Source organism: Ochotona curzoniae, unplaced genomic scaffold, assembly GCF_017591425.1.
Source record: "Ochotona curzoniae isolate NIBS_2020 unplaced genomic scaffold, NIBS_Ocur_1.0 scaffold_4505, whole genome shotgun sequence".
Taxonomy (NCBI): Eukaryota; Metazoa; Chordata; class Mammalia; order Lagomorpha; family Ochotonidae; genus Ochotona; species Ochotona curzoniae.
In genome coordinates, this window is record NW_024467118.1 from 29,713,440 (window position 1) to 29,823,063 (window position 109,624).

At 42.8% G+C, this 109,624-nt stretch overlaps 1 protein-coding gene across 7 annotated transcripts; it reads left to right on the forward strand.

The window, feature by feature from the left end:
- Positions 1–15,146: 15,146 nt before the first annotated feature.
- Positions 15,147–87,852, forward strand: DCUN1D4 (defective in cullin neddylation 1 domain containing 4). 7 transcript variants are annotated; one of them, XM_040966473.1, is made up of 12 exons: positions 15,147–15,225; positions 15,400–15,460; positions 45,220–45,290; positions 45,466–45,505; positions 54,229–54,343; positions 57,546–57,637; positions 64,412–64,482; positions 68,444–68,535; positions 73,201–73,309; positions 82,312–82,416; positions 84,331–84,433; positions 84,544–87,852. In XM_040966473.1, the coding sequence occupies exons 1-12, from the start codon at positions 15,220–15,222 to the stop codon at positions 84,597–84,599; spliced, it is 921 nt and encodes a 306-aa protein (XP_040822407.1). In that variant the 5' UTR covers positions 15,147–15,219; the 3' UTR covers positions 84,600–87,852. The 7 variants fall into 7 exon arrangements, with proteins under 7 accessions (XP_040822407.1, XP_040822411.1, XP_040822408.1 ...); XM_040966476.1 differs by lacking the exons at positions 15,147–15,225; positions 15,400–15,460 and adding exons at positions 36,556–36,803; positions 39,685–39,820; XM_040966477.1 differs by lacking the exons at positions 15,147–15,225; positions 15,400–15,460 and adding an exon at positions 25,377–25,494.
- The last annotated feature ends 21,772 nt before the right edge of the window (positions 87,853–109,624 follow it).

Consider the following 109,624-nt stretch of genomic DNA (forward strand, 5'->3'; position numbering starts at 1 on the left):
TGGGTGTGGCCTAGTAGGGAAATAGTGGGCACCTCCCGCAGGGTTACCACCCTCACTGGACAGCACAAAACCCAGGCTAGGAGCAGGGGTGGCTTGACAGAAAGGCACCTGCCAGTGGGTGTATGGGCTGGATAATAGGTTGGTTGGGTTGAACCAGGCTTCAATGTCCATTGACGTGTGCGAGAGCTACTTGGGATGTGGGACAGACTGGACAAGCCTGCAGTGCATACTGGCAAGCATGGGAACCAGGGTAGGGGGCAGAACTGGTAGGGGTTTTGGGGAGTCGCCTCAACTAGGCTGCAGCTCCAACTGGTTTGCATGAAGACCGAGTATGAAGTGGGTAGAATCAAACTGGACTACAACACCCATTGGTTCACAAGGAAGACAGGGCTGGAAGCCGAACGGACCCAGTAATCGCAACGACCAGCATATGCATAAGCTGATTGGTGTGACGAACAGTGTTGGAGTCTGTACTAGCAAACTCACTCAAGAATCAGATCTGGGATCAACTCAGATGAAGTTTCTTTGGATATTTCTTGAACTGAACTGCTGATCTTGGAACCCCAACCATCAAGAGACTGTCAGCCAGTGGACTCTGAATAGGTTTCATTACGGTTGGGACGGAGAGATTGGCAGCAATCCAGAACTGATGAACTATCAAAACTGTATGAGCAGGACCCTTGGAGCGCGCCTCATGTTGGGGATGGGGGATGGGTGGGAGGTAGGGTGGGGCTTTCCCCTTTGTTACTCCCCTAACCCTAGATACAGGGCAAAATGATTAAAAAAAAAAAAAAAAGTTGCATCCTTAGGGTTGTACCCTGTGGCATAATTGGTAAAGCCATCACCTGCAGTGGTGGTATCCCACATAGGCACCAGTTGAAGTCCTGGCTGCTCCATTTCCAGTCCAGATCCTTGCTAATGTGCCTGGAAAAGCAGTGGAAGATGGCCTAAGTACTTGTTCCTGGCTCCTGGCTTTGGAGCATCTAGCTCCAGCTATTGTGGCCTTTTGGAGGAATGAATCAGTGATTATAAGATCTCTTTCCCTCTCTGCCTCTCCCTCTCTCTCTGTAACTCTGCATTTCAAATAAAATAAATAGATCTTCAAAAAAAGTAAATCTGTAATAGTGTAAGAATATAGGAAAGTATAACTATTATCAGATCATCAGTGATTTTGCATGTTTCTGAGAATATTATTGAGAAATTTATAAAAAGCAGCACAGAGATTAAGAATGGAGAAGTGGATTTAGCACTTGGCTAGCTTCATTCACACCTCTTCATCCATCTCTGATTTCAATGCCACTTGGCACACACTGTATAACTATATGGTTTTCTAACTTTAAATTTCTTAGATGCACTGGGAGCTTTCCCAGTTCTTCTGGAGTCCGTATGGAGCTGTAGAGTAATAACCCTAGTCTCAAACAGTGGGGACTTTTCCTAGCTGATACTGGCAGGGGTGAGTAGGGAAGTGTCACCGCTTCATGTCTTTAAGTGCCGTGGACTTGAGCTCCTATCACCTCAGAGTAACCCTGAAAATGCCATCATGACTGGTTTTCATCTTTGGATTTTTTCCCCTTCTCTCTCTGCTTCCCTGAATCACCTCCAGAATAAATTGTTTTCTCCTGTCAGCTGGCTTCAGGTTCTGTTTGTGTGAGAACTCAATGCAAGTCAATGGAGAATCAATGGCTGAGAAAACTGCAGCCTGAAATTGTTGCAGAGGTAAGTAGATTTTCAGGGGTATTGGAAGGCCAGCGTCAACAGATAGCAAAGGCCAAATGGAGGCCTTGTAAAGCTCAGAGGGTAATTAATTAACATTCGTCATTCAAAATTGAACTTAAATGGATTCTCCCTTGTGTCAGATTTCTTAGGAGCCCAGCTCTCAGGAACATATTCACTGAGTAGTTTGGGAGACATTGCTTAAGACCGTGGAGTTGAGAGCTAGTGAACACTAGTAAACGCTTCAGCACCCTAACTCGGGATGTAGCTGTTCTTATCCCCTGCTCTCAAGGTACAGAATGAATAGCTAAAGAATGGCCCTTGGTGGAGGAAAACACCCACAAACATGACAAGTTTAGGTTTTAGGGGTAACATCACATATAACAGAATGGAACATAACAGAAATTGACATAGGCAGTAACTTATAGGCGCAAATAACCACGTTATATATGTATCTGCTCTTGCATCAGGGAATCCCACTGATTATGAAGCTGAGTTTATGGACACCTTGCTAAGTATGAAATATCACCATGACCTTGGCAGGGCCTCAGTAGGTTATCCCAAGGGGAGAGTTCAGAAAAGGGCCTTATAAGGCCTGCAGGGCTGGACTTTGTCATAGGTTGGGTTTAGGAAAGATATTCATAGAAGTTATAAGCCTGGAACACTTCTGGAACTGTCCAGAGATTTTGGAGTAGACAATTCCATGTGGAATTATTGTTGCTATGTTATTATCTTGGAATATATGGTTCTGAATGAGCTAGTGTTAAAAATAATTTGGATTGAGATAGTTTATTTTGCATATTGTGGTTTGGTAGTTTTGTTTGCAAACCACTTTGCAGATAATGTGTTCCATTTCTTTTTTGGTAGTAGTATCATGCACAATGTCAGAGTAAGCACTTAATGAATGAGTAAATAAACTAATGAATTAATTTTAAAAAAAGACAATCAATAATGAAGTGGAGGTTGCCAAGGTTTATATATGAAAACAATCAGCAGCAGAACTTGATAAAATCACCTCCCTTATTGTTCGGTTTAGTAGAGCTTGTTTGGGACCAGGTATGCTTGAATGTTAACAAGCTGAAGAAATGGGACCTTACAAGTATCTCTGGGACTTGGTGAAACAGGACAGATAACTGAACCAAAGCAATCGAGAATGACCAACACTGGGGGCAGCACAGTGGTATAGCACTGTGGCACTACCTGTGGCACTAGCATCCCAAATAGGTGCCAGTTCTAGTCGCAGCTGCTTCACTTCTGATCCAGCTCTGTGCTTATGATCTGGGACATCAACAGAGGATGGCTCACGTTCTTGGCTCCTGTAACCGTGTGGGAGACCTGGAGGAAATTTATCTCCAGCTTCAGATCAGCTCAGCTCCAGCTGTGGCAGTCTTTTGGAGAGTGAGCCAGTGGATGAAAGATCTCTCTCTGTTTCTCATTCTCTCTATAAGTCTCCTTTTCAAATAAATGTTTGTTTAAGAATGTTATATCCTGGGCCTGGCACTGTGGCATAGTGGATAAACCTGCAGCCTGTGTCGCATCTCATCTCGGCATTGGTTTGAGTCCCAGCTGCTCTGCTTGAAGTACAACTACTAATGGGCAAGGGAAGGTACCAGATGATGACACAAGTGCTTGGGCTCCTGCACTAACATGAGAGACCTGGAGAAGCCCCTGGCTTTGGAATGGCCCTGCTCTGGCCATTGCAGTCATTTGGAAAGTGAACCAATGGGTGGAAGACCTTTGTCTATGTTCTTTCCCTCTCTGTACCTTTGCCTTTCAAGTAAATACATAAGAGTACACTTGAGATGACCTGGTCTTGCTATAGTGTGAAATATGCTGGTTGGTTATTTGTAGTAACAATGAAATGCCTGCTTGAATGCTTTAAAAAATGGAGGTGAAATTCCCAGCACATCATGTTAGTCATTTCAAAGTGGCTTCTGGAATTTAATATATTTACAATGTTGTGTGATAACCACTTCTGTCTAGTTCCTAAAATTCTTATCACCCTGTATCCATTAAATAGTCATTTTCTACTCTGCCTTTTTCCTAGCTCCTGGCAACCACCAATCTGTTCTCTGTCTCAATGGATTTACAGGAATGCTTCCTATGAATGGATTCATACAATATGTGACCTTTCATGCCTGATTCCTTTCACCAAAATATTTCCAAGATTCATCCACATTAAAGCTCATCCACATTGCATGTAACAGCACTCCATTCCTTTTTGTGACTTATGATATTCCATTATATATACACTACAATTTGTGTATTTATTCATATGTCTGTGAACATTTGGGTTGTTTTCCTCTTTTATTGGTCCTCCCGTCCCGCGGAAGAAATCACCCGACACTTGAGAGAGAGTCTTTATTCAAAGAGAGGCGCTTTATTCAAATCTTCCGTTAAAAACCATTATGACCGTTAATTCCATTACGCTCCAGCCCCTCCCCTGAAAAGCCCCCCGCTTATCTGTCAAACTTGTCCAATCAGCTTAAAGATCACCAAGGCACACCAATCAGGGCAAAGGGCCAGTCACAGGAGAGGAAATTGTCAGTGCCCCCAACACTCTTTTGTCTATTGTAAAAAGTGCTGCGACTCATATGCAAGTACTTGCTTAGGTACTGTCCTCAGTTCTTTTGGGCATATACCTAGGAGTAAAATTGTCAAGTCAGATATAATTCCGTTTGATTTTTTTTTGAGAAACTGCCCAGCTGTTTTCTACAGTGGCTGAGCGGTCTACATTCCCGCCAGAAATGCATTAGGAACCCTATCTCCCCACATCCTCTAACAGCTGTGATGTTCTGCTTTTGTTTTTGTTCTGAATTGTAACCCTCCTGGTAGGTGTAAGGTGGCATCTCATTGTGGTTTTGTTTTACCTTTACTTAATAACTAATGATGCTGATCATCTTTTTTATTTGTAGATTATTTGTGTATCTTCTTTGGAGGAATGTCTATTTAATTCTCTTCTCTATTTTATACTTTGGGTTTGTTTTTGATTTTGAATTATAAGAGTATTTTTAATAGATTCTGATTTGATTTTCAAATATGTCGCTCATTCTATTTGTTCTAGATAAATTGGGAACATACAAAATTATGTTTATATTAAAAGTGATTTTATGCCTTTGCATTCTAACTTTCTCGAGTGACAGACCTGGTTAGAGCCCTGTATACATGAATGCCTATGCCATTTATTGTCCCACTCCTAATCTTAATTAGTCTGTGTAAACAAGCAACTCCTAGCAATATTATTTTTTTTAAAGATTTATTTATTTTTATTGGAAAGGCAGATTTACAGAGACAGGGAGATACAGAGAGAAAGCTCTTATATCCACTGGTTCAACCCCAAGTGGCTGCACAGCCGGAGCTAAGTAGAGCCAAAACCAGGAGCCAAGGGCTTCTTTTGGGTCTCCCACACAGACACAGATCCCAAGGCTTTGGGCCGTCCTCTGCTGCTTTCCCAGGCCACAAGCAGGGATCTGGAAGGGAAGTGGAGCAACTGGAATACGAACCAATGCCCATACGGGATCCTGGCACTTGCAAGGTGAGGATTTAGCCACTGGGCTATCATGCCAGACCTAGAAGCATTACTTTATAGAGAACTGCTTTTCCAGGCAAGATGTCTAAATTCTGAAGTATAAGTGTGTACTCCTGATTGCTGGATACCAAGACCTCGTACACAGGTAGGAAATAATAACACGAGGAGAAACCAAACCACTCTCTCTATGAAATGTCCTGCTCTTCATTCCATTCTGTCATTCACCTTAGCAACATTGACATATAATTATTGATAACTTTTTCTTGTTTTCCATATCTCCCTTTGGAATATATGCTCCATGAAGATATTTTTTATTTTATTTATTTTATTTTATTATTGTTTTGATGATTTTTATATAGTTGATTAGGGTGATCGGGTCAAGGGCTACCGGAAGATGGGTGAGACCATTATTTTCACATTCTCTTTTTCCTTCTTGTATCTTGGGGAAGGGGGGGAGACAAAGGGAGAAGCCCCACCCAGTCCCCCAAATATCTCTATACTTTGGGATGGAGTATAGCCAGCTGTCAACACCCCAGGGTCCCCGATGTGGGGCATTCTCTGAGAGTCCTGCTCAAGAGGTTTTGATAGCTCAACAGTTTTGAATTACTCCTGATCTTGTCACTTCAAGCATGACGAAATCTCTCCAGAATCCACTGGCTGACATAGTCCACCTTAGGAGTCTCCATTTACTTAGTCACTGTCAACCAACACTTGGCTTTGGTAATTGATCCATTTGTTCTGTCCTCTGTACTAGCTGTCATCTGCAGACTCCAATGTACTGCCATATCCTCCATGTACATCTGGATATGCTGTCCATTGCTCCATCTAAGCCACTGAGAAGCTCAGCTCTGACACATGCGCTCCATGGTCAGACCATGGATCCTGCAATTCTCTCCATGATTGAAGTCCTGGGTCCAGCAATTCAGCTGGGTGGGATCCTCAAATAAACTTCATCTAAGGTGATCCCAGACCTCATTCTTGTGTGTGCATGCCAATATAGGGTCTGGCACAGTCTGGTAAGCCCAAATCAGCTTATGCACATGCTGGTGGTTGCAATTGCTGGGTAAGTTCTGTCTCCAGCCCTGTCTTCTACACAAACCCATGGGTATTGCAGCCCAGCCCAATCTTGCCCACCACACACTCAGTCCTAACACAAACCAGTAGGAGCTGTGGCTTAGTCGGAGCGAACCGCAATAACCCCCACCAGGCCCACCCCTGCCCTGATTCCCATGCTTGTCAGTATGTACAGCAGACTGGTTCTATCCCCCATCCCATTCAGCTGTCATACATGTCAGTGGGCCTTGAAGCCTAGTTCAACCCAACCAGCCCCGATCCAGCCCACACACGCGCTGAAGAGTGTCACTCTCTAGCCATGCCTGTCCCAGTCCTTGTTCTCAAGCTCTCCAATGAGAGTGGCAACCCAAGAGGGAGGTACCCACTGTTTCCCACTGGGCCCACTCCCAATGCTGGATCTTGCACTCTCCAGATGGTTCTGCAGTTTAGCTTGATAGAATTTTCCCCCTGTGTCAGCATCTGCCAGCTGATGCTGTGTCGAAGCCCAATCAACCCACACCCGCTCTGGCTGATACATACACCAGCAGAAACAGTCAAACCAGCCTGGCTTCCCCCTGATCCAGGTGTTGTACCCATGCCTGGCCTGGTCTGCCCCCATCCCAACTCATGCTCACTAGTGTTGGGGGGGGGGTGGCCCAGCAGTGGAGCCCCACACTGCCCCACCACCATATTCACCCCCTCTCCACTGGATCTCATGTGTGCTGGTTGGGTGCTGCAGTCCAGTCCAGCACAGCCTGCCTCACCTCGGCTTTTGCCAATGGGTACGGTAGCCTTGCAGGGCCCGGCCCACCCCTAGTTCCAGCTCATACTGGTTGGGGTTACAGCCTAGCCCAGCCCAGCCAGCCTCTAGTCCTGGCCATCATGTGAACTGGCTTGTGTTGTGGCCCAACCCGGCCTGACCCAGACTCCATTCTGGTCCTCGGATTTGTCAGAGGGTGATGTGAACTGCCTTGGTTGCTCTGACCCATCTTGGCATAGTCCCTCCCATGTCTTGACCTTTGCCTTTGGATGATATAGTCAGGGCTAACCTGGCCTTCCCCAGTCCCAACTCTCACTGGTGGGTACTGGAACCTGGCCCACTTGGTCGGCTCCTATCTTTGGCTCATGCAAACTATTAGGTATGACAGCCTAGTCTGGCATGACCTACGCGCTAGCCTGGTTTCTGCACTTGCCAGTGAGCTAAGGTTTGCTTGGTCCTGTCCTGTATTCTCCCTTCCAAAACCAATGCACAAATTTGCCAACAGTTGGAGCTACTTTATCCAGATTGCCTGACCCCCAGGCCTGGACCATGTGCTCACCAGCAGGAGCTATTTGCTGCTAGGGTAGTTTTCCAACTTCTCCCACTCAGCCTACTCCTAGACCCAGATCCCATGCATGCCAGCAGGTGCTAGGCCCTTGCCTGGCATAGCCTGCCCCTCCATCTTGGCCTTTTATGAGCTGGTGAATGTTGCTGCCTGGTCCGTCCCACACCCTATTTTAGGACGCTCATGTGGGTGCTGCAGACTGGACCTGCCCAGACTATTCTCAGTCCCCTATGGTAGGTTCCATTTTCATACCTAGTTCAGCCATCACCACCCTTACTTTTAATTAGGGTTTGGCCCACATATTCCCCACAGAATTTATCCCCTGACCTGGTTCTCTCGCATGCTAGTTAGTGTCATTGCCCTGCCTAATGTGACCCATCCCTTGTTCTGACATTTAGTGTAAAGACCTTTACACGTTCAGCTCTTACACTTAGGTCTATGATCTGTTTTGAGTTAACTTTGCATATAGCATGAGGCAGCAGTAATAGCTCAACTTTATCATTAGGCTGAGGATACCTAGGTGTCCTGGTACAATTTGTTAAAAAGACTATCCTTTCATTTCAAATTGTTTTGGCATTCTTATTGGAAATTAATTGCCCATAAACACTCACATTTTTATTTCAGTGCTCTCAATTTTATTCCATAAATCTATAAATCTAACATTATGTCAATACTATACTGAACTGATTGTTGTAGTTTTGTGGTAACTTAAAATCTGCAAGCAGGATGAACCTCCTTGAATTTCCATATTTGAATTTTTATCTGTTTTATTTGTTGCTAAGTCCTGAGAGTATAGCATAGTGCATTGTACATAATAAATGCTACAGAATTGTTACTTGATCAAATGAATATATTCTGATAATAGAACAATAAAATCAATTATGAAGATTTAAACAATTTTTGCTAAATATTTCTTTCCTTGGGCCCAGCCTGATGTCTCAATTGGCTAATCTTTTCCCCTCCAAGCATGTGGGCACCAGTTTCTGTCCCAGAAGCTCTACTTCTCATCCAGCTTCCTGCTTATGGCCTGGGAAAGTGGAGGAGGATGGCCTGAAGTCTTGGGACCCTGCACCTGTGTGGAAGAACTGGAAGAAACTCCTAGCTTCAGAATGGCTAAGGTCTGGCCATTGTATCCATATGGGGCATGAACCAGCAGATGAAAGATCTTTCAGTTTCTCCTTCTCTGTATAAACCTGCATTTCTAATAAAAAATAAGTGAATCTTTTTAAAAATGTCCTTTTCTCTGCTCTCCTGGAAACAACACACATTTTGTGGTGGGGGAGGGCAACTGCCACTTCCCTACTAGCTTCATAATGTTCTCTTGGAGCCTCCAATCGTAGTATCAAATGCCCTCACCCCAGAAGAAAGCATATGATTCAGACCTAGACAATTTTGTTTCATCTCCTACCATATTGCTGGGCTTAGCTACAAGCAAGCGATTTACGCCCTGTCAAGTAGAATTCTGTTCTGAGATGACACATTTTAAGGAATGAACCTAAACTACAAGATGAAAAATGTGCAACATAACAAACAAACAAAAACCATCAGTACAATAAAACAAGTGAAAACCTGGATGAAAGGAGACATAAAAGCATGTCTTGTTGAGTTCTGGGTCCTAGAGCTAGTTGACCCTGAAGCTGAACTATGTTGTGGAATGTGGCCATATTCTTTGATGTATACAATAGACTCTAGTTAACTTAAACGCATGAAAAACTCCATGGGAGAGAACTGAGAGTTCACAGGATGCTGGAAAGGTTGAAAAGCCTAGTTCAAGCATGAAACAGTCAAAAGTGTCATCAAGGTCCTACCGTGCAGAAGTGCTCTGCTTGGTGTGTTGCTGTTGGCACCATGCTCTCCACATACTTCCAGCCCATGCCAGATTCTGTCATCTTGCATTCTCTTTGCCATTGGATTCTCAGGTGTTTTTGTTTTTGTTTTGTTTTGTTTTGTTTTAGCAGTCATGTGTTTTTCTCTAATTTCCTCTTGTACCTTTGCACCATATTCTTACAATGTAAAGTCCTGGGCAGGAACATCAGCTTTTCTTCTGGGGCCTCAGGTCAGCTGCCCTGTTTCCTCTCAATACCACAGCCAGTGCTCAATAAACACCTTTTCTTCACTATTACACCTGCTTTAACTTGCTTTCGTTATGTGGCCCAAAACAATCATGCAAATATGACTTTCTACAAATCTAAACTGTACTGTTGAAGTTTTGTCATTTGTAGCAGAAGAGACAGTGAGAGGAAGTAAAAGCAATAGGATCAGCTCTCACAATTTATGGAATTTTTACTGAATCCTGGGATTAGTACTTTATATACCATATTAGCTTCTTACAATTGCTAAACTTTGTCTCAGGCAAAAGGCTGAGAAGCAATAGTTTTTTACAACTGCTGTAACAAATTCCCACATAGATAGTACACATTCTGAATCAGAAGTCCAAGATGGATCTCATGGGGTCTAAAGTCTAAAGACTCTGGGGGAATCCAATTCCTTGCCTGGTTCAGCTTCTAGAAGCATGGAGTGCATATGTGAATACCCTTGTCTATGTTTTAGTCCTCTCACTCAGCCTGAGTTAGGCAGCACTATTGTGGATGCTCTAGTTGGAATGGTGTGCTCCTCTCACAGTATCATACAGAGATAGGACCCTTAGGAGATGATTAAGTATCATTTTTTTTAGGTTTTTTTTTTTCCAATTGGAAAGGAAGATACACACAAAGAGAGAGAGATAAAGAGAGAGAGATCGATCTTCTGTCTGCTGGCTTACTCCCCAAATGGACACAACAGCTGGAGCTTAGTGAATCCAAAGCCAGGATCTGGAAGCCTCTTCCAGATTTCCCATGGTTGCAGGATCCCCAGGACTTAGGCCATCCTCTGCTGCTTTCCCAGGCTAAAGGCAGGGAACTGGATGGGAAGTGGAGCATCTGCGATGTTAACTGGTTACCATAGGGGGATGTGGACACTTGCAGTCACCCTCAATTAAAAGATTACCCAATTGAGCCATTGCACTGGGCCCTTAAGTATCATTATTGGAGGGTTTGGGAAGGTGGCTGCTGGATCCAGCTTCCTGTGAATGTGGATGCTGAGAGGCAGCAAGTGATGGCTCCATGTGTTGGGTGCCTGCTGCCCACGTGAGAAATGTGGATTGAGTTCCTGGCCTCTGGCTTTGGCCTTGGCCAAGCTCTGGTCCCTGCAGGTGTGTGGGCAGTGAACCAACAGATGATCTCTCTCTTTCTCTCTCTGTTTGCCTCTCAAATAAATGGATGGAAATTTAAAAGCATGTGACATAACTAGCTAGGTCCACTTTGTCCTGTCTTCCACCATTTGAGCACACAGTGCTTATCCGCTTTGCCTTTCTCACTTCTGCCACATGAAGACACAGTAAGAGACCCCTGGCCAGACACTGCATGCCTTTATCTTACACTTCCCAGCCCCTTCCCAGCTTCCAGAGACTAAGAAATAAATCTTTATTCTTTATAAGCACTTGGTCTGTGGGTATTTTGTTACAGCCGCTTGCACGGACTCAGTGCCTCTTTTAAAGATAAGCAATTCTTGTGCAGAGAGACCTGATAAGTGAGAGTCAACATTCAGGACTTGACTTCATTCCAAACACTTAGATGGGGGAACTTTTTGCAATCTCTCTACCTGACTTCAACAGATTTGCTTAATTCTGTAGTCTTGGTGATGAAAGTTAAGGTTGGGTTTAGAGAGATGTACCACCTTTTAATTTCTCCTCCCATCTAATGAACTGTGGCAAAGAATCCTAACTTTTGGAACTCTTGGATCCCCAGATGTTGTAGAGAAAAGCAAGCTAATTCTGTGATGCTTATTCCCAAATGTTGGTGTAGGCAGCTGCCCCCATGGGGACCGTCTAGAGTTTGAGTCAATAGTGTCTGGCTTAAGACATGAGGTCCACACAAGCCCTAAATACCAGCTTCTTTAAAAAAAAAAAAATATATATATATATATATATTTATTAATTGCATTGCATTATGTGACACAGTGTTATGGGCACTGGGATTCCCCCCACCCCTCCCCGAACCCTCTCCCCATGGTGGATTTCTCTACCTTGCTGCGTTACCACAGTTGAAATTCAGTTAAGATTCTTTCATTGGAAGTATTTACCAAGCATAATGCCCAGTGTCTTATTATCTTAGTGGGTTCAACGATTTCTTGGTGAGACCATCTCTGGTCTGAAGGTAAAGCCAGCAAATTATCATCCCAATCAATTAAAAGCCCGAACATAACATTAACAGCCATTTACAACCTTATGGCATTAATTGATGTGGTATTAATAGTATGTTGATAGAAAATGCGGTTTCTTTACTACATCCTGTGACTTCTACACAGACATTTCAATTTTTGGTTTATATTCAACTTGATTCCATATTTATCAGTTTAGGTACAGTACATTTTTTTTAGGATGGGTGTGCAGAGAAATCCCCAATACCCCAGTGAGGTGTAACTAATCTTTGTGTCCTACCTAGTGAGGCATGATTGGATCCACGCTGGCCATTTCCTGTCTGATTCTAAGCTTTCCTTGTTGTTGTCTGTCCAGTCTAGATTTTTGTTTGTTTGTATGTATGTTCATTTGTTTTGAGGGGTTACTGGAGCGATCCTAATGGTCACCGCGAGGGAGGGTGGGGCCCCAGAGCCGGAGCCAGGCAAGGACCAGAGAGAGCTCGCCTCCCTAGTCCCAAAGGAAGTTTATTATTCTTCTGTTTCTGCAGATCGCTCAGGACTCCTGGCCGTCATTCCGATGGTTCTGGATTCTGCACGGCAGAGTTTGGACTTCTTCCATCCCCTGTGGAGGCTCCAGATGGGGGTGGGTGACCTCAGAGTTCTTGGCCTCCAAAGGCACTCCTATTCCCCGTGGTCTCCTTAGCGGTTGGGATGTAGTCCCTGGTGTCCGTGTTGATGGTCCTTGGTGAGGAGCTAATACCAGCTTCTTTAACAACATCAAGAGCAGGAGCAGCGTGAGACACAGTCTGAAGTCCTGCAGTTGGAGATATCTGCCCAGAACAATGACTGCCCTTAATGTGGGAATGATACAAAGACCAAAGGGAAAGCAGACTGAGGTGGGCTCACAAAACCACAGAGGATTTTGCATTACATGATATTCCTTGAGAAGGCCCTAATGGAAATGAAGCACAAAGCAAAATCTAGCTTTAGCATTCTGCTATAGACTTTCAGATCAGACCTGGAAAGCACCTGATCTTAAAGGCTGCCCACTGAGCTCAAAGCACGTAGAGTAAAAAGCTGCCAACTCCTGCCGTTGTGAAATCAATCCCTTCAGCAAACAATAGCGAAGTTGTAGACCAACCAGAATCACCTGTTAACATCAGCACAACTCCAAGGCTGCAAACGCTCAGGGACAGTAGACACCCACAGGTGATCTTCGTGGGTGAGGAGAGTCATATGAAAAGGCACCCTATCCCTCCAGCCTTCAGCACTTCTCCCAGCCACAGTGAGTGAGCAGAGTCCATCAAATCTGGATGTATGGTCTATTTCCTAAGTGTCTGTTGTCTGCCGGACACAGCACTAAAGCCCTGAAGATGGAGTCTTTGCTCAAATGGAAAGGAAGTTCTGGCCTGGCACCGTGGCCTAGCGGCCAAAGTCCTCACCTTGAACGCACCGGGATCCCATATGGGCACTGCTTCTAATCCCGGCAGCCCTGCTTCCCATGCAGCTCCCTGCTTGTGCCCTGGGAATGCAATTGAGGATGGCCCAAAGCCTTGGGACCCTGCACCCATGTGGGAGACCTCTGGAAGAGGTTTCTGGATTCTGGCTTTGGATCAGCACAGCACTGAGCCTTGCGGTCACTTGGGGGAGTGAATCATCGGATGGAAGATCTTTCTCTCTCTCTCTCCTCCTCTCTGTGTATCTGACTTTGCAATAAAAATAAAATAAATCTTAAAAAAAAAAAAAAGGAAAGGAAGCTCCAGGGAGCAAGAGTGTTTGTCATGGAAGAATAAGGTCTGGCACACATAACTGATTCCTTCTCCTGCATTGGCCCAGGCTTGGTAGGAAGAACAGCTGGATGGAACCTAGTTTAGTGGCCAGGACTCTCCCAGCTGTTATGTGGCTAATCTCTAATGGGGACAATGGCAACAGGTTATAGTGCCAGCCGGGAGACCAGTTGCCTTGAAGCTATACCGGGCTGTGAGAGCCACTGGAACTGGGGATCAAAGTATCATCAGCACAAGGCCATTGAATGGATGGCTCCTGGTGCCTGGCAAGTTCCTCACTCACACCCAGCTCATCTCACTATTCACGGGACTCAGCTCAACTCCTCAGAGGAAGCCCTCTCCCACCACTCATTTCCTGTGTGGATCATATCCATAGTCTTGACTGGTCTATTTAGGCTTTTGGGACAAGTCAGTAGGAGCTGATCCCCTTGGGTGGACAGTGTCAGTGTGTATAGAATGCCATAGGCCTTGTGGTGGACAAACACTGCTTCCCACCATGGCTCAGGGGTGGTTACTGGGGTCTAAGTGGGTTTTCAGCTGCCCTTCCTCCATGATCTTTTATATAGTGCACAAACTGTACAACTGAACACAGCTGCTGGGCCAGGTCCCCTCGGTAGATGCTCTCAGAAAAACTATCCATTTTCCTCTGCCTTCTTGCTAAAATGGCAGTTTCGTTTTGCTAACATGATTATTTAAGAAATGTGTTGGGACTTCTGTTGTGGCACTTGCAATGCTGGAGTCCCAGCGGTGTTACTTTCGATTCAGTTCCCTGCTAATACACCTGGGAAATCAGTGGAGGATGTCCCAAGAGCTCGGGCCCCTGCACTCATGTGGGAGAGCCAGGAGAAGCTCTGGGCTCCTGGCCTTGGCCTGGCCCAGCCCTGGCCATTGTGGCCATTTGAGGAGTGAATCAGTGGGTGAAAGACCTCTCTCTCCTTGTTCCTTCTCCTCTGTTACTGCCTTTCAAATAAATCTAAAAAAAATCTATCTTCAAAAGGAAATGTGTCCTGTCAGCATGTAAGTCCCACCAGGACAGCATCATGATCTGTTTTACTCATTATGTTCTTCCTATAGTCTGGCAAAGCCCGTGGCATCTGGAAGGCCCCTGATAATGACTGAAACAAAAGGCTAAGTGAATGAGCATTTCCGTTTCTTCCTCTGGGCTTTTTCTGTGAGGGAGGAGCCATGATTTCTGGCAGATATGAATTTGTACAATGATTGGGTGCTTCTCCTTAATTCTCATTTGAATATTCCAGCGAAGGAGGCTACTTGGTCTGGCCAAAGCCACATGTTTACTGAAGAGGTAAGCAGCTTGACTGACAACCCCATCAAAGCTCTGTGTGCTAAATAATGGGATTAGCTGCTCCCCAAAAGAGGGGGAAGTCTTTTTGGGAGAAAGACAGGGGTTTGACAAAGCAGGAACAACCCTGGGTGCCCTGCGCTGGTCACTTGGGTGTCTGTGTCTCCTGGTCTAGGAAATAAAGGAATGTGATGAGCTTGCCTGCAGATTGTCCAGCCTCAGAATTCCACCCCTTGTCGTCTGGATTCTAGTTCTCCTCCCAGATTCCATTCTGGCGCTGCAGGTGGTTGGTGGACAAGGACATGACTCTGGGCAGCTTCAGTCAAGGAAGGCTTCATGGAGGTGAGATTTGGGGAGAGCTGAAGGTGGGGAGGCAGAAGTGACTCTAAAGAGTGAGAATGTCTCCTGGGGACTATGTTAGGTGTTATTGCTGAGATGTTTGCTGAGTCTTTTTCAATCTTTCTGTATTGAATACATCTTTATAAGGAGTAATATTTGCATTTTCTTCTCAATTAGCTTATCCAAGAACAGCAAGCTGGCCATCGACAAGGATCTGAGGGAATGAGACACTGGACAGGTACACTTTGATAAGGGCAAGCATATCCACAGGTCCTGTTATAAGAGCAGCTTTAAGGTCTATGAGGCAGGTTGATTGTGCTGGTGGCTGTTCTGTGTATTTGAATGAGGGTGACCCAGGGAGGCAGGGGGAGAAAAGAAACACATCCATTTCATGAGAGTAAACAGGCAAAGGCACTCTCACACATGGTTGGTGCTGGCAGTCAAGTTTCATCACTACACCTAAAAAACTCACACAGAATAGCTACGCAGGATTGCTGTCCAAGATTGGAGGGTTGAGGTGAACAGCAGAATGTGTGAAGCAGGATTACATCAGGAAGCAGGGAGTCGCCTGGGCGTGAGCAGCCATCCCTCTCCAGTTGATCGTCTTCCCAATCCTCTGATGACCTAGGGCCCGTCCACCAGGCCCACTGCCTAATCCCCACGACGGGATCAATTCTGTATGCTGTCCCCACAGCACCATCCTGGGACCCAGCTTTTAACCCTTTGGCCTTTATGGGACACTGAAACTGAAATCTAAATGGCAGCATCCGCCTAGAATCATTAGGATACAATAATCCTGGGGTCTGGCAGCTCCCTTTCCAACTCTTCAGCCTACCAGCTGATTTCAGTCAGTTTCAGCCCATGAAGAAGGTTGGAGAATGAACGAGTTGAAAGTGGAGAGCAGTTTTGCCCAGGGTGACCATCCACCAGGAGTTGTGGGCACCTGGAAGTGGGAGCTTTGAAAAGGGACAACAGGCTCACATGGTGCTGTGGGAGGCATGGGAGCAAGTAGCGTATAGAGCTCATCCTTGGACCCCAACATCCCTTACAGCGGCTGCACATGGACTGTCAGGAGATTTTGCTCCATTGGGGCCCCTCTCTTACATGTCCCAACCTGTGGGTTTGTTTCTGGATTCTGTAACCCATTTAACAAGGAACAGAATAAAGGTACATTCCTCAGAACAGGGGAGAATTAATGATACGTGGCCATTAATGATAAACAGAGGGAACACAGATGGGCTTTGGCTCCCAAGTTCTATGCTAAATGTGACTGCTTACTGGTGCTAGATAAACAAGCATAGCAGCCACATTAAAGTATATGCAGTGTACTGGGATGCAGCTACAGAGAGGGCAAGCCAGCCTCTGCAAAGTGCTACACCAAGAAACAATGACGTGCAGATCTGCAGCCGACCTGCTGGGGTTTCATTGTAATTTTTGGCAAGTAGCTTATCTATGCTTAAACTTCTCTACATGCAAAATGCATTTTACAAGAGCATGTACCTCATGGGACTGCTGTGTGGAGACGGGGAGGGGGAGTGGTTAACAGGAGGATTTAGAACGACACCTGGTGAAATGCAAGTAGTCCTTACTGTTTGTCAGTATTTCTGTCACTCGAACTATTATCTGTCGATTTGAGTTGTTTCCCAGTGCTGATGTTATAAAATGCGCATGGAGGTTTACAACAGATTAAGGTTGTGGTAAGAAAGACTTGAATTCAGGAAAAGTGATTATAAGGTGACGGCATGAATAATAAAAGAAGGGCCCAGTGTAATAGCCTGGTGGCTAAATAAATCTTCACCTTGCATCTGCTGGGATCCCATATGGGAGCCGGTTCGAGTCCTGGCTACTCCACTTCTCATCTAGCTCTGCTTGTAGCCTGGGAAAGCAGTAGAGGACAGCCCAAAACCTTGTCTCTGTAAATTCTGCCTTTCCAATAAAAAAAAAAAACAAGATTTATCTTAATTGGAAAGTCAGATATACACAGAGGAGGAGAGAAAGAGAAGAAGAACTTCTGTTCATTGATTCACTCCCCAAGTGGCCGAAATGGCCTCTTCCGGGTCTCCCACTCAGATGTAGGGTCCCAAGGCTTTGGGCCATCCTCGACTGCTTTCCCAGGCCACAAGCAGGGAGCTGGAAGGGAAGTGGAGCAGTTGGGACACATACCGGCACCCATATTAGGAACCCGGTGCATGCAAGGCGAGGAGTTTAGCCACTAGCCTTCCGTACCAGGTCTTAAGATAAATCTTAAAAATAAAAGAAAGGACAAAAGAGAAGTAAGGGGCTCAAGCTTGGATCTTCAGGATAAACTGACTTCAGCAGGAGTGAGGCAGGGAAGCTGAGAGGCCGAGTGCCACTTCTAGGACTCCCAGTGCTGCCCGGAGCTTCCATGCACTCAGGAAATGAAGGGATAAGCCATTCCGTGAATGGCTTTGCTGTTTTTTAAAATTATTATTATTTTTTTCTGTTGTTGTTGCTTGGAATGGAATGCCTGGGACTGAGTAATTTATAAAGGGAAGAAGGTTTTTTTTGGAGGGGGGGAGAAGTCTATTTTGGCTCACAGTAGCAAAGGCCAGGAAGTCTAAGAGTCTTGTTGGTGTCTGCCTGGGTTCTGGAGAGGCCCTTGGGTTGCCTGAGAACATGGTCCAAAGCGGGAGAGCAGGCAGTGCACTTGGAGACACAGCTGCGAGGAAGGGGACTTTATCTGTCACGACACACTCTCCTAGTTGCTAATCTAGGTTCAGGAGAATGGCATTCAACTTTCTTAACAATCTAATCACTTCAGGTTGTAGCTCTCAACTGTCTGTATGATGACACTGTCAAACGTCAAAGTAGCAATGAGAGAAGCCAAAGAGAGACTGTGCGTGGGTGGGAACTGGAAGGGAATACAACCTAGAAGAGGGAACAGTTTATTCTTGACATCTCTCCAAAGAGCACCTGTCTCGTTCCTCGTCTGACACCTTCATACTTCCTTGAAGATGCTCGCTCTGAGCCAAGGGCATCTCTTCTACCACTGTCCCACAGTTTGAAACTGTCTACTTTACCTGCCATTTCCCCAACAAAATGTCCCTTATTTAGGCACAGGCTCAGCTGTCAGGCATTTGAAGAAAGCTAACAAAATGAAATCAATCTCTCAGTAAGACATTACAGAAAGCACTAACTATTCCTGAAAGCCCCTCAATGTTAAAAGGGAAATACTTGTTAATGCAAATAAAAGTCTAATTTAGAAGTTCTTAAATTTAGGAGGTGATAGAGTGGGCATAGGTGGATTTTAGCCCTTTGATACAGCAACATCATTTTGAATAATTTCTTTAAGACTCCAAAATATAAAAGGAATTTACTTAAACTTAACTGGGCTGAGGCAATGTAATAAACTAAAGCCGAAGCCTAAATTGAAAGAAAATATTTTCAACAAGGTAAGCTAGTGATCTGTGTATTTGCATGTATACACAGGGATGCACATCATGTCTGCAGAGTAAATATGCTTGTGAATCCAAATTATTTTCTATTTCAATTTTGAAACCATGAGTTTTTTTCTTAAATATCTGGATTCATTGCTTTCCCCCTCACCAACATGGCTCCTGTAGTATCTTCAACTGGAAGTTCAGGCTGGAGTGTTGGGAGGCATGGGGTGGCTAGGCAACTATGGTAGAGTCTGAACTGCTTAGTCATGGGTTTTGACATCCTATAGTCTCTTCCTTTCTAGAACAGGAAGTTCTTATTTCCATAGCACACTATTATCTCAAGGAAGTCAGTGAGCATATATTTTCCACAACCCCCATCCTCCTCTTCCCTCCCCTTCTTCCTACTGCTTTCTGCTTTCTCCATCCACTCTCCCAGAATGCTTCACTTTGAGATAATGAGATGCTCGGCTGCCTTGCAGCCACCGACGTTTGGAGATGGATGGGGTCTCCTATACTGCACGGAGAGGGCTGTTAAAAAGACATTGTGTTCATGGAGGCAAGCTGGAGAAGTCGAGGAGAAGTGAAAAGCCTGACAACATCCAGAAGCCATTGTCCAAGGAAATGGTTATTCTTTCTGTCCTTCCCCTACTAGCTGAAGTAATTGAAGCCATGCTGTATTTATGGAAGTCGCTGTAAAGGTCAGGCATTGTTTAGAGTCAATTGGAAAATTATACCTTCTGAGATCAAATTAAATGCAGCATCATTAGTATTTGATTAGCTCACTGTGGAGTAAGGTGAAATACCCAATTCTATGAAGAATATGTGGTAATGAATGAGTACATACTTATTCAAATGCTGTTAATCCTCCAGATAGGTGTTATTTCTATAAAATAAAAGGCCTTATGTAAAAAGGAAAAGTCTGCCTAAACATTTTACAGCTGCGCTGCAGAAAAAGATTTACAAAAAGACTTAATACCATCCTGGTAGTCACGTATTAAAGAATCCTGAAAGTTAGAAGTAGTCTTAAAAATAAATGAAACTTAAATAAAAGATAAATGAAATTTTCTTTATATAGACAAGTGACAAAAATTCATTGTTAAATGAAATTTAAATGGAAATGCTGATGTCAAATCTAATTATAATTGGTAAATTCTTAGCTTTTCTGAGATACCTACAATGACTATTTTCATAAAGAAACAAAGCAGCATTTTCTAGAAAATTTAAAAGTACAGATTCATTTTACTTGAAATTTCCTTAAGCAGAAAAATTAGACATGTGTATCTCACACAGCTGCTTTAGAATCCCAAGGAAACCTGTGAGGTGTCGCATAACTGGCACACGTGCACTCATTCCTGCTTTCCTCCTGCACTGTCACTCATGCTCTTATAATTTTTATCTGGCTTATAGCCCTTATTTCTTCCTGGAAAAAATTATTTCCATTTTTATAGAAGGAATTGAGGCCCAGGTAACACCTTGTTCAAAGTTGTAAATGGTGGAGTCTAAATGTTAATCCTGGCTGGCTCAAGGGTAATACTTAAAAACATTTGTTTCACTTCTGGTACAGCAGATTAAACATGTTTCTAAGTGAATAATGATGCTTTCAGAGAAGGTTAATATTACTTCAAAGTACTAGGAAGATAAATCATTTATTATGGGAACATAATAGGCGTCTCCATTCATGTAGAATCCCTTATAGTTTACTACCATCTGTTTCCTTTATGAGGAAGCCATCCTCGTACATCTCCAGGAATTTTCTATATTCCTTCAAACTCTCAATTCATTCTCATTAATCTAGCTTTTTTCAATGAGTTTGAATGATGTGACATTAATATTAGGTCTTATTTTTTTCTTTGTTGTATAAAGTTTCTTCATTAGGATTTAACTTTAAGCTTAGCTCAAGTTTCACATTTAGCAATGAATGTCCACTAATAAAACATAGTGACAATAATAATAATAATTTAAAAAGTAGAAGACAAAACAAAAACCCTAGTGACAGCAGAGTAAAAGGGGTTCGCTTACAGGGAAAGGAAGATTTGGGGTGACAGACTGAATGTGCTGAGAAAGGGTTTCTTCAGGAATGTCCTCATAGGCTCAGTGAGGGAAAGGCCTACTATTGTGCTCTTTCCATTAACTGGGGCCTGATTGTATGCAAGCATTGAAAAATAAAGCTTCTTACTATCCTATTAACATCTGGCAAGTAATTATTTGCAAAACTGTTTCCAGAAAAGCAACATATGCTATGGTGACGTTCTTTGGCATTATAAGCATAAGAGATGAAATTGAGCCCCAGTAACGCAGGCGTTCCTGGCTGAAAGGTTAATAGCCGGGACCCAAACCCCTTCTCGGGGATATAGCCAAGCAGAAAACTGAAGCTAGGCATTTGGCCCAACAGTTAGATGCTTCCAAGCTGTATTGGGGGGGTGGGTTGGACACCCCTCTCTGACTTCTGATTCCAGCTTCCTGCCAGCACACGCCCTAGAAGACAGCCTTTTTGGTGCAAGTAATTGTGTTCTTTCAGCCATGTGAGTGATCTGGAATGATCTCAGCCCCTGGCTTTGGCACAGCCCAGATTTGGCCCTTGCGGGCAGTTGGGGAGTGAACCAGTAAGGAAGCTCGCTGTCTCTTTCTCCCTTTCAAAAAAAAAAAAGGGTCCTGTGGTAGGCAAAAGGCTAAATGCTCACCTTGCATGTGTTGGGATCCCATATGGACACTGGTTCGAGTCCCAACTGCTCCACTTCCCATCCAGCTCCCTGCTTTGTGGCCTGGGAAAGCAGTCGAGGATTTCCCATAGCCTTGGCACCCTACACCTGCGTAGGAGACCCAGAAAAAGCTCCGGGATCCTGGCAATGGCTCAGTTCTAGCTATTGTGGCCACTTGGGGAGTAAATCAGTGGTAGAAGATCTTTCTATCTCTCTTCTCTATAAATCTGATTTTCCAATAAAAATGATTATATCTTTTAAAAATCTAAATAAATAAATTAAAAAGTTTGGTAGAGAATTAGATTTAGCAGATCCTCATTAGTACAGTTGTCACATAATCTCATTCAGATATAGAAGAAATCTTTCTGACTCAAGCTTTTCATAATATTTGTTTATAAAGGCTGTTTGGGAGGCTAAAGAATCAACCCTGGAAAAAGTTGTGGCTTCAATATTTATTTTTACTTTTATTTATTTGATTTCTAATTTTATTTGAAAGTCAGAGAAAGAGCATACACTCCCATTTGCTTGTTCCCTCTTTTTTTTTTTTTAAAGATATACTTATTTTTATTGCAAAGTCAGATACACAGAGGGGAGAGACACAGAGGAAGACCTTTAGTCCGATGATTCACTCCCCAAGTGACCGCAACGGCCGGAGCTGCACTGACCTGAAGCCAGGAGCCTGGGAAGCAGGGCTGCCAGATTAGAACCGGCGCTCATATGGGATCTCGGCGCATTCAAGATAAGGACTTCAGCCACTAGGCTACTGCGCCGGGCCTTGTTCCCTCTTTTAGATGCCATAAGAGCCAGGGCTGGGCCGGGCCAAGAACTCCATTTCCCACTTGGGTGGCCGGTGCCCAAGTACTTGGACCAAGCATTTTAGTAGGGAGCTGGATGAGAAGTGGAGCAGCTGGAACTTAAACTGGTGCTGATATGGAATGTCAGCATCATAGGTGCTGGCTAAACCTGTGGTGCCAAAATACCAGCCTCTTACTATTTTTTAAAAGTACATTCATATCCATACTAAGTATTCTTATAAATGTATTTCTGGGGTAATGAAGGAGTCTTCAAAGAGTTAATGGAAAATGTATATTATGAAAAAATTTGAATGGATATGGATTTCCATTGTTTCTTCTCCTTTAATTCAACCTCCCCATTAAGTTTGTGAGATACTCTTGTATTTCTGGGGGAAAGATAAGGAGCTGAAGTGTGGTGGGGGGAGTATTATACACTGGACATTTGGGTCAGTTTTATTTACTAGCTGGGTGTTGATGCTCTCTAAATCTCAGCTGAGGATAATATACACCAATGGACTATTGTGAGGTTTGGTAAAATAGTTATAACTATAGCCCAATTAGTGTCTATCACATAGGAAGCATTAAAAAAAAGCAGTCATGACTTGGAAAAGGAAACTCAATTACTGAGTTTGGACAGAAAACTTTGCCTGTTCTCTATGGATACATTTACTTTGTTGTTTTGTTTTTCATTTCCATGTCCTGGAAACTCACTTGGCTTGATGTTTTATAACTAGAAAGGTACAGAAGCTCCATATATTCTCTCACTGTCATCTAAGGGTGAATTAATTCCCCCCTGTCATATGTTTTTTCTTGCTCTCTTCAAATCATACAGAACCGTATCGATCTATTTCTCTGAGAAAGCCTAACTGTAGTTCAGTCTTGAGGATGAAATTCTCCATTCTGTCCCATCCAACTCAACATGTCATAGCTGGAGTTTGTGATATCTGGGGAGAAGCTTAAAATTTTCCTGAAGAACTCTGCAGCTTTTTTTTTTTTTCTCTCACTAGATTTTTCCATAGTAAATTCTGATACAGTCTTATGGTATTTAAAATTATATCTGGTTAAAATTAACATTGTATATTTGATAAGAAAAACTATTAAATTAGGTATTAGCTTGAGGTCACTTGATTTGGTTAAAGTACTTGTGACTCGGTTTCTGGTTCCAGCTTCCTGTTAATGTGCACCTGGAGCAGCAGCAGGGATAGCACAGTCACGTGGGTCTCTGCCACCCACAGGGGAGACCTGGATTGAGTTCTGGGGCCTTAGCTTCCATCTAGCCCAACCCTGGCTGTTGTGGGCATCTGGGGGAAGTCAAACAGCAGCTGAAACATCTCTCTTCCTGTTTCTTCAAAAGAGGATTTGTATCAGGTTGCCATACTAACTTCTAAATGGGAAAGAGTGTATCTGTCCATCTTTGGAATTTGTACAGTGTGTAGGGAAAGCACCTGGCTGGAGAGTTGAGAAACTTGAGTACAAGTATTGCTTTGTTGTTGGCCAGCTGAGTGATCTGAATTAGATTTCACTCCCGTGGACATCAAGTTGAGGAAAGTGCAATCAATAGTATGCAAAATCCCTTCCAGATCTAAAATTTCCATCAGTCAACATTCAGGTTGCTGTAAGGAACAATTAAGCAGTGCCTCCTTCCAAGTGCTCTTCTAGGTGCTAGGGAAATAAAAAGGCAAACAGAGCAAGCTTCCTGACCTCAAAGGTTTTACATCTCTTGGATTATTAAGATGACTAGGTAATATTTGTAGACCATTATGTTGTCATTTTATTATACCTGTTATTCATAAAACACATGGGTTGCTGAGGTTCAGGAGACTAAGAATGAGCTATGTGTCTCTCAATCCTTAGGCTGTGACTGGCCCACTGCAAAGATCTGGGTGAATTGCTATTGCTAGGGGTATTTTTTTTTTTTACCTGAAAATAATCATACTGTCCCAGTTTACAGCAAAGCTGAGAAATGACAATAGTTGAATATTCTGGACATTTTTATGGATACCATGAATATGCCAAGGGTGTGCTGACAGCTGGGGAGCAAATTGGTCACATAGCTCCGGCACATATACGTGATTACAAAGTTTATTGCAAATCAATCAGTACAGCAAAAGGCTAGCTGAAACAAATGAACTGCAAGCTTTTCACACAAAATAACATCTCTGTCTCAAGCCCTTGAAGTATCACCAATAAGCAGTAAAACAAAACTAAACAAAAAATCCCAGAAAACTATAGAAATGTCACACACACACAGAGATTAGAAAAGTACAAATCTGCATGTCGTTAATATTCCTTAGATTTGATCAGGCCGAGAACGGCTCAGTCTGTGGATTTTCTTACAATTAAACCTGCCCACCAAGCACTTGCCCACAGTCCAGTGGTACCTATAACCTGCTCTATGTGGGCGCCAGCTGAGGTCGTGGGAGAGGCCATCCCCCTGGGGATGGGCTATTCTGGTCTCGACAAGGATCACCATTCTGTGACCAGATGAAGCCGTTCATTCATAAATGCTTGAACGCCCAAACCAGGACAGAAGTTAAGAAAAACAACACTAAAGATGCAGTTTATTCAAGACAAGTTGGGGGTTAGGAGAGACTATGGCAGTGGGAGTACTGTGGGGACACAGAACAGGTACCCGTGACCCTTGTTGGAATATCTTGCTTCCGCGTGATATTTGTGCTGATAAGAAACTTACATTTCAGAAACTGGAACCTTGAAAGTCTCGGTGGTAGAAATGTACAAAACCAAAAACGCCTGATGATTTCGTCCCTTGCAGCCCGGGGGTGCCGTTCCTTCTGAGGCGGGAAGTAGCGGGTGTCCTTACTGGACTGGAGCCTTTGTTAATGTTAACCCGCTATCAATAACGTGGTGTGATGAGTTGGTCACAAACATGGGAAGAAAAAAAAAAAAATGGAAGGGGCGGAATTTATCAACATGGTGTGAATTCTTGGAAGAACTCCAGGATCGGAATTCTCCTCAACTAACAGTCCCCCGCCTGCCCAGGGCACGGGCAGTTTCGCTTTCTGCACGCCGTGTCGGCGTCCCTGACTGCGGTGTTCTCGGAGGTCGCTTGTCCTGAATGGGCTGGTGACCTGCGGCCGAGCCACTCCCGGCGCAAAGCGCGGCCCTGGGCTCCCTGAGGTGCCGCCTGCTCGGGGCCCACGGACGTGGAGGGCACACAATGCCTGTGGAACCTTCGAAGTCTTTGTAACGAGCTCGGCTGGCACACGCGGCGGGACGGAGTGGTGTGGACTCCGGAAAGGACGCCCGTTTTCCGAAGTGTGGAGAGGACGGATCGCCACCCGAGAGGCAGGATTCCCTTTTCCATTAGAAGGTCTGCTGGGAACGAAGACGCGACGATTCCCGACACGGTTTCCTGCGGTAGGAAAAACAACAAGCTGGCCGAGAGAAGTCGGGGCTGAGTTCGGCACAGCCTGGGTCGCCCCACAGAGTCAAGCCGCTCTGCGGCGTTGCGGCACCCGTGGTGGGGAGAGCCCGACGCGGCGTGCCGGGCGCTGGGCAGGGGGACTGCCCTGCCCACTTCGTGCAACAGGAGACACCCCAGCCGCGCGTCCGCCCCGCAGTTCTCCGGGGAACACTTGGCATGCTTTGTTTCAGACGCCGACCCGTCTTTTCTCAGCGGGGCTCCAGCTCCACCAATCCCGCCCGCCGTGGGGCGGGGCTTCAGGGTCAAGGTGGACCAGTTCCCCAGCCTCGCCCCTACACGCGCTTTCGGACCCCCGGGGATGACTGACAGCTAGCAGGTCCAACCCGCGACTCCTGAGCGTGGCCTCCGCTAGGGGTGTTACGGGGACGAGGCCTCGCGACCAATGGCTTTAGAGTCCTGGGGGCGGGGCCTCTCCGGCAGCTTCAGACAGGAGCTATCGGCACTCCAGCCGCCCAATGAGAGCCGCGGAGAGGCGGTCCCTCGGCTGAGGCTCAGCCAATGGAGCAGGCGAGGGGGCGGGCCCCGAGTGCCTGGCGGCGGGTCCTCAGCTCCCCAGCCGAGGTGCGGCGAGCCGGTGTGGGGGGAACCGCGAGGCGAGCGCGGGAGCCTGGGAGGCACACCGGGTGTGAGCTGCCCGAAAATGCACTCGGATGCCGCAGCTGTCAGTGAGTTTGGGGAAAGCCAACGATCACTTTCAACTCGGGTCCCGCAGTCCCCGCCCCACGCCTCCTGTCCCGCAAAGCGTCCGGGAGCCCCTGCCTGGGGAGCCAGCCCTTCCCCTCGGGGGCCGGGGCGGGCGGTGACGCTGCGGGCGGCGCGGGGCGGAGGCGGGCGTGGGGGGGAAGGGGCCGGCCTGCCGGGGAGGGCGGAGGTGAGGGGGGTGGGGACTGGCTCCATTTCAGTGTTGGGGGAGAAGGGGGGGCGGGCCGTGAGATGAAGGGCCCGGCCCGGAGTGTCCGGAGTGAATGGAGGTGGAGGCGGCGGCGGGCGCTGGCGGGCAGGCCCGGGGGTGGCACCGGCGGCGAGGGGGCGGGAGCGAGCGCCGGGGCGCAGGGCTGAGGGTTTCCCAGGCTGTGCGGTGCGGGCGGCTCCGGGAGCCGGGCGGGTGAGTGCGAGGGGAGCGCGGGGGCGGGGACAATGGGAAGCCGGGCTGGCTGGCGGGGGTGGGGGAACAATGGGGCCGCCCGCGCGGGGCAGGGGGCGAGGGCTGATGTAACGGGAGGGCTTGCGGGGTGTGATGGAAGAGTTGGGGAGTCCGGCGGGCGGGAGGGGCCCTGGAAGGGGTGGCGGGGTAACGGAGTGGTGGGAAAGGGACGAGGTGTGGTGGTCGTCGGCTAGGGCAGGTGTTGGGACGGTGGGCTTCCTGGGGGAGGCTTTGGGGTGGCAGGATGGGGGCAGGGGGTCCAGGCGATGAGGTGGGGGTGAAGAGCTAGTTGGGGAGGAAGAGGAGGTGGGGAGGGGCTGGAGTAGGGGCCGGACTGTCACGTCCAGATTGGGTCCGGCCCCGGGCTGGGGGGCGGCGGGTGCTGGTTGCGGGGACTGTGTTTGGGGGAGGTGCTTCCCCCGCGCTGTCGAGGCAGGGTCCCTGGAGGGGCTGTGGGGGTGGGAAAGCCCAGACCTTGGGCGTGCGGGGAGGGGAGGCGGGGCCGAGGTGGAGGGGACGGGGGAGGTGTCCCGAGGCTGGCTCCGGCGGCGGTTCCCGCGAGCGGCGGGAAGCGAGGTTGGCGCTGGCGCGGGCTCCGGCTGCGGGATTGGGAGGTGGGGCAGAGGCGCAGGCTGCGGGTTTTCCCGCGGCGGGAGCCGGAGGGCTCAGGCCCTTGGGAGTCTGGGTTTGGGGTGGGGGATTGCGCAGGGGAGGTGTCGGGGTCCCTCGCGATCCGTGCATTTGGCAGTCTGTGACGCAGTTGTGTAATTTCTGGCTGTCAGGTGGGGAGGCTGGTGGCTCGGGACCCGCTCGCCAGCAGGGAGAGCTTGCCGGGAGGCCTAGCGCCGCGCCGCGGGGGCGCGACCTCTCCCTGGTATGCGGGAAGGGCGCTTTAGGGGTTTCCTTAGGGTCTGGTTCCAGTCGCCGGGTGTGAAGGGGAAAGGCAGTCGCGCGGAATTCTGGGACTTGTAGTCCTGGACGCGCCGGGCCGCGGTTGGGTTGAGTGCACGTGGGTAACTGTGGAAACCAGTCCCACAATGCAGCGCGCCCTTCGGAGCCTCCCAGCTCTGCCAACTCGCTTTTTTCCCCAGCTGACCCGAGCTCCGGTCCAGTCCTCAGGGACTGGAGCGGTTCCCTGGACCTCCTGCCTGTATGGGCGGGAGAAGGACGGCCTGCCTAAGCAAATAAGCAAAGCCCAGTCGTTTCACACTTGAGTTTTTTTTTTTTTTTAAATCTCCTAGTTAATTATTTTCTACTGTGTTTGGTGGCCTTACTTGGTCGAATAAGTTCTAATTCTCAAAGCCACCGAACATACTTATCATAGAACACATGGAAAAAAAACACAACCTGAGGCAGTTTTAGGATGGTGTGTTTATTCTGGCTTTTGGTGTGTGTGTGTGTGCACTAGTTTAAAAGGTTCAGTCTTACATAGTATGGGAGCACAGTAAAGATGACTGACCCTCAGGAGAATGATATAAACTAGGCCTTGATATTTGTGAGCTGGTTGGATTGCTGAAAGAAAAGAGAGTTGTTATTTTTAAAAAAGATTGTCCTGAACTGGGTGGTGGAGAGGCTGTTGCTTGGGACTTGGGGTAGAAATGATGGCATAGAATGAAAATGGGAAGGTGAGCCAAAGAGATTGTGATGTCTTCAGTTTGTAGAAACGCTTGGAAAGCGAATGAGAGGGAGACATACTATACAACAGGGGAGAACCTTAAAAGTTATTATGCGTGCTTTGTTTTTAACTATAGCTATAATTCCTTCTCTCTGATATTAGAGATCTTCCCCATTCTGCAGACTCCCAAACATCACATCTTTTGCCAGTTCTTTACATTTTTATTTTATTTTTTAAAGATGTGTTTATTTGAAAGGCAGAGAGGGAGGGAAGGAGGGACTGAGAGAGTTAGCCAGTGATCCCAATTCCATCTGCTGCTTAACTCCGCAAGTGTTGCAGTGGATGGGGAAGCCAGGAGCCTGGAACTCCATTCAAGTCTCCCACGTGGGTGCAGGGGCCTGAGTATTTAGGTCATCCTCTGCTGTCTCCCAGGCATGTCAGCAGGGAGCTGGATCCAGAGTGGAGTGATCTGGACAGGAACTAGCACCTCTCGGATGTTGATGTCCCAACCAGTGGCTTATAACCCCCTGTGCCACAACGCTGGCCCCTCCCTTTTGCAGCAGATAGATATACATACAAGATACAAGGAGAAGATTGGCAACACAAGTTTCCTGAAGAATGTTCTAGTGATCATCATGATAAAAATGTTACCAGGCAGTCCTTAGATCTGGAAACCTTTTGCTACAATTACAGAAATACTGAACTTGCATACTGGATTGCATGGTGGTTCTTTTTGTATTGTCTGAAACCTTGGGCAGTGTGTTGTGTTTTGGGGAAATGACTTAAACCTCTACAGTCTTAAAATATTCAGAAACTCTTCTTGACATGTAATATGGACAGTTTTCAAAAAGTGCTCTTTTACCAGTGGCATTTGTGCTTGCAGAGGGTAAAATGATGAGGTCGACAACAACTGATGAGGTGTAGTTATAGTCAAGACAGTGTTTTATAGGAAAATATTAGGCTGGTCAAATCCTTGCTGTTACATCCCAGAGGACAGGTGCCCTCATAACACACCTGCTACCAGCTGCCCCAAAGCCCTACACTCCCCACACATACCTCCTTGTGTTGGACTTCAGGTTGCTCTTCAGTGTTTTGGCTCTTGAGGACATGTCTTATTTTCTTTTGAATTTAGTTGTGTATTTAAACAGCTGTTTATTGTGCTTCACCCCAAATATTGCAGAAAAATTTCTAGGTAGTTTTGTCTGTAGTGACACTGCCAAACTTCATTTGTGTATATCTATTTTCTTCTTTCTCTACTGCTACCTCTAAGAAGTATCATTACTGGTACTTGATTTCATTTCTGTAAACTTTTTATCTTCTTTCCTTGTCTGTTTTTATTTTTAGCTGCTCCTGGCAATTCTCTACAGCTTCTTGCGTTCTTCTTTGCTATATGTTTGTGTTATTCTCATCTCAATCATTATTGTCATCTAGCTGGTAATAGCTAATAATCCTGCCACCTCAGCAGTAATAGAAATCAGCCTGTCAGAAACTGACCGACCTCATGGTGAACTCTTGTATCATTTAGGATGCTTTTGGCAAGTAATAATAGTCAACTAAAAATGGTTTATTTTAAGAAAAATAGTTTCATGTGAAATGTGGTGAGCAAGGTGGAGAGAGAGATTTTATTTGCTGGTTCACTTCCCTGCTGCCCTCAGTGAGGGCTGGGACCCACCAAAGCTGGAAGTCTCGACCTTAATCCAGTTTTCCCACATGAGTGGTAGGGACCCAAGTACTTGAGCCATCATGCGCCACATCCCAGAACACAGAATGTGTGTTAGCAGAAAGATGGATCGGAAGTAGAGTAACGGGGACTTGAGCCAGACACTCCAGAGTGGGGTGTGGGTGTCCCAGGTGGCGATTTGACAGCTGGGCTGAGGGCCCCGCCCAAAGTAAGGTTGGTTATTGTCCAGCAGCAAGAAATCCCAAGGCAGGCAGTTCTAAGGCTGGTGGTGGCTTAATGACATCATGAGGTTAGATCTTTGGATCTTTCTCCTCTCAGGTTTGTAACCTCACAGCTGTAGTATGGTTGGTGCAGTGCTACACATCTTGCCTGTTGAAGAAAATGGGGAGGGACAGAGCGTATTACCTTGGAACTCCCTCTTAGGATGCAGGGAAATCTTCCAGAAACTCACGTTGGGAACTTTGATCTCAGTGTCATTGGGTAGGAATGATCTCATGCTGCTGCCCTGAGGGTGGCTTACGATGTGACTTTCTGGCATTTTCAGCTTCTGTTGCAGGTTGTGGGCTTTTCTCAGGTGGAAGGAGGGCGGAGAGAATGCTGGGGGATTGGCAACCCACCCATTCCAGCCCAGGACCAGTTGCTCGGGCCAAGTGGCTCTGGCTTGCTCTTGGGCTTTTAAAATCTGTTAACTTGTTTTCTCTCTTGCTGGAAAAGGATTAGGGATGGCTTACTAAATGCAGATATAATGTTGTCAAGAAAAGGAAAATAAATTATGTATAGACTTATAGGGCGCAGAAAAATACTTAAAATGCTAGCCATATGTTGGAAATAGGTTATGTATTTGGTGAGCTACTTAGCAGCCACCACAGAAAAAAAACCTAATTAATTAACTGGTGTTAATTTTAATAGCCATATTGGAATCTTAGGCATTTTTCATCTTTTCTTTTCTTTCCATGTCTGCCCTTTGTCCCCTGTGCCTGTTTACCATTGCCTGGGGTCTGGCCCAGCCTTTCTTCTCAATGACACGTAATGGTTGGCCAGATTTGGCCTTCTCTGCTAGCATTTGAATGGTGTTTGGTGTTGAGTTCTTCTGGCCAAGAGCCTTGAATGCTTCTAGTTTTTACTGAAGTGTGGACTCCACAGGGCCGGGTGGGCTTGATCTGTAGTGGAAGCTCTTCCTTTTCCCTTGCAATGCTAATGCTTCCCAGTGAACTGCTGTCGGTGCTGCTCTCTCGAGCTGGGCCTGACTGCGTTCCTCTCCTTTCCATTCTCCCTCCTGCCCTGTGGGCCTCTGCCACTTAGTTGCAGGCCAAATAACCATGGCTGTGTGTGTATTGCTTCTCCTCTTTCTCAGTTAAATTTTACCCCCTTGAGATCTGGGAGCAGGTCTTAGTGTCCACTTGAGTGCCTTGTTTGATGTCTTGCTTAGGTATTCCAGTTAGCAGGGTATTCAAAAATGATCGTGGAAAATGAAATTACAAGACTATTTATCTGATATAAAGAATGTTTAGGGGGCTGGAGTTGTGATGTAGTAGGCTAAGTTTCTGTCTTTGATATTGACATCCCATATGGTCACTGGTTCAAGTCCCAGCTGCTCCACTTCCCACCAGCCTGCTTATGGCTTGGGGAAACAGTGGAAGATGGCTCAAGTCCTTGGTACACTGCACTCATGTGGAGACACAACATACTCTCTTGGCTCCTGGCTCACATGGGGTTTGTTCCAGCCATTGTGGCCGTTTGGGAAGTGAACCAGTAGATGGAAGATCTCCCCTTCTATCTATGACTCTGTCTTTCAAACAAGTAAATAAATGGATCCATGCAACTCTGCCTTTCAAATAAATAAATAAGTAAAATGTTTGGATCCATGTATATGTAGGATCTGCAAAAAACTCATGGAAAATCCATATTATGAAAAAAACTGCATGGATTTCCAACTTAAATGGTTAACTGTTCAATAGTTAAGTGAATTATCTGAAAAATATTGTTCTTTCTGTTGCTATTCAACATACTTTTGAGTCTTCTTTCATTGTTTTTGAAATTTTCTTCAAGGAACGAAAACTATCATTTATTACCTCTTTCTCTTTTTGTCAGCTATATGCACTCTAAAGGTTTTTCTTTTTAAAATACGTGCAGATGCGAGTTTTGGAGGATTTCCGTGACAGGGGAAGAGCAGACGGATGGGGCTGTGTGGGCAGCAGAGGAGTGTGTGGCAGTGTGGTGCCCATTCCGGATCTCCTGTCCTGAGTACAGGGGGAAGGTGGGGTGAGGCAGAGTAGCTCTGGTGTGGAGGGGCCTGGAGGGTTTCTGCTTTGCCCCTCTTTTTTTTTTTTTTATGATTTAATCCTGACTGTAAGAATTCATGTTTAGCTAACAATGTAGTGAGGTTGCTTAAAGGCTTGCTTTATTTGGAAAAGGAAAGTAAAATGGATAATTTGGAGGTAAAATTTATAGTAAATCTGACATTGGTGCTGGTAAGTTTTTATAGTTGGTCAGCTTGAATTGATGTTGATAGGTTTACATTTCTTATCCTGAAATTTAGGTTAGAAATATCTGTTGAGAAATACTCTTTGGAGAACATGCACTTAAAAATATGTTTTGTGTAACATTCTAAATGGAATGATGTAGTTTAATAATCCTTGCATGGAATTTCAGATTAAGAATTATTTTTCCTAGGGTATCTAGTATTGTAATAAAGTGTCTCTGCGACTTCAGATTTGAATTGTTGTTCTTTGAATTAGAAAACACTGCTAATGAAGAATTATTCTAAATCTAGGGACATAGGCTTGTATGTAGATTTTGAAAATAATATGCTGAAGAAACGGACTCTGCTGCAGATAGCATTGTCTCCAGGAGTGATGGCTTGTTTTTTGGTTGGTTAAAGTGCTATCATTGAGGGTTTCTTCCTCATGAATGTAGTGTTGAAAACTTTTCATTGCTTGCTGGTCAGTGTCAGGAGTTGAAGAGGCAGGAGTAATCCAGTTGTGTCTGAAGTGGGTATTGTGTGTCTTCATGGGTCCTAGCTCTTCCTCTGATTAGAGAATTCCTGCCTCAGCGGACAGAGGGCTCAGATGCATATTTCCCAGAGTCAGTGTGAAGAAGGAGGCCAGTGAGGGGAGGGAAGACTCCAGGAGCCCAAGGGCGCTGTAAGGTGTGGAGGTGTGGAAGGTGCCCGGGGCGACAGCTGCACTCTTCCTGGAAGCCAATTCTAGCCATGTGGCCGGTGTAGTCTGGCACATGCTTTTAGGCCTTGCTTTGTTGTGGTTGAATGGGCTTGATTCTTTGGATTTCCTGGAGATTCCACAAACTTTCCAGTAGCTCTTAAAAAATCAATTTCCCGTGCAAATCAGGCAGAAGTGGCTTTTCTGATGCTCACAGCTAAGACTCCTGACCATGCCGCACACAGAGCAGTGTGGGTTCTGGCCCTCGTGGGCGCAGAGGAGCTGGCCTGTGGACTTTGTTTAGAGGTGACCCAAGGGACCTAGGGCCTCAGTTGTAGGTCACAGGAGCTGTCTGTTCTGACAGTCAGCCCTGCATTTGGTATGTTTTAGGACTGGCTTTTTCCCTAGTTTACTGTCCCTAAGAAGTCAGCTAGAGACAGGTGAGGCTCTGCTTGGGTGTTTCTTAAGATTTCACTTGGGAGAATTAGCTATGGAGGTGACATATGTGGGTTTTGTTTGTTTGTGGAATATTTTGTTTGGCTAAAAATTATATCTGATAGTGCTAATGACAGCTTTATTGAGCTATGACTTACATATTAAAATTATGTAAAAAATTAAGTACATAGATTGCTAGCTTTTGATAACTACTGTCTTTTTTTGGTCTAAAGTCTACTAGATTAAGATATAGGACTTTTTTTTTTTTTACTAAGTAAAGTTTTCTTGTGCTGCCTATAGTCAGCACTTCTTCCCTAAACTCAGTGCAGTGTTTTTTTTGTCCTGGGTCTAGTGGCTCAGTTGACTAATCCTCCCTTTGCAAGCACCAGTATTCCATATGGTCACTAATGTGTTCCTGGCTGCTCCACTTCCCATGCAGCTCCATGCTGGTGGCCTGGGAAAGAAGCGGAGGATGGCCCAAGTCCTTGGGACCCTACAGCCCTGTGGGAGGCCTGGAGTCATCTCCTGTCTTCTTGCTTTGAATCAGCTCAGCTCCGACTGTTGTAGCCATTTGAAGAGTAAACCAGCAGATGAAGACCTGTATCTCTCTCTTCTCTCTATAACTTGCCTTCCCAATAAAAATAAAATTTTAAAAAGATGTGAGTTACTCTAGGCTGCATCCATGTTAGTTGATAATTTGTCATTTTGTTGTTCGTGAGATATTATAAAGCTAGCATTGCAATGCATTTTGTTTTTTTTTAATTCCTCCTATCCCCACTTCTCTAAATCCAAAGAAAACTAATAGTGCCAGGCAGTCCACATCTAGCTTCCTATGGATGCAGCTGGGAGGCAGCAGATGATGACCCAAGTGCTTGGGTTCCTTCTGTTCATGTAGGAGACCCAGATGCAATTACTGGCTCCTGATTTTAACCTTTCCTAGTTTCAGCTGTTACAGCATTTGGGCACTGAACCAGTGGATGGAAGACACCTCTGTCTTGCTTTCTGTTTCTGCGTGTCTTTACTTCTGTCATTCTCCCCACCCCACCTTTGAAATAAATCAGTCTTGGGGGAAAAATTTTTTTTTAGATGGTGATGGCTGTTGTGATTCTCATACAAACAAAAAAATTAACCTCAAGGTCATACAGCTTATAAGTGGTGAGTTCAGATTTTCCCTCAGGCATTGGTGATTCCAGTGTCTAGGTGTCACTCCACTGTCAGAAAAATAATTTCTTCATGTTTTATTTGTCCTTTTTGGCTTAGCCTTACAGTCCCTCAGCAAACACATTGGGCTTCCTTTTTGGGTACAGCTTTCTCATGAATGATGATGACAGAGCCAGTGGATATGGCTTATCATTTTGCTTTTGGGTCTTGGCGTGAATCCCAGCCAGTTCAGGGTCTAGAGTTTCTGAATTGCTTCTCGCCTGCTCTTCGTTTCTGTTGGTTTGCTTGCATTGACAGCATGCCTTTAACACTGACCTTGCTGGGCCACTGGATACGTGTAGCAGAGTATTTCCATATTTCCTCTGTTCACTAAAGAAAATTCACTTTTTAGCCTTCTTAGATTTTATTTGATAGCTGTGTATTAAAATATTCTTGAGACATTATGTTCTTTTTAAATATAGGAGATATCAAACTACCTTGTAGAAAATCTGAAAAATATGAAACTTACCTCTTAGTAGAACTACTAGCTAGAAATTTTGTAACATTTTTAAATTGTTTACTTCTTTTTACAGTTTTGGAAAAGTTTGTGTCCCCAGCTCTCCCCTCTGCACTACTTTAGTATCTTTCTACAGATGCCATTCCCCTACACTACATCACAGGTGTAATTACCCCACAGGCAACTGAGAAAGACAATGCACACTTCTGTGTCTGTTGAATTAATAGCTTTGAAGACGTATCACCTTGTTAATTTTCCTGTTCCACCTTTACTTATTGATGTTTTAGGTTCAGAGTGCCTCAGTCTCGCCTATGTTTTAATAATAATGGAAATAAAATAATGAACCTTGCTGGCACTATATGAGGTAGCACTATACCAGGTGGCTGATACACACCATCTCATTTAATCCCCACAATGCATGAGAACACTGAGGCACAACAAAGTTGGGTAACACCTGAAGGGCCATTCAGCTAGATTTTGACAGAGGTGGGACTTGAACCCGGGGCTTCTGGTGCCACCACTGACATTCTTGTACCAGAGTCTAGGCTCTTGTAATATTGGTGAGTTTAAAGGATGGGTTTTTTTCTCTGAATGGTCAAGCGAGTCTGTGTTGTCTGTGGGCAGGTGGAGTGAGAAGCAGCCTAGGGCTGTTGGGAGTGCAGCCAAGCCATGTCCTGATGTGGCTGGTTCCTTTGAGATGGCACTTGCAGCCACAGCCATGTGGTGGGTGAAGGGTGCGAGGTGTCAGGCTCCCTCTCCTGGGTGGCTGGTTTCTAATCCCAGCCTCTTGTATGGGATCTGTGAGAGAAGCCAGCTGCTGTCGGGTGCTTGGGTGTCTGTAACTTTGGGTCTTATATTCAGTGAAAATGCTGAGTCACTTACAGTGACCTGATTCCTTCTCAACTTACCCTTTTCCATGGCTCCTCCTTTTGGCTTTGTTACCTTGTATATTGCAAATATTTACGGAGGAGGGAAGGTGTTAGCACCTTGCTCATTTGCTGCATTGTTTCCTTTCCTTTTCACTTGGCTTTTCAACCCTGTGAGCCTTTACCTGAAACTGGCCCTTTATCGCTGTGCTGAGAGGTTGTCCTTGAATCAGTTAGAGCCCTGTCTGGTCTGTGTCAAGGTGGCTGCAGGAGTGCTTGACTGTTGGGTCAGGGGTGAGATGCTTCTGCCTGCTGTGGCTCCTGTTGGCTGCACATTTGACTTTCCTGGGCTACTGGAGAAGATGGAAGCCCTTGCCACCTGTTTTACTCACTGGGGCTCTGGTAGAGGTGTATGTTTTAAGCTTCCCAGGAGATGCTGATTTGCAGCCAGTGGAAGAGGTTGGTTTGTTTTTTAAAGTAGTTTTATTAGTGAGCTGGATTTGATGTGGGCTGTGAGGGAGAGGGCTCAAAAGATGCTGGAGCTCATTTTCCATGGGCATTGCACCTGCCTGCTGGCACCTTTCTTGCACACTTTCTGATGTCATAGTCAACACTTGGGTAGTGCCCTGCTGCCCCCTGTCCCCAACCCTGTGCCAGGCACTGTTCTATGCATATACACCTGAGAGGTAGGCACTGTTATCTGTTTTGTGAAAAAGAAATTTCTATTCCTAGTGATGAAGGGAATGAAACAGATCTGTGAACCCTGCTTGTGGTTCTGCCTCATTTTGGATAGGGCAAATTCATTTCAAATCTTTGTGATTTACTAATTGAGCCTCAAATGTGAATTTTTTTTAAGGTTTATTTTTATTTGAAAGGAAGATTTTTATATATAGAGAGGAGACAGAGAGAGGCCTTTCATCTGCTGATTCTCTCCACAAATGGTCACAATGGCCAGAGCTGAGCTGGTCTGAAGCTGGGGATCCTGAGCTTCTGCTGAGAGTTCCATGTGGGTACAGGAGCCCAAGGACTTAAGCCGTCCTCCATTGCTTTCTCAGGCCTTAAGCAAGGAGCTGGTTCAGAAGAGGAGGAGCCAGGTGGACATGAACTAGCAATCCTGTGGGTTATTGGCTTAGCAGCGGAGGCCTGATAGATATGCTACCATGCTGTCCCCATATATTTGTTTCTGCAAATGAAACAGGCCTGTACCATCTCATACAGCTGATGACTATCCGTTGATATGCAAAGTTGGGGATTGGCATTACACTTTCTTTAATATGCTATTTTGTATAGTTCAGACATAGAGTATACTCCACCGTGTGGCAATTTTTACATTTTAAGCATTTCAGGTTAACATTGTAACATAATCTTTGTTTTTTTATTTTTATTATTTTTTTTTAATTTTGGAGTTTTTGCTTTTCTTTTGAAACCACATGTATTTTGTAGTTTTGAACTCATCTATAGATCTGCACTGATGTAGGCTTCTTGTTCCACCTCTTCACACTCAGGTGCTCTTCACCGCTGTATCTTTCCAGGACACTAAACAGGTTTCACATCAGCATTTTAAACATGTTCAGCTTTCACCATCATAAAATCCAGACTCAGTTCTCAAAACTGCATTGTGTCTGTGACCGCCTTCACAGCCAGACTTTTTGGACAACTTGTGTGTACTTGGTCTGTTTCTTCATCTGCACTCTCCTCTGGCCTCAGTTCTATCACTGCAGTCTTTGCTGAGATTATGGAGTAACATTCATGTGTCTAAGTTTAGTGACTTCTTATATATATAATGTAAATATGTATATGTAAATATATATGGCTTTTTTTTTTTTTTGCAAGGTAGAATCAGAGAAAGAGAGAAACAGAGTGAGAATGTAAAGGAAATGAAGCTTCCTCATATATTGGTTCACTGTCTAAGTGCTTGGAAGGGAAGGGCTGAAGCAGACCAAATTAGGAGCCAAAAACTCCATCTGGGTCACCACCACAGGTGTCAGGAGCCTAAGTGCTTGGGGCCATTGTCTGTTGTCTTCCAGGCACGTTGCCAGGAAGTTGGTTCAGTCCTGGTGGAGGCAGGACTTGATCCTGGGCACTCTGTTATAGAGTATATGTGTTCAAGGGCACAGCTTAACTCACTATGTAATAGCACCCGCTCCAGTGACTCTAAATGCATTGATCCCCATATTCATTGGAAGCTGCCGTGTGGTAGGAACATGCTATTGTATTTATTTCAGTACTGTGGTGAATAAAGCAAAAGAAAGTCTTCCAAGAAGCTTGGGCTCCAAAGGGAGTGACAAAGGTGTAGTTTCATGAGAGACCTCATTATTGTATGGAAAATGTCCAGAATAGGCAAATCTATATAGATAAAAAATAGATCAGTTGATTGATGAGTGTTGAAGGACAAAGGGAGTGATGGGGACTTACTACTGATGGGAAGATAAAAATATTAGTAATTAGATTGTGGTGAAGATACCAAAACCATTGGTTTATATGTTTTATTTAAAAAATATTTAAATTTTATTTGAAAGGTAGGCACATGCACACACAGATAGAGACCTAACAGTTCACTGACTTCTTCTCGAAGTGCCTCCAACAGCCAAGGCTGGGCCAGGTGGAAGCCAGGAGCCTGGAACTCAGTTTGCTTAGTGAATGGCAGGGACCCAATTATTTGAACCGTGACCTTCTGTCAACCAGGTTATGCATTAGCAGGAAACTGGAATTAGAAGTGGAGCCAGCACTCAAACCCTGGGACTCCGACATGGGATGTGGGCATCATAGCTGCTGTGTCAGATGCCTGCCCTGGGCTCATTTAACTGTATGAATTGAGGTGCTAACATTTTGGAGTGGCAGGTAAAGCCAGTGTCTGTGATTCCGGCATCCCATGTGGGCATCAGTTTATGACCTGGCTACTCCATTTCAGTCAAGCTTCCTGGTAATGGTTTGAAAAAAAAAGATGGCCCAAGTGTTTGGTTCCTGCCACCATGTAGGAGACCTGTGTTAAAGCTTCTGGCTCTGGCCTCACCCAACCCTGACTGTTGCAGGATTCTGGAGAGTGAAGCACTGGATGAAAGACATCTCTCTATCTGCTCTTTTCCCTCTTTCCCTCTCTCTGAAACTCTTGACTTTGAAAATAAAATAAACTTTAAAAAATAATGTGTGAAATGTTTGATATGTTAATTTTATCTTAACGAAACAATCAGTGTATTATCAGGAAGTAAAAGTTCTGTGAAAAAAATTTAAATTCAGTAGGGAGGTGGAGGTAATGTTTTGGACAGGCAAGATCTCTGAGGAGGTGCCATTTTGGTATTTTAGTAAAGATGGTTGTCAGGCATTTTGAACATCAAGGATCATAGAGCTGGATATCAGGCATAGTAGATGCCAATGCCCTGGGGCAGGGACTCACTGGAGTATTTAAGGAGGCATGTGGCTGGAAGGGAGTGAGCAAAGATAATCTAGGATAGATCATTTAAGATTTTGTAAGGATTTATTAATTTTTTTTTTGAGTGCTTCATTAAGAAGTCCAAAATCTCGGTGACTGAAATCAAAGGTTGTTACATGTCCTTTTTGGGTTGACAGGGGTCTGTGCTCCAAATCCCTGGAAGACACCAGTGTCTGTTGTGTAAGGAAGGAGTCAAGGCAGACCTCAGCAATGGACCCCAAGCACAGCACCTGGACCGGAACAGCACTTTGTTTACTTCTCCTGTATCACTTAGTAAGATAAGGAGGGGTCCTCGTTGCCCTTGGTGCATCCCCAGGTTGGATCTTGGGAGGCAGGCCTGTGCCACTGGCTCACATCTTTTCTGTGATCCAGAGACAGTTATAGTGAATGCTGATGATAATAACATTTCATTTAGGGTTTGTTTTTTTGGGGGGTGGGCATTCAAGTCATTATTTTTCAATAACCCCCCCTCTGACCTCTGATATTTTCAGGTTTAACTAATCATTTTCCTGATCATCACAAAGCATTTGTGTTAAACGTATCGCATGTTTATAGCAGGAATTGGCAAAATTATGGCGCATAGACCAAATCTGGCTCATGGCTTGATTTTTGCAAAGTTGTATTAGAAAGTAGTCATACTCATTATGTATTGTTTTTAGTTGTGTTTTAGCCCCAATTGCCTAGCTGCAACAGAGATATGGCCCAGAAAGACGATATTATATAATATATATAATATAATATATAATAATATATACATATATATAATATATATATATTCTGGCCCTTTATGGAGAGTCTACCAGCATCTGCTTTATACCATCTTGGGTCTCTTTGATGATTTCTGTGCCAGTCTAGCATGTTTATTCTTCCCAATGAACCCTCGTGCCAATCTGCCATTCTTGCCTGACTACCTTCCTTTTCCTCACTTCTTTTTTGGGGTGGAGAACTGAGGAGCAGGCATAACAGAACTTGGCTTGCGTTTAATTTACAGGTTAGTGAAGAAGGTTGGATTGCTTTCCCAGGTTTGGTCTCATTCGTTCCAGAAAGATATCATCTCTATGTTTCAGTTCTTCGGTGAACTTTTATTGTTGCTTCAAGTTGTTGATTGATTTTTTAAAAAAACGTTTTATTTCCTTAATTGTGCTGTTGCCTTTTGTTGCTGTTACAATGGAAATCTTCCAGTTATATTTCACACGTGACTATGATACAAGGGGAAGCTTTTGCCGGTGAATTTAATTTCTGGTTTTGACCCTCTTGTGGACATACATTTTAGGACTGTTATCTTGATGGCAAGGACATAGGTGCTTGAGTCTTCACCTACTGCCTTCCAGGTGTTCATTAACAAGGAGGTGGGACTCAAACCCGGCACTCCACTGTGGGAGTCAGGTGGTTTAACTGCTGTGCTGTGTGCCTGCTCCCGGACTTGTCATTTGTTAATATTTCCTTTGTTAACAGTCATTGTGCTTACTAGTGGTGGTTTTTTTCCACCTCATATTTATGTGTCTGCCTATAATGTGGGTTCTATCACAAGGGTAGTGTAGCAGTGGTCACTTTCCCTCTTTTATATTGTGTACGTCACGACAAATGGTAATTGAAACAACAAAACCAAGGAATTTTATGTCCAGACAACATGTATTGGATAATTTTAAGACTTCTCAGAAGGTAATGAGGGCAAGCAGGTAGTGCCTTTTTGCAGAGCCAGTTGTTGCTTTGAAGATGCAATATAGAGTTTGCATGCCCTGTGAGAGGATAACATCCAATTGCTGCTTTACCATGGCAAGCAATTTGATCCTAGAATATAGTTGATTTAATTTCAAGCATTTATCCTTTGGAATTCAAATATGAACAGAAGGAAATTTTCGTGAAACAGTGGTTTCCTAAATAGGTTCTGGGTAAAACATCTGCTCATTACCTTTAACATCTATGCCTCAATGATGTGAAATCTACTTTAGATATTTAAGGTCTATTACTTGCCCTGAGCACTAAACAGATGAACTATAAATCCAGTATTTGTTAACCTGATGGAATCTTTTTTAAAGATTTATTTTTCTTGGAAAGACAGATGTACAGAGAGGAGAGACAAATAGATCTTTCATCTACTAGTTCACTCTCCAAGTGACCGCAATGACTGGAGCTGAGTTGATCAGAAACCTGGAATCAGGAGCTTCTTCTGGGTCTCCCACGCAGGTGCAGGGTCCTAGGGCTTTGAACCATCTTCCTCTGCTTTCTCAGGTCACAAGCAGGGAGCTGGATGGGAAGTAGATTAGCTGGGACACAAACTGGCACCCATATGGGATCCCAGCTCTTGGAAGGAGGATTAACCAATCAAGCCATTGCACCAAACCCTGAGTATATGTTTTGTTTTATTTTATTTTATTTTATTTTATTTATTGGAAAGTCAGATATACAGAGAGGAGAGACAGAGAGGAAGATCTTCCGTCCGATGACTTACTCCCCAAGTGAGCACAACGGCCGATGCTATGCCGATCCGAAACCAGGATCCAGGAACCTCTTCCAGGTCTCCCGCACGGGTGCAGGGTCCCAAGGCTTTGGGCTGTCCTTGACTGCTCTCCCGGGGCCACAAGCTGGATGGGAAGTGGAGCTTCCGGGATTAGAACCGGTGCCCATATGGGATCCCGGCGCGTTAAAGGTGAGGACTTTAGCCATTAGGCCATGGTGCCGGGCCCTGAGTATATGTTTTAATGTAGTTTTTTTATTCCTCCTGAGTTTGTGTCTTCTCCTTAACTTCTCATTATGTTGGTGAAACTGAAGAATTATTTATGTTTGTGGTATTAATTTTTTTCTTTTCCTCTTCTCCCCTTCTTTATTTGGGTGAATTGAAAGTAGTTGTAGGGATTGGATATGGAAATGGGTAATTGCTAATATATGGTACTTGGTTTGTGATCTGAACCTATGATAAAATGAAACTTTATGTATAGAACTTGATATTGTGATTACCTACATCTATCACTATAAACATCAGCAGTGACCTGTGAATATCACAGTGCCATTTTAGGTTAGGCCTTAGAGCTATATCAGGCCTCTTGCTGCCATCACAGAGGGACCTCTTCAATCCTTGAAGAGGGACTCGAGTTGAGCCAACACAAGAGAGAAGCTATTTGAGACAGCTCTGTCATGGTGGGGAACAGTATGCAGATGCAGTTGTAATTTGTATCCCGGTTGAGCACTTACTATGTCCCAGATATTGTGACGTCTAGGCATTGTAAGGCGTCTGATTGCGTGTTTTCATCCTTACAACATTACTATGAAAAGTCATTTTTTAGTCTCACTTTACAGATGAGGAAATGGAAATGAAGGTTAAATAACTGGTAGACCTGAGATTTGAACCAACTACTGGGCTCTGGGTCTGGTTGTCATGCAGAGTGATATTTTAGACAGGAACAATGTTAAGTGTGTGTGCACATGCAACACGTGTGCATACTGGACTCTGAGAGTTTACGGACAATGATGGGCAGGCCAACTGGTGTTAGAAAGAAGGGTTTTGTGGAGTAGTGTGCTGATGGGAACTTTTTAAATTTTCAGCCCAATTCATGGAAGTCCAGGAATCCCAAGGTTTCTATTCCTTCCATATTCATATTAAGGAGAGAGAAAGATTGAGTACTTTCACTTTAGCTTCTCATATGTGAATTCTGAGAGCTGAATTATGGGCAGGGTGATGAAATGACAAAAGGATAGCTTTGGGAATCAGAAGAGACCTCACTGCAGCATTGGCCTTGGGGAAGCTCCTTTCTTTCATCCCTCCTGCTGCGGCCAGGTGGGAGGGGAGCTCAGTGAAGAGACAGACAATCTAGAGTCTAAGGTTTTGATTTGATTCTTCAGGAGTTTCAGAAATCTAATTTGTGTTTTAAGTTGGTAATAGAATGTTTGTCTTACATTTTTTAATTGGCAGAATTAAAGGGAGGTATGGCTTAATAGTAGATGGGAGAAGTGTATACATGGGTGTGCCTCATGACCTTTAGCAAGTCAAGAAAGGATCATATTTTCTGGCTTGAAAGATTCCTATACATGCTGTTTAACATAAATTAAGTCAGTCTGTCTGTCCACACACAGACTTGTGCTTACTCATGTACATATTTCCTGTGCAGTTGTACTCAGTGAGACAAAAACACTAGGATTCCATGTCCCATGCTGCCATCATTTATTTTCAACAAGGCTGGACTATTTAGGTGCCAAATGATTGACACATGTCTATATAGGAGGCCTGGTTGGAGCTTCTCACATATGAGAAGCTAAACAAAGTGAAAGTACTCAATCTTTCTCTCTTGGAGCTCCCAGCACTGTTTCTTTGGACCTTTCTCGATGGCCTTTTGGTGTGAGGCTATTGGCTGCCATGGGGTTTGCTGGAGCATTGCACGTGTACGTGTGCAGGTGTGGCTGCTGCTCCTGATTCCAGCAGGTAATACCAGGGACTCTGCTGCCTGCCCACTTACTCCTCTGTCCTGCATTTCCAGCATAGATGAGAGCAAAGCTTTCTAACCACTGGCACAGGATCAACTTGCTTTCTAAATTGCAAGTAGTAGCCCTCCAAGTTGTAGCCATAGTACAGACAACTTCTATTGTAATATCTGCTCTGTTCATGTCACGTATGTGGTGTCCCTAATAAAGATTCCAGGAAAGGGTGATTATTTTTTCTTCCTTCCTTCCTTCCTTGCATAACTTGGAGAGTTATAATATCTTTTCAAGGTCATTTTCGTGCTAACTTTTATGATAGGAAAGAAAATAAACTAACACAGATCCTGCTGTTTCCTGACAAAGCTTCTATTGATGCTCATTCATAAACTTTCAACTTGTATGCATATAGCATACTAGATAGGCAAGTGTCCTTAACTTCTACAAACATTGAAAATAAGGATTAAAGTCAGTAACTCGGCTTAGGATTTTAGGATGTGCAGGACTTTGTGATGGAGCAATTTCACTTGTCTTTGTGCATGACTTGAGTGGAACTCAGGTGTGGAGAGGGGATGCAGGCCTCCACTCCCTGACCCACATGTGTTTCTGGGGAAGAGAGCTCTGTCTCTGGTTCTGTTTCTGGGTGCCATGTAGTACTGCAATGCTTGCAAAGACTTTAACAGGCCCCATCCCTGGGCTCTGCTCTCTGAGACTGGAAGCCTGCAGGAGGTATCTTCGGTTTATCTGGCTTGTTTGGGAAGTGTGGGAGGGCTTAGCTTTTGCTTTAACTGTAAAAACAAGCTAGTCATATAAGAAGTGTTGAACCTTGTGATTGTCCGGTATCATTTTCTTGCTGGGAGTTTGCTTATTGTACCAGAAATTCTGACTATAGAAAGGGGAAGGGGACAGGGAATACTTCATTTGAGATCTCTTCTGTTTGTGTAACTCATAATTTGCTAACATTATTGATATGTTTCTATTAAGTTCCAGTTCATTATTGTAAGAATTTTGTAGCTACTGAAGTATTTTTGCTTTAGAATTCACATAAAACTTTCATGAACTTTTTAGCATTTGGTTGAGAATTTAACCTTACTGTCAGACTTTATGTCTATTAGATGGATTAGTAATTGTATGTTTTTTTTTAAAGCATCAAAGTAATTGAGATAATATTCACTGTATCAAAACATTTGTCTTAACTTTTTTAACAGCCTTTTTTGCAGTTTGGGAAATAACATTGAATTTTCTGTTTTTTTTTTTTAAAGACTTTCAGCTGAACTCTCATCTCTCAACACTGGCAAACATTCATAAGATCTACCACACCCTTAATAAGCTAGTAAGTCAGTCTTCTAAAGCTAAGACTATCAACTGCATCAAGTAGGCATTTCATGTAAGATTTTGATAAAAATTATATTGTGGATATCACAATGTCAACTGCTTATGAAAATAGTGAATTTTTAAAGCTGCCATGTGGTATGTGATATCTTTAATAATGAACATGTTTCTTGCAGAACTTAACGGAAGACGTTGGCCAAGACGATCACCAAACAGGTATCCATAAACGTTTACTTATAAAAGAGAAATACTAGCCACAGATGCTCTGCATCATCGCGGTAGACTTGATTAACAAGTTGTTACTTGGTTGAACGTGTTTTTCAGGACACAGTGAAGGCAGCCATTATAGCCCCTTCTCAGTAAGAAGTCTCTTCTGGAGCTCCACTTTAATCTCTGTGAAAGGCAGGGGATTCTCTCTTGTGATTTCAAAACAGTGGCATTTTTTTTGCTTTGTGGAAATATTTTAGTTTATGCTGAAAATGTGCTACAGCAATACAATTTGTAAAGTATTTCATAAATATTTGTTAAATTGAGCTGCAAGAGGATTTGATTAATAGGAATGTGTGTGTGTCTTGCATTGTTTCTGTAGCTTTATGAATGATTAAATTTGGGATTTTGATTGACACAAGTTATTCTCTAGCGCTGCAATTCTCAAAGTTCAGCCAGCATTGCAGTGACCTGAGGAGGACTTGTTTAAAACACAGACTGCAGGGTTGGTGTTGTGGCATAGTTGATTAACCCCCTGCTTGTTACACCAGAATTCTATATAGGCGCTATTTTTTTTTCCCAAGATTTATTTATTTTTATTGGAAAGTCAGATATACAGAGAGGAGGAGAGACAGGAAAGATCTTCTCTCTGATGATTCGTTCTCCAAGTGGCCACACCAGCTGGAATTCAGTGTGGAGCCCAGACTCTAACCCTGCCCCTTCTCAGTGGGATGGAGGAACCCTAAGCAACGTCTTCACTCAATGCAAAATGTTTGTCCCAATCCCTGGAGTTTCTGATTCTTTAGGTTTGGGATGAGGCCTGAGAGGCTGCAATTCTTTTCTTTTCTCATCTTCATTTTTATTCCTTTTTTTTTTTTTTTTAATTTGTTTCCATTTTGTTTGAAAGGCAGAGAGAGAGAGACAAATACAGAGAGATTTTCCTTCTGCTGGTTCACTCTCTAAATGGCAGCAGCAGCTGGGCCAGGCCCAGTCCAGGAGCCTGGAATTTATTGCACGTTTTCTGAGTGCAGACATGCACCCGAGTGCTTGAGCACCTGCTGCCTCCCAGGATGTGTGTTAGTAGGAAGGCGGCTGGGAAGCAGAGCAAGCAGGTCAGAGTTGGTGATTCTAACAGGCTGCTATGTGGTGCTGGTGTTGCTGGTCTGGAGAACCAGCTCTCTCGAGTTACTAGTAACCATAAAACTCTGAAACTTGCAGAAAAAAATATTAATATGATCCTAAATCAAGGCACAGTAATGTAGGAATCTGTGCATGTGTTAGTCGGCTTGGGCTACTGTCAAAGTTTCCCCTACCCTTCGTAGGTCAGAAACAGTCAAGGTGTGTGCTCATGACCCAGAGGCGGGGGAGTCTGACACTGAGGCCTGGCAGATGGTGTGTCTGCTGAGACTTGTTTCTCATTGATGGTGGCTCTTGGCAGAAGGGGCAGGCAGCTCTCTCAGGCCTCTTTGTAGGCCCTAATCATCTTCATGGGGTCCATGCTCCTGTCCTCAAAGTTCTGGGTGACATTCCTTCCCAGAGGTCCCAGCTGTCTTAATAGCAACACATTGAGAATTGGAGAGCCACATACGAATTGGAGGGGCACACGCAGACTGGCCCTAGTAACGCTTGTTGGAGAATTTGGATAGCATAGAAGTAAATAGAGTGAAAAATGACAGATCTGTTTCATGTGGCCCAGACCCAGACTTTTTTCCCAGCACACTGTTAGATGTACATGTGTCTTGCAGACACTTCTATGTATGTGTTTACAGTGATGTTTGTTAATTTAGCATCACGGATGTAGTACTCTACATGGAATCCTGCATTTTTTATTCAAGGTATTTCTTGGGAGACTCTTGAGATTCAGAAATTGGTTCTGAATCAAATTTTGCTATAAAATGCAGACTGAAGTAAAGTTTTGTTGTACAACTCAGGTATATAGCAAGAATGGAAGGCTTTTCAGTGTTTCAACGGGGTCATTGCAACAGCTACATAAGCACAGGCCAGCCTACCTGCTACCTTGCTCTCAGCTGGCCCTCCGACAGAAGAAGGGTTCCTTTCCTTTCTGCCTGCTTGGCTGGAGGTACTCTTCTAGCAGGGTTCAGAGGTGCCGCGCTGTTTGCTTATTTGTGGATCTCTGGTCATCCGTCAAACCACTCTTCCTTCCTGAAGAATTGAGAGGTGGCAGAGACTTCCAGGCGTGTTCTTGGGGTCTGCAGGTATTGAGGATCCTTCACATGGTCCTTTCATATGAGTAAATTCAGATCAACTCAAGGGCAGTCAAAAACAGTTTCCTTAGTAATTGTAAACCAATATATGCACATGACTTCATTTATTTATTTGAGAGGGAGAGACGGAATAAGAGCATGTGCTTGGATTTACTGATTCATGTACAAATGCCTGCAATGACGGGGACTGTTCCGGGCCAAAGCTAGGAACTGCAAACTCAGTCCAGGTCTCCCAGAATGGATTGCAGGGTTCTAGCCACCTCTGCCATCACTGCTGCCTCCATGGGTGTGCATTAGCAAGAACCTAGACACACGAGCAGAGCTAGGACTTGAACTTAGTCACTCCGGGAGGAAATGTGGACTTCCCAAGTGGCGTCTTGTCTTCCGTGTCTAACCCTGAGTATGCATGTGGTTTTAAATGAAGCACTTGAAATGTATAATGCAAAAAATAAAGGCTTCTGTCCTGTTTTTACCAGTTCTGTCTTCTACCCTTTACTCGTCCTCCCTTCTTGATTTTCCAAAGGTAACTCTTACTTTTCCCCTTAAATTTAGGTGTACATTTGTATGTGTGTCTCTTTTTGTCACTTACTTAGTGTGTCTTTGAGATCTCTTCACAGTAACACATTTATAAAGCATCACTTTTCTTTTGCAATGGCTGTGTGATTTCCTGACCCATACTAGGAAATACAAGTATGTTTGTCCAGCTTCCAATTCATAGACATTTGTATGTTTCATTTTTAGCTACTACCAGTAATGCTGAAATTAATATTTCAGGGCTAGTTTTTTTTTTTCTTTTAAGATTAATTTTTATTGAAAAGGCAGACGTACAGAGAGAAGGAGAGACAGAGATCTTCCATCTACTGGTTTACTCCCCAAGGGTCCTCAGCAGCTAGAGCTGAGCTGATCCAAAGCCAGGAGCCAGGAGTTTCTTCCAGGTATCCCATGCGGGTGCAGGGTCCCAAGGCTTTGGCATTCCCTTATTGCCTTCCCCTATTGCCTTCCCCGGCCACAAGCATGGAGAAATAATGCTTGTATGGGAAATAATAGCAGCTGGTACAGGAACCAGCACCCACATGGGACTCCAGTGCGTACAAAGTGAGGATCCAGCCACTAGGCCATTGCAATCGCACTGGGACCTCAGGGTTAGTTTTAACAATTAAGGAAAAATATAACATCTCTCACAGTTTTCATGACTTATGATTAAGACAAAAGGGGAAAGTATGTATGACTGATGCTTTTTGTTTTGCCCTTGGGGAAAGTAGATGTGCTAGCTATTTGGAGTATGATTATCTGGTGCAGTGCTTGGTACTTCAGAAAGTACCCAGGGTTGGTTAGTGTTCATAATGTTTTCAAGGAGGCCATTTAGCATTTTCCTACCTGGTTGGAGCCTTTCTTGTGATTCCCATCCACAAAAGGATATATATTTAAAAATTAAGCAACATATTTGTGATGTTTGAAAATCTGACAAAGTCGAATCGCTGTCATGTTTTGTTGACTGTGCTCGCCCAGCCATGGGCTGAGCAGGATGTAGAAGACCAGGCCTGCGTCAGAAGGAGCCCGGTTCTCTCTGTTCTGTCTTGTCTAACACTCTTCCTTGGTGCCTAGTCTACTTCCCATCAAAAGTGAAAGTGGAGGGATATAGAAGAGGATAGAAGAAAATTAGTAGCTGATTTTAGAAAAAATAGCTCAAAATAGAGGGTGTGAAATAAAATAAAAAGCCCAGCAAAGGACACAGATCTGAGGAAGGAAGACGAAGATGTAAGTATTATTTATGGGGAAAGGTGAGGAAATTTCTTTGTCTTAAATAGGTTGAGAACTTGTGCATTTAAAAACAGTTTTACTCAAGCAAGCAAGTAGTTCATTGTTCTGTTCAAGATAGTGAAATATCAGGTGCTGGTAGGGTGTCTTAAAAAGCAACCTATTTAGCAACCTAAATTGCTGTGTCTTTGTGACATTGTTCACTGAGAAGTGAGTAAAACAGGTTTGTAACAAGTCCTAAAGTGGCAGGATGGTCCTTGTAAAATGTCACTAAGTGAAGCAAGGTCATGAGACAAGCCCACAAAAGTGAAAAATTAGACAGGGATTTTTGTGTTGGGAACTTGGCATTTGCATTAAGTTTGGATAAGTTAGAAAAAATTCTGTGGCTGTGTAGACCTGCTTGAGGATGTTTGGAAATTGGGCTCACAGTTTGATATGTTTATGAGAATTAATCCTGACAGGGTTTCTTTTCTTAAAGCCCATCAAGCAAAAAGATTAAAAAAAAAAAGGTGGTAAGACACCATTTATAAAGAATAGCATCCTTATTTCTTACCAAAACAAGCTGCATAAAACAGCAAGCTGCATAGACGTTAAAGGGTCTTTAGTCTCAGCCAGGCAAACTCAAGATGTCCTTTAAAATTTGAGTTTCTGGGACAGACACCTGGATAGACTTGTTAAAAGATGTTGGCTGTGTTTCTAGCTGCTTAACGTGGGATGAAGGACTTCATTCAATTACTCTTGTTTGAAAATATGGTCAGTTAAAAATATTTATTTAATTTTGTCTTATTTGCTCACTAAAACTTTTCTCTAGTTTGTAGTAGTCTAGGTGTCGCAAATTCTGAATGTGAAGTTTATATTTAATACAAGTGAATATAAATTTGTAGAACATATTCACTTAGGTTTAAATATTTTTATTATAAAAAGACTTTGCAGATCATATTAAGAAGCAAACACTCCTCAAATATTTGTGTTTAAAAATTCTTATGAGGAATTTTTTTTTTAAATTGTTTTTTAACTGATGAATAAGGGATTTTGAAATGTTGGTGTCTTATGCATTTATTAGGGTGCTTTATGTCTGTGGAAATGTACTGATTTTTTTTTAGCAGAATTTGATTTATATATGTTTTAGGAACACATTTAGTCAACAAATATTGAGAGTGTGCTGTAGGACTCAGTCATGCCTGTATCTTATTACAGTAATGAGATACTTTGTCAGCTGCTGGGTATGCAGTGAACCAATCAGGACCCTGTAGGCCAAGATGTGCTTTTTTGTACATGCAGTTGAAAACCTAGTTGCTGCTCCTGCCACTTAGGGTCCTGGCAAATTGCCTTAGTTGTGTGCTCTGTGTGTATTTTGTTGATTTTTTTAGTTCATGTAGGCAAATTATTACTTATTTTCCATAGCATAAAAAATATACTTTTGATGTAGTCTGAAACTTTACACTATTACCCTGGGTTCTTGAAGAGTCAAGCTGTCTGGTCCTTGGGAACATCCCTTCCCTGGGTTGAGTTTGCCTCATTCTTCCTGTGAGGCTGCTGTGAGGCTGAGTCAGAGAATGCCAGTGAAGGTCAGGGGTCAGTGGGAGATGAGTAGACATGTGAACAATGGTTCCATACACAGTCACTGGCTGAAGCTGATGATTACAGTAGAACTGAATAAAAGTTTTGCCTGTTAGCTAAGAGATGGCATTTTAAAAATTATTGTAAGTTTATTTGAAAGGTTAACAGAGAGAGAGAAACAGAGATCTTCTGCTAGTTCACTCCCCAAATGGTCTGCAACAGCTGTGTTTCGCTAAAGCCAGAAGCCTAGAGGTCTCTTGTGTGGGTTATAAGAACCTTAGTATTTGAGCCACCACCTGTTGCTCCTAGGGTGTGCATTAAGAAGGAAGCTAGATTGGAAGCCAAAGAGCCAGGACTTAAACCAGCCACAGTGTATCAGTGTTGTTTGTGAAGAAGACACTGGTTTATAAGGGTGATGAATGAGGTGTGCAACTGATAAGTGCCCTCTCTGGTTCCTTCTTCTAGTCTCCGTGTTGTTGTGGGGAGAAATGGGTATTTGCTGTGTCTAAAGAACCCTATACTCTTGCCCATTGCAGGATAGGATCAAGTTGGACCTCTAGAAAAGGTGGCTGAGGGTTCTGTTTAGACCTGTTTAGGTTTTGGTTCTGTGTGGAGGGAACAATGGGGAACCTGGCCCATGCATCATTAGGAGGCATGGGCAGGAGCCTCATCCTGGGCTACAGGGCCGGTTTCTCACACATGTTTCCCATTGCAGTGTTCCTGAAGCATGTCACAGTGATAGAAGCCACAACCTGAAGTGAATTCAGGATCTAGTTCTGATGGTTGCTTTTAGCAGGGTTGTGACTGGTGGCTGCTGCCAACTCCCTCCAGGCTTTCAGAACACATGTTCACCTTCACCATGTCCACTGCCTCACCTGGCATCTGTCTCTGGCCTGTTGCAGCCTGGTCTCCTCTGCTAGTATCTGCTGGCTGTTCACTGAGAAACCCAGGGTGTGCCTTCCCCCGTCACCTGAGTTGACCTCTGTGCTTCAGTGAACACTCCCTACTTGACACATGCTTTTTTCCTGCCAGGGCACCGATGGCCCGAGTTCTCTCCCAGCTCAGATTCATGCCTTCTTTTCCTAGTTGCGTGAAAACCACACTCCCCAGGGCTCTGTCCTGAGTTACGTGCTTCCCAGTCTCTGATTGTGTAGCCTTACAGAGATGGCAGCAAATGGTGGCTGAGAGCTTTGGCTCACACCTCTGCCTCGGGGACTGTTTTCCAGCTGCTGCTTAATCTCTCTGAGCTTCAGTTTCCTTATATATAAACATGGAGGTGCTAATAATACCTGCATGCGAATGTACTGGGTTGATTTTGTGGATGCAAAGGCCAGCCATGAGCACTGCGAGCTTGCTTGCCTCCGTGGAGCCACTTGAACCCATTTCTTTACATCACCAACTCCAAGCATAAAACCTGGCACCTGAGCTCTTTATTGAAGGGATGTTTCCTTTTCATAAAATCTGAGGATGGACAAGTCACAGCTCTCATTTTTTTTTTAAGGTTTATTAAGGAGTCTTTATTAACCAAGCCTGGTGATAACAGAGGACACTAGAAATAGCAAATCACAAGTCCATATGGAAATCCAATCATGTTCCAAGAGGAACAAATGGTCATTACCCTGAAGTCCATCCATTAAGCTGAAGACCTATGTCCCAGATTCCCCAACAGTATAAGTTACCCTAAGAGACATGCAACGAATAACCTGGACACACTTCCAAAGCTGCAGACATTCACCTTTCCCTGGCTTCTCTGCTCACATTCTACTAATGCTAGGTCTCACCTCTCCTCGAACTCCCGATAGTACACAAATTAGAAATACAAAGCGTCTTAGCATTGCTGTCTTCATTGTCCCACTCAGGCAGTGAACAGATGATGAGGAAGACAGACACACAGGGTCCATGCTCAGGGGACACCTGTCCTCAGAGGTACTGGGGAGGCCAAGAGTTGGAGTGCCAGAGCAATGGAAGCACGTGACCAAGAGCACAGCTCTCATTCTTCAAGTGATAAATGCGAGCCCCAGAAAGGGTTTGTGATTGGCTGACTCACATAGTTGTGTGAGAGGCTAGACTGATTGCAGCTTATTCCAGCCCCAGCACCCTTATGCTGTCTCTTGTCGCCCTGGCTTGCTGTGCAGCCAGTGCATTCACCTAGAACCTCATGGAAAGGGACAGTGGGGTCCAGTTCACTACCTCTGACTTCCAAGACCTTGGAAAATCACCTGAATGTCTATTTTCCTGTTAAAGATAAGTAATTATCTTTGCCTCGCCTATCATCCCATGTCATTGTATGAACAGAATGACATGTGTTAGTAGCACTTTGGTCAAGAATGTAATATTTTAATTATCTTATGATTTATAATGCTTTGTCTGAACTGAAACTGCCTGGGTTTCGACTGCAGATTTGTCACTTCCCTAGCCTGCCTCTGCCTCTGCTTTCTTGCCTGTTTGAGGCCATAGTGGTTCTTTCTTCAGAGACTTACTCTGAGTTTAAATGAGTTATTACCTGCAAGTTAAGAACAGGGCCTGTGTTCCAGCAAGGCCTTGAGAAGTGTTCTCTGTCATTATCATCTGTGGCTTTTATATTTTAATATTTTCTACCACATGGAAGTCATGCTTCTTTATCGAAAACCGTGACTGAAAGTAGCAGAATCATCTTTAGATGGCAGAAACACACACACAATTATTGTGGAAGTTTTGTTTAAGGTCATGTCAGATTTCTGTTCCCAAAACCCAAATCCTGTAATATATCATATATCCCTTAAAACCTAGGACTACTGGGATTGATGTGATTTTATGTATTTTAGAATTGATAACTGGTTGAGCTGGTTTTGACTCATCAAGTGTATAAATGAGATGGCAGCAGAATTCTTGTTGAAGGAACATGGGCAGTAAAAGTGGAAAGCTTAGATGACATATCAGGGGTTTCAGAGAGTAAATTAAATTGTAGTTAGTTTTATTTCTGGTATGATTTGGGGCAGTGGAAAAGTGAACTTTTGTTATTGTCAGGTTTATTTCTTGACTAAAATGATTTTAAAAAGAAACTACAAGCTATTTTCTTCCTTCATAGCATTTGCAGATAACATCTAAACCTTTTCCAAGCAATGTCAGTTTTTAATTTAGCAGTAATGGACTTTGGAAGTGTTATGATGCAACATACCTTAATTTGTGTGTTTTGGATTTGTGTTGTAGGATATCTGCGGTCTTGCAGTTCTTCGGACTGCTTTAATAAAGTGATGCCACCAAGGAAAAAGAGAAGACCTGCTCCTGGAGATGATTTATCTGCCAAGAAAAGCAGACATGATAGGTATGGGGCTGGGAGAGTGCTTTACAGCTGATGACGTGGAAGGGGGGAGGTATGTCTCCAGTGTGGCTCTTCCAGATGTGCATATGCTGCCTGGGATATTGTTTTGGTGCTGCCACAAAGTCTCTGATATCAGAATTTATCAAATGTAGAAACCAATTTCTTCAGACATTAGAATTTTGCCTTAATCCATTGGCCCACAAGAAATGGTACAGAGTTAATTTCTTTTCATTTAAAACCTGGCTGGCTGTGCTTGTTGAGGAATCTGCCTCTGCTCTTTCAGGGGGTCTCATTCACTAAACGCAGTGACAGAGCTGGGAACAGCTTCCTGTACTGATTACTCAACACTTGATTGGAATAACAGTCAAGCTGAGGTTAATTCTCATGTAGGTGAGAACTGTTATGAACTTTAGAAAATAAAGCTGCTTAAACCGTTTCTGTTTCAGCTAAGTGAACTCCTAATTTCGGAGGTCTGTAGACTTGTTTACTTTGGTTATCCTTGCTGTTTTGCTTCAGTTTAATAAGAGGTTGAGAGACATGGATAAAGCGCCCAATTTGCTAATTCAGTCTCTAAATGCTGGAGATGGCAGGTAGTGGACTGGGCCAAAACTGGGGGGCTGGGAACTCAGGTTCTGGTATGTTGGTGTTGAGAGAACACGTATTTAAGCCTTGGCTTTTTTTCATCTTTCTCCATTTTTGCTCTATGGTTGACTTCATTTAGGGGTGTGGATTTCCACATCACTGTGACAGAGGAATTTAGATGAAGTTCTTTGTTTCTTTTTTGCTCTCATGTTAAGTGGAAGGATAAAAGTCTGAAAATGCGAAAATAGCATCACTGTTCATATCTTAAATGAGTAGAAAATAGGATCTAGAAGGAGATTGTGATTTAGAAGGTCTTTAGGCCAAAGGATTCAAAAGTAATTTATGAAACCCAGTTACTTGATACTCTTTGGGGGATAATCACATAAGCATGTCTTGATTATATGATACTTTTTAAAACTGTTTACATCCTATAAAATTTATCTATAGTCAGTGATTTTTATGTCATAACTGAGTTATGCAAGCCATCACTGCAGGCCAATTCTAGAATATTTCCATCATCTTGGTCAAATCCCTGATACCTTTCCACACTTGCTTCCTATAATCACTTACAGCCCTAGGCGACCACTAATCTACTCTTACGTCCTTTACAGATTTGCCTTTTGTGATTTTTTTTTTGTTATAAGTAATCTTTTTGGTCTTGTTCATTCCTTTTATTTGCTGACTGGTATTCCAGTGTATGATTTCGGTGTTTTTTCATGTAGAGTATTTTTAAGTAATTTATGTGTTACAGTGTCATACATTGGTCTCCACACCAAAGACCATTTACAGACTTTGAGCTAAGATAGAAATAACAGGAGCCCAGGGAAGGAACATGTTTGTGTTGAACCCTTTGGCCGGAATCTACCATTGTTTCAGGTGGTATAATTGTCTTTTGTAAGAGAGACACTCCTGGTGGTTTCTGGGTTCAATGAATTAACACCTGTAACCTTGTTCCTTTTTGGTGTTAGAATCCAGAATCAGGAGTCAAATGTTTAATGCTACAGTCAAGATGCTGTCTGGGATGCCTATATCCCGTATTCAGGGGCCTGGGTTTAAGTCCCGGCCCAGCCCTGGATCCCTGCTCCCAGCAAATGCAGACCCTGGGGGGCGGCAGGTCACGGTTTAACTGGTGTTGACCCTGCTGTCCGTGTGAGAGACCTAGGCTGCATTCCCAGTTCCCAACTTGGGCTTGACCCAGCTCCAACTGCTGTGAGCATTCGGGTAGTGGACCTGCAAGTGAGAGGTCTCTGCCTCCTAGATAAATAAATAAAAATTTATGTCTCTTAAGTAAAAATTAAGGCTATAAAGGTATCTTCCGTGGAGGGTTAAAGAAAAAAAAAACTAGAATCTTTAATCACAGACACATATAGATAATTTGATGAATGTCTGCACTGTGAATAAATGTTTGAAAAATGAGCTATGTGATATTTCTGTTAGATATATAAATAAAAGCCGTATTCATATATCTTTATGTACATTACTAGGTAGTTTACATATAAATAAGGGATATAAATTGTATACACTCACAATTTTTATAACCAACTCACTGTTTCCAGGCTTTCTTCTCCCCTCCATGTAGAGAATACCTCAGTGCTGAGTGCCTGGTTGTCTATAAGTAGGGGGTTCTGGTGGAATTGGAGGAGACTACTGTTCTTCCCAAGTCAGTGTGTAGCATTTGCTGGGCGTGTGTACTGCACTGGAGTTTCAAGGCAACAGCAAGAGCCAGGGTCCTCTGTACTTTTCTTTTCTGAGGTTTTGAAAGTGAGATTAAGGAACTAGCCCAAGAACTTTCTGTCATCAGTTTTATGCCAGAGTTTATTTTCTCTCTGAAAGCTTGGCCATAAGTTGATGTTTCTTTTTATTTGCCTCATGATTTCATGGCTTATCTTTTTTGTTTTTATTTTTAAAGATTTATTTATTTATTTGTTTGAAAGTTATGGGAGTTACAGAGAGTGACACAGAGACAGAGGTGTTGCATCCGCTGGTTCACTCCTCAGATGGCCTCAAATAGCCCTAGTAGCCAAAGCCGGGCCAAGGCGAAGCCAGGAGTCAGGAGCTTCTTCTGGGTCTCCTGTATGGATGACAGCAGCGTCTTCTACTTCTCTTTCCAGGCCATTAGCAGGAAACTGGATCAGAAGTGAGGCAGCCAGCACCAAACTGGCTCCCATACGGGAGTCCAGCATTACAGGCTGTGGCTTTATCTGCTCTAACACAATGCCAGATTCTCATGGGGTGTCTCAAAACTGATACATTTTTCTTAGATGATTTATAATACTGGGAGGTCAGGAGAACTTAACGGAGATTTATGAGTGAGTAATCTTGAGGGTCATCAGTTAAATTCAATGTCCTTTATCTTTCTTGCCTCCACAGTTGAGGCACATATCAAATATCTATTATTTGTTATTCTGTGAAAAACAGTAAGTGGTGACCATTCTTTACTAATGTATTATTATTTTTAAACATTGTAGTTATAAAGGTTGAAGCTTGCTACGAGGGAAGGAAATGTTAAAAATGAGCTTTAAATGCCAGTTGAATAAATTGATGGTTCCAGTGAAAGAATAAAAATCTGCTACTTAAAGAATTTAATATCTTTAAGTGACTTAAACTACTTTTCAATTCCTAGCATGTATAGAAAATATGACTCAACTAGAATAAAGACTGAAGAAGAAGTATTTTCGAGTAAAAGGTGCTTAGAGTGGTTCTATGAATATGCAGGTAGGTAATCATTGACTTTATCTATGATCCTTAACAGAGTGTCATCAGAGAGGTGATTAAGGAGTTAAAGGTGTACTTTTCAAATGTGGTGTATGTACATGCGTGTGTGTGTGTCCTTGCTTGGGGGAGAGGGAATGGGAGGGAGGAAGGGACATAGCTGAAACAAATCACTAAATGTCCTATTTATAGTCAGCAGCTAAGCCAAAGAATTTAGAACACTAGAAGAGAACTGAACAGATGAAATGTACTTGGGAGAAATACTTTGGATTGCTAGGAAACCTGTTTAGAATACCGGTAATGGGTCATTATTTAGTTTAAGTACCAAAGTTAAAATAAGCTTTGCTGCTTTGAACCGTCGTGTACTGCTGTGAAATTTCTTTATACTGAGTGTCTCTATTTTGAAAGATTGTTTGGCAGAGAATGTTTGTTTTGTCATTTCAAATGTCTTAAATTCAGTCTCATTTTTATAATTTGCCAATTAGATAACATAATAACAACAATCTAGAATTTGTTTTTGTGACTGCGTGTGGTGTAGCCAAAAAGAAAAAAAAAATCAGAAATGTTTGCTTTTGAAGGCTTTCTTACCCTTCTTGTTTTGCTCATCGTAATTCAGGTCCTTTGAAAACCTGTCACCTTGACTCTTCCAACCGCCTTTGCTCCAATTTTTGTGTTATCAGTTTGTGCTTCAGACCAGGTTTCCAAAGCAAAGAAGTAAACTACACAGATAGTGCATATCATTCCCTAAGAATTCCTTCATTCCCTACTTAAACATCCCTGCTACTTGCAGGGTGAGTGACAGCTAACTTGCTCTCCACTTGTCAGGCCCATATTTCTTCACTTTCCATCTGCCAAGTTTATAAGCTCCATGTTTAGTTTAATAATCTTTTTTGTTCTCCTGCGGGACATTTTGATTCCCATTTATTGTGAATCAGCATAAGGATTTCCTGCTGTGGTCTGAAAAGTCACTTTTCATCCCCTTCCCTTCTGCCCATTCCCTGCTCCCAGGGCAACACCTGCCCCTTTGGCCACAGAAATTGGCCTTGGATCTGGCAGGTAATCCAGGCCATACTGCTCACAGTTTCTGGGAATTTCAAGATTGAAGCTAGAAGAAGAGTGCCATTCTGCCGTGGAGGTGCTCCTGGAAGGATGTAGTCCTGAACCTTTACTATTGCTTTGGATTTTTGTAAACCACTCTGTAAACCACTCCAATTTATTTATAGTGAATTCTCTTTCATTACTTTATTTGGTTCTCAGGGCATGGACAGTTGTGTGGACACACAGCATTAGACTCTGTTTTTCTGTTTACTTTATTGGAACATGAATCTCTTGCTGGTATTTTGTCATCTTAGTGAAAGTGGTTGACATTGCCAAAGAGTGTTGGGTATTGAATGTTGAAGCGTTTTCTCATATTTCTACTACTTATGGAAATAATTTGTTTTCCTTTAGTGATTCACATTTAGTGATATGAAGTTATGTTGCACAAAAGAAATTTTAAAAGAAAAACCCATTAGTTCAGGTGCTTTTGGTATATTCTTTTGTCTTCTTTTATAAGCATAAAACTTCGTTTCCATAAAAATAAATAGATAAATAAAAGAGCAAGGCCAAAGAAGGCCTTCTTGTTTTCCTTTCTCTGGCTTCCAAAAGGTGGTATTTTTGGAGTAAAGAGTAAGTCACATCATTTGGGTTCCCAGTGATTCCTGCTGGGGATTACTAGTAGTTCGTCCCTGTGGAAAATAGGTATGCATGTGGTTTTCCCTAGTCTCACCCTTCCCACTTTCCAATTTGGTTGCTTTTCTTGTGTCTTATTCATGAGAAAATGGCTTGGATCAGGAGTAACTGAAGGTATGGTTGGTACCTGCCTTTTAAGTACCAGAAACCTCATGAACTGAAACTGTAGGTCAGAAATCTCCAGGGAAGTGATTTTGGAGAAGAACCAGGGAGGTGCTGTGGGATGAATCCGTGGGAGCAGGCTGAGAGGCTGCAGGTGCTCTGGGTCCCAGAATGAGGGGCCTGAGCACCCGGACTGTGCTCATTTTCCCCAGGAGAGAGCTTACTGATTTGCGCAGCAGATAAACTCTCAGCCTGTTCATCTGGAGTGAGTTGGCGGCACTGTTAGGGCCCCGTGTGCAGCTGTTTGACGTGGATGGCCCTTTGTAGGGTTCTCAGCTCTACTTCTCACCCTGCCTACCTTCTGCTTGCCATAACTCCTGTGGCCCACCTTCTCTCAGCTTCTATTCTGGCTTGTTAACTCTTGACATCCATTGTACATCCAGCTCACAGCTTGTTATTTTCTTTTCTAAGATTTTAAAATTTTTATTGGAAAATCAGAGTTACAGAGAGGAAATACAGAGAAAAAGATCTTCCTTCAGATGGTTCATTCCCCAAGTGGCCACAATGGCCAGAGCTGAGTTGATCCAAAGCCAGGAACTGGGAGCTTCTTCCAGGTCTCCCTCTTGGGTACAGGATCCCAAGGCTTTGGGCCATCCTCTGCCACTTTCCCAGGCCACAAGCACGGAGTTTAAAGGGAAGTGGAGCAGCTGGGATGTGAACTGGAGCCGATAAGGGATCCTGGTGTGTACAAGGCTAGGATTTTAGCCACTAGACTACTGTGCTGGGCCCAGCTTCTCATCTTTTTGAAAAAACAGTTCAGATTTCCACCCCTCACCCCACAGCTAGAAGCTCTTCCTCTTGTTCTCTGTGGCTATTGGTTTATACTCTTGTATTTCAGTGGTTTGTGACTTTAGAGCTGGCTAGGACTTGAAGGTAGTGTGTGCTGTTTAGACCATTTTGTCTAAAACTGAAATCCCAATTCTTTTCACTTGAATTAGTAAAGCTAGTTTTATGTAAATCACTTATCAGAAAACTTCTGTTTCTGAAATATATCTAATACTATGCAATAATTAAATCAAATGAAGGTAGTGAAAAAAATTGTGGAAAATGTATATCAAATGGGAACTATGCATGGACTTCAAAAGATTTTTCACCAAAAAATATTTAAAATTCCATTTTCATGAACTGTTTGAAGTTCCCATGTACACAATAGTTGCCAACATTGATTTTTCAAAATTATACCAAAGCTCATATTCATGAGTCATGATGAGTCTCAAAGTGCTGACTGTGGTTTCTTTTATATTAAATTTTGTGAAAGACTTGTTATTTGGTTTAGCAGAATGAGACTGGAGATCAGAATTAGGTGCTAATAGTCACGAACGATACAGAAAGTGCTGAAGTGGTCTGACCGTGAAGGAGGAGCTGTTCAGAGCTACAGAGGAGATGCTTGAAGCCACATTGGCCTCAGCTGTACGTGAGGTAGAGAAATTTAAACATGAGGAACTTGGTCATATCAAGAGAAGATATATAATTAGCTCACGATGCCTGGTTCAGATAGCAGGGTAAGTGGGAGGACCAACTTTTTTTCCCCTTAGATTTTCATTGGTATATCTGGTTTTCAAAATGTATCATCCATATCCGGTCAGCCAGGGCATTCCATAGCTTATTGTTTTTGACAGAATTTTGTTTTAACAATCTCTCTGTCCTGCTTCTAAACCAGTTTTGTATTAGCCAGAGCAATCTCATATCTTGCTTGTCAAAGACTGTCTTATCCTACTCATGCATAAATTGATAAATTTTGGGTAAAACATAAGCAAAATTCCAGTGCACAGTGTGATGACCATGAGATTTATATGAGGGAAAAAAAGTATTTCAATATGTATTTGACCTTACATAGCAGAAAGGTTTGAAAGGAAGAATGCTGAGCTGATAAAGGGAGGAAGGGGCTAACTTTACAATAACAACTACTTATTTTATCATCTTTATACTCTATTAGGGCATTTTAACCACATGAATGTATTAAGGTATAGTGTGCATAATAAATATGTGAGTGCATTCTCAGACTCAAAACTGGCAATGAATCAAATGGCAGACTGCTAAGTGTATTCCCATTTAAGTCAGGAATGGGTTACTTGCCCTCACTCTTCTCATTGCTCTTTGCTATTGTTTCAGATGCTACTAACTAGCAGCACTGTTTGACAAGAGAAAGAATTAGGAGGCATACAGATTGGAGAAGAAGAGGCAAAAATCTAATTGAATGTCTAGAAGGCTAGAGAATTTCCTGGAGAAATGTAGACCTATTAGATATAAATAGACAAATGGATGGATTGGTAGGTAGGTAGATAGATGCCATGTGCATAGCTTAGAGACAAATACACATACACATATAATCCTTCCATGCAGAATGCTCTAGATGACTGATTCTTGTCTCTGAGAAGGGAGGAGGAAGAAGGGAAACTTTTTAAAAAAAATTTTTATTTCCACCCCCAAAAGCAATTTTGTATCATGTTTGTGAGTTAATGTACGAAATCCCTATGTTAAATGAACTGTTATTAATTCTTCCCCAGTAATTGAGAAAATTAAGAAAACAGGAAAAAAATATAAGAATTGCAGGGAAAGGAAATAAATGTGAGTATATGAAATAAAACATTTTATATCAGAATAGCAAATCTGTGATTAAAAGGAAAATGATGACATGGAAGGAAGGACTTGCTTGTGTCAGGATATGAATTAGTGCTTGGGTTTGAACTTTGGTTGGGGGAGGAATGGGTTTGAAGCAAAGAAGTGACAGAACTTCATAATAAGCTCTGTTGGTGAGAATCATTAAAGGGATTGACCTTTGTTGAGGAGAGTCACTACTGTATTTGCAGTCCAACTATCATATTGTTGAGATTACTTCTGTGCTTTGTCTACCTTCATGGAGGGCAAGGGCCATGTTTTATACTTTGCATCTGAAGCAGCTATGCAGTGTATAGCTCCCCGAAGTGTCTAGTAAATGGCATCTGAACCAGTGATGGATTCTGCCAGACTTGGTGACTTCCTGGATCTGGAAGCCATGGGAGGATTTAGAGTGGTTGCTATATTCCAGTACTTATTCATTTGTTCAATAAACTTTTATTGGTGGTATGCTGAGGTTGTAAGAAGAATAAAATAACTATTATGCTTCAGGTGCTCAGGGTGAAAGACAAGTGGGATGGGACTTTGAGTTTAACAGTGAGATAAAAATGTGAGAAAACCATTCCCAGTGTTGCTTGGAGCTGGTCCTCAGGACAGCCTGTGTGGTCTCAGTGATTGATACTGGATAAATTTACTGGGGGCCACTGGGACAGAGGAGGGGAGAAAGGGGGCTGAAAGGGAGATGGGCTGAACCACCAAGAGTAGGATGATGTTAGGTACATGTTAGGACACAGGGCAGAACAGAACTGCAAGTAAGCATATGTGCCTGGGACTTGATTTCTTATTTAGCAGTATTTGTTGATTGATTGCTAAGCTTACTTCCAAAGAAACTGGCAAATTTGTAAGTGGAAGGATATGAGACTGAAGGGGAAGGGAGACACTAGATCATAGGCACATTTGCTTTGCCAAAGACTTGAAATTTATCTTTAGGCATAGGGAGCCTTTGAGGGAATTCCAACCAACATGGGATTGTGTTTGCGAGAGACCTGCTACAGGCCATGTGCAGATGGGTGCTCATGGGGCTGTGGGAGCAGGCTGTTGCTTGAGGAGATTCCAGGGAGACTGCTCTGAGAGAATAAATCCTGAAACAGGGTGGTGCAGAAGAGCAATTAGGTAATGTTTAGAAGGTGAATTGGCAGTCCACATGATGATTGATTGTGCAGAGTGTGGGAAAAGGGAGGAGTAATACAAGAAGACTCCCAGGTTTCTATTTCTGTTGGCGCTAGGAGCTGAGACAGAATGCAGGAGGATAAGCAGTCTTGGCCTGGGGAGATGACTAGCTCAGTTTTTGTGCAGTGGTGCGTGAAAATGGGACATGCAGGAAGTGTGTGGCAGAGATGAGTTGAATGTAATTATGGTAGTTAAATGGAGGTGGACTACCAGATGGTGACATGGCAGACCATCCAGGAGTGAGGGGAAGGGAATGGCTGACAGAGATAGGGCAGTACGTGAAGCCCTTGGACAGGGTATATATAGAGCGGACTAGAGGAAATTTAAGGGTGGACCTCTATACATTTAATTTAATGAGTTGGGAGAAACAAAGGAACCAAAAAGAGGAGAAGAAAGAGTAGGAAAACTCAGTGAAAAGGGTGCTTCTGGATGCCAATTTTGTGAAGAAAGAATTTCAAGATCCCAGTACTACAGAGGAAGCAAATAAAGGTTGACTGTGTCGATTAGGTTGGACAAATAGAGGATTGAGGTCATCTTGGCAAGAACACTTTCAATGAGAGAATAAAGCAGGAGAAGCCAAATTATGGTAGTTGCAGAATAAATGGTGGGCACAGTGGAGGTGGAACATATGGACAGTTCTTTCAGGAAGTAGCAGCTCAAGAATGGAGAAAGAATGAGCATGTACAAGGGAAGTGATTCTGTTAGTTTTCAACTGGTTGTGTAGAAAATTTTGTGTGGTTCTTTACTATCACCAAAAATTATGATGTGCATGAAAATTATTCTGAAAATTAAAGTAGAACCTTAAGTTCATTAAAGAGCAGGAATTAAACTTGGGTTGTCTTATCTTTAGAGACAGTGATATGTACCTTATTGCAAAGATTGAAGAATGTGATGATAATTTAAAGGATGTTATAGGGAGCAATTTTACTTCAGAAAAGTAATTTGAAAAATTCTGAAAATATAAAATATCTTAATTTATACTTGATTTCCTTATTCTAAAAAGAGGATCTTGAAATCTTAATGACAGGATTATACTACTACAGCAGTAATTATGTACATGGTCAAGCTCAGTTTATATAAGATTGTATTTGATTGCAGGTACTGATGATGTTGTAGGTCCTGAAGGCATGGAGAAATTTTGTGAAGACATTGGAGTTGAGCCAGAGAATGTAAGTCTGAGTCAAGTGAATCATTGTGTTTATCACTTAATTCTGTTTTTTTTAAGGTTTATTTATTTTTATTGTAAAGTCAGATATAGGGAGAAGAGACACAGAGGAAGATCTTCAGTCTGATGATTCACTCCCCAAGTGACCGCAATGGCCGGAACTAAGCTGCTCCAAAGTTAGGAGCCTTCTTCTGGATCTCCCACGCGGGTGCAGGGTCCCAAGGCTTTGGGCTGTCCTCTACTGCTTTCCCAGGCCATAAGCAGGGAGCTGGATGGGAAGTGGGGCTGTCAGGATTAAAATCAGGGTCTGTATGGAATCCCCAGTGCTTGCAAGGCGAGGACTTTTACCTCCAGGCCACTGCGCCGGGCCCCTCACTTAAGTATTGTCGCTTAACCAAAAACAGTCTTAAAGAAGTAATGGTATGCTAGGTTTTGCAGATATAATGTAAGAAATAAGTTCCAATTTTAGTTTGATTCATAAATAAATTTTTTCATATAAGTGCTATGGTATAATTATAACTATCCCCCCATCCCATTGAATTTCTTATCTTTAAGAGGTACAGAAATTAATTAGACTTAACTGGATGTTTAAAAAGTGGTGTGGGCCTGTGTCCTAACAGTGACTGGTCAGCTAGAGGACTCAGTCACTGTGTGCTGTGCCCTTTGTCTCCGTCAGTAGTTGACATAGCCTGATCTATAATGAGTGCAAGACCTTGAATAATTGTTTAGAGTAGGTTGTAATTATGATTTCTTCACAGATCTTTCACTTCTCATTGAGTGTAACCCAAAAAGTAATTGCTTTTTAGGTGTATTAACCTAAGTCTGAGTATTTCCTTTAAGAATTTCAAGCCATCTTATATGTTGAATTGGTTTTGCTTAATTCTTAGCCCTGTGTTGTTACTGAATATGCAGTTTTTCCTATTCCCTCATCATCTCTTACACTAAAGGAAGGATTATGCAGTTTCGTTTCTGCATGTGTCCTGGCTCAGTAATTCGGGTTTAGTATTGCATTGTCCTCCAGTTTAACAAATGTTCCCTGGATCCTAAATAAATTTACTAAATAATTTACTAATATCACCCCTGCATTCAGACTGTGAAGCATCTAGTGCCCATGCTTGTAAGTCATGCTCTTAGAGAAAGCTGGGAGTTAAGGCTTCACACTGTTAAGCTTTGTACTTTGATCATTTCTGGGTCTCATTCATCCACCACCCTGTTTCACCCCCAACAGCACTTCAAGCCTTTGGGATGGCTTTCTGTCACTGCATTTTGTTGTTGTTGTTTTTTGACTGTTTCTTAATTTAAGTGTATTCCAGTTCAGATATCTTGGTAAATTATTTTAGTTGGTGTAAAAGGTGGGGATAACTGGGTCAATAGTGTTTCACTTGACCAAATCTGGAGGCCTCAGGAAAGACTCTTCTGCTGGGAGCCAGGCCCAGCTTGGCAGAGTATTTGCTGAAGATCATAATCAGGGCATGAGAGGAGATGTCCCCTTGTGGACGGTTGTCAGCTGTGAGCTCCAGCACCCAAATCCGGTCCAGGGGTAAGCTGAACTGAGCCGGGTGTTGATTCTCTGGGCAGAAACCACTCTGGTGGTGCCAGTGGCAATTCTCTGGAAAAAAAAAAAAAGGGAGGCCTTGCTTTTTAATGTTCCTCATCCCAAGGAGATGACTTATTTTCACCCTGCTGTGATGGCTTTGAGTCCTTTAGCAAGAGAAATCATTTTGAGGTGGTGAAGTATATTCGAGACCGAAAGGCCAAATTCAGAGTGTTCTTCCAAGTATTCAGTCCTGCTCTTCTGTTCTCAGATGCCATCAGTGACTGAGATGTTTTATATCCCAGTCACTAAGAAAGGAAAAGTGTTGCTAAGAGAACTCTGCCATGCTCTTGGTTGTGTGACTGCAGTCCTGTGTTAGAGGTTCTAGCATTTGAAAAACAAGCTGTGAAATGCGGCATTGCTGAACTGGCACTTGCAAAGTATTTAAAACCTTCACCTCATCTGATATTTATAGCTTATGAAATCTGAGCAGGCTTGTAAAATTCAATACTACTTTGATTTACCCAGATAAGGGCAAAATCCTGCATTTCAGTAGTTACTTTCCTTATTAGTTAACTTAAGACAGGGTTTTATGCATAAATTATTTCCTATTGTGACGGGCTGACTGTAGCCTCAGCTGAGGAGCTATTTCATGCGTACTTGTGTGTGCTCCTGTGCCCCTGCTGTGGTTCTTACTGCCTTTCTCTGTAGTGTTCATGCATATTTTTAAATCTTTCCGATAGAAAGCTTAAGGAAGGAGCAGTTTGGGAACATGTGTAATTTGCATTAGGAAATGTGGGTTAGTTCACCTAGGCAAATGGGTACATAGGAGTCAGTTCCAAGAAACCCGAGGGGAGGAGTTTATATGTGGCTAATTTGAAGTGTTGGTAGTTACTTCTTTTTTGGGGGGGGAATGCTTATAGCCTGTTGCTCTCTAAATGATAACCTACTAAACTTTAAAAAACTGATTTAACAATCACCACTTAATAATCTTTTAATCTGATAAATCTATTGAGTTGAAAAAAACGATAAATACAAATTTATTTGATGAAGGGGATCTAGAATTTTTTATTTATTTTAAAATATTTATTTATTTGAAAAAGAGTTACACAGAGAGAAAAGGAGTGTGAGAGAGATCTTCCATCTGCTGATTCATTCCTTAAATGGCCACAATGGCCAGTGCTGGGCAGGGTCAAAGCTAACAGCTTCATCTGGGTCTCCATGTGCATGACAGGAGCCCAAACACCCAGGTTATCTGCTTTTCCCAGGCCATAAGCAGGGAACCAGATCAGAAGTGAAATAGCCTGAAGATGAATTGATATCATTTTAATGTGAATAACTGTCTATAGATTGCCAAACCCAACGTGGCAAGGTGGTCTTAGGAAGTTTCTATCCTTCTCATAGGTTGTTTTAGGACTAATTCATTCTTTTTCAGTTATCCCTCAGCTTTTTTGGATCTCTGAGGTAACCAGGGGGAAGGCTTCCTTTTCTTTTCATACGATGGCTTCAACCTGTCCCTTGCAGGACTTCGGGTGCCTTGAAGCTGGAGCACCATCACACCTTGGGTATTTATGATGACTTGATGACTTGCTGCAGGCAGTTCTCTGCGATATTCTGTCCCTAAATTAGTTCTGTGAAAACAGTGATAGAGCAGAGGCATGAACCAGAGTTGTCATAGCTCCTGATAACTGTGGGGAGAATGAAGCTGAGGACCTGACCCCCCCCCGAGGAGTAGTTGGGCCGCACTGTGTCCTCAGCTCCTTGCAGACAAAGTGCTGTTGACGCGCACTGTTGGGTTATTTCACAGTGATTTCCCTCAGGAAATAATCATCCCCTCAGGGGTTCACAGTGATCTGTGTGTGCTGTAACTCCTCTGTATATTTCCCATCATCCAGCGTGTTTGTTAACATTCTGCTCTGTACTTTGCTGTTTCACTTAATAAATCTTGAAGATCATTCCAGATCTGCCCACTTCATTTGTCTTAATGGTACTGTAATATTCCTGTGTGTGGAGTGTGTTCAGCAAAAAGGTGTTTAAGCAGACTAATGAGCATTGAGTGAGTTTCTTTTTTGTATCTGCATATTGTATTTTAGTAAGTAGTTGAATATACATATATAAGCATATCTAAGATAACTTTCTGGGAGTGGAATTGCAGTCAGTACCTGCTTTTGATCTTAAGATACTGCGCAGGTGCCCTCTGGAGAGGTTAACTGCTTTACACCTTCTTCACCGTGTGTTGTCAGGATGTCCATTTCTCCAAGCCCTCAGTAGCAGATTCCATCATCAAACATTTTAGGCATTTGCCAAACTAAAACCCATTTTGAAGTTACTCTATGTTTTTGTGACTCAACAGTTGTGAACAGAACCATTGGTGCAGTGTTAATACATTTCATTGCTGAGATTTTTTTTTTCTTTCTTTTTTTTTACATAGGTGGTTATGCTTGTCCTAGCTTGGAAATTGGATGCACAGAACATGGGTTATTTTACTCTACAGGAATGGTTGAAAGGAATGACTTCTCTACAGTAAGTCCTAAGGCTGTAGCAGTAGGATTCTTACCCTCCCTATGCGGATCCCCCCTTCCTGGGACCTCACAATGGTTTTGACCGAGTGGAAGGAAGACGGGTGGTCTGGACAGACGTCCTATGACTAAAGATGTAAAGACCAGGACCCCCTTTGAGGACATAATATTATGGGTGAATTTTAATAATTTAGGTATAATAGATACTGTGTGTCATGTATGTGTGTCTACATGATAAGCCTTCAAAACTGATATGTATTTTACACTTAGGATCCACTCAGTTTGTATGAGTTGTGTTTCAAGTGCTCAGCGGTGAATTGTGCCTCATGCTTACCGTATTGATCAGTGCACATCTATTGCCTAAAACCCATGTCTTCTGCTTTACAGCTAGTGAGAAAAATTTGAGTTAAGTGTAACCTTTAAATGTAAGCACTTGATATCTTCTCTTTTATTTATATATATATATATATATGTATATTCTGATTTTAGCTTTGGACCAACTTAGAACTGCATGACAATAATGATGATGATGATGATAAAGTCTTTGATACCTCATTCAGAATAAGAAAAAAATCAAGTTTTATGTGTTTACCGTGTGCTTGTGTGTATGTGTGTGCACTTGTGGGGAACTGAACATGGCAAGTGATAGTGCAGGTAATTCTTTGTGTTGAGGCTCTAGTCTGAAGTGCTTGGGACTGACTTGCGTTTTTCTTTTCATTTGAACTATGAGTAATCCAGCTTATTTTTTGCTGGATTAGTTGGGGTTGAAATGTTTCATTTACATGAAATTTGTCAGCTTGCTTGATGTTTATCCATTTGTCGTGGTTAATAATGCTTTGTTTGCATTGGACCTTAGTGGTTTGTTCATGTTTGGGTCTCCTGGCTATCTGGCAGCAGGATGGTGGAGGAGTTATTCTGAACATTGGAGAAGCGAGGGAGCTGAGGCCTAGAGGGAATGGATTACACATGACAGTAATGGAGGTAGGAAGAAAATCTGTGACTGAGTCCTCACGAAAATGAGTTTGAAGGAAAAAAAAAAAAAAAAAGCCATCCTTTTATAACTTCACTTCCTGATCAGCATGCTCTAGAATTTAGGGTTAAGTCATTTGCCATGTTGGAAAACATATCCTTAACAGTCTTTAGCCTACTGACTGATTATTTTCCCCACTGCTTTTCTTTTACAAGGCGCAAGCAAGCTCCCATGGGCTTCCTTAAGAAGTCTTCTAATCCACATGTGAAGGCTCCTTCCTCATGACCTGAATCACCTTGTGACGGTCCCACCTTTGAATGCCGCCACCTTCAGGATTGGGGTTTCAACTTAAGAGTTTTGAGAAAGCACAGTCGTTCAGACAAAAGTAGTATATGTGGTTAAAATTTAGAGTTATAAGTTGCTATGTGCATTTTGAAACCGTTTTGGGGGCTTGGTTCCCTCACTGCCTAGGTGGTTCGGGCTAGTCTCTCCAAGCCAGGATAGTTGTGTGTTGATAATGAGTGGCTTACAGCTGGCCAGCTACATATCTGTCTTCTTGATGCTATCTGGAGGAATTGGGTGCCTGACTTTCCCGGGACTTGCCAATTGGAAACCAAGCACTGATGCGTGCGAGGGCTGGATACAGACAGCGCTGCTGTGACTCCCCAAGTCATTTGCCATTAGAAGACACAGCTCTGGCTTGGACTGCTGTTTTATTTATTACCTTGTTCTAATGTGTGGGTTTAGGATTACTTCTGATATGTTTAATAGTGGGAGTGTTTAAACCTGGCCAAGTGAGTTAGAATTGTGTCTAATTTTGTAGCTTCTGGGAGTCTGTTATGCACAGTACAGAGAATGCACGGGTTGAAGATAGAGCAGCTTTTAAAAAATGTGTTGTTTAACGCTCCTAAGCCTGTGTCTTCACAGCCCTGTCCCTCTCCCAGAGGGCCTGGTTGAATGGCCACTAGAGGGCAACCTGTGGCTCCACTCTTAGCAGTGGCTCTAATCTATGTCACATGCATCCTTCATGCATATGTGAAGTGAGAATTTTTTGTTTTGTGGGTTTAAAACATTCCGTGCACTGTTTCCTGTCTGTCGGATGACTTCTCTGTGTAGCTTTCAACCACAGGGACATCTTTGTGCCAGGGTGGCTGGGCTCAGTCCCAGGTGTGCTATAGAACTTGACATTTCACTTTATAGCTCTGTCCCCAGATTCAGAGTTACTTTATTGTGCTGTAGCTGTGCTGTAGTTATCACAGTGAGAGATGCCCTGCTCCTGAATCTGTTAAAACCACTGCTGTTTTTCCTCTCATTGGGTAGGACTTATCTGAAATCTGGTCTGTTTCCTATAGCTTTGGTCCATGACCTTACTTTCCAGTGAAGAGTAGGGACCTAAACCTTGCATGTTTTTGAGATAGCTGATTTCTCTCTTACATCAAATGATAGATAGATCAATCGATTGATCGATAGGTAGCTAGATCGATTTCCCACTTATATCAAACAATAAATAGGGAAGAATCCCCTCAGTATAGCTCACAACTGTCCCTTAAGGGCTGACTTCCCTCTCATGTTTCTCAATCCATCCTCTTCAGTCATAGGAGTTTTCTTTAGTTCTCTAAATTTACCTGTGCCCTTTTGCACTGGGTCTTTGTGCTTGCTTTTCCTACCCACCTTGCCAAGAACTTCTGCTTCCTAGTTAGCAGATTAAATATTTAATGTTTGTCTTTTAGATCGATCATGGGGTCTTATATGTATTAGCTACAAAGAGTTTTTAATCAATGTTTTTGCTAAAGATAGATCAGGTACTCTTATAAGCTGTATTTTAGTTGTATAATATACAGAACATTTCTGTGGATGATAATTGCTGGATGAATTAGCACTACTTAGTAGTAGGTGAAGCATCATAAGAAACACAAGGGAGCATCCAACATTGAAAAGGTTTACTAATGCTGGTAAAACCAGTGACTGTTAATTCTCAGTCCTCAATCTTATGGGCTAGAGATTGCAAACAAAATTAACTTATAAAACAATCAATTAGTCTACGTCCCTATGAAAAGTAGAGACTGTTGCTTAGTGGTAAAAATAGGTTATCACCATCAGCGGTCCCTGAGAAATAGCTGTTGCAAGTCTAGAGCAAGCAAAGAACAAGGTGAGCTGGAACATATTGTGCCAGAAAGCAAGGAAGTGCTCTGAGACTGGTGGGGACATGTTGGAAAGACTCAAGTCAGCTTTAAAGCTCCCCTGCCAGAATTGGGGCAGCTTGTTATCAAAAAGAAGAAAGATAATAACAGATTATAACACATTAAATTAAAAGCCAAAAATCTCTAGTCCCGGAAATAGGAAAGGTAGTATGTATAAGAATTGCTGTGACTGCAGATAGGATAATAATAGTATTAGAAAAATTTAATGTTCTGCCTCTTCAGATATACCTGATTCAATAGATGCTTAACTTACTGTGTTATAAATTGGGGATGTCTCCCTTGTGGGATTTTTGAAAGTCATTCCAACAAGGCCACATAAATTATACTCAGAAAGGCATGTGGAATTGAAGACTTCTTGTACTCCCAGATGCTGGCAAGGGTGTGCCACACAGGGGCCAAATGGAAACAGCTCCCAGGGAGGGACTCCTCCAAGAAGGTAAGGAGCTGAGAGTGCAGTGAGGACCTGTGGGCAGATGTTTTATTGAGGGCTAGCAGGAGTACACCAGCTCAAGATCCAAGGGGATGGAGTTGAGTATCTCTGGGTCATAATAATGGGAGAGCTGAAAGCAGCCTTGCCAGCCTACTGTACCTGCTGCTCTAGGCAGCATGGTCACCACTTGTTGGTCGGCATGTCAAAGCATCAATAAATGAGAAAGTTTGTAAAAATGTGAAATGTGTATTGAATGAAAGCTGGAGGAGTAGAGTATTCACAGTCTGAAGGTATCATCGCACAGATTACTTACTGTCTCAGAAGGAAGGAAAGTAGCTGTCAGTGGTGAATCTGGTAGACAATGCCTTAACCATGTGAGTCAATTTAATAGAGCAGGTTGGTGTGCTGGGCCTGCCACTGAGTGCCATGGGAGGGACACAGCATCACATGTAGTTTTCCTGTCAGAAATGTTTAAGTACAACCCTGGGGGAATTATCTGACAGTTGCCTTTCTACAAGCAGAATTGGTCTAGTTCTTTAGAAAATGACATTGTCAAGACAGGTAGAAAAAGTAGAGCTCTCTTCTAGAGCCTAAGGAGGATCAACAACTAAAAGCAGTGCATGATCTTTGATTGGATCTAAGATTGAAAACAGCAGGTGTTTAGGAGAGTTGAACAGTTGAGGAATGCGCCTGTGGAGTGTGTATTAGCTGTTGTAGTCTTCAGTGTGGGAATGTTAGCAGTGATACAGTATGAAGAGTGCTGGTGATACTGATGTGGGTGGGAATGAAGTGACATTGTGGTTGCAGCTTTCAGGTGATGTGAAAAGGCATGACTGTGAGTGCGAGTGCACACCTGTGAGAAAATACTGCAGGAGCGAGGGGGGAGCATGCAGATGCTTGTTACTCTGTATGTTTGAAATTGTTTTAAAATATAGGAAAAAGAGGTTCTCATGGACGTGTTCCTACTTCAGGCCATTCTCCTCTCCTTGGTGGTGTGTTCTGCAGCACCAAGATGGAAGAGAATCTCAAAACCACAGGTTTTAATTTGCCTTTATTTTATCTTTTTAGATGTGACACAACAGAAAAACTCAGAAACACTTTGGATTACTTAAGGTCGTTACTAAACGATTCTACAAACTTTAAACTTATCTACAGATACGCTTTTGACTTTGCACGGGTAAGTTCTCTGGAGTCTCTCCAGGGACTTTCCTCCCTCCCCCAGCCCTTGCCTTTGGAGGTTGGTTTGGGCATGTCGCACTGTGCACAACTTCAATAAATTTCTCCCAGAATACTAGTTAGTACTTCATTCTACATGTATGCTTTTCAAACTAATCCTGATGCGGGGCAAAAAATTTTACTTGTTAGTGAAAAGCTGTAATGGCAGAGCTTAACTTGCTCTTGTGTCTGGCTTGGAATTAACTGAAACATGGGCATAGAATGGACACTGCTAGAAATACATCGCTGATTAGAAAAAACTCCTTGTTACAAACAGCAAATCTTCACCCTTCACTCATCAAGCTTACTAGAATAAGCTAATTGCACCTCGTCAAGTACTGTTAGTATACTTGAAAATCACACAAAAATTCAAACCTAAGTGAATTTTAGTAAACATTTCTGTAGTTAGTAAACATGTATTTCTAATCCTCAATTTGAAGAGTGGTTGTTATGTTTGTCACCTGTTAAGTCACATCTAGGTATGTAAGGATATTCTGTTGAGGTGAAGTAGGTTTTTTCATGTGAGTCTGTCTGGTCACCATAGGTAGTGAATGTTAAAACACCAGTTGGCATTGTATTTGTTCAGATGGCCACAGCCCGGGTAATTGTAGTATTTTCTAGGACAATGCTTTCTAATATGTCTGTGTTCTGTGGATTCCAAATGACTAATCTTTCTTCATTGTGCTTTTTAAAAATTTTAACTTTTTAAAGTAGAAAAGTCATTGATAAATTTTTTTTAAAACTTTTCTATTCTGTTTAGCTGTGCTAATTCAACACCAAGTTTCAGTGTTGAACTCGTACAGCTAGTTTCAGAATTCTGATGCATCTGCACAAACATTTGATTATTCTTCCTGCTAAGCTCATAAATGCATTTCTCTGTTTTCAAACCTTCTATTAAAATCAGGCCATGCATGAAAATTTGTTGATGCTAGAAAGAATAAGGCAAGATTCAGACTGCTTCACTACATGGCATCTGTGTAACTGTATGCGAAAGTTATTTACCAGCTGCCTTAGAATAGACAAATAGTGTCTCAGATGAAATTGTTTATTAAGTGAGGTTTATTTTTCCCTCCCAAAGTCAGCCATTTTTTTAATATTTATTTTTATTTGAAAGGCAGATTTACAGCAAGAAGAGACAGAAAGATCTTCCATCTGCTGGTTCACTCCACTAATGGCTACAATGGCTAGAGTTTAGCTGATCTGAAGCCAGGAAACAGGGATTTCATCTGAGTCTCCCACAAGGGTGGGTTCAGGGGCATGCCATCCTTTGCTGCTTTCCCAGGCCATTAAGCAGGGAGCTGCATCAGAAGTGGAACAGTTGGGACACAAACTGGTGCACATACGGGATTCTGGTTCCTGCAGGCAGAGGACCAGGATGCTATACAACCAGTTCCTCCACTGTTCTTATAGTAGGAGTGGGAATTCTTTCAGGCATCATCATACAACTTTTTCTGCCCCAGTCTTTGTTTGGGAGCCTCAGAATTCTCCTAGATATCCGCTGCTCTTTTCATCTGGGTTGTCTCCTCCTCCCTGGCTCCTGTCCCACTCTGGGTCTTAATTAGTGTGCTGTAGCTGTTCTGCATTTAATGTAATTATTGGGATGGTTGAGTTTTAACTCCCATCTTGCTGTTTTCCTCCTGTTTGTCCCATCTTGTTTTTTATTCTTTTGTTTGTGTCTTCTTTTGGATTTTTTCTTTGGTTAAAGGATTCCTCCACCTCCTGCCCCTTGCCTTATCAACTGTATCTCTTTTTTTTTTTTAGTAACTGCTCTAGGCTTTAAAGTATGTATCTTTATATGTTCAGTCTGTTCTTAAATAATATTATACCTCCTTTTGTGTAGTGGAAGAACCTTTATACCAGAATACTCTGGTTGTGCTCCCTATACTTTATGCTGTTCTTGTCTTATACTCTACTCAGTAGGATTCATCTCACAAGATGCTATGCACATTTTATGCCAAAAATAGGCAGAAATCTGTGGTGGCTGCTGATTCCTGTTGTTCTTTACTTGGGTGTAGATCCGGATTTCTATTTGGCATCATTTCCCTTTCTTTTTACTACTTTTCGTTAAGATGATGATGATGTGATTTGGTATAGTTTTCTTTTTGTTTATTCTAGTTGGGGTTTGTTGAGTTTTTTAATCTATGGGGTTTATGGTTTGTGTTAAGTTAGGAAATCTTTCAGCTTTTATTACTTCAGATTTTTAAGAAAGTTTTTTATTTATTCAAAATACAGAATGACAGTGAAGGAAAGATACAAGCAGAGAGAGATGGAGGGAGATATCTTCCATGAAGTGTGGCTATGTCTCTGCTTTCTGTTCCTGTGGAGGACACTTATGCCTTAATTTAACTGCTTAATGTTGCCTCCACATGCCATTAATACTATGTTCATTTTCTTCCTCTGTTTCAATTTAGGGGATTTTAATTTGTATGTTTCCAATATATTAATCTTTTCTTTTATTCATATTAACCTTTCCTGCTATAAATTTCAATCAGATATTTTAACCTATATATTTAGATACTGTGCTTTTCATCCCTGGAAATTTCATTTAGATCTTTTAATATATTTCATGTTTCTCCTCATGAGGTAATATTTCCTTCCACCCCCTTAAATATAGAGTATGTTTATAGGAAGTATTAGCAACCTTGTTTTCTGTCTCCATCATCTATGTCATTTCTGGGTCTCTTTGCTATTGGCTGATTATTCTCTTGATTATTGATCATGTTTAGTCTCAAAGTTCTAGTAAGGTTTTCTTGTTTTTTGAATGGAGTTGGCTAATGTAAATTTTATGTTGACTGTTGTTATTGTATTCCTTTAAATAGTATTGAATATTTTCCTCCCTGGTACATAGTTGAGGAGATCAGTTTAATCCTTGGAAGGCTGATCCTAAAAATGCTTTAACTAAAGGTGAGGTAGTACCTCTCTAAGCTACATACTTTGCAAGATTCTGCCCACTGCCTTATATTTTATGGAATTTTTGTGCTGGCTGGTGGCAGGACAAGCTGTTCCAAGCCCTGTGGAGGCCCTTGGTATTTCTACTGCCTTCTCATTTGCAGTGACTCTCCAGGCATGGTTTTATTCCTCTCACTGTGTGCAGATCAGAGGACAGCCAAAAACCCTAGGAGGCCATTTGGGAGTCTCTAGATCTCTCTGTGGCATTCCCACCTCGCTTGCATTTCCCTCCAGGAATAACGGTTACCTTTGTCTCCTTGAAATCCCAACTGTCTTCTCCAGCACTGCTGGGTGTGGTTTTGGTTTTCATTTCCTTTGCTGTGGCCTGGAAACCTGCACAGAGTAAGCTCATGTCATGTAGACCCTACCTTGGGTCTCCTCCTTTGTCTCAGGGCTCACAGTGTGGTGCTGCCCAGTTTCCAGTATGTGAAATCAGTCATTGCTTTAATTAATTAATTAATTAATGGAAAGGCAGAGTTACAGAGCCAGAAGAGAATCTTCCATCTGCTGACTGACTTCCCAAATGGTCTTAGTAGTTGGCATTGTGCTGGAATGAAGCTGCAACCCCGGAGCTTCCTGCAGGTCTCCCATATGTGTGCAGGGCCCTTGGATTGGGACAGCCTCCGCTGCTTTCCCAGGCCGTAAGCAGGGAGCTGGATCAGAAGTAGAACAACCTATATGAGACACTATTACTGCAGGCAGGGGCTAAGCTTGCTATTACCACTGTGCCAGCCCCTGAAATCCATCATTTCTTACCTTTTTCTGATTGTTCCTAAGTGAAAAGGGAAATCTGATTTATATTGGTCCATTTTAGCTGGAAGTAGAACTCAAATCACCTTTTCCGCCCCCACCCCAGCTTTATTATTTTTTTTCCTACTTAAAAAAAGACATCTATAGGTAGTAATTTATTAACAAATTAACACAACAGATGTCTTCAGAATCATTTTTAATATCCTAAGTATTATATTTTAGGATTCTAAATTACTTCTAATACCCTCTACATTTTAAATAACAGTGGTGTCATATATTAGGCAATTTCAATTATACTTTGTGAAAGCAGGAAAGAAACTACAGCCGAATACCAGAAAATGATGAAATGACAACTTTATTCCAGCTAGAAGCAATTGTTTAGGTTGTCTTATACTACCTAGGCAGGTGTTATATTACTGCTGGGAGAAAAACAACCAGTAGGTGGTGGACATTCTGGACCTCGTTAATGCCAAAGTTCTGTTAACAGGTGTGCCAGCATGGTTACCTATTCTATTTTTTTAGACATTTTTCTTTCTTCCTTTCTTTCTTTCTTTCTTTTTACTTTTTTCCTTTTAAGATAAGCGGGAAAGGCAGGGGACTCCAGGCTGGAACATGTCAGCTATCCTGGCCCCCAGGAGGGGGTGTTATATACTGCCTGGAGAAAGGGGTCTAGATGTATTGGAATAGGAGCAGCTAAGGGCATGTTTGACAGGGAAGGAATGACTTCTAGAGTCTTCCACGGACCAGGCCGCTGCCTAGTTTAAAGTGGGGGAAATTGGAGGGTATGTTCAGGTCAGGCAAGGTACCTGCCCTTTTGAGAGGCGTGGGCTGGGTAGCATCACCTGCCACTTTCTGGCACATGCAAAAGCTGGGGCTGAGGGGCATGTCTGGCTGGGCTAGGCCACAGTACCCACCCACAAGTGTCAGAGGAGGGGAGTGGGACACATCAGGCTGGGCCACAACAACCACCAGAGATCCAGGTCTGAGGGGCAAATTCTGTAGGGGACTTGTACAACTACAACACCCTCCAGTTTACATGGAGAGCTGGGCTGAGCCAGGCTGGACTGCAGAACTCACTTGACACTTAATAGGAGCTAGGGCTTGAAGGGAGCCAGAATGGGCCACACTGCAGTATCTGCCAGCACCTGCAAGGGCCAGAACTGAGAGTAGACCATGCCAACCAGGGCTGCAGCACTCACCGGACATATATGATATCTGGGACTGGGAGTGGGCCTCGTAGGGGAACTTGGGGAACTCTCCTGTTAGATTGTAGCTCCTGCTGGTGAGTACAAGAGCTGGAGCTGGGAACAGACCAGGCCAGGCAGGGCTGCAGCATCTGTCAGCAAACATGTAGGCCAGCCAGGTCTGGCAGCAGGTTGGGCTGAGCTAAGCGACAGCACCATGGGTGTGCATGAGAGCCAGATGTGATGCAAAACCAACTGGGCTAGGCTGTAGTACATGCTGGCACATGCAAAACCGAAGCTTAGGGTAGTTGTAGTAGTAGTTATTGGGAGTTGCCCTCACTAGGCTGCAGCTCCCACTAATGTGGGTGAAGATCAAGCCTGTGGCTGAGCTGAGCTATGCTAGGTGGGCAGTTCGTGTGATAGATGGGACTGGAGGTGAAATTTAAGAGGCAGCTGCATCCACCAGTATGTATGTTGGCTGGTGCATGTGACAGACTGAACCTGACCTTGCACTGCTAATGCACACAAGAATCAAGTGTGAGGTCACCCCAGGCAAAGTGCTATGTTGGGGACTGGACCTCCTCAGTCACTGATGCCTGTGCAGTGGACAGCATGACCAGATGCACGCAGCGGACATGACAGGAACTCATCTATACTAGCAGAGGATGTTGGGTGCCTTGTCAGAGGACAGAAAGCAGTGGACATCTCTCCTCGCCATGCTTTGCAACGTGTTCCTGGCCCTGTGGGTGTATTGAGGTGGACTTGGTCAGCCAACAGACTTTGGGAAGATTTTCTCAACCCTGATGCAATGAAGCCAGCAATGTCTCAGAACTATCAAAACCACTCAAGTAACACCCTTGGCATACTGTTCCCCACATTAGGATCTCTAAGGCATCATCAAATAACCCCATCCCCAGGTTCTGATGTGGTTTGATAGCAAGGAGTGCCCCTTTGCCCCCATCTGCCACTGAAGATACAGAAATAAAAAATGGAAACATTTGTCCCACCCACTTTCCTCCATTCCTCTACTTTCCCCACCCTAATCAGAGACCTACATGGGCATGCATGTGTCTCAAATATGTAAACAATGTCAAAAATAAAATAAAATTTTAAAGAATGGCACTTTTAGGGTTGATATGTCTTCCCAGTTCCTGCTGTTTGAAAAATGACACAAAATTGTTTTCCTGTTTGAGAAAATTGAAGTTTGTGAAATGTACGTGAACCTGTTTTCAGTCACGAGATGAATATGAAGATAAGGCTGTGTTTCCTTCCCTCTTAGCCTGGGCCGACATTCTGAGGCTGCGGAGTGACTCCTGGCAGGCTTAGGTTTAGACTCTATCGAGCTGCTGCATTTTGCACCAGAAGCAGAGGGTCATAGCGTTGGTGTTGACAGTACTGCCTTATTTTTTTACTAAGAGCTTTGGGATGGCCTTGTGTGCTCCTTTAATTTGTTAAGGAGATTCTTTTTCTTTTTTTTTTTAAATATTTATTTTATTTTTATTATAAAGTCAGATATACAGAGAAGAGGAGAGAGAGAGAGGAAGTGGAGCTGCTGGGATTAGAACCGGCGACCATATGGGATCCTGGCGCATTCAAGGCAAGGATGTTAGAATCCTTGAGGTCAGTTAATTCTCTCTGTAGGCTCGTGTGGCTGCACATCGTAGCCTTGTCTTTTACTTTTAGATTCAACTCCAGTGAGATAGCCAGGCACTTGCTCCCTTTGTTGAAATATTTGCATGTGTTTCTGCTGTTGTTGAGAAACTATGTTGTAGCTAGCTTGGGATATGTAAGCTTATTACCACTAGTCCTAGGCCCTCCGTCCACTTCCATTATAGAACTACCTGGAAGCTTGAGAGAAAAAGCAGAATGAGAATTCAGGATTCTTTTTTTTTTTTTTTAAGGTTTATTTTTATTGGAAAGTCAGATATACAGAGAGGAGGAGAGACAGAGAGGAAGGTCTTCCGTCCGATGATTCACTCCCCAAGTGAGCGCAAAGGTCGATGCTATGCCAATCCAAAGCCAGGAGCCTCTTCCAGGTCTCCCGCGCGGGTGCAGGGTCCCAAGGCTTTGGGCCGTCCTCGACTGCTTTCCCGGGCCACAGGCAGGGAGCTGGAAGGGAAGCGGGGCTGCCGGGGATAGAACCGGCGCCCATATGGGATCCCGGGTGTGCGAGGCGAGGACCTTAACCACTGCGCCATCACGCCGGGCCCCAGAGAATTCAGGATTCTTAAGAGCAAATGTCAGTGGAGGAAACTTAAATCTAGATTTGTTTACTGTCTTTTTCTGGCTTTCTTATAAAATGTTGTTTGCCTGGTTACTGGTCTGGGACTATTTGATGAAGGAGATTCATGTGAAAGAACCCTAAGATAAGAAGGGCTTCGCATAAAAAATTGTCGGCCCAGGATAACATATCCAGCAAAGCTTTCCTTTGTCTTTGAAAAGAAAATAAAATTCTTTCACAGTAAAGAAAAGCTAAAAGAATTTGCCTCTTTCAAACCTGCCCTACAAATGATACTTAAAGATGTTCTCTTGATAGAGAAGAGGAATAGCAGCCACCAAAACCAAAGGCAAATGTGAAGAACATCCTGGTAAAATGACAACAGAAGACTAAATCAATGAACAACCCATTGCTAAAATGACCAATTACCACCCATACATATTAACCCTGAATTTAAATGACTTAAGCTCAATCAAACATTATAGATTAGCAGACTGGACTAAAAAGCAAAATCCATGTATTTGTTGTCTACAGGAAACACAATTCACCAACAAAGATCGGCGGAAACTACATCTCATCAATTTTGATTTTTTTGTTGTTGTTTCATCTCTTCAAAACACTTTATTCTGATTAAATTCTTCAGTGACTCATAGATCATAGGATAGCATCATTTTCTTCAAGAAGGTTCTTGATTTTCTCTTTAATTTCTTCAGCGACTCATTAGTCATTCAATAGCATATTATTTAACTTCATGGTGTTGTTAATTTCTTTTTTCTTCCTGTTGTTAATTTTGTTCCGTGGCTTTTCATTTAAGGGGATGTATAGTAGCTGTGTAATGGAGACTGTCATATCTAGTAGCATGTTATTTAACTTCATGGCATTGTAAATTTCTATTGTTGATTTTGTATTGTGGCTTTTCATTTAAGGGGATGTACAGTAACTATGAAATGGAGACTAACATATCCAGATTTGAGGATACATGCAATATGCACCTCTACTTCCAGACAAAGATGGACTTACAATGAAACTGTTTACTGTATGACAATAGGATGCCGGACTCTCTGCCATTGTCCATGCCCACAGTGATGGACATGGCTGTGTATGAAGAACCATACTTTAGTAAAGATATATGGGAAATCCCAGGGGTAGAATTGGGAAGGGGATATGGGAAATACCTTAGGGCCTATGGAACTGTATCATAAAATGATAATAATAATAATAAAAGATTTTAAAATTTTTTTAAAGAAGAAGGGCTTTAAAGACAGACACCCTATTCCCCCCAAAGCATGTGGGTGAGCACCTCCTGTTATTAGGGGGGTCTGAAAGCCCCAACTGTCAGGAGCAGAACTGAATAATGGCATGTTTAGGTATGAGAACAATATTTTACCTGATAAAGCAAAACAATTGAAGAAAAGGATTTTTTAAAAGGAAAGATATTTCTTAAGGATGAAAATAATCAAAACCTTTAAACTTCATCTAATTATGAACTTTAAGATCAATAATTGTGATCCACGTAATTATCATAAATGGCAAACAAGCAAGCTCTATTGAGTTATAGAGTTTTACTTTTCCTGCGAAATAATTGTGAATATTGATACTACATAACTTATGGACTTTGTGTTAAGGTCATCATTAAATTGACATGAATTTCTCACATTAAACTTATATGATACTGACAATCAAGCCTTCCATTGGATCCGGCTTCCTCCCTTTGCCCTGACTTAGCTTTTGATTCAGGGTTTTTATGGGTGTATGATAAATGAGCTGTTTACTAATTTTTTGCTGGCATGAAATACAAATTTGAATGATTGGAATTTGTTCTGTGGGACATCTGGCTCATCCTTGTTTTTGTTTGTTAAACAGGAAAAGGACCAGCGCAGCCTAGACATAAACACTGCCAAGTGCATGTTGGGACTGTTATTAGGAAAAATCTGGCCCCTTTTTCCAGTTTTTCACCAGTTCTTAGAGGTATCAAATTGTTATTTTATGAAATGTATGTATGTTTGCTTAGAACTACCAAATACATTTTAACCATTTTATGTAATTTTTTTGTTTGTTGTACTTTTCTGCCTGTAGGAATTCTGGTGACATACTTGCTGTCAATTCAGCAATGACTTCTCTTCTCGGAGCGCATCTGTGTATGCGTGTCACGTTGTGTTGCTTCACTCCACGTTGCAGATATGTCAAAAACGGCCACAGCTCTGTCCTTTTCTCTCCTTTCTCATCCCCACTTTAAAAGCTACATTTTGTCTAGATTTTCCCTGCTCTTTATAACAATAGAGAAGATTGACTTTCTTTTGGAGGACTTTTCACTTTTATTAAGTAAAAGTTAAAAAGCAGTTGTCTACCTTCTTATCAAAAATCAGTTTATAGTCACTTCTTATTATCCACTTTTAGCCTGCAAGGAACTTGGGGACCCTAGCTCAGTCTAGTCCCAGGTAAACTGCCAGTATCTCCTTTGGTTTAAATTTTCTTCAGATTTGTATTGGAAATAATCCACCACTTTACTCCATCATGGCTTTTTGTTGAAGTATTAGTGACCAAAGATTCTGGGTTTGTTGAAATGTCATGCAAGTCCTGGAAGAATCTGAGATATAAGTTTGATATTTGGGTGTTCTTGTGTTTTTGTATCTTGTCTGAGCCCTGTTTTAAAAAAAAAAATGCCCTTAGCTTACAAAGATGTGTGTGTTGGCTCTCCCAAAAAATCTTGGACCTCGCCTTTGCTCCAACTTCCTTCTTGAAGTAATGTTTTCTACAGCTTATTATATGTAATGGTCCAGAAAAACCTAGCAACTTATACACTTCCTTGAGGACTGTTAATAAAATTGCTTTTTAATATAAACAAGTATTTGTTTACATGCTCATTCGTAACTACATTGCATGTGTGGTTGTTCTGACTTCTCAGTTAGCCCCATGAGATAAGTTAGCACTCTTTGGAAAAGGGAATCGATCCTTGCTCTCTGCAAGCACAGCAGGATCTGAGCTCGAGTATGAAGACATTGCCAGTTTGCCTTAGTACAATTCCAGGAGCACTGTCCCAACTATTTAGAGACTAGTTTTTGTTTTTATGTGTTTAGAAAGTTGAAAGAAAGTAGTAATTCTTTCATTTCTGTTTTTCTTGTGTTTGCAGTCTTTAGAGTCATCAACTTGACTTTCTTGGTTTTTTTATGTACTTGTTTTATCACATGATATTTCTCAATTTTAGTGATGAGGATTTACAAATTGTTGGCTTCAGATTTTATTTCTAAATTTATATATTTAGGCAAAAATATTGTATTTACAAAACACACCATGGCTAATTTCTTGTCTAAGAGGAATAAAAATACTATGGCATGGCTATTCTGATTTCTTTTATGATGAGGTTCAAGTTTTGAATTACTAGAATAGTCATTTTCTTCTGTTGCAATGGCATCTAGCTCTAAGACTGCTTGTAGCGCTTCAGGGTTTTAATTGAGTGGCCCATGCTGCGTGTGCTTCGAGCCAATGAACAGTGCTGATCATGGCGGGGATTAGTAATGGGTGCTGTCTATGAATTATATAGATGTTCTCTCTTAATCTTTGCAGTGTCTCTGTGAAATAGGTGTTGTCCCCATTTTATACAGAAGAGCTTTGCTGTTTAAAAGATTTTACTTATGGAGATATACAATTGTTTCTTTGATGTGCTTGCCATTTTGTGTTGCTATAGTATTTTTGTAATGAAAATTATCATCTTCAGTTCTATTCTTGCTCTCATTCCCGATCCTCCTAGATTGATACTTGACAACTCAGGTGGAAAGAGGAACCCCCACATGAACATTATGAGGGTGATTCATATAGCAATTTAAATCCTCCCGTGTGTTCATTTTCAGTGTTAGTAATTGATGTTACTTTCCCCTTCACCAGCAATCAAAATACAAAGTTATTAACAAAGACCAGTGGTGCAATGTGCTAGAGTTTAGCCGAACAATTAATCTCGACCTCAGCAACTACGACGAAGACGGAGCATGTGAGTACCAAGGCCAAGCAGGCATGCCCTCCTCCCCATCCGTGTACATCTTCCTGTCTTAGTCTCCTCATAAACAGCCTCGGAGCCACTTGTTTCCTCTCTCTCCCCAGGGCCAGTTTTGTTGGACGAGTTTGTGGAGTGGTATAAAGACAAACAGATGTCGTAGGACTTCATGCACAGCAGCGAGAGAGTCACTGTTACCACAGTCATGTCAACCGTTAGCCATAAACTGCTGTTTGTATCAAAGCGCATGCTGCTTTCCTTGCACTGTCTCCCTTTGGCAGGGATGTTTTGGTGTTTGCTATTGACTGGACCGGCTCTGTTTGCTGTGTAGCATTGTTCTCTTGAACGGCTGCTTTGCAGTTTGTATTTACACTACAGATTGGTGAATTTGCCAACGTCCTCACTGTGATTATGTGTATATTGCTGTTTAAATTTTGTATATGTGTATAAAAAGAAAAAGCTTCACCTAGAGATTATTTCTGCAAAAATGTATTGTACAAATAATTTTGTGGCATATTTCTAGTCCCTTTTTTTTTTTCAAATGAACCAATTATACTTCATTTGGTCTCAAATGTAGCATTTCAGAAGATGAGACAAAACAACTTCAGCATGAGCAAACATTGCCAGAATTAACCTTATTGTCGAAGAGGCTGTTTTGGAAGGAGGTGGGAGTCATAATTCTTCAGTGGCATAGGCCAAATACCGTTTGGTTTACCTAACAATTTTAGCATGTTAGAATGATGAAGTTGAAGACGTAAAACATGCCACCTGTCATTTCCCATGTGAGGCCCAGGATTTGGCTCTGCAGTGTTAAAATTGTAGTAGTTTGAATTTAGACACAAATGAACAAATTAAAGTTGTACTTCTTAATTTTTTAATTGGATTTTAAATTCTTATAAACATTATTTAATGGTTTTTCTCCCAAACCACCCTCCACTTTTCTTTATTTTTTTGATTTTGCATTCTTCTAGCCAGTGTTAGATCTGCTGATGCTTTCTATGCCACTCTAAGTAAAATTTATTTTGCCTCCCCCATGAAAACCTAATGGTTTGCTGGCCATTTATAACTAACTGCTGAGCACTTTTAGTTGTGGCTTGTATTTTTAGTTAAGCTTTTATGGTGTCTGATTTTCTAGGTTTTCTGTTTTGTTTTGAAAAAGAGCTGTGAGAAGTGTTCAGTTTCATTTTAGTTTGTTTTCTTGGTTTTGTTTCTTTCGTGCTAGGCTTTTCCTGGCAGCATGTCCATTGCTGGCAGTGGACACAAAACCACCAGCATTGAGCTAACCTATTACATGGTAGGACCTTTCCTGCAGGGGCCATTTGTCATTACCTGAGTCTTGTACAGAAGAAGGGCAACCATTATTTATGTGGATGAGGAAATAAGAATAATAGCAGAATGATAGTTTTAGATTTGTGTTTTATGGTTGTTCTTTTTTGTTCTTTTTCTTTCTTTTTTTTTTTTTTCTTCTTGAGAACTGTGTAAATAACATGTTTTTGCCCAACTATCTGGTGCTATTGAATGACTAATTCAGTCCCTAAAGTTTTATAAAGACACATAATATAGTGATTTCACCCAAGAAAAGAGTTGATGATTCATTTGAGCAAGTAAACACTGTAGTTGTGAGCAGGATCCACGATTGAACAAGAAGACGTTTGGAACTATCTTGAAATCTGGCCAAAAACATCTTTTAGCTTCAATGTGAACCTTTAAGAGGCATTCAATGGGTAAAGCACACTGACAATGCTACTCTTGACCGCTGATGTACTTTCTTTGCAAACAGTGTTCAGATTTTCATATTTTTTTTCCCTTATGGAACCACCAAAGACAGAAATTTTGTATGTATATACAATATGTGAGCATATACAAAATCATGATATGGTAGAAGAATGCAACTACTCTCTCTTTCTACCAAATAAAAAAGGTTTGGCTTGCTGTGAAATAAACCAGAAGTTGAAAAAACTCTGCAGTGATTAAGCATACTTAACCATTCCTTGTCTGTATTCTTCACTTTTAACCTTACAGTCTATTATCACCTTGCATAAATTGACACCTGAAAGCATAGCACATGTTGGCAGCAAGTAGCTGCTATCGAGATCATCTTGTTGAGAAGATTCTGACGGATGGGTGCATGTTATAGCAGTGATTGGCCACAGGCAGACTCGGATCCATGGAAGTGATTCAAAAGTACCCCCATGAAGTTCCAAATGTACCCTTTATAGGCAACATTTTTTAAATTTGACCAGTCATAGTTGTGTTTAAAGCAAGTGTAAATCACAGATGAAATTATTTTGAATATTATATTAGAATCTAGAGAATTGTTTTACTGCTCGGCACAGTTAGTCCTAAATTAAAAGGGTTGTTCCAGGGGGAGGTGTTAGCATTCTATTCGCAGTGAACCTGTTCCTGACAGGAGGACCACCCAAGTAAGAATGATCTCACAATATGTGATATGTAAGTAAGCATTGCAAAGGGATAATCTTGCCTGTTTAGAAAACTCCAGATAATCTTGAAACTCAGACTTCTGTGACTCCGTGGGGTTGCAGAATGCTTGCCCTTGGAGTTCTCATTTTCTGTAGTTATTTTTTTTAAGAGGAGAAGAAGGAATCAGACCAAGTAGTAAGATGCTTTTGCTTTAATTACACAAAACTGAATGATCATAAGTTATTAACTGATTCGTGTTAAATATGTTAGGGTGCCTTCTGATTTTACTCCAGTACCTGAGTCTGTATCCTCTCTTTGTTTTGTTGTGTTGTGAACTCCACGTTACAATACCATGTCGTAATGGAACATAGCTCCTTGGGGTTATTGCTGCAGTAGGTCAAAAATTTTGTTCCCTTAGTTGCCACAAACATCCACTGTAATGTTTCATGCACTGTTTTGGAAGCATGAACTCTGAATTAAGGTTTTATAAATCTGACTAGACAAACCTCTAGATTCTGGTTCAGATTTCTGTTGCCTGTCAGTTTCCATTTCAACAGTGCTTTTGAAGTTTATACAGAAAGCTTTAAAAGTTAGTTTGTGCCGTTTGGTTTTTATTCTTAAAACTACTAAAATACCTCTGTAAGCCTTATCCTATATTCTTTCATAAGTTGTATAATAAATGTAAAGAATTCATTGACCAACTAAAATGTTGGGTGTCTGTAAATGAGACCAAAATGTGGATTGCTTTTTTTCCATAAAATAATTTCTATAGGGGGTTCCTGCTAAATGAACAGCAGCTATTCTATAACTGTGAATGCTTTGTGTTGTCAGTATCTGCATTACATTCATGAAAGTGTGCAAATTCTGTGACTCCCAACTTAACTAAAATACTGTTATGCCACCTAACTTGAGTTCAGCAAACTGGTTTTAGGTTTTAATGGAATTGATGTAAAATGATATCCCGTAAATAAAAAGTATTTGTGTTTGATTTCAGACCTGATTTGTCAATCATTTTTTCTTTCTGGTTTGCTGGTTTAAAAAAAAAACTTTTTGAAGTATTATATTTATGAATTTCTTGAGATAAATCGTATCATGATCCCTCACATTTAGTTTCTTAAAATAACAACCTCCTATGGCCGTGATGCTGTGATCACACTCAAGATGTGTGACAGTGACGCAGTATTGTTATCTGGCATGCAGTCCACAGTTACATCCCCCAGTTGGTACCAACACTGTCCTTGCTGCCTATTTGTTTCATATCCAAGGATGCGCATTTGAGTGTCATGCCTCTTCTAATCTAGAATACCTCCAGATAATATTTTAAATGTTTTGATTATGCTAAGTGTGGACACCACTTAGACCAGTGATGATTTTTAAAAATGTAGCTACTGTGTGTTGTGTATTTCTGATCTTTGAGCTCATCAGAAATGACCATTTTGAGACCACCACACTTTAGCTTACCCATGAGTATCAGCCTTGGCCATCACTTTTCCAAGACTGTCTCATGACAAAATGGAAGCCTCCTGAGAACAGAAGCTCTGCACATTGCAGATGGCTGGGAAATATGTGCAGAAGAGGCAAGGGACAGACTCTAGTCTGACAACAAGTTGCCAGCATCAGAGAAACCTTAGGGAAAGATCTGAAAATCCAGTAAGAGTTGGTAGTTTGTAAGATGTTTCAAAACTAGAAAGCAAGAGTCCCCAAACAAAATCCGGGTGCTTATTTAAATCAGTACTGTAGATGGTTTTTTCAACTGTTACTGGGTCTAAAAATTGAGCAGCAAATTAAGAAGACATGTGTTCTTCCAGATTTATTTATGTATTTACTTGGAAGGCAGAGTTAGAGAACCTTCCATCCACTGATTCTCCCAAATGTACTCCAAATGGACTCAGCAGCTAGAACTGGGCCAGGCATTTCTTCCAAGTCTCCTACATTGATGTAAGAGCCCAACTACTTAGACCATCCTCTGTTGTTTTCCCAGGCACATTAACAGGGAGCTGGATTGGAAGTGGAGCAGCTGGGACTTGAACCAGCACCAACAGTGACTTAACCTGAAACACAGTACTGACCTTACCATGGAGAATTCGTAATGTAGGGAATGGCAAAGCTGTAGCAAGTCAAGGGGTACATTAACCAGTAATAGAAAAATAGGCCCAAAAGATGCATTGTGCTAGAGGTTACTAGTACTCCACATGTAAATGAACAGGAGTTGAAATAAAGTTCTCCAACAACATGATTGGAACAAGCTAGGCTAGGGAGAGAACAATCACTAATGCTGCTCTAAACAAAACCCCAGCCCAGGTACACTGCAGATATACTCATGAAGAAAGGAAGCTGTGCGAGGGTCACTGCAGGAACATTAACAATCTAAAACTATTGATTCAAGAGGCACAAGGACTGAGAGACAGGCTTTGATTGCTCGAATGACTACAGCTAGTGCTGGGACAGGCTGCAGCGAGGAGCCAGGAACTCGATGGGTAAGAGTCCTAATGGCTTGAGGCAACACTGCTGCTGCTGCTGTCTGCATTGGTGGGATGCTGTAATCAAGAGCTGGAGGCAGGAATCAAACCCAATACAATCATCTTAACTGGCATCCCACCTGGTAGGCCAATTTTCTGCACTAGGAAGGATGTTTTTAAGCTTTTTGAAATAGTGTGATGGAGAGGGAAATGAATTGGAAGAAATGAAGGAAAACTGTTCTCCCAGATAAAAAGACTGAAGGTCTTTGGGTCAGCCCCAGGGCTGAAGAAATGAAGAGGAGAATTGGTGGTTTCTGGACATCCACCTGCTTGATGTGCTTGGACCCATGTGAAGGCGGGACATGCTGTCCATTGGTACTGTTTGTTGTTGTTTTGTCCGTCAGTACTGTAACGGTCCTGTCACAGCCGGACGACCTACTCAGGTGCTGTCTGATGTGAAGAGTAGATTTTACGCAGGAGATCAAAAGACTAATATCCCTTTAGGAAGAGCTAGAGGGGAAATGACCATCCCATGAGGAAATAGCACATCAAGACAAAAACAAAACAACAACAATAAAACTTACCCAGAGTCTGTCCCTGCCTGCTTCTCTAAGCTGACAAGATGGTAGATGATCCCCACGTGAACACAGTTGCCACTATGGACACTTTGAACAAGAAAGTATTGGTTTTTCTCCTGCCTGGGTTTGTTCCTAGTGCTAGTCTGTAGAGACAACCTTAACAAAAAATCATTACAGAAGTGCTGCTCTCAAGTTATGGTGAATAAATGGGCTTCACCAAGAAAAATTGCTGGAAAGTGGAAAATAAATGGACTAGTCACAAAACAGGAATTTTGGGAAATGTGATTGACAATGTGAATTCTTCTGAAGAAATGCATTTGGTCTTTTGAAAGATTCCCTTGCAGTCACTCTGAAGAATAAGCCTATCGATGAGCAAGTTGGTTAAAGATGCTTTGTTTGCATGCTTGCTTGTTTTCTTTCTGATGCTTTCTAGCAGAGCCATCTCAGAATTGTCCAGATTGGAGTTATCTAGAAATCTTAGTCTAAAGTGTGTGATAATAAAGACAGCCAGCTGTATCCTTATCACCAGTGAACTGACAGACTATCACTTTTGAGGGTATATTGAGAGCCATTGCATTATTTTCTGTGTCTCTACTGGCTAATTATTTTTGATTTATGGCTTGTGGTGGTTCCCACATACTCCATTTTGAGAGCAGAATTCAGACAAGGGTTCTAATCCTGTCATAAACTCCCCCAAATCATGGGTAATGTCTTCAAATACTCATTGTTCCTTCAAGTCTCTCCTGTATCTATTTTGAAAATTCCAGTGTAGTCACTTGCATCAGCAAGCTTTCATTGTGTGTTAGGCAGAGTGAAACAGATAATGTAGGCATTCAAGTTCACAGGAATGCATAGAAGACAAAATGAACGAACTGAGGAATTCAGGCCTTGAAAGGAGAGGTCTCGATGTGTGTTGAGTCTAAGTGGCGGCCACTTAGAGTGGTAGGCCAGAAAGATACTGACTTGATAGGAGCTGAACATTCCTTTGGGGGAGCAGATTGTTGTAGGGACAGATGAGAAGTCAGCGAAGGGCTGTTCCTAGGTGCCACGTGCATTCTTGTGGATCTTGTCTTGTGAATTGCTCTGCAGCCTGGCTAAAGGCAAACTGATGGATTTTAGGAATGACGTCTAGAAAGCCGCTTGGTGGCTTATTGATATCATTCAGCTCCCTTTGGAAGAAGAGAGGGTCAGCCATGCGATTGCTTTACTCTGAGCTCATTGGATACCTTTAAGCATTCATGTGAACTGTATGGAGAAAGCAGATTCGGAAACACCAAATAATTTGTGTAAAGTCTTACCTCTGGGAACTTGAGCAGCTGATTTCACCTCGGGGGAAGCCCCAAGATGTAAATAAAGGGGTGCTAGGAGCTAGGCAGGTGCAGCAGGCATGTAAGCGCTGGGTGCTGTTTGGCTTATTCACTAATTTCCTGGTTCTGCTTTGCAGGAACTCTTCTCTCCCCACAGAACCTTGCATCTGTGGAATATGATCTCTTCTGCCTCCTCTCTTCTCCCTCCCTTTGTATCCTCTTGTTTTGGACTTCTTCCACTTTACTGGAATACTTTTGGGATTAAAGCACATCTCATTGGTTTCTTCCTATTTATTGTTGAGCAATGTTTCCTTGGGTGGATGTGACAAAAGCTTAGTGGATATTTGAGTCATTCCAAATTCTTGGCACTTATGAATAAAATTGCCATAAATATTCACATACGGATCTTTTTGTGTGTGGACATACGCTTCTATTTCTGTTGCCATTTTGGAATTTAGTGGGATAGCTGGGTCATATGGTAAGTGATGTTTAATTTATCAGAAGGGAGCAAATCGTTTTCCAAAACTGTTCCATTTGGTATTTCTACCAGTGATCTACCCGATTCTAGTGGGTCCCCATTCCCTCATCAGCATTTAGTATTGTTGGTTTTCGTTTCAGTACAAGAATATAGCCAGCCTTTTTAGTACTTCTGACTTCAAAAATATGTGGAATATATAGTGGCAGGTTAATTAATCAGGGCCACTTGATTCATTTATACTTTGAGCAAATTCATCTTTCTCTAACCAATATATTCTGTGGGTTAATTGAGTAAGTATAGTACCCTTTAACAGGATGTTCAAAATCTATGGTCAGCGTGTTTGCTGCTAAAGCTTACAAGTGCAGTCTGCGACTTAGGAGCAGTTCAGTATTCTGCCTACCTGTTGAGTCTATAGCAGTATCAGGAGAAGCTATAGCTTTTGGTAACTAGAGATTCCTGATGTATATATTGTGTATGTGAGCCTTTCTCCACTTGTCTGGTATCCTTTGCTCATCTCATCGCCCTGGTTATCAGAATGTAATTCCTCTCTTCCTTGAGAACCATTTTGGTCCATTGAAATGACTGGGAATTAAGAGTATTTCAGGGCCCAGCATGATAGCATAGTGCTTAAAGTCCTTGCCTTGAATGCACTGGGATCCCATATGGGCACCAGTTCTAATCCCAGCGGCTCTACTTCCCATCCAGTTCCTTGCTTGTGGCCTGGGAAAGCAGACGAGGATGGCCCAAAGCCTTGGGACCCTGTACCCACGTGGGAGACCCAAAAGAGGCTCCTGGTGTTGGATTGGCTCAGCTCCAGCCATGCGGTCACTTGGAGAGTGAACCATTGGACAGAAGATCTTCCGCTCTGTCTCTCCACCTCTCTCTATATCTGCCTTTCCAATAAAAATAAATAAATCTTTAAAATATATATATTTCAGTGAGATTATTTTCTCTGAAGTTTTGGACAGCTCCTTTTTGATTTTTAACCAAAGGTAGATCCAAATTGGAGGGGCTTTTTTTTTACACAGTTTACAAACTATTTTCTATATGGAATCTTTCATTTGAGTCATATACCAAGAGGTAGACAAAAAACCAGAACCAAACAAAACAGAAATTTTAATAAACACAAGAATTTACAATAATGGACTTACGTCATTAAGGAGGATGTGACCAGAACCTGTATCTTCTAATTCAAAATCCCACAGGCTTTTTTCCATCCTAACCCACCCTGTCCCACAGCTGCTCTGCTCTGTGCTTCACGCTGAAAGCCTCAGGCCAGCTCACCTGTGGAGGGGCAGATGAGGATGTGATCTGCCCTGAGATTCCCCATGCTGCTGTAGGCTCTACTAGGCCCTCTGCAGTGGAGCCTACGTGACCCTCGTTGCCTTGGGAAGGTTGGAGCAAAGGGGAGGACCCACACAAAGGAGCAAAGGCATCACACAAAGCCAGTCCTGAGGTCTGGCTGAGCTGGCTGGGACCAGTGCAGCAATCATGACAGTCTCGCTCTTAGCAGATAACAAAGCAGAAAGGGGGCCCTTGGATACTGCCTGTGTCAGCACGGTGATAGGACTTGAGTAAAAGACCTGGTCCTCACCGGTAAGTTTTACCTTCTAGACATCTGCGAATAAGATGTACCCTTTTATGTCGGGTTTCGACAGAAGCATTCAGAGTGTGATGGCGAGGGAGGGGCAAAGTGGGCAGCAGGATGGGTGTATTAGTATTCTCTAGATACACAGAACCAGTAGGGTAGGTAGATGGAATGATAGGAATTGGCTCATGCAGTAATGGAGACTGAGAAGTCCCAAGTGTATAGTAAGTGAGAGAGAAGAGTTGATGAGTAGTTCCAGGTCAAGCCTGAAGGCCTGATGACTGGGGAAGATGGGCCGAGTCAGTTGCAGCCCAGCTCTGAAAGCCTGAGATCCTGATGATGTCAGGTCAGTCCAATAGCCAGTCAACTGAAGATGAAAAAAGCTGAAGTGTCAGTCTGGTAAGAAGGCTGAGAACCCCGTGTTCAAGGGCCAGTGCTCAGGCAGGATATGCCCCCTCTTACCAGCTTTTCAGTTCTCTTCAGGTCTACAGTTGGGAGGATGAGGACCATTCACCTTAGGGTGCACAGTTAGTTGACTTTCCTCAATCTTTGGTTCCCATGCTCAGTTCAGATACACACAGGGTAGTGTAGGCCAAATGTCTGAGCACCTGGGTGTCCCACTCAAGCTGACACATAAGATGAACTATCACAAATCCTCCCTTTGTCAGCACAGAGCTGTGTCTGCTTAAAGCTGTCAACTTCAGGTAGATGGTAACAGTCCTACTTCTGCCTAACATGAAATGACAGAAGATACATGGATTGCTTCAGAAGAGATGAGGCATTTGGGTTCCATTTGCTCTTTTCCTTGCTATTCCATAACTTAAATGCTTTGAGATAAGGGCCTGGTGTGATAGCCTTGTGGCAAAATCCTCACCTTGCATGTGCCAGCCCATATGGGTACCAGTTCATGTCCTGACTGCTCCATTTCCCATCCAGCTGCCTGCCTGTAGCCTAGGAAAGCAGTCAAGGATGGCCCAAAGCCTTAGGACCCTGCACCCACATGGGAAACCTAGGAGAAGCTCCTGGCTCCTGGCTTCAGATGGGGTCAGCTCCAGCTCGGCTCCGGCCATTGTGGCTACTTAAGGAGTGAGCCAGCGGATGGAAGATCTTTCTCTCTGTATCTCCTTGTTTCTGTGGATCTACCTTTCTAATACAAATACATCATTTTATAAATAAATAAATAAATAACAAATCAATACTTTGAGGTAAAATTGCCATGGTGTAGTGGGTATTTGGAACAGCAGGTGAGACACTGTTTGAAAGGCTCCAGTCTCATATTGAGGCGCCTGATTTGAGTCTAGCTCCACTTTTGATTCCAGCTTCCTGCTAATGTACACCCTGGGAGACAGAGGGGATGGTTCACATAGTTGGGTCCCTGCCAATCATGTGGAGACCCAGAATGGAGACCCAGAACCTGGTTCTTGGGGTCACACTGGCCTAGCCATGGCTGTTGAAGGCATGCAGAGAGTGAACTAGTGGATGGCACATCTGTGTTGGTTTGCTATTAAATAAATAATAAGTAAAAAAATGAAACCATCCATACTTAAATACAATAATATAAAATTCAATAAATCTTATGTACAAAGTAGGGGAATAGAAAACAAACTCCTTTTATAGAAATCGGATATTTGTGACCTTTCCAAAGCACTGATGGTGCAATCTTAACCTCCAGTGTGATGCAAGTAGGGGCTATTTCTTTGAAAGGTAATTAGGTCTTAAAGGTGGGTTCTGCATGAATGGGATTAGTGCCCTTTGGTGAAGGAACCCAGGGAAATCTCCTAACCTCTTTTCACTAGAAAAGGCTCCATGGAGAAGTTGGCAGTCTTGAACCTAGAGGAAAGCCCTTGCCAGCAGTGGAACAGGTTGGCACGCTGGCCTCTGACTTCTGGCCTCCTGAACTGAGAAATACATGTCTGTTGTTGATGGAGTGCTCAGTCTGTTGTATTTTGTTTCAGCTGCTTCAGCACACACACACACACACACACACACACACACACACACCACTGCCATTCTTGACAAAATAGGGAAGAAATACTCATGACAGCTCTAGTTCTTGTTTCTATAACTGGTTATGTGAGTATATTCCCTTTGCCTTCAGCAAGCATATCAGCTTGTCATTGTTCTCTACTTGGAAGAGTGATCCACTTTCATTCCTGAATGGTCTTGGTTCTTAGTGGGCCTGCCTGGGTTGGGCACTTGTTGTTTTCCATTGATCTTAATCACAGGCTGTGGTAATACTAAGGAGACATCTCTGGGATCTCCTGGGTTCCAGGCAGGCTTTTCCTTACTAATGTTCTGGAGGAAAAAAATGTAATTTCCCATTCGTAGTGTGGACCAGTCACCTTAGCTAGCTTTTTTTTTTTAATCTAATTTCTTTATCTCATTTTTTCAGAAACATGAGGGGCCCACAAGGGCAAACAGCAGTCTTAGCTTCCAGTCCAATGGAATTACTCATTGTTCTGTCTCCTGGCAGAAGTGTTCCTCCCTTGGGCACTAAGATTCCTGGTTCAACAGAGCAAAAGTCATCGCAACAGGAAGCAGAGGCTTGGCTAGTGAGTCACTAGGGGTAATAGTGAGTGGTGCCACTCCTCTGTCTCCCCCTGCGTGCTTGAACCCAAGAGTCAGAGGAAGAGTGCCATTTGTCAGTGCTGAAACAGAGCAATAGAATCTTCTGGAGAGACTTGCCATTGTCCTGCCAGCTGTTGCCACTTTTTGAATATTCAAAAAGCTGTTACATAATTTGTTGAGCTGACTGCTTCTGGATGGTGGGGAGGCTGGTAAGACTTGTGAATTCTGTACATATTAGCCCATTGGTGTACTTCTCAGGCTGTGAGTTCCTTTACCAGGAACAATACTATAGAGAATACTATGCCCGCTCATGGTACATTCTGTTAGTTCACATGTGCTAGTTTGGGTAGAAGTATTGCATGCAGGGAAGGCAGATTCATATCCAGACTAGATGTCTATTCCAGTAAGAACAAAACACTGCCTCTCCAGGCTGGAAAAGGTCCAGTAGAATCAACCCCCAATGGTACCTGACTGGTCACCCTAGAATATGGTCCATATTGGGATCTTAGTGTTATTATTTTTGGTGTTTATTTATTTAAAAGTTCAAAAGGAAGAAAGAGGAAGGAAGATAAAAAGGAGAGAGAAATAATGGAAGAAAGGAATGGAGGAAGAGAGAACTCCCCCTCTACTAGTTCCCTCCCAAAGTTGGGGCTGGGGCAGACCAAAGCCACGGGCCTGGAATTCAATACATGTCTTCCATGTGGGTGGCAGAGACCCAGCTGTTGGAGCCCTCACTTACTGCCTCCAAGAGTGGGCAATGGAAGGATCTGGAAAAGGAAGCAGAGTGGGACTGGAATGCAAGCACTCTGATATGGGGTACAGGGTCCCCAAGCTGTGCCTTACCTTCTAGACCAACTGCCCAGCCTCCAGTTGGTCTTTGCTGCTAGAAGACTGAGCATCAGCACTGGCTATATCTGGGTTAACTTTGGTGAGCTCATGTTGCTGAGCCCATGCATAGAACTGATTTCCCTGCCATCATGCTACCTTGTTTATGAGCTCACTGGGAAATGGCAGGAACAGGTGGGAAGGAGGCTGAATGGTGTCCTCTGAATGGGTGATCCTATCACCTAATTATTAAAATTATCCAGTGGAAGTCATTATTGATGAACATTCATACAGGACTCAAATAACTGCACAGTTTTGCCCATTTAGAGAGGTCTAAGGTCGAGGGGCCATTTAATGAGGGCCTACTTGTGGTGGGACACTGCAGAATCCTGAGGTGTCACTCGATGAAGGTAGTTGAAAGTCACATGCAGACTCTCTTCCTGTGGCTGCCTGAATTACATTGCAAGTTGTGTCCCAGCATTGAAGAAGTGAGAACAAGGATTCTGAAAGAATCAACTTCTGTAAATGAGGATGGGGACATGAGGGAAGAACCACATGAATCTGGGGACATTGTGTACCTAAATTCTGATGAGCTGTGTTTGCTGGTGAGAAAATTCTCCCAAATCCAGCATAGGAAGTTTTTCTAGCCCTGACTGAGGGGCCCAACTCTACAATGCCTGTGGAAACTGGAATGCAGCAAGTACTTTTAATCGAGATGTAACTGCATTATAAGTCAAGGTGAATTTGTACATGGACTTAGCTGAGCCTTTCATATTCCTCACCTGCTACCCTTCAGGCAGAAGGAAGTAGGTAGTGCAAATTCTACAATGTCATGAACATACAGGTACATTGATGTTTTGCTTTGTTTATCTGTCAGTAAGCAAGATGTGAAAACTGACAAGAAGATATGAGATATTGTTGTTGTTCTAGGAGGGATGAATTGGACGGCTTTAGTCTCCAAAGTTTCAGGCCCAGAATTCGTTTTTTTAGCTGTCATTGCTCTGCTTTGGGTGTTAATTATTGGATACTGTAACACATGTGAAGCCTTGAAATAAGCCTTCTTTCGTCTTAAAAAAGTGCCATCCGGAATCTTTAACGTCTATGGGTTTTATAATGTAATGTTGGCAATCAATAATAACCCAGAAAAAATTAAAAGAAAAGCCTTTTTTAAAGGGGAAAAATATCAGTGTGGAAAAGACCCCTAAGAGATTCAGATATTCAGCTATCTGATGTAGAGTTTAACATGACTACAAATATGAGTAAAAATTCCTAAGATAGGGGCTGGTGCTGTAGTGCAGCAGGTTAAGGTGCCACCTGCAATGCCAGCATCTCTGTACGAGGGCCATTTCCGATCCCAGCTATTCCATTTCTGATCCACCCACATGGAAGTCCCAGATGGAGTTTCCAGGTTTCTAGCTTCAGCCTGGCACATTCCTAGCCAAGCCATTTGAGGAGTACATGAGCAGATGGGAAATTCTGTTTTCTCTCTCCCTTCGTTTCTCTCACTGTGTTTTGTTCCCTTCTCCTGCAACTCTGCCTTTCAAATAGTCAAATCTTTAAAAAAAAAAAAAAGCACTCAAAAGACAGGATTCAACAGAAAAATTGAAACTACAAAATCAATCATGGAAATTTCTAGAACTTAAAAATCCAGTATATGAAATCAGCAAAAATGTATGAAATTTATCAGAATATTAGACAGAATATGGGTACGGGGCAGGCGGTTACCCCTGATTCTAAGACACTGGTTAAGATGCCTGTGTTTTATATAGGTGTACTCAGCTTTAGACTCTCTCTCCTGTTTGATGTTCCCCTGTCTCTTGCTACTGCAGCCCACAGAGGGCAGTGGTGATAATTCAAATAATTGGGGTTCTTGACACCCATGTGAGAGAGACCTGAATTGAGTTCAAGGCCCCCATTTGAACCACAGTCAGTGCAGGCATTTGGGGCACAAACTAGCAGGTGAACGGTCCTTTTCCCTCTCCATTCCCTTCTCTCTGCCTCTCAAATAAATTTTTAAAATTACTAAATAGAAAACAGGTCAGAAAAAGACCTGAACTAAAGCGCAGAGGTCAAACCTAACAGAATACATGGACAAGCGCCAAGGGACTTGTGTCCCATGTGAAGATCTGGAATACGTGTTATTGAAGTCCTGGGGAAAAGTGGTAATAGACAGTGGGTGAAGGATTAGCACATTTCTCAGTATCTGATAGAATAAGTTGATAAATTAACATTAAAGATATTCACCATTGGGACAATACAATTCTAGGGTTTGACCTAATTAACTTACATAGCAAACTGCTTTCAATAATCCTGTAATAAAGATAAAACTAACCATATGCTAGGTCAAGCGGTGAGTTTAGACAGATTTCCAGTCAAGTACCAGAACAACAGTAAAGCATTGAAGCGTCGCCTTAGAAATCAGGATAGTGTCTACCCCGAGGAAGGGAGTCTGTGGCTGGCAGAAGGCAAGAAATGGGCATCAGAGAGCAGGTGATGTTCTGTTTCTCAGGTTGGGCACTGATCATGTGACTTTGCAGATTATGAAAATGCATTGCACTGTTTGAACCCACTTACATTATTCTGTGCATGCTACTTAAGAAGTTAAAGCCCTGGCTGTAAGACAAAATGAAACATAACACCAAGCTGAGATGGGCTTTCCAATGGATTTTTCCAAACAGTTGAGAATAACATAAGTCTAGCGTTTTGACACTTGTTCTGTAATGTCAGTGTAACCTAGGAACTTCACCAAAAAGAAAATTTTTATGTTCTTTTATGAACATAGGTGCAAACACATTAGCAAAGTATTATCGCATTGAATTGAACAAAATATGAAAGTCATCAAATGGCCCTTATTCCAGGAATGAAGTTATTTTAACTTTTGAAAATCATTCAATGCATTCTGTTTCCAAAATGAAAAAACATATATATATCGTAAATAATTGCAAAAGATACAGAAAAAAAAAGACCTGTGCAATTACGCATTCAGTCATCTGGAAAATGCAAATGAAAACCTTAACAAAACACTTGCATCCTGACCCTAGAATGCCTAAAATTAGAAATAAAATGACTGGCAGGAGAGTTTTAGTGAGGATCTAGAGCAACTGGAACTTTTCCACAAGTCTGGCCTATGTTTGGTGGAAGGAATACTTTATAGAGCTGTTGGATGTGATCTACTTAGGCTGAATACTTATGTGTCCTGCAACTTGTCATTTCCCTCACAGGCAGACTCATCAAAAACACCTGCACTCGTGTACCAAGTGACATTTAAGCACATCTTCAGCATAACCTGCCCCAATGCATAGTAGCTTAGATAATTAGAAGTCAGGAGCATGGCTACCTTGGAGTCTGGATGAGAAAGCATGGGGAAATGGGGGAGGGGTTTCCTAAGTTGCAGCAGTGAATCGTGTTTGTGTCAGGGTGATGATTATACAGGGCTTCCTCACTTTGTGATTCCTCAACTATCTGTACAGTTGATATTTGTGCCCCCTGCATTGCTACTTGCACAGGAGAGTTTACGTTGACACAATATTATATGAGGCCATTTTACTGAAGTTCTATAATTTTTTTCATTTATTTTTATTTTAAGGGCAGAGTTATAGAAAGAAGGAGAAACAGAGATCTTCCATCTGCTGGCTTGCTCCCCAAATGGCCACAAAGGGCAGAGCTGAGATGATCTGAAGCCAGGAGTCAGGAGCTTCTTCCAAATCTCCCATTTGCTACAGAAACCAGAAGACTTGAATCACTACCCTCTGCTTTCCAAAGACCATTAACAGGGAGCTAGATCAGGAGTGGAATAGCCGGTACACAAACCAACACCCATAAAGAATACTGGTGCTGCAGGCAGACGCTTAGTCTGATATGCCACAGTGCCAGTTCTGGTTCTTTGATCTTTAAATCAGTAGATAAATAGTGTTCACACTGACTCTGTAAGGCAGCAACACCTCATCCTGTGAGTGTCTGAATCTAATTTAGCCCCAAAATCAGTGCAGTAGGCTCCGTAGAGTGTGGCGTGTGAGGCATCCAAAGAGATCTCTGGGCATTGATGTAGGACCACAGAGAGGATCAGAAGAGAACACTTTGAGAAAGACCCTTTGTGCAGCAGGGCCTTTGATGAAGGCTCAGTTAAACAGATCCCCCTGGAATTCTCAGATGTCCATCTTGTGGGCTCACAGAGGGTGCCTTAGGATCACAAGCATTTGGAGGAAAACTCTGACACCAGAATCATTGCAGGTGGCCTCTGCTTACTGTGAGCCAGAGCTTGCCCTGGGCTCTCTGCAGCAGCAAGTTAGATTAGTCCTCACTGCAACACTGTGGGTAGGTATCAGGACAGGATGATTCTCCTCACACGGAAAGGTAGATGGTATTATTATCATCACGCAGATGGAAAAACCCAGTGGCACCGACTGGGCCATTACCCTGAGGCCACAGACTTAATCAGTGAAGCGGTGACCTGTGGCAGCAAGCCGTCTGGCTCTTGTGTCTACACTGCACCTGCAGATGCACTGGTGCCTTCACAAGCTGCCCTAGCATCTGTGTTCAGCCCTGGTATAGAACGCACGTTCCTACGTGCTGGAGAGAGTGCTTCCTATGCAGAAGGAGGAATGCTGCCCCTCCACTGACTGTGCTTGGAAACACAAGTGTGTAGACAGCAGGTGCTGTGCCTGCTTGGCCATCGAAGGGAGGGGGCTTTGCCAGAGGGAGGCTGCTGGCTGAGTAGAGGCTTCTGCCTTCTGCAGGGCTCAGTGTGACTGTGAGCACCCATCAGTTGCTGTAAATCGTACGAGACCTCTTGCTCTGGAAGGCTGGTTCCTGCTCCTCATTTCCCGGGAAGAGGGGGGATTACAGACTGCCTGTCGTTTTCTACCATCAGTTTTCTCTCACTGGAATTCCATTTAGCACCTTTGGTGGGCCAGGTGTCAGAGCTTCTTGGTTTTGATGGATCTAATTGGAAGGTCTATGAGATTATATGAGAACAACCGTTGTGTCTTCCATAAGTGAATATGGCCAGTGGGGAAACTGTTGATCATGATTTCGACATTCTCCTGCACCCCAAAGACATTCAGAACATTTTGTTTTTCCATTGATTCAAGTTTCTGCTTTATCTGACTCATTTCACAGCTGGGGAAAGCTGGTGACTTTCTTTCGGTTCAGCATTAAGCATTTCAGTGCGCTGTGTGTTAGGGATTTACTCCCTGCTAAACTAGTAACGTTTTGTATCATTTTGATGCATTTCTTTGTGACTATCTGTGTGTGTGGAAATACTTGATTGAAGAATGTACTAGAAGAGGAGGCAAATGCAGCCCTGATCTGGCTCAGCCTGCTTCTGGTGCCGAGCTGTCTGGGAACACTATGATTGCAACCTAGGTAACTACTGGGCGTCAGCAGATGGCGAAGTGTTTGTTTGCTGAGATGAAGCTTGAATGAAGCCAACAGGAATTTTTCTAATGACTGCAGTGTTTCTGCTTGTCCAGGCAAGGGTTTCAACCTGTGGGAGCTGCTACTTGTGATTTATCTCACGCGATTTAATAATATGAATCCTAATTTTACAGATACATGCCAACTTTTTTTTAAGTCTTCAAATAAAGAACAAAGAGACGTAGACATGCCAAGTTTACAGTGGGCCAACAATTCCTTGACTTACAATTTCTGTTTCTTAGACAGGAGCCGATGCAGATTTTTGTCAAGGAAACAGGTTTGAATTCTGTTGTTTTGGTGCTGTGTTTCCTGAATGCAACAGTAGCAGCAGCAGCGTGTGTGACAGGGACACTGTGCACACAGCTCATGAGTCAGTAATGAATACATAGTTTGTGGCCTTTACGTAGTTTCCAAATATTTTTTATCAGAGTAATGTATGAATGTGTGTGTGAGCTGCATAACTCTATAAAGCTTCTAACGAAACCCAACAACCATCTTGCCATTCATCTCCAGCCTGTAATGTTCCCTATTGTATTTCTAACATCCAACAGTTCTTTGATGACTTGCTCTCCAATTTCTGTGTTTGCTACTGAATCATTGTATTCCATTGGTTTTTCATGGCCTCCTCTCCTGAACAATCTGGGCCTCATTCAAGTGAATGATGACCTGCCAGAAAAACCTGCAAATTTACATTGGGTTCTTGAAGCTTATCAGAGAGTTGAGCTTGCAGGATACAAGCAACTAAATTGAAATCTAAGGACCGACTAGCAGTTCCAAGGAGGAAGGGTCTGGAACACTTCCCTGCCTAGGGCAGGTGCTTTGCTCGATGCCATTCAAGTAGGTAAAAAGAATTTTACTGACTATTGAGGGTCCATAGTGCTTAATGATTTGCTAGAGGCTGCATGTGAGCAAACCTAATAATAAAGAACCTTTGCTGGCAGGTTCTCCACTGGAATTCCTCAGGCACTCAGGGGAAAGCATGGGGCAAGGTGAATGGATTATGTCTTGGTCCAGGAGCACTGGCTGGAGAGACTCTCTTACCCAGCCAGCCTGCCTGGAGAAAAATGTTTCATCATGCCATAGGCTCTTCCCTGTAAACACAGCCTTGTGAAGTGGCCGGCAGCAGGGTGTCGGTTGTGCATCCCCCTTCAGATCCTGTAGGACCCTCACATGATGATTGTCTGTCCCAACAAGATCCAGAAACCCGTCTCTGGAGACTGTGGACAATGGCTTCACAGTGCAGGGAAGACCCTGTGGTTGCCCCACAATGTCCTGGCTACAGGCTTGCTGTTGAGGACAGGCGAACATAAACCGTGGCAGGGAAAGATTGGAAACCTGCTCCTTCCAGTCCTGAGGGCTCATGGGAGTTGATTACAGAGGAAGCAGGGACAGAGCAATGAGATGTCTTTCCTTCATGTGGTGGGAGGGATGTGGATTTCAGGAGGCCAGGAAGATGCTGAGGGCTTCAGTCAGAGCTTTGAGGGGCAGGGAGAGGGGAGCGTGCCTGAGGCAGCCTGGCCAGGGCCCTGGCAGCTGGGAGACAGTGATGTGGTGGAGAAGATGGTGGGGCCTACTCTTTGTCCCACTGTGGTGTGGCCCAGACCTAAAACCACCATCCACCCCTCACCCTGGTAGGTCTATTGGATTTTCCAGTGTCAACCAGAGAATTACAATAAGAAAAGAAACCACTGGCACTTCAGAGATACCTCTTACAGGACCACATTTGAGGAGTCTTCCTTGCAAAGCCTCAAAAACAAAGTGTGAGCCTTTTATATCCAGAGGCAGAAAAGAATGGGGAAGAGACACTACTCACCAATGAAATGGCTGTCCAGGGTGGTGGGGGTCCCACAAAGAATGTTCTAGATGAAAGGAAGAAGTTTCATTTCTTACTCTGCAAGTCTACATACCTTGTGGGTGCCTTTGTGACTCTGCACTAACGTGCTAGCATAATAGAAGAAATCCTTTGGGGCCAGCATTGTGGTGCAGTGGGTAAAGATGCTGCCTGTGATGTCGGCATCCCATGTAGACACCGGTTTGAGTCCCAGCTACTCCACCTCCTATCAAACTCCCTGCCAATGGCCACAAAAAGCAGTGGAGGATGGCCCAAGTACTTGGGTCCCTGCACTGATGTGGGAGACCCAGAAGAGACTCCTGACTCCTGTATTTGGCCTGGCCGAACCCTGGCCATTGTGGCCATATGGGAAGTGAATCAGCCGATGGAAGATATCCTCTCTCTCTCTCTCTCTCTCTCTCTCTCTCTCTCTCTCACACACACACACACACACACACACACTTTGCCTTTCAAGTAAATAAACCTTTAAAAAATAAGAGAGACTTTGCTGTGGGCCAAGATGGTGTATGCTAGATGGCACCAAAGAGTACACAGCAGGCATGAACATGGTGGTCAACTAGGAGATTTCATTCCCTTTCAACGTGGCTGTTTGATTAAATTCATGATTCTAAGGCAGAGGTTGCAAGCTGCAAATGCCTCTGTGGTCGACAGATAATACAAATGTAAAGTGAACCAGAGGGGCACTTGGATAAGCTGGAACACCCAGGCCCTGTGTAAAGAAGGAAACTGACTCCTGAAGAAAAGAATGGTCCATGTGTCCAGATAACAGCTAACATTTACCATGTGTTAGGCAAGTAGATGACCTCATCTTAAACTCACGGTAAGCCTGTGCCGGAGGCACTAACGTTATCCCTGCTTTTCAGATGAGGAAAATAACTTGAGTTGCTTTTAGTTCTAAGGCACCGGGTGGTTAAGTAACTTAATGAAGGTCAAACAAGTCAAAAGCAGCAAAGCTGAGATTTACACTCAAGCAGTCTGACTCTAGAATAAACCTGACAATGACAGCACAATTTTGCCACTTTTTAATGATCAGATATTTGTATTAGAGAAAAAACAAAACAAGATCTGATTAAAAAGTTCAGAATTTGATAAAAAGATACACTCTGCAAGCTTAAGAAAACCAAAGTGTAGTCCAGAGATGGCCTGTGGCTTGCCAACTTTGAGTTAGGAGAGATCATTGGACAGCAATGCTTTTGTGATCCCTTCCCCTCAAGTATTCATAAAGGAGTTTAAAAATGGAGATTTTTTCCTTATGGTAGTCAAGTTTGGTCCTTACACAGTCTTCCAAATAATGCTACCATTGCTCAAAATGTTTGGAGAATGATTCTTTTGGCAGTGCCTTTAGAAAGGCTTACAAATCAGTTATTTTACAGTCCTACCTCATTTTTGATGACAGTAGCATTTTCCTGCATGAATCCAATCATCTTCATCAGATGTGGTTCTGGTTATTTTCAGAAATCACATCCATTTTGAATGTATGGTGATATCCTGTCCAGGGAATCATTCAAAAGAATATGTTCCAAAATCATTAAGACACGTGTGTAGCCTTCAAACTAACAATCTTTAAAAGGCCATACAAGTTCACCTCTTCCTGATCTTACTGATTCGAAGACCATCCCCTAATAAGATTTCCCCCTTAATTTTAGTTGGGCTGAGCGTTCTGAGTGGTGCTGTGATACTATCCCTTGTAAATTCTGCCATTTGAAAGCAGTTATATCTTTCACTGATGCCAAAGATTATAAGCAAAGGTCTGCAGCCTGAATAGTTTAGGTCTACTAGAGGCTATCGCTTTAAATAACATCTGAAATCTTAAAAACCTGATTGATATAGTCTGTTTTTTTCCATACTATTTGCAGTGCCTGGGGTGCCTCTGTGTAATACGATATTTCTGAATTGTACCTGTTATGTGCAATTTCCCTTTAGTTCCTGTATTTTGAAATGAATTCCAGCTTGATTATTGGCTCTGAGTTATGTAAACAGGAAACAGAATCTAAAGCCAGGTAGAAACAATGGTCAATTGAATGGGTCACTATGCTTCTGTTGTATCTAACCTGAGCTACTGGCTCAGTTGGGATGTGTGGGATCAGGTGCAGCTCCATGGCCCCTGGAATCAATCCAAATAAATCAGAGTTGGTAAAATTGACTTTGACCTAAATAGTTTATTATTCTGTCTCTATGTTATCTATGATGGAATCAGTTATTTTGTCTTTTCTTATCCCAAGTAAGTACTAATGTATCAACTACTGCTCTTCCTTAAGATACAGATTTCTAGATTTGGATTTCATGCTATCTGAACTTTTCTTTTAATGCTAAGGATTGATATAACAATGTCCACTTAGATTTATCCACAAGATATTTGAAGAAAAGTGTCTGTAATTTCTATCATTTGATGATAGAAGGAGGATTTTCAATTAAAAAAATAAGTAAGACACAATCCTAGAAGAAAGGTCAATGAAATAAATGTCTTTAAAAGTGCCTTATATAATTACAGCTGTGAGGATGTCTATTATTAAAAAAAAAACCAGAAAATATAAAGTGTTAGCTGCAGAGGAAATTGGAAGGTTCCTTAAGAAAGGAAAAGCAGAATTGTCATTATTCAGCCATTTCTCTTCTGGGCGAAAGAAGTGGAAGTAAGGATTGAGCAGATAATAAATGTATGCTCGTACTTAGCAGCATTATATACAACAGCCAAAAGATGCAAGCAACCCAAGTGTGCATGGACACATGGCCAGATTAGCAGAATGTGATGCATACACACAGTGGAATGCTTTTCAAACGAAGAAAGGTAGGTAATTCTGACACATGCTATATGCCGTGGACAAACCTTGAGAACCTTATACTAAGTGACAAACATTTGGTGAAAACCCAGCTGTTTGAGGTACCCAGCATAATCAAATTCAAGAAGTCTAGATAGAATGGTCATTTCCAGGGCTCAGGGAAAGGGAAGAATTGTAGGTAGTTTTTTAGTGAGCAGCATGGCAGTTTTGTAATATGAAAAAGTTGTGTAAATCTACTGCATGAACCTGTGATGATACTTAACATGACTGCACACTTAAAAATGGTGAAGATAAAAAAATTTGCATATTTTTCCTTGCATTAAAAACTTAGAATAAATGATGTTGCGTGTCTTAATTTTTGAAAAACTTTAATCCCTGTATTGTGTGTTTCTGGCAAGACTCACTTGTCAGCAGGTGGCCACAGCCTTCCACATAATAGGGTTCAGATCTCTGTGACTATTTGGGAATTGTTGGGTCAGTCTTCATACCCAATTTCTAAGCTGGAAACAAAGAAGTGAAGTGTCCCTGGCCTCAGCCAGCAAGGAAGTTAACCTGAGTCAGGGCAGATGTTTGCAAGAAGCCCCGGGGGGTGACTCCCACAGAGAGGAAGCTTGCTGGTTTCCATCCCTCCTCAAGCTCAGCCAGGGAATGTGTAGTTTCATCTGTTCCCTTAGTATGAAGCTGTATTTATCGATTTTCAAGAGAAGGCACTGATTGGTGGAGGTGATGTTTGCTGAGTGCTGGAGCACGGAATGAGAGCCCCTTGCCACTGGGCTGGGCACGCAGCCTTTGACATCAGTGGGAAGCTTTGGGAGGAGTGAGGAAGCTGTTGAATGCCAGCTAGTACAGAGATGTTGTCATTCTGGCACAGACTAGCTAAGACCAGCCCAACACTAGCCTACACTTTGGTTTCTAGTAAAAATTTGCTATGGTTCCCAAACCCTGCTGTGCTGAACTGCGGAGCAGATTTTTGTTCTTGGTCGTGGAGTAAGCTTCCCTGGAGAAGCAAAATGACCAAGATCACGTTTAGGGTGCAGTGAAAGGAGCTGTGTAGGAGTGGTCAGTAGCTAGCCCAGCTGGAAAATCAGGGAAGGCCTTGGTAAGGAGTTGTGAGCATGTGGGCAGAGAGGAGGCGCTGGAGAGTTAGGAAAACACCCTCTCTGCCTTCTTCTCAAGGTTGCATGCTTGAAAAGGGGCAGAAGCAGCTGAGCATGTCCAACTCTGGCTCAATAATTAACCTTACAAAGATTCTAGGTGCGAACACTTGATAGTATCCCCCTCATCCCACCACTCTGCTCAAGCGCATATCAAATCACACAGCAGGGTTTCTGAAGCCAGCAGGCCACAAGATAGTTGGTCAGTTCATAAGTTCATATTCGTGCACCTTCAGGGTCAGTCATGTCTCGGCACCTCACGGGCACAGCCTCAGGGCAGGTTTCCTTTCCTTTGTCCATCAAGAGGAGATGACATTGGCAGAAAATGCTAATGGCCGAACAGGAAGTGAAAAGAGTAGCAAGGAGAAAGGCAGCCAAGAGCTGGCAGAGTATCTGAAATGGTGGACACAGCACCCTCTGTGGGGAAGCTCTGAATGTCACAGTGCAAACCCGAGACTCCTCCCCTTGGGGGGTGCAGGGCATGCACACTTGCGCCCAGGTGCATACACAGATACACACACATGCACAAGCACCCACACACATGCCTCTGCTTATATTTTGCTGGTAAAGAAACAGACATGCAGAGAGCATCACGTTTCCTGCACAACAACGAATTGGTGGAGCAGACCTGAAGTCCAGCGGTGGTGAAGCAGTACCAACCACTGGGCTTACTCTGCATTTCTGTTGCTCTTGTGCACAGCCTCTCGCCTCCCCTTCCCACATTCACAGGATCTGTGATTTGAAATGCGCCACAATGGAGTTTGGAGAAATGGTCACAGATTATGATCTGAGGATATGGGAAATTGAAGCTAGCAGGTTCATCTGGGACATGGCAGGGCTGGATCTGTTTACAGTTCTTCCAAAAGATTCATTCATTTTATTGGAAAGGGAGAAAGGAACCCAGGTGGAGAACTCTGATCGAGTTCCTGCTTCCTGGTTCCCTCCTGGCCCAGTCCTGGCTGATGGATTATTTAGGGAGTGAAACACTGCATGGTCTCTGTCTTTGTTTCGCTCTATTATTCTGCCTTTTAAATAAATAAATCTTAAAAAAGCAATCCTTCTTGGAGCAGCAGGTGTATTGGCAAAGGAGAGAAAGGGGTGAGTTAAAAGGTTTTTCTTTTTTTGGCGTTTTTTCAGAAAGCAGTCTAATCTCGGAAACTAAGCAGGGTCGGGCCTAGTTAGTACTTGGATGGGAGAAAGCAATCTAGAGATAACAGCTTTTCATTATTCTCAGCCCAGTAGTGTGGAAGTTGAGTCAAAGATCCATGATCAATTCATACCAACCCGCCAGGACTTGGACCTGAGCACAATGAGAGCCTCATTTTAGTGAGTCTTAAGAGGGAGCACTCTTGCCTCATTCCAAAAGACCTGGAAGAACTTCAGGTTTAATCCACATGCCTTCTAAGGCAGTAAGGGGCTGAGGTCGCAGCGAAACTTTTAGGAGCACTTAGAAAGTTTGTGGAGTAATTGAACTAAAAGATACACTTATTTTTGGTGCAAAAATATTTGAAAGCCATCATTGTGCTCTCAAAATACACATTTCCTGTGCACTTCCTGAAGGCCCCTTCTAGAACATCTCTGAAGGTTATGGGTTTCAAGCATTTGGTTTCTGTAACTCCTCTAAAGCTAACCACAGAGGGCCACTGGTGGAGTTGGGGCAATTTCCAAATTCTTCCTTGTTCTTCTGTGTTGCTTTGGGTACCCAAGCTGGATGCTTGCAGCAAGTGCTCTGGCTTGGCCAGGGCTGTTGGCAGTGTGCTTTGTTT

Coding starts and splice junctions, on each gene's coding strand:
- DCUN1D4 (XM_040966473.1), top strand. Junction 73,310..82,311: donor ACGCTTTTGACTTTGCACGG/GTAAGTTCTCTG, acceptor TTTGTTAAACAG/GAAAAGGACCAGCGCAGCCT. Junction 84,434..84,543: donor CTACGACGAAGACGGAGCAT/GTGAGTACCAAG, acceptor CTCTCTCCCCAG/GGCCAGTTTTGTTGGACGAG.